The sequence below is a fragment of the Carettochelys insculpta genome, chromosome 31 (genome assembly GCF_033958435.1).
Source record: "Carettochelys insculpta isolate YL-2023 chromosome 31, ASM3395843v1, whole genome shotgun sequence".
Classification (NCBI taxonomy): Eukaryota; Metazoa; Chordata; order Testudines; family Carettochelyidae; genus Carettochelys; species Carettochelys insculpta.
This window is the reverse complement of record NC_134167.1, coordinates 8401503-8539504: the sequence shown is the minus strand read 5'-3', so window position 1 is coordinate 8539504 and position 138002 is coordinate 8401503. Positions and strand designations below refer to the sequence as shown.

General features: G+C 49.7%; 1 protein-coding gene across 3 annotated transcripts; it reads right to left on the bottom strand.

The window, feature by feature from the left end:
• Positions 1 to 19430: 19430 nt before the first annotated feature.
• TACC1 (transforming acidic coiled-coil containing protein 1) lies at positions 19431 to 85562 on the bottom strand. 3 transcript variants are annotated; one of them, XM_074981900.1, is made up of 13 exons: positions 85230 to 85562; positions 61792 to 61907; positions 51086 to 52235; positions 44249 to 44309; positions 43232 to 43352; positions 35237 to 35289; positions 30571 to 30699; positions 29498 to 29574; positions 28409 to 28452; positions 27679 to 27839; positions 26839 to 26945; positions 25400 to 25520; positions 19431 to 24422 (listed from the first exon to the last, which is right to left on the bottom strand). In XM_074981900.1, exons 1-13 carry the CDS (start codon positions 85301 to 85303, stop codon positions 24354 to 24356), a joined length of 2283 nt encoding a protein of 760 aa, XP_074838001.1. In that variant the 5' UTR covers positions 85304 to 85562; the 3' UTR covers positions 19431 to 24353. The 3 variants fall into 3 exon arrangements, with proteins under 3 accessions (XP_074838001.1, XP_074838000.1, XP_074838002.1); XM_074981899.1 differs by having other exon boundaries at positions 43145 to 43352; positions 85230 to 85561; XM_074981901.1 differs by lacking the exon at positions 85230 to 85562 and adding an exon at positions 62812 to 63174 and having other exon boundaries at positions 43145 to 43352.
• Between the last annotated feature and the right edge of the window lie 52440 nt (positions 85563 to 138002).

Here is a 138002-nt window from a genome sequence, read left to right as displayed (position 1 = left end):
GCACAACACAAGACTGCACAGATCACTCAGCACTGCAGTGTCCAATCCATTCACTGCTTGCTATGTGAGGTGAACGGGACCCTGGATTGTGGCGAGTGCATGAATCCCTAACTCCTAAGAAATAATAATTCTTCGGCTTCATCACTCGTGCTCAAGACAATTTGCACAGCCAGCGGGGGGCCCCTGCCGGCATTGATGCCGCCCGCTCTGAATGGAGCACTGCAGGGCATGGCAAGGATGAGGGTTTAGTATAGTTTGACCACATGTTCCCTAATGCCCTGTGCCTTGGCGCAGCACCTCCAGCTGCAGGGGAGCTCCTCCATGGGGCAGCTGAGCCACACCCCAGCACCCCATGGCAGCAGCTCCCACTGCCAGAAAGATCTGCCACGGGGCGGTTGACTCATTCCCTGGCATTCCACGCCTAGGGGAAAACTCCCTCTGCCAGGGAGCCCCTCCACGGGGCAGATACTTCGTTCCCCAGCATCCTGTACCTCAGAAGACAGCTCCTGCTACATAGAATCTCCTCTGCAGGGCAGCTGCCCCGTTCCCCAGCACAGCAGGCCCTGCTGCCAGGAACCCCTGCCTGCTGCAAGGAGGTTGTGGTACCACCATCCTCCACTCCCCCTCATCAGGAGACTGTAGCAGCCCCCATCGCCAAGGATCCCTGACATGGGACACAGCCCCCCCATCTCTGGAGGCCAGCGTCCCGTATTTGCCATAGAGCAACGTGGTCACCCTAATTTGGTATCACACCCTCTAACACGCGGAGGCAGCGCTGCTGCCTGCAGGTTATTCGCATGGAACAGCCTGGGCTGTGCCACTCCCAGCCGCGCCAGGGGGTGGTTGTTACAGCCTACGCTGGGTTCAAAGCCTTGCTGTAGTTAGCCTTTCTTTGCCGCCACGAGTCGTGTTGCTGTACTTGTGCTTGTGATTATGATGGCATCTCACAGTTTTGTGCAAATTCCGAGTCCAGGCGGTATGTATTTTTCTAACAGTATTAATAAAGTTTTATATAATACAACATGGCGAATATCGAAAGATGACAGCCACAAGTGTGGCGCATGTTGAATTCCTATTGGACACTGCTGCTTTTGCACAAGCAATCAGGGCATATTCGACACACGTTTGTCCACACAGCCGGTTAAAACCTGTGCCAACTGATGCAGGCTCCCAGGGCCTGGGCCCAGCGCTGTTTTGTTGCAGTGTTGATTTCTGGACTCAGGCAGGAACCCTGGCTCTGGGACCCTCCCACCTGCAGTGCAAACCCGCAAGTCTACACAGCCATGAAATAGCCCTGCAGCCCCCCCGGCAGCCAGCATAGACCTCCCCCACCCCAAGACACCAGGCTCACAATTTACGCTGCACTCGCCATTGCATCTTGTACTGAGCTGTGATGCTCTGAGCCCCTTTCCCAGGCCTGTAGGAGAGCGGTGCGTAAACATGAAAGCTGGTCTCTCACCAGCAGACGTTGATCCACCACTTTGTCTGGCCAATAGCCTGGGACTGATACAGTTGCAACAATACTTTTGTTCATACGAATGTGTGTAATGAGGCTTGGTAATTCTAAGGGGCCTGGGGCTCCTGCTCACTGCTACTCCTGCAGCTCTGGTGCCTGGAGCCCTGGGCCTTTTAAATCATCACTGGAGTACCGCATGGCACACTCCAATCAGGTCCAAGAGTGGGAGCGGCATGGCGTGCTCTGGGTGGCGCTGAGGGTTGGCTGCCTCCAGCCCTACCCCTTCTGCCCAAGGACCCACCTTTCCCAGGAACACAGAGCCAGCCACCCCCACCTCCCCACCCAGGGGGGCCAGCTCAGTGCCTATCACAAAATATATCCTGCCCATGGATGGAAAAATTTAGAGGGAACCCTGGCCATGGGCTAAGACCACACTGCGCTGGGGGCTGCACAAACACAGACTAAAAAGACACTCCCTGCTCCAAAGACCTTTTGGTCTAAGCAACAGCTGGATGCAGACACACAGGAAAGAAGAGCACCATCTGCCAGCTCTCCTGTGTGTAACAAAGGGAGTCAGACCTCCCAACCTGTGCTTTCTCCTTAGTCCATCCTCTAAGTGCATCTTGTCTCATTCTTCTCTGCTTTCCACTTGTGCCGCCTGCTGGCTGCCCCCCAAGCAAGTCTTGCTTGATAGCGGACAGTGAAGGTCTTTGGCGCAGCCGCGGTGCTCAGCCAGGCTCTGCTCAGTGTTCCCTGCTGGTTTCCTCATTCGGCCGTTCCACAAACAAGCCAGAGAATGGCCTTTTTAATTTGGTGTGCTCGCAGGCTGGCCCCGGCCAACTCTTCTTCCTTTGTTCTTCCCAGCTACCGACTGCAGCCATTCAAATGTTCCAGGGAGTATTTTTAGACCAGGGCATCTTTTGCAAACCTTGTGACTGTATGCAGGCCTGGGCCTGAGACAGCCCTGTTTGCTGCTAGCACAGTCACATGGGTGCAGATCACATGGGTGCCCCAGTATGTTCACAGATTCTGGAGCCCTTCTCGCCTGCCTTTTCGGGACCGAGCTGCCATTGCGGTTTGCACAGACACCCTCTGAGGAGTGGGGCTGTCTATACATAGTGGTGCTCACTTAGCTGCACCAAGCCCCAGAGCCTCCCGCCTCTCTTCTCCAGCCTGTGGGGCTGGGAGAAGCAGAACAGAAACTCCCTGGGGAGGGCGCTGCACCCGCCCATCCACTGACACAGCAGCAGGGATTTCCTCAGCAACAGCTAGGCTCAGCAGCTGGGCAGGGAGAGGCCTGACCAGAGCCCCCAGCCTTCCTCAGTGCTCTCATAGGCGGCTGCACAGCTGGAGACACCAGCTCCAAACTCCCGGCCTCTTCCTGCCCCAATTCTGCCCCTGCCCTGCTCTGCCCCACCCCCTTCTGCCTGGGTCCCACCCAAATCAGCCCCCTTTCTTGTCCCTTCCCCCAAAACCTGCCTCTCTCAACCATCCACCGCCTCCCTTTAGTGATGCCAGGAGCTGGCAGGATGGGGAGGGCTGCCTGCCTGCACCAGGTCCCTTGTTAGCCCCCCATGCCACCTGGAGCCCACATCCCCCTGAAATGGGAACCTCCAGCCCATACTGTGCACGGGACATCTCTGCCTGGACCCCTTCTGGGCACCACCAAACATTACACAAACCTGGAGACCACACCTGGGATACCATAATTGCCAGGATGGGCCAGACTCATGGTCCGCCTAGTTTGGTATCCTGTCAGTGAGCGCTTTGCCAGAGGAAGGTGAAAGAACCACACGCTCAGGAGATGTGCTATCTGTCCCCATCCAACGGCCTCACGGAGACTGGCTTCAGCCTTGCTGCAAGAGCTTTTGTAGCCCTTCCCATTCTCTTTTAGCATTAATGGCTAGAACACTGGCTATTCTCGTTAGCCAGATAAACGTTCAGTTCCTCTTTGAATATCACTCAGTTCTTGGCCTCAGTGGCATCATGTGGCAGGCAGTTCCACAGTGCACATACCTTGTGTTAAGAATAGTTTCTTTTCTCACTTTTCAGTTTCTTCGGCAGCAGGCCAACCCAGCAGACTTCACTCTGACCGGGGGTCTCTGGTAGTGGATTGCTTTGCTGCTCCCAAACTCCACCCCCAGCCTCCCTTCTCCTGTCCTCCATGCTCACTTCCACCCTTTGTATTCCTGATCATTTTAGGCCTACAAGTCCCAGTCATGGGCAGAGTTTCCTGTAAGCTGAGCACTTGGACAGCTGCCCAGGAGAGATTCAAGTGCTGTGCAGTTGATTAGCAGAGCACCCACAGCTGGCCACTTGTGTTTCTACTGGTGGTGCACATCTGCATACACCTTGGTGCACATCACAACATTTTCTTCTGCTCAGGGATGGAAAAAAAATTAGAAGAAACACTGGTCATGGGCCAGGACCACACTGTGCTAGGTGCTGCACAAACACAGAACAAAAAGACTCTCCTTGCCCCAAAGAACTTATGGTCTAAGACGAGGCAACAGCTGGATGCAGACACAGGAGAGTACAATACCTGTGCTTCACTCTTTGTCTTGGCTCACTTTCCCCTTTTCCTTAGCCTGGTCCTATCACGTAATAAGAATGACAATAATTTATAGAGGAAAAAAAGAAATAGAGCTACGAAAACATAGGGCCAGGCCAGTCGTGCCAACTGCAGAATGTTCCAAAATCATAATTCTGCTTTCCCTTCGAAATCATGAATCAGTGCCCTCTCACCCCCACCATGAGATTAAAGGCTTATGATATTTAAGCCAAACAATGACTGTGGGGCTCTGTTTGTTTGCCAGCTGGTGTCTTTAAGGGTCAAGTTTTCAAGCTCTCCCCACTCACAATCATGATGTCTAGAAACGTCCCCCTTTTTAAACAGCAGCTTTGATTCTCAAATAACATCACACCAGGAGCCATGGCTTTAAGACAGCCCCAAAATCACAAGTATTTGCCAATTTGCCCATCACTTTGTTTGCACGTTATGCTGCTAATTACCACCATGGGTCTGCTGTTTCCCTCTGCACTGTAACCTTTTCATGGAAGGCCCTGCACCTGCCTAGGAGTTTGGGCTGTGCCCGGCACAATGGGGCACCCACTCCCAAGAGGGCAGCCTGTGCTACCACACAATAATAGCCCCATGCTGTGTGCAGAACATGCCCTTCATAAGGGGTATAAGGCACAAGGTACGGGGGGAAATGGAAAAGCGAGATCTCTCAGGGGTGTTCATAATAAGCAGAAGATGGATTAGTCACTGTGAAAGTTTAATTGCCTTAGTCTCCACAGACACACACAATGAAGCTTGTTCAGTGCCTGGGCGCTCATGTGACCATGGGATATGCACTTCCAAGTGATGCTCCAAGCACCTTCAGAAGAACTGCCTCATCTCTATGGAGTCCTCTGTCTGGCCAGGAACACAGCAGGGGCACATCCCCTCAGGCAGCGACCGTGATGGGGGCGCCTGGAGTTCATGTGGGGCCATGATTAGTTCATGCCAAACGCAGGGTATATTCATAGCCTGGGCCAGGCACGCTCTATACAGGCAGGGAAAGAGAAAGCGCTCCTTCAAACCCTGCAGTAAACTGAAATCATGTCCATCCAGCTCTGCACTGGGTTGTCTAGATGGGGAGCCAGGAGCATCACCCTATGCGCCTCTCCTGCCGCGCAATGCTCAAGGCCTTTGCTGTGCATGGCTGACATTTGGCCTGTGCATTGATTTGTTCTAAAGGAAGGGTGCGCAGGGCACCAGCCTAGGGCTGGGGGACCTGGCTCCAGGTGCCTGCTCTGCTCCATGCTCCCTGCGTGACCTCAGGCAACTCTGCTAATATAAGCTGCAGCCACCTGAGAAATGCTTTGCTGGCACAGCACACAGTGTAGCACTCCTCCTACAGACCTGGAGGCAAAGGGAAGCAACCAGGGTTCCCACTAATTTTTTCCCATCGATGTGCAGAATAAATTTTGGTCTGTGCAGCAAGGCACGTGTGGATGTGCACCACCAATAGAAACAAATGCTGCTGGCTGTGGACACGCTGCTAATCCTCTGGGCAGCATTTGAATCTCTGCTGGGCGGCCACCCAAGTGCTCAGCTTCCAGGGAACACTGGAAGCAACTCGGTATTGTGGTCATGACTGGGTATAGCACTAGCTGTGAAATGAAAAGCAGCATCTGTGAAGGTGCTTTTCAGCTTCAGAGTTTATTTGACTGATGCCTGGCTTGGTCTCAGAAAACAATCAGAGAGCCTCTGACTCTAGTGCAAGAAGAAATTAGGACAAATGTATGAGCTGCTAACCTGTTCCTTTTAACATCGCTCCGCAGTACAGCTAGCAGGCGCGCGGGTTTAACGGCTATCCATGCTTCCCATTTCCTTTACCAGCGTAACACAGCTCAGCTTTCGTAATAAAAGCCGGGACCCTGCCTGACATCACGTCACAGTGAACTCAAAAGCAATTTCCCAACAAGAGCCACCGCAAGGAAGCTGGCATAGTGAAACCGTGTCGAATCCCCTGCATTCATTGTCCCAGCGCCAGAGCCTCTGTGGGGGCCGTTGCAGTCATCACTGAAACAGCATTCCAGGGTGACCCCACTCGCGCTCCTGTACCAAGCTTGGTCACAGAAGGACTTGTAGGAACACGATTTGATGACGCTATCTGAAAAGACACACACAGGCATACAGGCTGTTACATAGTATCATGGCAGCAGGCTATTGGCATGGAACAATCTGTCTTTTTCCCTGGGTTAAGCAGCTATGCTGAGTCCCCTCCCTGGGTGAGCTAGACATTGCCTTTCAGCAAAAGATCAGGAGTGAAAATGCCTTCCCTGCCCCAGAACGGATTCTCTAACAGGAGATACAGCAACTGAAACAATGGAAGAGGAATTCAGTGCTGCACAATTAGTCTGGGGAAGAGCAGGGTTCAAAGCCCTCTGGAATCCACTCTCACAATCCACTGTGGAGCCGGTGGCTAAGTATTGTTCACATTATTCCAACAGTGAAATGGTGGCAGAGCATGGATTAGAATTCCATCTGCCCCCACAACCCTTTGCTCTACCATATGCTGCTGTCCTTCAGCTCCTGGGCTGGGGGAACTTGGTCTTCCTGGTGGCAGACTTGTTTCTGCAGGACCATTTGAGCACCTCATGAAGAAGGATTTTCTCCATGGCAAAAAAAAAAAAAAAAAATGCTTGCTGTATATCCCAGACCAAATGTGATTATTTTACAGTAGGTCACCGCCCTGCATGCTCCCTGCTGAAAGCAGAGAATGCCACCAACACCCACAGCAGCATCTGCAGCTTAACCAGATGCCAGCAGCAGAGCATCAACAATTACAGAAACTGCTGGGGAAAGTCCTCATTGCATGAAAAGCAAAAACGTTCGGGAGTTTTGCCTTCATTTTATTTGCACGGCCTTTTGCTAACTAACACCATCAAGGCTGGCACATCTCTCCCTGGGATACATTGCTGAAGACGCCTGAAACGCGGAATTTCCCAGGGCCTGGGGTTTCCCCAGATGCCAATCCAATACAAAATGGTGAGATTTTAGTTTTGACCAAATTCTCATTCAAACCTCAGCACAAACATTCTCTGAGTCAGGGCAGTTCATTGCTCCCAGGTGCCCTCAGGGGACCTTTAGAAATTCATCTGGCTTTTAGGTGGCTTTCATACCTAAGGATTGAGAACCATCACCGATTGAATGACACTTGGTCCACATAAGCCAGCAAAAAAATAAAGAATACCTTCATTTCTTCTGCTCCAAGTGTTTATGTTTCCAAAACGGGAAAGGAATCGCCTTGAGTCAGGACTACCTTATGTATTTTATTTATTCATTGCTGGAGTCTCTGAGCCCCTGCGCATAGACTAATGGAGTTTTCTGCACATTTCTCAGGATGTTCTCCCTCCATTAGTATAGTTGGGGAACTCAGACCCAGTCGGGGGAAGGACCCAATTCTACCAGTTTGTAGGTGCTCTTGTGGTCCTGCAGAACGAAGTCTGCCAGTGGAATGGTGTCATATTGATAACAGCACCTGGCTGTTTGTTTGCTGTAGCATTTCAGCAGATTTCTCCAGCTTGAACATTGACAGCCTGTGAGATTTATGTCTCAGACAGCAGTGATGGACTTCTGGGCTGGCCCAGGACTTCTTTTTTACATCTGGCCTTCACTGTGATTTGGAAGCCTTTGCTGAGTCGTTCCTACATGGCTGCAGATCCTGACCCTGGAGCAGGATAAACACAGACAGGCTCTTCCAAGCCTCTGTTCTTTTACCTTGCAGTCTGCATGAACTGCTCCTGCTAAAACTGCCCCTGAGCAGCCATTTCTGTACACCTGCATTCCCTCCAGCAGCAGCCTCTTGACAGCTGCTAAGAATCCACTGGGGAACATCCTGCTCCCCTGCTCCTTTTCCTGGGACCAATGGAACCCGAAAATGGACATTTTAAAAAAGAATTCCTCGCTGGGGAAGGTTTCCCCACTTCCTCCTCTGAGCTCACGTGAGGTTCTGTCCGGGACCCTTTCCACATATCCATTATTCCAGCTTCTGCTCATTTGTTCTCCTCTCAGAGTCATGTCCTTTCTCAGTCATCTTTGCTGCCTACTAATGGCATCCTCCCATTTTTCTCACCTCCAGCTACTGTTACCTGTCCCCCCATTCTCAGCACCTTCTCTCCTCCCTTCTTACTCCAAATCCAATTCAGAGTTTGCTCTGATGGCCTTGGGAACACATGCTGCCTGACTCCACAGCTCCCAGTTTTGCAACTCACTTCTTCCAGCTAGGCTGCATCACTAAGTGCCCCCTCATCTCTCTGAAATTCACTCCCCTTCCTCCAAGATGCTGACCCTTTCCCTTCATACATCTCTTTTCAACTTATAGCTGACTTTTTTCAAGAAGTAATTGATAATGTTGCATGTGTACTGTAATGCTCTTGGTTAGATAAAAACATAAATACTCTTGCTATAATGTAACATGGTGATTCTTAGAATTCGGAAAAAACACAGAAGAAGCCCAGACCAGAGAGAAATAAAGCAGGCTGCTCTCTAAATCACAGAGGCACAATTCACGCCATCTAACCTTATTCTGACTGCCAGCACATTCCTGCTGGTAGGCCCAGATATCGTACTTTCCTACATCCTTAGCCCATCAGCATGCCCAGACTCCACCCTACAACCAGCAAGCTAAAGTGATAGGCTACAATTATAAACACGTTACATGACGGTCACATTATAGGACACATTTGTGATATGCAGTGCTTTTTGGGCCTGGCTGTGTTGCTTGCTCCCACAGACATGCATTCACTCTTGATTGCTTTGTACTTCTCAATAGGGACTTACCTGTTGCAACGATTGTGGAGCAGGCATCTGCATAGTGAGGACAGCTGTGGGATCCTTGCTGGTTGCAGTCATCCTCATTCGATGCAATACAGCTGTGGCACTTTAGAGCTTTACCTTGGAAAAGAGAAGAGAGAGCAGAGCTGTGTTGCATGTCCTTCAGGCCCAGCCCCCTTTATGTTGTTTTTCTGATCAAACACCAAAGGTATTTGGGAGGGTTGGAAAACCACACTGCATGGCGGCAGTAAGGCTTGCTTATGGGCCCCTCTACATGCCAGGAGTTCCCCTACAGATCCATCCAGTCTCATTGCCTGCCTCCATCCATGACCAATAGCTAATACAGGGGTGAGTAAACTTTTTTACATTGGGCCCCACTTTTCATCCCTGTAATTAGCAGGGGCCCCACAACCTGCCTAATATAATCAAAACTGGTCGAAATTTTGGTTATGTTTATATGGAAAAAAAAAAAAACCTCACAACACTTTCAGCATGTGTGAGAAAAGTGTGTGTGTAACATGTAAAAACTTTATCAATCAGTATATAAGCACGAATGCACAGACATAAAAACAGTAACAGATTTCAACATTTTTAATGGGATGAGATCCAGCAGCTGATCTGTGCTGTGCCCCCTCTACAAAATTTCACCCTCCCCGCCAGGGCCCTGAGCTAATGTTTCAGGAAAGAACCCTATTAGATTCCTGTGGTGATTGGTTTATGTGCAGATTATGCACTGTTGCTATCCATGCAAATTAGCAATGCGCTCAAGATTAGCCTGGCCTTTATCTGTAAGCATCTGGATGATAATAGGGCTACAGAGAACAGCAGCATGGATTTGTCATTACCAAATGATGCAAAATCAGCCCATTATCCTTCTTTGACAAGGTTACTGGCCTTGTGGGTGGGGGAAAGAAGCATAGATGTGATCCAGCTTGATTTTAGTAAAGCTATTGACACAGTCCCACATGACGTTTTCCTACGCAAACTTGAGAAATGTGGTCTAGATGAAATTACTGTCAGGCAGGTGCATAACTGGGTGAAAGCCTTACTCAAAGGGCGCATCTACACTACCTTCCCAAGAAGAGTGCAAATGAGGGAAATCAAAAATGCAAATGAAGCACTTGTTGATCTCATCTGATCGCCTTGTTCCAGAGTGATTCTTTCAGAAAAAAAGTAGTGTAGATGGGGTTCTTTCAAGAAACGCCCCCGTTTTCCACAGAACACTTATACCTCACTTTTTCAGGAATAACAGTTCTGTTGAAAAGGGGGGATTTTGTCAAAAGAACCCCACCTACGCTACTTTTATTTTTTTTTTAAAAAACCTCTTCCGACAAAGTGATTGGATGACATTATGCAAATGAAGCGCAAGATTTGTAAATCAGCACTTCATTTGCATTTTCGATTTCCTTCATTGCATTCTTCTTAGGAATGTAGCATAGACGCACCCAAAGTGTAGTTACCAATGGTTTGCTGGCAAGCTGGGAGTATGTCACTAATGAGGTGCGGCTGGGGTTCCTGCACTATTCAGTGTTCTCATAAATAGCTTGGCTCATGGAATAGATTAAATGAGTTTTATTGAGGGAATGTTTCAAATACAGCAAGGAGCATAACAAATTAACATACACAAGGATATATTATCTGAGAAACTAGAACAGGTTATGGAGAGTAATATACAGTAAACTGCATCTTAGTACTTACACAAGAAACCCAACTAGTCTCAGATAGACAAAAAAACACAGTTACAAACAAGAGATAATATAAAATATCGGCCTTTTAACCAATCCCTACCCTGAGAAGAAAAAGGGGAAAATACTTTAAAGTAACAGACAATATAAGATATTGGCCTTTGGATCAATCCCCATCCCTAGGGGAAAATCAAAAAGGGGAGTATTTTACAGATACTAGACAATAAACAATATCGGCTTATCGGCCAGTCCCTGAGAAAAAAGAAGTCTTTGAACATAAAACTCCCCGACCCATTAAGTACCAGGGAGAATAAAATAAAATAAAATTAAATAAAAAATTACAATAGGAGAAAAAAATAAAAATAGATAAAATAAGGAAAAAAAAAGAAAACACAAAGGAGCTTGGTAATCAGCTGTCAGAATATTGGCGATGGCCCGTGATATGCTCTGTGTAGATGTCCCTGGACCACCTAATGGCATCGGACACCATCAGCCTGTGCATCATTCAAGCATAATAGCGACTGACCTCGCAGGCTTCCAGGACCTCATCATTCAGGGGGTCCCAGGCACCCAATGCCCCCACGAGCAATGCATGGGCCTCCACCGAGTAGCCCCGGGACCGCAAGGTGTCCGCCAACGGGGCATACTTTTGCAGTTTCTTGGCCCGGGCATCGCGGAAGGCTGCCATGCGGTTCTCAAAGGGCACCGTAATGTCCACGATGAGGACCTTCTTAGACCGCTCGTCCGTCACGACGATGTCCGGCCGCAGAAGGCTGTCAGTGCCAGGGATGGAAGAGTCTACGGTAACGGATCCAAGGGTCGGAGGCAGCGCTTTCACCAGCCGGTCCTGGATGGCGTTATGGCGGCGCTGCCAAGCCGCCGAATGCACCATGCAGCCACAGAGGACGTGGGGAAGAGTCTCCAGCGGATATCCGCAACGCCTGCACCTTTTATCGCGGGTCCCATGGTGGACAGCACCGTTGAGCGGGACGCAATTAAAGCGCGCTCGGTGGATGAAGCGCCAGTCCGCAAAACGGGTAAAGTTGCCAGCCCGGAGGAAGTGGTTACTGGCATCCCAGCGGCTGGTTACGTCAAACACCTTCCCCGATCAGGTTTCTTCCGCAGGGCCTCGGCATATTGGTGGCGAATGGTGCTCTTTAGCAGGCATTCCAGCAGGGTCCGGGCGGACAGGGTGACGATGGTATGTCCCTCAGTGGCAATGCGGGGGATCAGGATGCCCAGTTCCCGTCGTTCCTCACGCCACACCTAACGGCAGCCGATCCTCTTGCCCAGGCGACGGGAGGCGTTACGGGCACGCGACCAGAGAGATGACAGGTCGCCTCCGTCCCTCCCGAACTCGCCTTCGAGGGAGCCGCTCAGGTAGGTGGCCAGATCTTAAGCAGTGGGAGCTCTGCCGATCCTTCTCCGTGTCGTGCCCCTCAGGGCATTCTCCGCAACGGTCCGCACTCTCGGGTCCGGACAGGTCAGGAGACGAAAGGCATGGGTAATCGATGCCACATCGCACAGGTCCCCCATCCGCGGGACGTTAGCGCCTCCTTGCCGGTTGGAGATGTAAATAATGTCCGTGGCAGTCCTCGAGGGGAGATACATCCACTTCCTGACCAGGTGACGGATGGTCTTGTCTGCTTTATTCAAGGGGACCTTGGCGACCGCAGAGCCACGGAGGGTAAAGCAGATGCGTGGGATGAGGAATGTATTGAGTGCATCGATCTTCTGCCATGGTGTGAGGAGGGAATGATCGAGGCGTTCGGCATCCTTCAAAATCCCACAGATGGTGTCCTCAGGCGTGCCCTGGATCCGGACCCCCGTCGGCGTGCCCAGGTGTTGGTAAAACTGGCCCTCCTCCAGGGGGATCACGGACTGGCCCTGTACAGAGAACACGGTGGGCCTAGCGAGTGTCTTCAGGCTGCCGTCGACATGGAGGGAGGCGCATTTTTTTGCATTGAAGCGCAAACCCATCCACTTGGCAGCCAGACCGGCGATGTGGAGCATTCGCTGGAGAGCCTCATCGCTGTCAGCAATCAGGACCAGGTTGTCCGCGTACGCCAGCACATCGACCCGGACGCCGAAGAGGTCCGTCCCGTCCCCACTGCTGGAGATGGCCCGCAAAAGCGGCTCCATAGTACACTTAAAATGTACCAAAGTCTCCAAGCTGGGAGGGGTTGCAAGAACTTTGAAGCAGGATTGCAAATGTCCTTGACAAACTGGAGAATGGTCTGAACGCCACATGATGAAATTCAATAAAGAGCACAAAGGGTGTCACTTAGGTGGGAAAATTCAAATGCATAACTACAAAGCGAAGAGTATTGCCATGTGTTTTCCTTTGTTTTACTGTGCTAACTTGTTTTGATCTGTTTTCTTAGAGCCCCTTACAGACCACCATTTTGGTTAATAAAAATGGTTTTGTTTATAATCAAGCCCAGTATAAATGGTTATTTCCTGGTGAGGGACTACCCTGTGCATAGCTCCCTTCTGTTGATGAGGGGGCTTCCCTAATGAGCCCTCCCCATGCAAATCTTTTGCACAGAGTGGGACAAATTTAGCCGGGGAGTTTGATCCTGTTGGGGCTTTGACCACATTTTCATATATGGGGTAATCCAGCCTATGTACATATATAGGCACATCACCTTCAACTCAGCCAATACGGAGGTCTGTCCATCACTCTAACACATCTCTGTGAGCTCCTGGGGCAATCTTCCCACCCATCACTGTCTGGATTCTACAAGACGCATTCCAAAGGGCGGAGAAAAAAGTCTTGCATTAGAGTAGTACGTGCCATGAGTGCGGGCACCCTGCTTTGGTGAATACAAGCAAAAGTCCCTCTGAGCTTCACCCAGCCGTCAGTGCTGCTCCAGTTGCAACTGGTTAGACATCACACTCCAGGGACGCTCTAAGGCTATGTTTACACTAGAAGCACCTGCGTACACAAGATACCGTTGGAAGAGGGATTAAAGAGGAGGTTAAAACATAAAGGAAGTGCAGGGTGCAACATTAAGAGGCAGAACAGTGATCTTTCTGTTCACAGTAAACTCTTTCATATCTTACAGCCTGGAGACTGGGACGTTGCTGATTGTTCAAATATTCTGGATAATAGAGAGGTATACCTAGGAATGCAAAACCCTAAAATAAAACAAGATTAGATATTAAGAAACAACAAGGTATGCAGAGTACTTTGTTTACCAACAACAGCAGTATTGTACATTGTAAACTTACACTGTATTTGCTGTATTGATTTGTATTCACTTCCACTATAGGATATTTACAGAAAACGTAACTAAATTTTACTTAGTCTTTACCTTCAACAATGCTGTATACTGTATTCATTTTAACTTTCACTATACATGTACTGTGCTTATTTGAACCTCTGTTTTGATGCCAGTAGATGAAGTTCAGAAATGTGATGTGTCTTAGGGTTAAGAGGCCAGTTACTGGAGAATTCTGGATGATAAAATGCTGATTAAAACAGAGTTTACTGTAGTTACGGAGAGGGCCTTGAGAGCGGAGAAGGGGACAGATATGGAAAACACTAATTACTGCCTGGCTGGGGGCTCCATTTATCTGGGCCAGTAGTCACTAGCTGGCCCACTCCTTTCCCTGCAAGAGAACTGGTGTGATTGCGGAGCATCACTCGCTCACCAGGACCCGCTGCGGAGGTGCTAATGTGTTTATGTCACTTGGGGGACAGCAATGGACTTTAAACCACATCACTGGTTTGTAACACCTGCAGAGCACAAACCTCAACAAAAATGCCAGGATCCCATTGGTGGCTGAGCCTTGGTATCATCGGGTGTTTGGTATTTAACCCTCACCACAGAGCGACCATTTATGTGGTCGGCTGTGCCCGATGTTGGGGCCCACTTTCTCAGCTGAACAGAGCCGCCTAGTGGCTGGGAAAGGAGCTCTGGACGCCACCAGGAAAGCAGGATTTCTTCTGCTGATGTGTTCCCCTCAAAGGACTGAATTTCCCAAGGGAACCTGGGCTGTCAGAAGGCCAAGCTGCAGGAAAGACCGGCCATTCTTTCACAGAAACGGCACTTCCAATTCATAAATCCCTTCCTTGCTCTCCCGGGTCCCAGGGCAGAGCAGGGGAGTCCTAAAAACCCAACTCGCCTGCAGGAAAGCGCGTGGAGGGTTTGTGGCGTCAGCCACCTGGGAAGTGGCAGTGTGCACGCCGCCCCCTCTGCCGTTGGGGAGAAAGTTGGGAGTCAGGGTTTACATGAGCAAAGCTCCCACCGACTCAATACTGAGCGTACACATGAGGCTTTGGCATGGGCAGCAGGTACCCAAGGCAGGGGAAGGCAATGTCGTCCCAAACTGACAGCCTCGCCTTGCCCACTCTCCGCCCCAGGCTCCTTCATTCTGCATACCCCAGGATTCAGCCCTGCTGAGACTGGAGCTGTGCTGCCAGTTCTCTGGGGGCTGGGAAGGCTGGGCTGGGGCACTGCCTGTCCCCTTTCTCACCAGTGCTCCATCCATGCTGCTCACTCCTCCCCCAGTGCTCTTGGGCCGCGTGTGTGTCGGGGGGTTAAGCTGGAGCTGTACCCCACCAGCTGGGGAGCGCTTGGCTCCCACACGGCCCTGGGCAGAAAGGGTGGGGCGGAAGGGCTAGTGGGGATTTGCCTCCCCCAGCCCTAGATTCACCCACTGCTCATGGGACTTGGTCTTTCAGGCACAGCTACGCCCCGGTACGTGGCACAGATGTAATCTGGCCTCCATATATGCACTGTCTGCCCTACCTGGCATGTGCACCTGGCCGTAGCCTGACTCCTCACCAGGGTACCCGCTAATTTTTTCCATCCACGGGAGGAATAAATTTTGTTATATGTGCCGAGGCATGCGCAGAGGTGCACCACCAGTGCACATACACGTTGTCAGGTGTGGGTGCTCTGTTGATCAGCTGGGGAGCACCTGAAGCTCTCTGGGGCAGCCTCCCAAGCTCACAGTCTACAGGGAACGTGGCTCCTCACCCACCCACTCCCACCTGCTGGTATAGAACAGGGGGATACTGCCCTCCGCCTTGGTATATGCATAATTCTGCGCTGGCCCCACATGCGCATGTCTGCACTGGACCACCATACAGCACAGAGAGCTAACCCTAAACCGTGAGAGAGAGGAGAACATTTTAAAACATCAGCCAATGTAAATCGCAACATTCCCACGGCTTAATTCACACTGAGAGTGACCCGTCCGGCACTAACAAGTCTCCAGCGGCAGTTTCAGACATCCCTTCGGACCTATGCGTTGCGAGTTGGGTGACATTTACAGCAGCTCTTGCCTCAGTGTTTTAAGATGTGACCCATCAGCAAACCAAACATCTCCTTGGGCTCTGAGCATGCAACTGTACCTCCCCAAGGTGTCCTTGCAGAGCTTCGCCTAGCCCACCCCGCTGACTGCCAGCCCCGTCTAGGGCAGGAGAACGAGGGTTCCAATACTCTGCCGGAGAAGTGAACAGATACTCCCAGCCATCATTACCTGAATGGAAAGGGAGCTGGCACAAAGCAAGAGCTCTCAGCAGGTGCCTTTCCTGCTGGGAGGAGGAACATCCTTGGAAAAAGCGCAGAACAGCAGCTCATGAATGAATAAGAAGCGCCAGCATCGGTTCTGCTCGGTTGTCTTACAGGAAGCCTTACTCTTCTAGCCCTGTTATCTTGGGATCTCCCAAGACGCAAGACATAAACCTGCTGCACTAGACTAAAGGAGCCTTAACACTATGTAACACCTCCCTCTACCTCATAGCATGGCCCGTTCAGCAGCAAAACCACTTCTCCACATCCTGCTTAAAACTGGTTTTTCAAAGGAATGATACCCAAGAACGGAGTTTTAAACTTGAAACTAACATCTTGGTGATGAAAATGTCTCCCTAATCAGGGAACAGCTTGGCTTATCTGGATCTCCCAAACACAAGGAACCAACCACCTCTCTCAGGAGCTGCTAGTTCTGGGGGTTCCATAGGATGCAAGGGGGATTTTATGCCTGAATTCTAAGCGTGCTGGAAAGGAAAATGTGAAGGGTTATGTCCCTTTGAGCCCTGTCGGAACAAGAAGGCAACGCTATCCTCTAAACCAGGGGGGAATGCCAAGGGAGAGGGGGGCTTCAGAGGGGCATGAAATTTCCTAAGGGTGGGGGGGGGTGCAACATGATCGGCTACTGGGTCTCAGGCTTATCTACCTCATTAAAGATGTTGAAATCTGTTACAGTTTTTAATGTCTGTGCATTCACATTTATATACTGATTAATAAAGTTTTTACATTCTACAGATTTATTTTCTCACCTGTGTCAAAAGGTTTCTTTGTTTTTTTTTCCAGACAAACATAACCAAAATTTCCATACATTTTGATGACATTAGACAGGTTGGGGGGCCCCTGCTAATTGCAAGGACAAAAAGTGGGGCCCAATGTAAAAAATTTGCTTAGCCCTGTTCTAAACAAAAGTGAATTCTCTGCAGGGGAAGAAATGAACTGTCTGCCAGGTGAGGTATTATACTCTGCAGAGCTGAAACAACATGACACAAGACAGTGGACAGACAAGTAAGCATGCTGGCCGCTAACAAGGATTGCAAAGTTATGCCAAGAGCTGTTTCTTCTCCCATCCATTTAAATTACACGGCACTTACTTTGTGCTGCTAGGGACATGAAGATGACCAGTGCAAGGAAGGTCTTCATAGCGGCCGTTTCCTGGGTCTCTGGAACGTGCAGTACAGTTTGTGGTTTGTCTTAAGGTCTTCCAAGTAATCTACCAGAGTGATTGGATCAGCTGTCTGAGGATAATATACTTAGTGTGCAATCAGTGCTTAATACCTTCTTAGCCACACAGTCCGAGGGCACTGCCAGACCTGCATACCAAGATGTGTTGATTATAGGCTGTACTCCGGGCCTCTCAAGGCATAACTTGATTTTCAAAGATTTTTTTTAGTTCTGTGAACAAATGAATCAGGAGGAGTCAGTGACCACAGGGGACTTTGGAGGGCCCTTGTGTCAGCAAAGCTTCTGACCATGATACTCCTCTATTTAGACATATGTTCCTTAGGGCAGAAACGTTATCTTTGTGCCTGTCAGTAGAATGTCTAATACTGGTAGCACAGAGCAAAAAAAGAAAATAAATAATAATATGTCTGGCTTGAATGAATACCCCTGTCCTTGCCACTTCCGATCTCGAGCAGGCACAATGTGGATATTTCTCCTTTGAATGAGTGAGCAGGTATTGGGTGAAAACAGGCTCATTTAGATGAGTGAGGTCCAGAGTTCCCTCTAGTTTTTTCCATGCATGGGAAAAATAAATTTTGTTATGTGCACCAAAGCCTGTGCAAATGTGCACCACCAATAGACACACAGGCTGCCTGCTGGGGGCACTCTGCTAATCAGCTGGGCAGCACCCGAATCTCTCCCGTGCAGCCGCCCAAGCGCTCAGCTTACAGGGAACACTGGGAAGGTCCAGCTCCTCATCACTTTTCATCAAATCACAATGAAAACCAATCCCGTCGGCAGGAACTGAACAGGATGTTCCTTGCCTTTATCCGCATTACCCTGGGAGCAAGCGTTGCAATATCTTGCTCAGCGAGATGCAGCCTTGTCTCATAGTTCATGCAGGCAATTCTGAGACAAGGTACTCAGAAGCTAATCCAGACCCTCTGTGACTGTTGCCAAATAATAACTCTGTACCCCATTTTCCTTCCTGTGCAATGAAAAGTGACACAATGCAGATGACATGATGGTAATCTTTCCAAAGCATTCTAAGACCCTCATGCAGACAGTTGAAATATCAGTGACCATATCCCTTTAACACACACCTCTCCACTGCTCAGACAGCACACACAAGATTTAATACCCAGCTCCAGCAAACCACACAGGCTTGCTTCTAACCTGGGAAAGCCTAGTGCAAAGAACGCAGGGATTTCTCTGAAAGCGGAGGCAGGAGAACAGAACTCAGCAGGGTAGGGCATTCAGCAATACAGCAATTGCATGCAGTACGGAAATGTCCTTCGTCTGTCCAGGCAAGGGTAACCAAGCTGCTGAAAATACAGTAATCTGACTATCCCACTAATTTTTGCGTATAGAATGCTTCTCAGCTTCTGGAGCGCTGATGTTGCATCAGGGTTTTAAAACACCGACAACGCTGATTGACAGTGCTAAAAAAGGAACCTGCCTCCTCCTGTTTGAGGGCTCTCAGCCTGGACACAGTTGTCCTGTTCCCAAATCCTCTGTGTACTTTGAAACTCTCCCAGCCTAAGGATTATCACTGATTACTATTAACACTGAGCATTTACACTGCGATGCTTCCTAGCCCTTCACAACCCCATGGTCAGGTTGGGAAATATCTGCTTTTTTACAGCTGGAGAAGCTAAAGAGAAGAGGTTAAGTGATTTACCCGAGGCCACCATGTAAATCAGTATCACAGCCGGGATTAAAACTGAATCCTTTCGCCTGAAAAATGACCACAACTCTCCTTTCACCCTTTTGCAGCCAGTCCACTCGAAGTCTACACCACCATGTAAACCCGCACAATCCAATGAATTGGAAACATCCCCTCAAAGTAACATGAAACCATAGAGCACATGAGCTGAGGCCACTGGACATTAATCATTTTTTTAAAATTGCTTTTGGGTGAGTTTTCAACTCCAGAAAAGCCAGCCTCAGAATTTGATTGTGATCACATTTGCACTGGTGCAAATCAGGAAGAACATCATTGAAATCAGGGTAGGGGGTGGAATCTCCATCTTTGGAGTTTTTTAAGTCCTGGCTTGACACAGTCATGGCTGGGATGATTTAGTTGGGGTTGATCCTGCTTTGGGCAGGGGGCTGGACTAGATGACCTCCTGAGGTCCCTTCCAGCTCTAGGATTCTGTGATTCTAAGTGACACCTACCCTGATGGAAATGAAATTAGAATCAGATCCTCAACACATACACAACAAACATGATTTCTAAAAACAGGAAAAGCATCAAAAACGGTAAATGCCATTTTTATTCAGGCAATGAAACATGGAAAAAATATATTAGTAATCATTATTATAATCTCATTTGTGTGGGTATAACTCTTACAAATATTTACCTGACATATAAAAGGGAAATTATTGTACATACAAAATATATGCAGATGGCAGTTACGTACGTACACTGTACAAAGCAATCCTGATAGTAGTCAATGCAAAAAGGTCTTTTCCTGCCTCTGGGAGGGAAGGGGACTGAAGAAGGGATGCAGCCGAAGCAGGTTTGCAGTCAGGATGATCGCTAATTGGCACTTTAGTGCAGACAAGAGATCTATTGGCAAATGTACATTTGCAGACAGCAACATTAACCATTTTACAGGCAGGCATCTTTGACAGTGAAAAGGGATGGTGCAAGTCGAGTGGGAAAAAGAGAGAGATCATGCGTTGAATTTGGTGCATGGACATTGGCACGTGTCCGGGGATTAGCAATACATCTTGGCTTGTTCATTAGGGAAAGAGTTTTGTGCTCACAAGACACTTGTAAAAATTCCCCAGCAAAGCTGGAGGGTTGCCATTATCTCCCTGCACAGAGAACAGCAGCAGCTTTCCCACCTTTCTCTAAATAGTACTGGATGGCAGACTGTTCCAGACCTGAACAGAAGGGTCTACAGGGAAAGAGCTAGTCCATACCAAAGCTTTGCTCCTGGTCCTGCATGCTATAATGCAGCGCACAAGAGAAACCTGTCTCAAAGATTCAAAGTTCAATACATCTTCCATTATATATAACTATAACCATTAAATATAATCTAACTATAACCATATTATAGTTAATAAATCATTCCTTAGGAATCTCGTTCACCCAGCTGCATGCTGAGAGGCACAAAAAGGGAACAGCACTCAAATGATACAGAAAGTGAACGTGCAATGACTGGACGGGGGAAACAGACATAACTGGAAAAATGCCCTCATATCAGATGGCGGCGCAGCGAGTGCGGAAGCTCTCTGCAGAACTGTCCTGCACTTCAGCTCTCCTACCGCGGGAGGAGACGGGGTTAACATTATTTTGTAAGTTACAAGCTACAGTTCTGCATAGATGCTGAGACACGTGGCTGTGTTTTACAGAGCTTTGCCCTCTGGAGTTTGTCAAAACACCTCTGCAGGGGAATATCATCTCAGGGCAACAGAGCAAACCTCAGAGAGAGAAAACTCCCTCAAAGCAGGCTAAGATCTGACTCCCTGCGGAATCATTCTTCCTGCGCCCTAAGGTGCCATATCCTGGACTTTAACCTTCAATGAGCAAACTTTTCCCAGTTTTATTTTAATCCCTTAGGGCCCCAGTGAGATAACAAACACAACTAAGTTTGCTGAGAAATCTAATTTCACTTCTCCAAACACAGATGAGAGTGAGCATGCATGGCCAGGACAGTGCATCTGAGGGCAGAAGTCACCTAAAGTAATTATTCGTAACAAAGAACGAGTGGGCCGAATGTAGAATTTCAATTTTTATGCAGATTTGAGGGGGGCAGGCTGGGGGTGGGGGAATGAGGAAAACCTACATTGTGGCTTAAACATCACAGGGAAATATGCTTTGTTAATAAAGCTCTTCTCACTTTTGTGGCAAACTCTTGTCTATTCACAAGGTTTTCTCAGCTGGTAGTACAAAAATGTTTTACAACAACGGAGATTTAGTTTTGGTGCTGCCTTACAGGTTTTCTGTGCTATTTTGGTTACCACCTAAACTCTGCTGCAGCATGGACACTGCAGAGATGTAGCTCAGCCTGGGATCCTGGTTAATCTTTTACAATCCTGTACATGAACATGACTCTACTTAAAACTCAACAATTTGAGCAGGTTGGGTGAAATCTGCAGACCCCAGAGGTTCAAAGCTGCATCATAACATATGGCTAGTTTCCTGAACAGAACCTCTGGGGCTCACCATGGATTAATCTATTTGCCCTCATTCACTTGCAGTAACATCTAGCTATCCCCTGCCAAGAAAGATGCATTATTATTCAAGAGTCAGCTCACTATATAGGTGCACCCTGGAAAGGGCTGAGCTGGAAATGAATGAGCTAAAGAGAATGGTCCTACCCCAGTCTGGCCAAACACAAGCTGTAGTATAACTTGGGTGTAAATCAATTATTTTTTGTCAAGGTCCAACTTGCTTGGTCCAGGAGTAGTCAATGTCCATATAACAGAAAATATAACTAGAAAAAAGAACAAAAGTGATAACAAGTAAATGCAAAGATCTCAGGATCTGTTCAAAAGCAGCTGGCTGTCTGGATTTGGCTTGCAGTCTGCCTACTGACTACCTCCATGCACACTCTCCTTTGTCTGTGCTTGACTCACAGACTGCCTGGTTGGAGGTGGCCGTCTCCCTCTGCAGAGCACTGCATATAAGCTTTCACCCCAACAGGATGTGTAACTGCTGCATGGGGGGAACAGGGTGTTCCCTTTCTTGCCACCACAGAGCTCAATATTCACAAAAAAGCCACGGGCCTGTATCCCACAAAGGGAACTAACTGCAGACTGATATCTGAAGCAGCTTCCCCGGTGCACAGTGGGATCACACAACACCTCAAGAAGGGACCTGCCAAACAAGTCCTCTGAGCTGTTCATATGCTGGGGGCAGGCCATCACCATCTTGAGCTTGTTATATGTATAATAAATTATCTCTAGACATAAAACACTGAATGAAACATACTTTAGATATACGGCTCCAATTGAAATAGATGTGTGCTGCGTGTTAGGAAGCAGAAAACCGAAGAGTCTTATCTCTTTTTGACTCTCTACCAGCCAAAAGGTTTGCTAAACTTTTACATCTGCCACTAGCTAGGGCTCAGCTTCAAAACAGCAAATCTTTCTCTGGTACGATTACTTCACCACTGCCCACTCAGGCCTTGAATATAGAACCCACCGGCACTTCCCTAACACAGCCTAGGTTACGTTCTGGAGTTACAGCTCTTTTTCTGAAGGGCACGACCGGTTTGCACAAACTTCAGAAAAACGGTTCCAAAGCACAGTTCCCCTATCAAGAGAAATGAGCATAGACAGAACAGTTCCTGCAGCTTGTGACCATCACTGCTGTCAGGCTAGGGCTACCGCACCCTGCTGAATGCCATATGGCTGAGACCAGCTGCAGCTCCACAGGGTGGGAAAGCATCAGCAATGTGCAAACAGGCAACACGCCTTGCTAATGCTGGACGACACAACAGCATTCCACGCCTGGCACAAAACCCACCCACGTCCCTTTAAATACACATCACCCTGCCAAACTCCTGAGTTTCTACTGCAGTCTGCAAGGCGCTTCAGCCATTCTGCTCGAATTTGGCTTGGTCCAAATAAAGGGGAAACACACACGACAGTTCCACAGAAGGTTTTGCTTGAATACCGAGGAAGATTCAGGTTCCTGCTCATTTGGATCTGTGAGTTTATTTAATGGCTCTTTGCTGCTGACTTTGCTTGGACTAGTTCCTGCTTCTTTTAGTATTTCTAAAAGAGCAAAGACATGTCTCAGAGCAAGACCAGAGCACTGGGTCACTTTAAATAGGATTCTGAACTGACAAGGACTCAGGACATGAGTCACACATATACCTTCTCCTGCAGTCCCCAAAGGGGCCGTGCTCACGCCTCGAATCTCACGGCAGCATTGCCAACCAATTGCGAAGAGCTTTGTGATGCATATTTTGAATATCTATTAAAATACTACTAATAAATATCAGGAGATGCTGCTGCTCAAGGGCAGAACTGGGGAAGCTGCCCATGCACAAGAAGAGACATAGAAAGTATGTTACCCAATAGGTCCATGCTTGTCTTGATGCAAAGCTCCTTCTGTGCAGTTGTGAGGAAGGACCCAACAAGGCTGAAGGGAGAGACACAAAAGCCCTCATACAAGGATAATAATATGCACTGGCCAAGGGCACTTCTGCAGGGCACTGTGAGGGCTGACACACCTGTGCTAAGACAGGAACGTCAATGGGGCAGCATGGGCTGTACGTACACACACCAGGGGACCTGGGAATCTCCTTGTCTTACTGAAGCCCCTGCTGCTGCATCACCATGGCTATTTTAACCCATGCTAGCACAGGTACGTCCACCTGAGCTGCAGTCACACCTCCCACTGCCGTGGAGACGTATCCAGAGAGACACTCCGGCTCCCCTGCCCAGCTGATAGCAGGGCCTGGGATCAGGACTGACTCTGCCCTGTTACGTGAACATACTATACACCCAGATCAGCATATCAGAAAAGAATCAAACCACTTTCAGGCAAACCATTTCAGTGGTAGCATAAACCAGGTGATCTAAAGCAGTGTTTTTCATGGGGAAGAAGGGTGGGGAGAGGAGGTGCCACAGATACCCCTTATTTTAACATCATCTCTGACACCACTAAACAGACCTCCCCAGTGACTTCCTTTCTCCAAGGACCAGCATTGCACTGTCAGGTGTCTGAACCTGGGCATGGGCTTACCATCACAGCTGGACCCCTCTCCACTATTTAAATAGAAGCTGCCAGCTGGGTAGATACGTAATAGGATCTAACCAATAAAAAGCCTAGCTCTGATACAGGCACAGCTCAACCCAGCTCCCTCGCTGCAAAGAAGGGACCCAGAAAGGGTCCACAGGACAGGCAGGGGTGTGTCTGCGGGGCTGGGAGTTTGCTGACAATGCCCAAAGAACTGCACGTGTCCTGTCTGATTAGGGAGAAACTGAGCTGAGCCCTAAAAACTAGGGGCTGCAAACCCTTTGAACCAATCAGACTAGACTCCTTTCAGCCACCAGCTCTGCCTTTGGGGTGACTGGCTCCTGCCTCCAGGTGGGGCAGGCAGCTGTGCGTGTGCTTTTCTCTGCTCAGGGAGATTCTTCCTGGAGAATAAGGCAAGGTGCTCAACATGACAAAAGAAGCAGCCCAGGGCAGCGTGTTGGACAAAGGGCAGCGAGATTCAGTCGGCCTTTCCCATCTTTGCAATCAGCTCGTCGCAGATCTTGGTCAACTCTTCGATTTCTTGGTTCTGAAAGACAAATGGCCACAGGGCGATGAGGAGCAGAAGTTCCTCGATGGTCCCACCTAACCAGGCAGTGATCAATTCCAGCCCCTTCCCCAACAGTAATACACACAAATCATCCTCTTCACACAAGGGAACGCATGGCCTTCGATGGGGGAGGGCAGCCCAGCCAGTCTGCCCCCGTTGCTGACATTCTGCAGGGACTGGGGTCCTACACGACAGCATGCTGGGGCCAGTAAGATTGTTCTATAGTTCAGAGCACTGACTTCTGCACAAGAGGATTATGGCTACTGATCCCTTTGTAATGCCATCTGCTGCATTTCTGAATCAGCTCCCCTCGGTGTATCCCGTTGCTCTTACACGTACCAGCCAAGTGAATATGGGAAAAGACACTCACTATCTGGGCTGATTCCCTCAGTGATCTGCTCCATAGAACAATGCTGGGGATCTGCATTCCAAAATAACTCTCTAACATCTGCTGTCTAGCCTGATCCAGGGGGATCAGTTTCATAGCAGAGTTCCGTGTAATATCCCATAAGCTCAGGTGACCCCAAGTCCCACTCTAGGAGTACAGTGGTGATACAGAAGGTGAACATCAGCTGGCACATGCATTCCATGATGTGGGGGAGTTTAACAGCTACATGGAGATGCCCCAGTATCATTAATAGCCTGCAATTCACAGCCCCAAGAGGACAGTGCAGCTGGAAATGCAGTTCCCAATATCCACAGCAGTATTTCAGGGTGATGGTAAGTGGATAACAGGCAGAGATTTAAAGAATAGGACTTCTATTTTTCCCCTCCTTACTCTGCTGGTTCTGGGCTAGCTTTCTGGAGACTCTCTCTCTCATGTACCCACTGTGATCTGAGTAATGAACCCAAGATCAGTAGGGGACACTTTAATGGCAACTAAGTCCATTGAAATCAATAACAAAATGAGCCCAACTTCAAGAGCCAGAGAGGGAGCCGGGCCAAAGGGCATTTACCTTCTGTTGGAGAGCTCTCTCCAGCGATTCCACCTTCATCTGCTCTTTGCGGAGCCCAGCGTGCAGAGCTGCACTCTCAGCTTTTGCTTTTGTGCGCACCTGAGCAATTTCTTCATTTGCCCTAGGTTGGGGTTGAGAGAGAAAGACAGAATATTTATTTCTTTGGCTGCAGCCCAACAGAGTAACCTTACACAGAGTCACAGCTATCTAAATGCCTCACAGAGCAAAGGATAATGTCACCTATTAAGCAGCCAGGAACAGTTGCTGTGTTGGCTCCAGTTCTCCATGTTCATGAGCAACAGATTCTGCAGCCCTGTCTACATGGGAAAGTTGCAGTGCTTTAACTTAAATTGGTTATTAAACTGATTTCAGATGGGGTAAACCCCTGTGTGGACAAACTGACATACTAAGGAGCTGGAGCACATGACTTAGGAGAGGATGCTGAGGGATTTGGGCTTATTCAGTCTACAGAAGAGACGAGGAAGGCGGGGATTTGATAGCAGCCTCCAACTACCTGAAGGGGGATTACAAAAAGGATGGAGAAAGGCTGTTTTCAGTACTGACCAATGACCCGGCAATGGTCTCAGGTTACAGTGGGAGAGGTCTAGGCTGGATATTAGGAGAAACTACTGCATCAGGTGAGTGGTGAAGCACTGGAAAGTGTTACCTAGAGATGTGGTGGAATCCATCCCTAGAGATTTTTAAATCCTGGCTTGACAACACCTTGGCTGGGATGATTTAGTAGGGATTGGTCCTGCTTTGAGCAGTGGGGTGAACTTCATGTCCTCCCGAGGTCTCTTCCAATCCTATAATTCTAGTCCAATTTCATAACAGCTTTTCTTAGTGTAGCTTAAGTCAACTGTGACAGGTCCAAGGTGAACCAAAATCAGACTGTCTACACAGGGGTTTGGCTCATTTAGCAACCTCAGTTTAAACTCATACTGTAAGTCAAATCAGTGGCATCTTTTCATGTAGCCATGAATGGAGTAAGGGATCTGGGTTCCCTGCCTTCCCACTTTAAGAACAACTGGCTCAGGAGTCCCTGATATTTTCTGCCTCCTGACTTTGGGACAACTGGTCAGCTGGTGCTACCCCTTGATTACATGTTAAGTAGCGATGGTATCAATATAGCTGCTAATAACAACATGAATAACCTGCAGCTTTATCACCATGCTTAAAAGCACACAGGATATAGAATGGTGATTTTTGCAGACTGTGTTGAGCAGATTGCTTTAGCCTGCGGGAGTTCAAATTCCTGTAAGCAACGAACATGAACCTTCTCAAGGTTACAGATTATTTCAAAGACTCTGGCATGAATCTAATTTTTTATTTATTATAAACCTGGCTGAGAGATTGAAATGAAAGCTCCTTCTTTTGTCTCCTGAAGTCCTGCCCAGCATCAGTCTGTACTCTGCAGAGCCTGCCTCTGGAATTCTTACTTGTCTAACTTCTCTTCCGCGTGGATTTTCAGGGCTTGATATCGCTGCTCTTCCTGCTTGACCCGGGCTAAGTAATCCTGAGCACATTTTTTCAAAGCTTCTTCATTCTGAAAAACAAAATGGCAAAGCACACAGTGACTCATCTGCAGTGGAGAGAACATGCCACCGTGTGTGGATGCTAGCTACCAAACGGAAACTGCTGTTCCCAACTCAAAGTGGCTGTGTTTACACTAGCAAGCTCTTTTGAAAGAATCGATGGGTGTCTACACACAAAAAGTGTTCTTTTGAAAGAACACGGTGCTCCTTTCGAAATTACTCTTCCTTTCCCATTGCAGGAAGAGTATCCCCTTTTGAAAGCTTCTTCTGGAAGAAATTATGTGTAGACGCTCCACAGGGGCCCTTCTTTCGAAAGAACAATTCATTTTTGATCCCCGGCCCGTTCTTTCGAATGAGCGGGGCCTGTGTGGACGCTCTCTTTCGAAAGAGCGGATCACTCTTTTGATGCACTTTTTTTGTGCGTGGATGCCCTCTTTTGAAAGAAGCTCTTTTGGAACAGATCTTCCGGAAGAGCTTCTTTCAAACGATCTCTGCAGCATAGACATAGCCAATATGTTTTATTCTTCCTACAGATTGCTCATGTATGCTAAGGCCTTCTTACACCACTCTGATAATGTGGTGTTGGGGAGATAAAGTGATCAGAACTGTACTGGAGAAGAAAGAGCAATATCCTGTGTGCTTGTATGGCCCATTAAACAGAGAACACAAACCAGGGCATCACAAAGGCAGCACAGCAGACACAACAAGGCAGAAGAAAGCAAATCTCCAGAGAGAATAAAGGACCTTCTTAAACCCTTCCAGAACGCCCTTCAGGTTCTCGTATCTCCTAAACAGATCCGACAGGGACCTTTCTACGGAGTTCAGGTCTGCCATGGCCTGTTCCTTTTCCATCGTGAGCTGCTGGACACTCTTCTGGGAGGCCATGTTTGTCCTCTGTTCATCTTCTGTGAATTAGGAGGAAATTGTATGTACATCAAAATTCTCTTTTTCTGGAATGAGCAATGGACCAGTGCTTATAGCTCCACACTGCCATGGGACAGGCTTGGCGTCCATGCAGGAGGGATGCTCAGGAGCAAACAGGGATGAAACCACAGTTGTCTTCCCTGGAGCAATCCCCACCCACTGAGTTCTTACTGAGGAGCCTCCGTTGGCCCACCTTGGCTGGATGACACACCCTCACAGGGCAAAGCCAGCTGGGGGAGGAGGTCTAAAGGAGAGGTGCATCAGGGCTGTGGAAACACATGGATTCTCCCATTTGGAAACCCCACAGTCATTTGTAAGGACAGACAGAAGCTGGTAATGGACTGGAAGCAAGTGCTTCTGCTGCAAGCTCCATACAGGGCCCAGTCCTGGTTGTAACAGCAGATGGGCAATGGATTTGGAGAAGCTGATGAAACTGGGCCCATTTCTTTTTTGATGCTGTTTTGTTATTGTGATCAGCATCCCACCAGCCATCCCCCAGGCCACATGTTTCCTACTGCTAGTGACAGCCGGCCGCCCAGAGGGACCTCACCTATCATCTGGGCGATGGTCTTTTCATATTCAGCCACGATCTTCCTGGAACGAAAGGAGACAGTGGACATTTACAGGCTGACTGGGTTTTTGTTTGTATCTGTGCGGAGCTCTGATGGTGACAAAGGTCTGGGAAACAAAATGACACAAGCCAGGTCCAGAGGCAGCCTGTGTGCACAGTATGAAACGATATGTAAAGCCACCGGTGTTCCCTGTAAGCTGAGTGCTTGGACAGACACCTAGGAGAGATTCAGGTGTCACCCAGCTGTTAGCAGAGCCCCAATGCCACCCACGGTGGGCAGCATGTGTTTCTATTAGTGATACACATCTGCATGTGACTGGGTGCACATAACAGAATTTATTCCATCCATGCATGGAAAAAAAATCAGAGGGAACACCGATAGCCACTGAAAAAAATAGTCTGTCGTTCTGATTCCTCTCAATCGCCTTATCCCCTCTCCAGTCACATCAGTTTCCACTGCCTGCCCTCACCTTCCCCAGGGCTCTTACATTACACTGGGGAAGGTCTAAGTTGGATATTAGGAAAAACTGCTTCATCAGAAGGGTGGTGAAGCACTGGAATGCGTTGCCTAGGGAGGTGGTAGACTCTCCATCCCTAGAGGTTATTAAGTCCCAGCTTGACAGAGTTCTGACTGAGATGATTTAGATGGGGTTGATCCTGCTTTGGGCAGGGGGCTGGACTCAGTGACCTTCTGAGGTCCCTTCCAACCCTAGGATTCTACAACAGGCACAGTTAATGGGATTTCACTTTTGTGGCAAAGAAAATGGCAGACTTGTTAGAGTCGGAGAGCAATGAGCTCACATCTGGTAACGTCCCACCCTGAGTCTTCCCACCCACGTTATTTTATTGCCACCAGAGTGAAATAAACCAGGCAAGTCACAAAGGAAGAGTGGCATTTCAGTACCAAGCAATTCAGCTTTCCAAAATCAACAGTGTTGCTTCACTGTACCCCAGGGACTGCCTGGCAAGTCCCCCGAGTGTCAGACAGGGGTTGGTCTGTGCAGAATTACTAGAGGAGAATGTGGAGGATGACCATGTAAGAGCCCAGACCCCACTGCAGATTTGTACCTCATTTCCAAAACTTCTTGTCGGCTCTCTTCATATTTCTTTTTCCACTCATTTGCTTCGATCTCCTTCGTGATTATCTACGTGGTAATGGAAACAAAATGCAAATGCTAACTGCCCATCTCCAAGCATACATGGGCTAGCTTCGAGGGTCTGGGCTGAGCTTGTGTTGTGTGAATTGGGAAGTGCAGTCAGCGGCATTAAGTCCAACAACTAGCAGTACAAAATGCTAATGGGTTGATATGAACAGAAGACAGCAAGGGGCAAAGATTTAACCTAGCTTCCAGGGCCCGCTCAAAATGCTCAGTGCAGCGAATTGCAGATGGCCATGAGGCCTCTACTAAAAATGACATGCTTATGTCACTTGAAGTATACATGTTACATAGCGAGCTTGAGGCTTGCCCCAGTGCCTGTGTCTGCACATCAGCACTGGGGTTTCCACAGTAAATGACCCGTGCAGATCTTAGATACATTCATTGCCACAAAACTCTACCTCCTTTGGAGTCTTGGCTTTAGTCACAAGACAATGGAATGATGCGTGTAGGGCAATCTGCTGCTATCTTCCTGGCAGACGCCTTCTGCACGCTAGGAGAATTGTTGGCCCGAGAGCAGAAGGGTACCAAAGAGGAACCAAAACATTACAAACTGCAAGGATTTACAAACTGCAAAGATTTACAAACCACCCAGAGGTGGGGCGCTTGGTGATGTAAAATCCTGACTGCGTGCATTTCAGGAAAGTGTGTGTCAGCCAGGCACAATAATCTGGGCGTAAGACAGTGGAATGGGGTGAGATTTTAATGGCCTGTTCTATGCTGGAGGTCAGATGAGACCTAGTGTTCCTTCTAGCCTTAAACTCTATGAATCATCCAGCCCCTGCTCCACTGTGTCCCCTGAGAAGGTCACACACACATCTCTGGAGGTTAATTCCCACGTGCTGGATATGCCGGTGGAGAAGCAGGGGCTTTTATTAGGATGTGGTAGTCCCTACAGGCCCCAGGGTTTCGTTTCACATCTATATGATGCTGCCTGGACGAATTCCTGTGCAGCATGTGCACAGTCTGCTGGGGCACCATTACCTCTTCTCGTATTAAAGTGAGTACGGCCGTTTTGTCGGATTCACTGAGGCAAATGCTTTCCAGAGGACTTTCACTGCCACTCCCTCCAGTCACTGTGGTCCTGTCCTTTGAGCTCAGTCCAGAACTGCCCTGCGGCGACAAGAATTACAGCTTCGTGATACAGTTAATGGGAAGCTTTTCTGCCCAGCTGCCTTCATGGCGGGGGGGGGGCAGTGTCTTCAAATTCTAAAGCCCGTCCTCCAGGCACCTACCCATCCTGTATTTGCACATGGAGAGCAAGGTCTATCTGATGGGAAGCAAATGGTGCAGCATCTGGCCTGGGTGCAAACCTCATCACTCCTGTCTTGCTCAGGGCCCTTCCGGTCTCTTTGTGTATTGAGTGAATTCCACCCTCAGCTGGGGCTGGAGGCGTGGTTGCCTCCAATGTCACTTGCAAGGGCAGCTGCGGACTTGCACACACTTCCACTGCACCCAACGGGGGTGGCCTCACTTGCACACATAGTGTAGGAGGAGCAGGAACTCACAGGATGTGTGCACAGTGAAAGGAAAACATGGCTCAAGGGGAGTCTCTTGCTGATACAACTCTGGGGAGAGGCTTGAAGTCCTGTCCAAGTCAGTCTTGCACCTGTCTTCAGACCAGTGCTCCCTGCAAGCGGAGCCCCTGGGCGACTGCCCAGGATAGATTCAGGTGCTGCCCGGCTGATCAGCAGAGTGCCCACAGTGGGCGGCATTGTTTCTTCTGGTGGTGCACATCTGCTCATGCCTCAGAGTAGATAACAAAATTTATTCCATCCACAAATTAGAGGAATCACTGCTCTAGGCTACCAGCCACTAGGAATCCAATACCTCTGAGTCCTGAAGAGGATGCTTGATTTAAACCAAATTAAGAAACAACAAAAAGCAGATTTCCCAGGGCCCAGAGCATCAGACAGCTTCTAACAAAGATGCTGCCAGAGCTCAGAACACCACCATGCTCCCTTTGCTACATGCCCCATGCTGCTACTGACTGGAAACTGCTCCAGGCACTGTGAGTTTTGCTAAGTGTTGTTAATTGCAGCAGCCTCGATCTGTATCAGTCACCTCCCATTTCGTGGGGGATTCACCCGCAGCAGGCATATAGATGTTTGCTCAGCCTGGGTTGTCTCGCTGGGTTTCACGTGGTTCCAGCCTCAGGCAGCCCTTATGCGCTGAGCGGTGTTCACTTACTCGTTCTGCAGATCGGCCATTCGGCTGATCCCTTTGCTTAGTCTCTGCTTAGACATACGTCACTTTCCCCTTCCCTCTGCATTAGCATGTGCTGCAGTGGCAGGCAACCTCCTCTTGGAGCAAGGGGCCAGTGGGGTATTTAACATCCTCCCTCATTGCCTAGAGCCATTACAGTCTGCCTTCTCTGGAACACTTACTGCATATTCTCTGACCAACTACTCAAAGCAGCTTCATATGGGACACACCCTATGAAAACCTGGAGGATGTCTCTTTTCAGGGAGAACCTCACAATCTAGCATCCTGGAATGGAATCAATGCACCATTTCCAGATTTCCCATTAACTAACCTATGCACCTGTTCCAGGACTTCCTCGGTTAACTAGTTAATGCACCTTTCCCAGATTTCCCCTGTTAATTAACTAGTCACTCCTCTGTTCCCAGATTTCCCCTGTTAATTAACTAGTCACTCCTCTGTTCCCAGATTTCCCCTGCTAGTCATAACACTAATGAGCAAAGTCACATGAGTGCTACCCTGTAACTTCTCCACTCAGAACCCAGCTCCTCTTACTTGAATCTTTAAGTAAATCAAAACCCAAATTCATTTAGAAAAGGCCTCATATGCTGCACCCCGATGGGTCTATTCTCTAGTGCCGCAGCCAGTCGAGCTCTAAATGTCTCCCATGTCCCATCTCTTGGGAGCTTCCCCTGCAGCCTGACAGATCTTGCCATTAGAAATTCTTGCCCAATACCTAGTCTCTCAAAATTTCCTTTTCTTAATTTTATCCCACTAATCCGGGCTCCGCCCCCTGTTCCTGTGATCTCCTGGACGGCTGGCCACCAGGCCATACACTGAGATGTGCTGTCCAGAGTTGCTAGGCAGAGTTTGTGCAGTAAGTTCTAGTGTTATACAGCCCCCAGCGCGATGCAGAGTTGTGTTTGTTTGGAGGTCGGGGGGGGCGGAGGGGGAGTTTTTCTGAAGCCGCACTGTGGCAGATGGGTGAGTACAGCCCAGCCAAGGGGGATCGACTGCTCAGCATAAGTGTTCTTGGACACCAGGCAAGTGCTGTGGAAAAGTCTCTCTTTATGCAGTCTCTACCCACGGCCACGCAGTGCATCCACAGAGGCGCTCCCGCTCTTGGCAGTAACAGCCTTGGATGTAGAATGGAGACTCCCTGGCAACATCCTACACTAGGGCACGTGCCCCATAGCACTCGGCAAGTAACAATCCCCCTGTTCCCTTCCCCAGTCAGCCTCTCCCACTTCCTTCCAAGCTCCCAGTTCCAAGGAGGAAACAAGCTGCACTGGATGCTGCCCACCACTTGTCTGGCTCAGCTGAAGGTCTCAGTACCCAATATGCCTGAGTCTTGCATGCCCATGTCCACCCCAGAGCTGCACGGCTCTGGAGTCCTGCACTGGGCCTCCCTGCAGAATGCAGGTACCTTCCCCTTGGTGTGCTTTACTAATGTCCTTGGGCAGCTTAGGTAGTTAAATCTATCCCAGGGAAGCTGAGCTGGCTGCTGTGGTTAATCTCATTGTCGTTGGCCGGCCACTTTCCTCTCCTAACCCCTCCAGCTGCGTAGGGCTGAGCTGGCATTGCATGTCCCCTTGCCCACAGCTCTGCTGCAGCAGGGAAGAGATTTTATTGCCACCCTGCTCACAGCTGCTCTGACCCGCTGCCTGGCTCCCAGCAGTGCCTCGGTGCACGAAGTGGAGCAAGCAGGACCCAGAGCAACTGATGGGAGTACCAGGTGTTCCTCTCCATCAACAGGACTGGTTTATCTCCTTCCTATTTTAGCATCCACCATCCTTGTGGTAGGGAGGGAGCGACTGAGTTAGCTTGCAGAAGTCTACTTTGGGGAGGAAGGCATGAGAACTCCTTTCCCCATCGCGATTCCAGAGAGAGAGAGAGAGCGAGATAGGATATTTATTCACTACATCAGGCAGTGTTTTCTGTGTCCTGCTTTTCCTGCTTTCTCCCATCCCCCATCTGCAGAGGTGGAAAAAGTACCCAAAAAGTTACCTGAGTAAAAGTACAGCTGCTTGGGGGTGAGGGTGTAATTAAGTACAAATCAATGGCATCCCTCTGGAAAACTACTTGAGTGAAAGTACACACGTCACATCTTGATTGTACTCAAGCATCCAGAAGTGAAAGCAGCTGCATTTTTACTCAAGTAATTTCCTGGGTATATTTTCAACCTCTTCCTGTCAGCCCCCGTAGCAGACACCACAGCAGCCAGTTTCAGGCCTGTCCAAGACTTCACTTGGACTTCAATTCTGTGCATTGGCCAGCAGAGGGAAGAGTGCGTGCAGCTCCTCGCAGCTGCGCATAACAACAGTGGGGGAGCAGACTGGCTCTGCACTGAAGGGCACCTCCAGCAGCCTTTAAAAGAGCCGCTTGCTATGTGAATCTAACTGAGAGGATTACCCTGCCTGTCTCACAGAGTCCACCACACCTCACGCCAATCTGCCCAAGCACGTGGCCGGGAGAAGGCAGCTGGTAAGGACACAGAGATGGTCTGCAGGCAAAGGCAGCAGCTGTCAGTGCCAGCAGCCCCTCTCAGACACCTTCTGTCCCTGAGGGGAGGTAGTGCAACTAGCGGGCTGCAGTGCCTGCTCTTTGCCTGCTGGATTCCATGGGAGAGCAAGCTGCTGTCTCGTGCCACAGGCCTCAGCTCCATTCTCTGATTCTCCTCCAGGCATTAAAGATGCACATTTGGGCACCTTAAAAATGCTCCCACAGCATCTATGTCTGTCTCCGCTGCCCAGCTGACTCTGGGGGCCACAAACATCCACTTGTCCGCTCCCTCCTGGCCACGTGCGGCTCAGATGCTCTCACCATTCCTGACCCTGGGATCTGTGGGTGTATGAAGTACTGTCTTCCTCCTGACGGTTCAAACACCCTTTCCTGTGCCCAGCCCCTGACTATCCCAGCATCAACCCCTCTGCCTGCCAGGAAAAGCATTGGGCTGCATGTGCAGATGGAAAGCTGCTCTCCAAAGAGTTCTTGTTTCACTTCGGGGGCTGCCGTGAAACGGGGATTGATTGACAAATCCCCAGTTCACAATGCTAAATGCATTTGCTCCTAAAGCAGCTTTCTTGACCATGAGTCTGACCCAGAAGCCACTCAGCCAGTTCTGCAGCCCCCTGCGGGATTCAGGCCTGTATCGGGGTTGCATTAGGTATGGCATTAGCAGCTGGTGGGGAGTAGGGTTTGGGGTGATCCCTTACTACATTCAGCACAGTCTCTTCCTCTCACCATCCATGCAAGTATCTCAATACGCTGGCTGAGGCTCAGCTCTTACAAAGAGCAGTTCTTACTCACACCAACAGCCCTGCTCTGGTCAAGGAATGTCAATAAGGGCTGAAGAACCAGGCTCATAGTGAACCACACTGTTTCACAGGGAGAACACGGGCACAGGGGAAGCTGCAGGAGGTTTGAGTAAAGGTGAAGCTGCACTTACCAGGGTGCTGCCGGGCCCTTCCTTCACCTGTTTGGACGCCTCTTTTTCAAACCCTAAAACACAGGGAACAAGTTGTTATAGCTGGCTGGAGAATGAGATTACCACCTCAGCATCTAGAGTCGCTATAGCGACACCAGCTCCTCCATGGCTTGGTGAGTATGGACATGCACTTGGCCTGGTTCACCCGTCCCCAACACATGTTCCTTTTGTGAGGTGAGGGAGACCCCTGGGACACACCCATGCTGAGTGCACCAAGTTACAGCCGCTCTTCAGGCTCCTTCCAAACCGCCTGTTGAGGTTCTGGCCGCACTTCTCCCCACACCTCCTGATCCTTGAACACCCCATTCATAGCCCCACAAAGTCGCAGGACTTCCTCGGCAACCTCCTCCTGGCTATGGCCCAGATGGCCCTTTACAGAACCAGGAAGAGGAGGCTGGGCTAAGGAGGGAAACTGTGACTGTGGGGCTTACTGCCATTCCTTGCTCCGTTCATGCATCCGGGCAGAGATCCTCCGGATGGTGCCTACCGTCTCAGTGCCTTTGGGGACCAGTCCGGGGTCCCTGTGTGGTGTCCCCTTTTAGCGCCATCGTTTTAATCTTATGATCTCCACCAGTATCTCTGTTTTCTTTTCAGTTGTCTCCCATAATTATTTGGGTTCCTAAGCCCACTGAATCCTGCCCCCCAATCTCCATAGGGGGATCTTATAGCTATGGGCGGGCTTGTGCCCACCCGCTTCTCGGTTCCCAATAGGACCAAGAGTTGCTGGAATAGAGGAGTTTACGGCCATCTCTCCCAGCTCCCTGAGGCTCCCTGCCCACAGCATTTCAGGCTCTGCTAGGTTCGTGTCCTTACGTGGAAGAAGTTGGGTCAACACACGGATTGTCTGCTTTCCTCAAACAGAGATGTGCCTGCCCAGGACAGACCCTGACAGCAGCAAAGGAGCAGCTACGAGCACCTGCTTTCCTAAGGAGCTGGCAAAGTCCCTGGAAGACTAAGCAGCAGCTCCATGTGGATATGGGTGCCAAACCGTACCAACACTGGTTGAGGCTGCTGGCTTGAGGCCAGGTCTATACTGGGGGAAAAACTGATTTAAGATACACAAGTGAATTGTGCAGCTGGAGTCGACATATCCTAGACCGATTTGTCCTGCCATCCCCACAGCAGGAGATTGATGGGATAAACACTCCCATCAACTTCACTTATTCCTCATGACTGCCAGGAGTACCAGCTTTGACAGTGGAGCCCTGATCATTCGATTTAGCACGGCACCACCAGGCATGCTAAATCAAACCCCGGAAGATTGAACTCCAGTGCATCGATCTTCCGGTAAGTGTAGATATACCCAGAGACTCAACACACCAAAATCCAACTCCTGCCTGTGTGACCTTGGGCAAATCAATCTGTCCTGCACCCAGCTCCTGCACCTGTACAATGGGGATGAATGACACCTCCCTCCCACTTTCATGCTGGGGGGATACAAGCCTTTAATACCACGAGGTGCTCAGATACTGCAGTGAGCAGGGCCCTGCAGCACCCCAGACAAACTGCACCAGGTACTGCACCAGTACACTTTAAAGTGAGATCCCCAGCTTCTCTTGTTTTGCAGCAGGCTTCGCTTGCAGATCCATGTGTTCTGCAAGCTCTGGGGTACGCTTTGGGACCCTTCGGATGGGAGGGACAGCTCAGTGGTTTGAGCATCGGCCTTGTAAACCCAATCCTGGAGGGGGCGATTTAGGGGTTTGGGGCAAATAGATTTAAAAAAAATTGTGAGGAGAGGTGCGAGGTCCTGCCGTGAGGGCAGGGGACTGGACTCGATGACCTCTCGAGGTCCCTCCCAGCTCTAGGAGATAGGTCGATCTCCATACAGCGTAACACGGAATCAGAGACAGGTAGGACTGGATGGGAACTTCATAGGTTATCTAGCCAGAGCTGCCCCGCCCACTGGATGAGGTGGGACAGCTGGCCCAGGCCCCGTACCACCCCAACTGTCCTATGGATGGGATGGGAGGGGGAGGATTCCCTGTGGCAGCACCAGCAGGAGGTCGCCTCCCCCCAGCCCACTTGCACTCCCAACATGGCACCAGCAGGCAGCCTGTTCTGCTTCGCTCTGCCACATGGTGCCTTCTTGGCCTGATGAGCCACACTTCTCCATGGCAGCAGGAAGTGGTCTCTGCCCCTCCCACCCCACCTCTGGAGAAGCGGGGCCCAGTGGGCCTGAAGGGTGCAGTGGAGATGAGCAGGTGGAGGGTCTGAGGGGAAGGAACTCCCTCCTGCTGTGCGCGCTGTCCCAGGTAGTTCCTGCCCTGTATCTCTTCATGCCACTCCAGCCCTGGGACACAAGACTGGTGCAGTGGATGGGTCCAAACGGGGTCAGAGTTAAGGGGAAGCCCATCAAGTGATGGAGCTGAGAGGGGATAACCTGCCTCACTCATTCGGTATCCTTTGGAGGCCAGTCTGCAGAAAGCTGTTCAGAAGGGCAGGAGGGGCACGCCTCACTCACTGGGTGTGAGACCCCCCATTCTCGCATGCATTGCAAAGCTTATTTCGCCCTTTTTAAGTAAATGAGTAAAGATTTTAAATATCTGTACTCGGGAGCTGCAAGAGACAGCTTGAAAAAGCATTCTCCCCAGCTTAGGTACTGCGGTAACCATGGCGATTACAGATCTACAGTCATCGTGGGCATAAGAGGGCGGAGGAACGGTTTTGTGTGAGAATTCTTGACAGTTACAACAATAGAAGTTCGCCCAGAAAATGAGAGATTGAAAGATAGTGGGTTGTGCAAAACACATTTCCAAATTTAAACCACACTGGTCAAATTCATTCCACTGGGATCTCCAACCATCCAGGTTTTTTGTTCTGACCAGCAAATAACTGCTTTGATGAAAATCCACCGCTTTGTCCTGCGTATAGAAGTCTCAGGGCTTGTCTACACTAGCTCCCTACTTCGAAGGGAGAATGGCAAGGAGGGTGTTGGGAGTTTACTAATGAAGTGCTGAGCTGCATATGTAGCACTTCATTTAGCAAATTTCTGCCCCTTCCCCCCACGGCAACTTTGAAGTACTTCAAAGTCCCTTTACTCCTCAAAATTTTGAGTAAAGGGACTTGGAAGTACCCCGGGCACTTCTAAGTACCGGCGGGTGAGCTGTGGCTAGACACGAGCAAGCACTGTAAAGTTTAACACTTCGAAGTTGCCGCAGGGGGGAATTTGCTTAATGAAGTGCTGCACATGCACCGCAGCACTTCATTAACAAACTCCAAACACCCTACTTTCCATGCTCCTTTCCAAGTAGGGAGCTAGTGCAGACAAGCCCTCATATGCCCTGAACTTCAGTATAAGTTAGGGCAATGAAGTGTTTCCCGTGCAATCACAGCAATATGCATACTAAAACAAACTCTTAAGTGCCGGTCGGATTAAAACCCCGGACTAACAGATGTTACCAAGGACCAATGATGGAAGTCCCTGTCCTGAGCAATGACAACTCTCATTCTTAAGGACAGCCAAGTCCTGGTACCTCTGTACAGGGCTGGTGTCCATCTGCTCCAAGGGGACAGTGGGATGATGATGGAATCCATGGAAGAGGGGTCTCTTCCTTTCCAAATACAAATCACTTGCCCTGGTAAGACTTTCTCAGTTTCAGGCTCCCCACAGAGGCACCCAAGAACATGACAGGCAGCAAAGCTCTGGGCTGGCTGAATTAGGGGCACCCACCCTGCAGGGCTTTCCTTCTGCTGCACTCAGAGCAAAGGGGAAGCAATGATCTCCCACTTGAGGCCATGCTGCACTACACCTTTGTCCTGGACAGGTGCCATTCACACAGTTCCCCTCTGCTCCTGGTTCACGACCCTTTGCTGTGACAAGTCATTCTCAGTGGACTTCCCAACTTTCGAATTTATCCCATCTGCAGCATATTGCATGTAAATTTTGAGCGAGGAGAGGAGATTTTAAAAAGAAATAAAGAGGGTGAGAGTCAGGACTGGTTTCCCCTCTAATTTTTTTCCATCCATGGAATAAATTTTCTAATGTGCACCACGGCACGTGCGGATGTGCATCACCTATAAGGACAGACTGCGGGCTGTGGGTGCTGTCTAATCAGCTGGGCAGCACCTGCATCTCTCCTTGACAGCCACCCAAGTGCTCATCTTACAGGGAACACTGACCAATACCTTCATGATCAAATTCTGACTCTAGTGTGCATGCATGGGTTTCCTCTGGCTACCTGTGCCCCAAGGCACATGTCCCCTCACTGTGCTTTGGTGTCAGAGCCAGGTCTGTCCAAATAAGCATTTAAGGACTGGGTTTTTCCCCAGCTTTGTGCTTGATGAGTCATTGTCCTTATGGTCCCTTTTCTCCATTGCCATGTAGAGTAGCAGTCCTGGCTGGTTTCCTGCCCATCAAACCTCTATCCCCAGGCCCTTCCCTGCTCTGGCTACGTGGGAGTCCTCATGACATGCCGAGGGCAATTCCAGTCCCCTGGGATGCTGCTTCTGAGAAGTTTTGCCCAGAGACCCAGCTCTTAGTACCAAACAGGTTCATATATTCTACAGCCAGAAGAGACCTCTATAATCAACCAGCCTGAGGTCCTTTAGAAAAGTGGCCCAAGGACAGCCCTGCATTCATTCCTAACTAGGGCAGATATTCTAGAAAAAAAATCATCCAGTTTTAATTTAGAAATGCCCATGAGGGGGAATCCACCACAACCTTGGATAAAATTATTCCATTGGGTGAATTTCTGGTGTTGTGTTCCACCCCAGACGTGTCTGCATTTCAGTGATTGTTGAAATGACTCTCATAAATATAGTCTCTATAAAGTGGAGGGTGGCATCTTTTGGGATGAAAGGCTGTCGATATTACAGGTGGTGACAAGTAACAGCTGTTCCTTCCTACTCTGAACTACACAAATATAAACCTCGCACCAACTGGGCTTGATCTGTCAACAGAACGGTTCATGTGTCCGCTTCTATTCTCACTAGCAACAGAGGAGAGTAGATGAAAGCTGTCTCCTCCAGTCAATGATGTCTGTGGATATCCTGCAACTCTGCATGGCTCTAGCATATAATTTACAAACCCTCTGTTCCTAAATTACACTGCAGTGTTCTAAGAATGTGACTGGCTGTTCACCCACTAACATGGGAAAAGCAAATGTATCATTGGAATACAGTTCTGATGGAAAGCAGAAAGCAAAATGCTCCGCTCTCCAGGGCTACAGATTTCTGTTCATTTTCTCCACTTGGTTTATTGAGCATTTTCTAGCTTTTCAGTAGACCTGATTTTCCATTGCCCTCCACCATGGCCAATCTCTTACCTCAGTGGAAACTGAATGCAGAATACAGTGCAATCAGAACAACAGAAAAGGAACAAGCGTTGCACTGCAGCATGGCTACCAAAGGAGCAGGGACACATGACAAAATAACAATGCTCAGTAATGGGCAACGGGTGGGGGATATGTCATTCTACTTTTGAAAAATTACTACGGACTTCAAAAATTTTAATACAGACACTTGTGTTCGTGTATGGACATATTGCTGACCCCTGCCAAGGGGTGGGGCACAGGGAAATCAGGCCCGGTGAGTCTTCCGACTACTTCTACATGAACAAATGTGTGAAATAGAAGTTTTTGTTCTTGTCCCATGAAATCTTTATTTCCCTGGAATATTCAACAACCTATGTCTCCATCAGTGTTCCTTGTAAGCTGGGTGATGGTGCAGGCACTCAGGAGAGATTTCAATGCTACCCAGCTGATTAGCAGAGCGTCTAGAACTAGGTTTTGGGTTTCTAGTAGTGGTGCACATTCACACATACCTCAGTGCACATAAAAATTTATTCCACACGTGGATGGAAAAAAATCTGCACATGGACAGAACAGATCAGAATGAACATTGGTCTTGGTTAATTACCCACAGTGATGCCGATGTCCCATGTAGAGAGAAGTAAGAGTTTTCTCCTCCAGGAAATATGTACACAGGGACTATTACAGGAGATACATTTCAGTAGAAATGATTAACGTGTAAGAAACAAAGCTGACCAGGAGATGGCTGCAAATTTTCAGTGTAGCACTTCTTGCCATGCTCATATGTAACTCTGGCATTGATTAAACATCACTGCTGCTGACTTGTAATGATTTCATAATGGATTAGCTGGAGCTGCAAGTTCAATACAAGCCAAAATCTGCTACGGTTGTTTCTACAGACCTTGCTTAGCAAACCCAAATGTCCTTACAGGCATTTATCCAGAACAGGTTTCATTTGTATTTCGTTTCCTTTCTTTAATATACAGAGAGATAGCATGAACTCTAGTCCCAGGGCTAGAATCTAGTCACATCCAAATTCTAGTCTAACCTGAATTAATGTGTAGTCTTAAGTAGATCATTTAACCAGTCCATGTCTCTTTTCTCATCCATAAAATAGAGATAACACCTTAAAAGATTATCTACCTCACTGGGCTGTGTGAGGACTAGTTAACATTTGAATAGCGCTTTGAATATGATGTGTTATGTAAATTGCTCACAATCCTTCTCATTACCATCACTAAATATCAGGCTTGGTCTACACTAGGAAAGAGAGGTAGCCGAGTTAGTCTGTATCTTCAAAAACAACAAGAAGTCCTGTGGCACTTTATAGACTAACAGATATTTTGGAGAATAAGCTTTTGAAGAGGATGCATCTGATGAAGCGGGTCTTTGACCACAAAAGCTTATTCTCCAAAATATCTGTTAGTCTATAAGGTGCCACAGGACTTCTTGTTGATTTTTACACTAGGAAAGTAAGTTGATTTCAGATATATAACTCTAGCTCCACAATTGCCTAGCTAGAATGGACTTATCTGCAATCCACTTACCTGACCGTCCTCGCTGAGAAAGGTCAACGGGAGAGTTTCTCCTGTCGATCTCCCTTATTCCTCACGAGACTGAGGAGTATGGGGTTGACTGCAGACCCCCTTGATAGGAATGCTCAAAATCAATCTCGGAAGATTGACCCTGAGTGGGTTGATCACCCAGGTAACGTAGACATTAGTCCACATGCTACCAACTCTCTTTCTCTTCACCCTGACGCTGGGCAGGCATCAAAAAATCAGCAGAGCACCCGTATGAACTGGTTTTTGATTCACATCTGATGGTTCTGAAAGAGCACAGGCTGGTTTGCAGCTTTATAAAAGGTGGGTCCCACTTCACCTCACTGGATTCACGTGACAAAACAGGCACACACACACAGTTGGATGGGGAATTTGCAGAACCAGCAAAGCAGCAGGAGAACCAGCATTGTGTGAAAGGGGACAGTTTGTGAGTCTGGATTTAGCCTCAACAAGCACGCCTGTGCAGTGTTCCCTTTATTTTTTGATGTCCAAAGGTGGAATATATTTTGTTCTGTGCACTGAGGCATGTTCAGATGTGCACCACCAGTAGAAACACAGGCTGCCAGCTGTGGATGCTCTGCTAATCAGCTGGGCAGCACTTGAGTCGCTTCTGAGTGGCCACCCAACCGCTCAGCTCACAGGAAACACTGGTCCTGTGGCACCTTACAGACTAACAAATGTATTAGGTCACGAGCTTTCATGGGTAAAATCCACTTCATCAGCTCGTTTATTCTGTACGTTCACTGTCTGGGCCAGTTTCAGTGAGTGGCGATGGTGTATTAACGCAATACAGTCAGTTTCCATACAGCCTTACACTAAAGATGGCCTATCTAAAAACAAGTGACAGATTTTTCATAATGGAAATAATACAGATGAGCTGCGTGAGGGTTTCACTTGAATACACTGTAGCTCCCTGCCCAACTAACGTAAATGAGATGTGGGATGCTGAGGCTCAAAAGGCTGCTTTTGCTATTAGAGGTTGCTTGGATTTCTGAGCATACATGCTGTACGGTTATAGAGTGAGAGGAAGAGAGAGAAATAGAGATATGCTTCCGTACCTGCTTCAGAGGATGAAAACGCATGATTTATGGTAGACACGGGCACATTGGAACATTCAAAGTACTCCAGGTCGTCTTCTGGCTCACCTTTCACCTCTGGCCCCAATGGTTTCTGACTGGAGGATGTAGACGCCAGCTTCTCTTCATCAGTAGCATGGCCATCACAATTTGCAACATCTGGGATTTTTGAGATCAATCCTCCTTCAGCCTGTGGGATCAAGGCTGGCAGGTCAGCAGAGCTAAACTAATCCAGAAGGATCAGGCTAATGAATGCATCAGTGGGAACTCGTCAAGTGGGCAAGCTGCTCCTATCGGCATCTAATGCAGCTTTCGGAAGAGAGAAACACACTGCAGAAAGGAACGAGGCCATCTACCTAATGGACAAAATCCATTCCACTGGCTGATCACAAAACCTGGCCCCGCACCACTGTCTCATAAATGGAGAGGGGACACTGTCCCTGGCTCCCTCCCAGAAACAACACAGAAAAGGTAGAAACCATGGTCTCATTTACTGGCCGAGAAACCTACCAGGGCAGGCGGGGCGGGGGAGGATTATCTGATAGTTACACATAAAACATCTCCATTGTGGATTCTTCCAGCTCCTCCTCATGTTATTCACTTCCACCCAGAAGCCAGGATTTGGCGATGGGAAGGGACATTTTCAGTAGAGAAGAGGGCTCGTCGTGCAAACCAGGGTTCCCTGTAAGCTGAGCGCTTGGGCAGCCACTCGGAAGAGATTCAGCTGATTAGCAGAGCACCCACAGCCACCCACACTGGGCAGCGTGTGTTTCTACTCATGGTGCACACACCTCAGTGCACATCACAAAATTTATTCTGCCCACAGATGGAAAATATTAGAGGGAACACTGGTGCAAACAAGTGTTTTCAAGGAAGTCTGCTGGCTGGGTTATTACAGGTAAATATCAGTTTAGAGCTAAACCCTCCCAGCTCCTCTCCTGATTATGTCCCCTCCCTACATCAGACTACAGGGAAGACAGCCCTGACTCAGAACTGAAAATCCTCCTTCTCAACATACTCTTGTCCCAAACACAAACCCTGCTGACTTCTAAAGAACACAGATCAGAGCCATTTGCTTCACTGTACCTGAGTGCCAACATCCAGGGCCAGGGACTGCATCTCATATTTCTTTGCCTTGCAGCCGCTCCTGCAACGAGAGAGAGACAGAGTCAGAGCCGGCTTTGACGTCCTTGCTGTGGGGGGTGAGGAGAGGTGGAAGGAGAAGGGTGTGCAGAGACAGGCTGAAGCAGATGAAGGGCAGCGCCCATGCTAGCATTCCACGCTGCTGATGGGACAGGCCCAAGCACTCATTAGGAAAATACTTCGGCCAAGCAAGCGCTTAAAACAATCCCAAAAACACAACCCAACTGTTGTTTTCTTCAGAATATTTATTCCTCTGCAAAGGTACAGCCCAGAGCAAGCACCTACAGGAAGCTCTCACCTGCTGATGGAGAGGATTACAACCAGCAATGGTAAGAAGGGTTTCTCTTCCAAGGTCAATGCCCTGAATCTCCAAAGCTTTATCTGGGGTTAAAGGGCACATCGCCCTCCTGTCAGGAGAAAGAGGTCTAACAAAGAGACCCCCAACAAGCCCCAGAGCACGTCTCTTGAGGCTGCATGTTTCTCTGGTCTGTCGCCCAGCTCCCATCGCCATCATGTCTGGGCCTTTCCTAGGCAAGTCAGATCTGCAGAGCCAAGTCTGAACAGACTCCATGGGGTCTTGTGCTCTTCTCCCTTCCCTGGTCGTGGGGCACTCAGCTCGGCTGGAAAGGCAGAATCCATTCACTCCTTTGTGTTTTAATGATCTACCCAGGGACTGTGCCAATGCTGTCTTGCAGCTTGTCCTAAGAAGGTTAAGGTTGGGCTTACTCTGAACTCTTCTCGTGGCTCATTCCAGACCTGGATCTCCCGCTCTCAGGCATTTTGTCCTGGGTTTTGCAAGCGGCACCATGCATGGTAAATCCTGGATGGAGATGTGGTTAGAGGCGTATTTGAATCCTACCACACTGATGACCAAGGCTGTGAATAAACTCTGGAATCAGACCAGGAGCCAGTAGAGAAACCGTAGCATGGGGGCGCATGGGAGTGTGTATTTCCAATTACCAGCCCATTCAGGAGCCAGGTAGCTGCATTCTGCTTAATCCACTGTCCTATCCATATTCAGCAAGTGCGGCTTCACTTTCCCATCATGTTGCAACCTTGCTTTAGGCCCTGCAATGAGCTCTGCCTGGATTAAGGGTCCATTGTCCCTTGGACTCCATGGTGATTCATTTCAACCGATGGGTTAAACAAATCTAGCAGACACCACTGAGCTCCAAGAGCCTGATCCAGCAGAAAATGCTACAGGAACAAGGTATTATGGAGAAGTGCACTGACCTCTCACACTGCGCAGCAAGTCACGTCTCACCATCCTGGAAGTTAGTAAAGTTTCCCCAGCACCTCACTGCCTCAGGTAGAAATCTACTGTACCAGCTGTTGGGCTGTGGTTCCCCAGAGGACAAACACGTACTGAGCTTAAGACAGAGCTGGTGAGGGTCCATTACAGACACCTCTAGGAAGGCTCAATGACTCCAGTTTTCTCAATGCTCCTTACCAACAACTTTGCAATAGCAAAGTCTGAAAAGTTTTGCAAGGTGGCCTGATTCCGTGACAACGCCCTTCCTCTCAGTTCACTCTCATATCGTCCCTCTCTGGTTCTGTGCCTCTGCCCAGTCTCCACCATACTATTCTCCCCATGCCTACTGCAAAGCCCCGCCCAGTTTCGCTTTCCTCCCCCCAGGTTCTTCCGCAAGCACCTGAATCTCAGGTCCAATGGGGCCCTCCTGAGGTGCAGGAGAGGGTCACCACAGGACTTGCCAGGAGAGAGGTCTCACACCATCTGGTAGCCAGGCTGCTCAGAGGACCATCTCCCCTGGTGTGCTACCCACAAGTGGTGAGGAGCAGAAGCACCAGGCTAGGCTGCTCTCAGCTGTCAGTTGCTGTTATACACCTCCCATGAGGCAGCAGAGTTTTGCTTCTCTGTGAGAGACGCACTTGTGCTCTTCTGCTGTTGTTGTAGTCCCGGGGCTGGACTATGACGTGACCTCCATGGTTTCCAATCAGCAAACCCTGAGGTATCAGAGTCCAGACCCACCAACAAAGGGCAAAGGGACGGCTGCCCCAGGCCTGGTATTTCAAAGGGTCCTGCAGCTCCTTTTCGAAAGGACCCCGGCTACTTCGAAGTCCCTTTATTCCTATGAGCAGATGGGAATAAGGGGATTTCGAAGTTCCCGGGTTCCTTTAGAAAAGGAGCCCCGTCTGGATGAGCCGCGCGGTGACGAGCCGCGTCAATTTCGAAGTGCCGCAGCCACCCGCATGCTAATGAGGCGCTGAATATGTATTTCAGCGCTTCATTAGTAAACTTCGAAATGGACATTTGCATGGCCATTTTGAAGTTTTGGGCTAGTGTAGACACAGCCACTGAGCCCACCTTTTCTGTGCTGGCAACCCAATGGGGCTATGTTTACACTGCAGAGCTATTTCAGGATACCGTTGAAATAGTTACTTCTCACCTTTGGAACGCACCCATTATTTTGAAAAAAGAAGGAAACCTGGGTCTTCTCCCCACGTTTGCCACCAACCCACAGTAGGACTTTCATTCACTTCTGTTTTCTGTTTTCTGTTTCCCCTCTTCCGCTTTATTTACAGTTATCTATTTACAGTCAACTCTTTCATATCCAACACTCTATCATCTGGAACTCCCAAATAAACAGCATTTTAACCATAAGTAAATTTTAGTTACTTTTTCTATCAGTGAAGGATCGCGAAGGGAAATACAAATAAACACAGCAAATTCAGTATAAGCTTACAGTGTGCAAATACTTCAGTTGTTTGTAAATAAAGTCCTCCACATTTTTTTTCTTAATGTCTGATCTTGTTTTTCCTTTGTGTTGTGCATTGCTAGATATACCTCTCTAGTATCCAGAATATTTGAGTATCCAGCAACCTCCTGGTGTTGAGGCTGCCAGATATAAAAGAGTTTACTGTAGATGGTACAATATCAGAGGCAGGCATTGTCTCTGGCAATGAGTCTGCACAGCACATAGCAGAACAGAGCCGTGATCTTGGCTGGGCTCTAGGTGGTACTGCAGTATGCATAATTAACATTCATCTTTGCACTGAGGCATTCAGCCTCCACCCTGCCTATAGAGAGGCTGTTAACCTTCTTTTTGCCAATCACTAGACAGGGCCAGTACTAGTTAATAAATAATGCTAATAGATCCCTTGTTGTAAGTTGCTGGTCCTTCCAATAAAGCCTCATTTATTTTACTGTGCAGAAGATCTGCACTGAACCAGGTAATCCCTTCCTGCCCGAGCCCTGAAGGCATTACCACTGAAAGCTATGGAAAAGAAAGTTAGGCTTTGAGTCCTTGGGCTCGTCAAAACCTTTGTGAAACTATTTCAGCACACTTTGAATCTGTAGGAAATCATCCCTTCGAGTCTCCAGCCCTCGGAGCCATCCCTTACTTATCATGCTACTTGACAAAGGCTTGTTACATGAGAAGACATCCCCGGGCAAAGAGTCACCCACAGGACAAACAACAAAATTTGTCTCTGCAATGCATGAATCCAGCAGCTAAGCCCCCTAACTCAGTGGTTCTCAACCACGCCGTGACGTTGGAATAGTTTTTATAGTAGGGGTGCCAAGAGCTGTTCAGCCAAACTGGAAACCCTGTATGTAATGGAAACCACTTCAAGCCAGGGGTGTGTGCACATGTCTGCGTGTGCACGCACCTAGTTCCAGCACCAATGCAACCAAGGATATACATATTCCTGGGGGCACATCTTTCCATCTAGACAGTTGCTTAGTTTTACAACACTCTACAAAAAAAGCATTAGGAAAGGTAGTAAAAATGTCAGTGTCGCAAAATGACTTCTTTGTATGTCTCTATATATGCAGCAAACTAAATACAATATTTATATTGCAACTGGTTTATTTAATAATTACAGGGGATAAATGGAAAAATAAGCAATATTGCAGGAATGGAGCACTGGGAGACCTTGGGGTTTTTCATGTCTGATTTTGTTTTTGAGTGATTTTGAGCATGTGAAGTCAACCCCCTGAAAGGGGCATAGTTATCTGGAAAGGTTGAGCACCACTGGCTAACCAACACTCTGATTTCATATACTTTTAGGTCACCTAAACTGGGGTGCACAAAGTGAGGGATGTGAAATTTCACAAGGGGGATGCAGCACAATCAGTTGGTGGGTGTTGGGCTTATCCATCTCATTAAAATGTTGAAATATGTTACTCTTTTTATGCCTGTTTAGTCACATTCTTATAATGATTAATGAAAGCTTTTACATTCTACAAACATTTTCTTACATGCGCCAAAAGGTGAGGGGTTTTTTTCATATGATCATCACCAAAATTCCCATTGGTCTGGATTACATTAGACAGGTTCTGGGGGAGGGGCCTGCCAATTGCAGAGACAAAAAGTTGAGCCTCATGTAAAAAGTTTGTTCACCCTGATCTCAACACACATGCTAGGAAGAGCAAGCACAGACATGCCTATAGTACAACTGCCAGGTCTCTTTCTCAGGCCTTTGCACACAGTCCATCACAAGACTCAGCTGTCTGTTGAAATAAGGTCTGAGAGAGGTGAAGAACACGAGTCAAACAAGGGAACTCCAAAGGCAGGAAGGAGCCAGCATGCCACGGAGAGAAAGGAGAATGCTAATAAACACTGGAAACAAGGAAAACAGAAGACAGTACTTACAACAGAAAACAGAGAAATTTCACTTGCTCAGTAGTCCTGATGCATCAAATAATAGACAGGAAAGAGAAACAGACAGATGAAAGTGGGGAAAAAGAACATGAAAAAGACCTGGATATTATCTCTCATTTGAATAAATGTAACAAGTTGCACAGTTCTCTTTCTTGAGGAGGAACATGCAGATAGGAGACAGTCAAAGTCAGCATTTATTAGTATTGGAGAAGAAGTGAACATTCAGGCAAAAATCCAGAACCCCAGGGACCTAGTCTATTCTGCTCCTAAATAAATAAGAGATGGAACCTGAAACTTTTAAGTGACGGTCCATTGTCTGCTAGCTCTTAACCACTGCAAATTCAAACCTCAAGGAGCTCTGGGGTTTATATGGATTCTTGGCAAGATATTTCTGAAAGATGTCTGAGAGCTCAGTTCATTCTGTTTGCCACATTTTCTCCATTGGCTCCCAGTTAGAAACCATCCGCTGGGGTGTCCCCCTCATTAAATTTCACCTGGACAGCCAGTGAGCAGAAAGGTGGCTTGTTCCATTTGTAATGTCAATTCAAGTGTGGCTTCCCACACTTCCCCATTTATTTCCTGCAGATTCAGCCTACCCCTCTGGCCATGTGAATGGCAGTCAATAATTACAAGAAAAAGGCCCAGGTATTTAGTGGGAAATGACTCTCTTGTAGAGTAATTCTTCCTGCCTGTTCACAAGCTCCGTATCAGAGTTATATCAAAAGATAGAACTGTATTTGGTATTTTGTATCTTGCAAACTTGGAGACTCAAGTCACCTGGAGACATCAATAAGACGCACACCCTGCTTGGAAGAAATCTGAGATACAATGGGTGAAAGGGTAAGAGTGAAATATGCACTCCCAGAGAGTGAATGCAATTCTGCCTGCATTCCCAGTTGGCACTGTGAAACTTCAATACTTACAGGACTACTTTAAACAGCATGCAGTAAGAACTCTATATGCATTCAGAGAATCCCCCACATACGTGTACTGAAATAGCCCTGCAAAGGAAGGCAAAGTGCAGGCTGCCTGGGCAGATGTGATACAACCAACTGAACAAATGGCCCAACTGCTTAACCCCACTTCTCTTCTCTAGTTAGGAAAGAGGAAGTTACAGAACAACCTGCAAAACCAGACATCCATTTGTCTATTACTGGAAAAGGCGCAGATAGCATGGTGCAGTAGCAGTCGGAAAGCCGCCTCCTGCCCAACTTCCATACTCAGTATTTGTTCTGAATAAACCCTTTGACTGTGGGGGATTTTAAACGTCAGACTCTGGAAGCTCAACCACCTCTTCTAACATGCCGTACTTGCAAACAGGACCCACTAGGAGCTGTTGCTTGGTCTGCAGCACTTGCTTCTACCCAAAACACCAGCTACTTGGGCCCTTCTGACTAAGACAAGCATTGATAGGATGTGCCTATACCACAAAGTTGTATCGGAATAATGGCTGCTGTTCCGAAATAATTTTGCAAGCATCTACACAGCAAAGCGGCTACTTTGAAATTATTGCAAAATAGTGGACGGCTTATTTCAAGTTCTGTAAATCTCATTCTACATGGAATAGTGCCTATTCCAAAGTAGATATTTCAGAACAGGGGCTGTATAGACAGGGAATAAGGGCTATTTCAAAAAAGGGGCCTCCAGTCCCACCCTGGGTGCCCTGCTGGCCACTCAGCGTGGAGGCTCTATTTTGAAATAGCTGAGCGCTATTTCAACACGCATTTTGTGTGTAGATGCACTATTTCAAAATAAACTATTCTGGAACAGCTTATTCCAAAATAACACTGCCGAGTAGACACAGCCCTAGCGTATGTGGCATTCTCATCCCAGCAGTTCATGAAGAACCACTGGGTGAGGGGGGAAAAGATACAGCCACCGCGAGGAGAATGTGCAAATTCAGCAGGGCCGGCACAAAATGTAGTGACACTGCAGAATCTCACTGCCTGCCCCAGGGGTTAATCTTTCAGCTCATTCACCAGCACAACTGGCTTGGAGAAGAACAACAGGGCAAAAAACAAGAGCATCACTGCAATTACTCCCAAGACATCTGGGAAACAAACAAGCAGGCTGTCATCCCACAAAGCAAACCTCCGGAGGACTGACCCCACAGAGCACGCACAGAGCAGGAAACGCAGTGCTTGGCACCACTCACGTTATCAAGCGCGACTTGGCCTTCTTCGGAGAGGCTTTGCCGATCGTCGGCTCCTCACCCTGCATCTCCAGAGTCTGAGACTCCAGGATTTCATTGAGATTGTTATCAGCCGTGGGGCAGGAGTCAGAGGTGGTGCTGGCTAAGCTGTTAGTGGGTTTAAAAGGATCTACCGAGTCATAGTTGTTGGGGTCAAAATGATAGGAAGCCTTTGGGAGGGGTGGAGAGTTCTGCAAGCTCAAGCTGCCACCAAAAGGGTTGAAGTTGGGATTGTCCCACTCACTGGGATCCACTGAGTATGAGGCTTTGGGGAGGGACACCTCTGCTGGAGCCTCTTCCAGGCTTTCAGCATTCGTTGGTTTATTGGCTGCTTCTCTTTGCCGTTTAGGGGTTAGTTTGCCGGCAGGTTTCCTGCCGGTTTTCTTTGGCAGGGCTTTCTTGACCTCTCCGTTCTCCGTCCCATCTGTGAAATCAAATTCCAGCTTCAGAGCATGGCCTCTGGTCTCCTCCACCAACTCCACCCCGGAATCATTGGTGTCACTATTAGAAGCCAGAAAGGTTTGTTGAGTTGCAGGGGGAGAGCTTGGTATTTTGGAACCTCCCATCACAAAGGGGTTCATGGTCTCATCATACTCAGCTGGATTGAAGTGGTAAGATGCTTTGGGGACAGGGATGTCCTCTCCAGTTGTTGCCATTTCGGAGTTCTCTCCAGCTGTTTTCTTCCTAAGAGAAGATGGTTTTGCTTTTTTGAACTTGCTCTTGCTTGGCACTGACTCCACAGCAAAAGTTTCAGCCTGTGAATGAGCATCAGCCAATTCTTCAAGAGTGACAACCATGTCTTCTTCTGACATCCCCCTCTCTTGGGTAGCTATGGGTCCATCGGAAGGCAAAGTCTGGTCTGGAGGCAACCCTTCTGAAGACGGAAGGTGGGTTTCTTTTGTGAGCGCTGAAGAGCTATCCAAAGGTGGTTCAATTTCTGGTGCAAACCGTGTCACAGATGAATCTTTATCAAGTTTGCAGTCAGTTTCTGCTTTAGAGTTCTTATCAGAATGGAGAACTGCAAGGGGTGACTGCACCTCATCCTCTGAGTGCTTCTGGCGCACACACTTCTCAGACACTTCAGCTACCAGCTGCTCATCATCTTCATGTAATTCTAAAATAAAAAAAAGCAGATATTAAAACCAGGCCTGCTCTGCAGCACGTGAGCATAGCACCTAGGCATCATGTGAGTGGGTTGCGGATTGGCTTCCCTATGACTTTCCACTTCTCAAAGCTGCTCCAAGATTCAGCGAACCAAAGATCAGTCTGTTTATTTAGACTTAAAATTTACCTCCAGTTGCAACTAGGTTCTGCAGAATTTAAAGTACGCAGTACGGAATCTGAAGGTCACCATATGAGAGAGAATGCCCACACACAGACCAGACCAGAGTCGTTCACCTACAGGTTTCTTAAGGACTCGCATGGTGAGCCCAGCAGCGCAGGAGCTGGTTTGACAGTGGCACTGCTTGCTTCTGACATGCCTGCCTTTGCTCTCCAGAAACAGCCTGATCAATCCTGACAAGCACAGCAACTACTCGGGGCTCATCGGCCACTAAAGAGCATTCCTGTTGCATAATATCTGGGCGGTGATTCTGTGCCCTTTCTAGAGAGCGGATCCAAACCAGGAAGCCAAGCCCAGCTGAATGGTCTTAACCTGTCATGTGCTGTCTTTTATTTTATGCTCCCATTTCCCGCGCAAGGATTGTCTGTTTTCCTGACCATATATTCCCGGAACTGGCTTCTCTGTCAGAACCACAGAGCAGTCCCCTCACAAGTCAGGTACTGGGGAAGGCCATTATGTGGAGACGGTTTTTGTTAACATTAAAATATTGGGTGTTTGAATCAGCAAAGGAGGCATGTGACCAGTCAGTAGGCTCTCCAGTTAGTATTTTAAACATCTGTTCTACTTATAAAAGCTCTGCGCCACTGGCTCTCGCTCTGTTTCACAAACCGCACAGCTCCTGTCATGAGATGTAAGCGGCCACAGTGCAGTGAAAGCAGGCATGTGTATATGCTTGCGGAGCAATAATTCAGAAAGCTGGGGCTGCTCAGAGAACAGAGGGGGTGTTCCACAATGACTCAGTTAGCTCACAAGCAACCCAGGAATATCTCGGAGTTCACCTGCAAGACTCTCTCCCCATCCTTGGAATGTTGCCTGATCTCATTCTCACGGCAGCTAGACCCCACTCTGCAGAAATCCTGCCTTTGTGTTTAGATCATGTTCAACACTGTGCTATCCCAGAATCTTAATCATAGATCCTGACCCAGGACTTACTTATTACTGCGGGCCACAACTACTGCAGTTCCCGCCCTCTGTTCGTCTTCCTAAATCCCTTACATTTTAATGGCTGCTTCTCCTTCAGAGGAGCCTCGTCTGCTCGGCCATCTTGAAAACGACAACTGTCAAACCACGAGATGCAGAAGGGACTATACAGCTGTGGCCTGGACTCTGCATTTTGGCAAGGGCATCTGGCCAGATTTTCCTGTTCTCAGTCAGCACCCATAAGTGAGAGAGAGCATTTTAAGTGCTCATCTCCTCTTGTAACCCCCTGGGCCCACGTCCTGGAAGCCTCTGAAAAATCTGTCCTTGTCTGCGTGTGCAGAGCTTGTCTGAACATCTGACCACTAGAAAATAGCACAGGCGACCTCAAGGACCAGCACTAGTCCTGTGGAACCCTGGTCTCCAGCCAGTACAATGACCTGTGATTCTGTCTCTGACCAGCCAGGGGACATGGTAGAGCCTCAAATCTGAAATAAAGCGAAAGTCCACGCCCCTTCTGCCAGAGGCCACGCCGCTTCTGGAGCACAGAGCCAGGCCCTCTGGTCTGGGGGCCCACGATAGCTGTCGGCCCCTCTGCTTGTGAGCTCTTCCACAGAGATCTGCAACTGGAGGAGGCTGGGAGGGGTAATACTGCTCCCCCAAACAGCGCTGCACAAGGAGAGGGAACATGGGAGCGGAGAGGGTTCCATGCTCCTGTTAGCGCCTAGTGGGCCCCTCACCACAGGCATCAAACAGCGACATTATCTCAAGCACGGGAGCATTCTGCTGCCACGAGCCATCGGATTGGGGAAGGCCCTTCTCTAGGGCGCATCCCTCTGCATGGGACACCTGCAGGTGGCTATTCTGCAGGGCCTTGGCTGCATAGCTTGAATTCCCCCACATAGCCAGAGCACAGAGACCACTCTTGTCCCCCAAGGACCCAGCCTCCCCAGAGAATCAGTCAGAGCAGGGCCATCCTGAGCAGGCTCGGAGCCTGCAGCAACTCCCCACAACAGTGCCCCAGGCACAGGGCAACCCCCCTCCCCCCATGCACACTCCACCCCCACCCCTCCCTCTTACCCCCCTCCACAAACAACTGGGCTGGGGATTACCCGTGGCAGTGGTGGCGGGTGGCAGCGGCAGCAGGAGATCCCCTCACCCCCTCCCCACGCAGGTGGCGCAAGCAGCAGCCTGCTGTGCCACCGCACCCTCCCAGCCCGCTAAGCCCCACGTCTCCACAGGCGGCGGGGAGTGGAGGCCGCTTCCCGTTGCCACAGAGATGCAGGGCTCAGGGGGCCAGAAGGACTTGGGGAAGTGGAGCAGACTGCTGCTCATAGCGCCCGTATAGTAAGTGCAGGAGGGGAGAGGAGGGGACTTGACCCCACTGGCACGCCCTGCCCCACGTAATCCTCCCTCCTCCAGTCTGTCGGATGGCTGGGGCGGCCATCTCAGGGCCCTCCAAAGTCCCCTGCACTCACAGCAGAACCAGGCCCCATTAGTCTAAAGAGCTCTGAAACGAGAAAATGCTCCGACTGCAACGCCCAGTAGGCCTGATTAGGGCCGTGCTCAGCGCAAGGCGGTGCTCTGCAAAGCCCCCAGCGCTAGCCTGTCTCCATCCTGCTTTGCCAGGGCGGCAGGTGGGGGAAAGGATAAACACCAGTCCTCCAGCAGCTCACACCTGGTTCTGCAAAGGGGGCTCAATGCGTCACTCCAGCACTACTCGCCACTATACAAAATTGCTGCAGCCTGAGCCTCCTACACAGCCGATAGCCCAGCCAAAGCCCTCCCCCTGAACCTGGCAGCTGCTGCTCCCCCTCCCTGCATTTCCTTTGACTCCGAGGTGCTCTCCCACCAGTGGCCCAAAGAACGGACATGCATTTCTTCAGGAACTATGACACAGGATGCAAAATGCCAAGGACCCCCACAGGGCCCTCCTTGCACGCAGGACAGGAGGCAATGAAGCAGCAGGCTCAGATGGCTGGGAGTCCACTTACCCCTCCAGCCAGCCTGGGAACTGGCTTGGAAAGAGCCATCCCCAGCGCCAGAGTAAATGGAAGCTATTCCTTGTGGGAAGCTTTCCAGCACTGCCCGACCGTGCCTGGGATGGGGCTGGCGTGTGCTGCTCCCTTCCCTGCGCTGCGGCGCCGGAGAGCGGGAGGCCAGCGTGTGCATTTACGTTCCAAAGAGCATCTCCCCTGCCACACAGCCACCCCCTCACGGCTGTTGCGTGAGTCATGTGTGGAGAATGTGCGTGCGGCTTGTGCACAGACCACCGAGCTCCCCTACCCTCACGGGCGCTTGTCAGAGGAGCCCAAGTGCAGCGCACTCAGGCGATGCGCCTCCAAGCTCGGCTGCTTGCCAGCCTGACTGCGTGAGTACTGGTTTGTATTTAAATTCTACCAACTGCTCCCAAGTGACCTGGAAGGAAACTATTTTCAGACTAGCAGGCTGCTCCCAACGTGAGCCAGGGAGCTGCGTGCACTGACCGGCTGAATGCAGCCAAACCACAACTGCTTCGTGGCAACTCTTCATAACGACTTCTTCTCCGGCTGCCTTGAATGCAAAATGAGCTCCCTAGCTTCTTTGTGCCGCCTGCCAGAGGCACTCCCCCACCCTGCAGCCTGGCTGTGGGAACAGGCCCCGCCGGCGGACAGCCATTCTCTGTGGCTCTAGAATCCATCCTAGACAGGACTCAGGCCTGGTCACTTTCACAGGGTAAGGCAAGAGGAATCCTTCAGCTCAGGCTTTCCACCCATTGCAGAGGGCAAAGCATCCTGCGGCACTCAGCCCCACCGCGAGGGAGAAAGGCTAGTCTTGGGATGGAGGCACACAGCTGAAAGCCTGGAGATGTTGGACTGGGCCCTGCACCTTGCAACCTGGTTGCAGGATGGGGCATTACGAGCTGGGAGCGTTGCACTCGTGCAAATGCCCAAACAAGGTGCTGTGGAGTGGTGATCTGGGCCCCTGGGGTTTATCTCCAGCTCTGCCTCCAAGACCTCTTGCAATTCACTTGCACTCAAGCTTCACCATCTGCAAAACATAGAGCCTGACACTTCCCTAGGTTATCGGAGCAGTGAGCAGAGTTCTCTATAAGCTGAGCGTCTACGCAGACGCCCAGGAGAGATTCATGTGCTGCCCAGTTGATTTTATCAGAGCATCCACAGCCACCAACATCCAGCAGCCTGTGTTTCTATTGGTGGTGCACATCCACACATGCTTTGGTGCACATAACACAATTTATTCTGCCCATGGATGGAAAAAATTTAGAGGGAACACTGTAGGTGAGGCTTTATGTGTTGGGATTTGGCAAAGCACTCTGAGTCCTGCAGGGGGAAGGTGCTGGGTAAAGCATCGGTTCTCAATCTTTTTGATACCTGGGCCAAGATTACTGCCTTCCTAAACTGTGTCACAGAGATGGAAGGGACCAGGTTTGGTCCATGGCCCAGGTCACTGAGAAACATGCCTAGAAAGGCCTCGATTCTGGTCCTGTCAGGGTAGTTGGTTTGATTGTTGCAAGAGGGGAACTGGTGAACATGCTCCCATTTAATACTCTCTTGAACAGAACATGTGTAGAGGGCATGGCAGTGATGAGCATAATACAACGTAAGAACATAAGAGTGGCCAGACTAGGTCAGACCAAAGGTCCGTCTAGCCCAGCGTCCTGTCTTCAGACAGTGGCCAAGGCCAGGGACTTCAGAGGGAATGAACAGCATGAGTAACCATCAAGTGATCCCTACCCTGTCGCCCATTCCTAGCTTCAAGCTAACAGAGCCTGGGGGAGCCTTATATACATGAATAATACCAACAGTACTCACTAGCCTACTGGCTAACCCGAGCATCCTATCCTCTACCATCCCCAAGTGAGTCAATGCAATCTGGCAGCCGCAACACACTGCAAAGAGCTTGCTCCCTTTTTATGAGACACATTCCAGCCAAATGAACCAGCAATGATTTCCCCACAGCCCTGCATTCCAAGTGCCTCGAACAGCCCCTTTACTATCTATAGCCTTTATATTTGACTCATTCTGTGTGTGCCACATATGTACCCCTCCTGAGCAAGGCCAGAGTGTTTGGATTATACACACAGCTCACGCTTTTAAAGCTACACTTTTCTCTGCTGGTTTTTCACTGTTGTTTAACAGAGGCTGGCATGATTAAAGTCTATGCGGCCATTAAGCGTTAGGATACTTGTGAGTCATGCTTTGCAAACCAACCAGCGATAAGTTGTTAACATGCAGCATAACATCACCAGGGTTCCCTGCAAGTTTTTTTTCCTACCCAGGGTGGAATAAATTTTGTTATGTGCACCATGGCATATGGGGATGTGCACCACCAGTAGAAACACAGGCTGCCTGCTGTGGGTGCTCACCTAATCAGTTGGGTGGCACCTGAATTTCTCCTGGGCTTCTGCCCAAGCACTTGGCTTACAGGGAACAGTGAACATGACCCTGATCCACGAGTAACAAGTAAATCTGAGGAAGTGCATTTTCGGCATGAAAGCTCATCACCTAATAAGTGTGCTAGTCTTTAAGGTGCTACGAGGCTGCTTGTTATTTGTGAAGTAAATCCTGGTGAGAGCCGCTACCATCCAGGATCAGCTTTTGTTCCTTATGCTGAATTCCTTGTGAAAAATAACACTTGTGAGAGGGAAGAAGGTGGAGTCTGTAGAGAGAGCGGGGCAGAATTATGGTATCTACAATCTGGGAAGATAAGAAGAAGTGTTAAGAAGATTTTGGGTGGGAAGAGAGAATGCGCACAGCAGCCTTGCCTGAAAAACAAGTGAGACATAAACAGGGTATTTCTGTCTCTGACGATGCAGCGTGCAACGTACTTTTCCTTCTTTCACCTGCCTCTACAAGAGGCCTCCCCCTTCAGTGCTTTTGTCCTTACTGATTTCATAACCTCATTGTGTTTCTACATACTGATGCTATCACAATTCTCTGAGGAGGGATGAGTTTCTCTTCCCATTAACCCAGCTGTGCCCTGGACAAGGCCGTGGCATATCTGTGCATGCAGCTTCTAAGGACAGCAGACATTCCTCAAACATGCTGGGGAACCCAGATCTTGCTGTCCCTGAGACCTCTGTTCCGTAAACACTGATATGTGATCACTAAACTGGTTTGACTTCTGATTCTTGTACCTATTGCAGCTACCATAATTTCCGTGCCGGGCAGCTCACATGCAGTCTGTGCATTGTTTTGAGGAGGGTTTAATGTGCACTTTAGCCAAGGTCCAGCAGCCTTATATCCCAGGAAGCCTTCTAAGCATGGCATTCACATCATGAATGGCCTCACTCCATTGTTTCAAAGAGCTGGGAACGTCCCCGAAGCCTTGCTGGTGGGCAATGGATGGAGCCTCCTAACACAGATTGTTTTTCACCTACAATATTCAGTGTGTTACTGGTGCCAATCTGGAGAGAGAGGGTGACAGCTTCTACCAGGCAACTCCCTGTTCCTGCCTCCCTCCATCAGCAGATCTGAAAGAGCCTGAGTCAGGCATGGCTGGCAGCAGCTGAACCCAGTGGGGATAACATTTGTCCTACATTTGGTTTCCTAGCAATCTGCCCTTGAGATGTGATCTACTGGTGTGAAACTGTCACGGATGCTGAAGATAAAGGAAGGGACGAGCTCGCTGTGAGCTGCCCTTGAAAGGTTACCTTCCAATAAAACCCTGGTGCATGTCCTGGCCATACCATGTGCCATGCAGCACCCAGGAGGAGCTGATTCAAGCACCCAGCAGCAAGACACCTCCTGTTTACCAGCAGTAGTGCTGGCGTGCAGCTCACCCCTGGCATTCAGCTGTCAGTGAACTAGAGCATCAGTACAGCACTTCCTAGATGTCCAACCAGTGAAACTCTCTTAGCAGCAGCTCCTGCCAGTGTTCCCTGTGAGCTGAGCACGTGGGCTGCCACCCAGGAGAGATTCAGGTGCTGCCCAGCTGATTGGCAGAGCTGTCCACAGCCAGCAGCATGTTTCTATTGGTGGTGCACATGGCTTGGTGCACAAAACAAAATTTATTCTGCACACGGATAGATTAAAATTAGAGGGACTATTGGCCCCAGCCTCATGACCTACAGGACAACTGAGGATGACTTCAAGGCTTTGTTTGGGATATCATGAGGAACCAATTCATCTGTGCCCTGAAATATAGCCACCCAGTAGTTTTTAGCAATAGCAATTCTCAGGAAAATTAGTTCCATAGGCAACAGATTTTCCAGGGAAGAATTATTCCTAAAAGCTCTAAGAGACATTTACAACATTTAAGTGTCTTCCCGGGGCCTTACGCAATGGGCTTTCTTGAGCCGGAGTGTTGGCAAAGGTGATAAGAAACACTGCAAAGCAAATCTCCTCAGAAACCCCACCCTCTGTGCCCCCAAACATCACCCTACAAACTGAGAAACTTTTGGCAGTTCTAAGAAGCAAAGGATTGCCCAGCAAGCCCTCAGTGGCCAGAGCAGCCTCCCCACACTCACTATGGCACACTGGCCCAGCAATAGGTCTCTGCCCCAGCAGTAACAGGAGAGCAGGGTCACAAATGTTGGATGGTCAGACTGCTGAAAAGGCCTGGGAGCGGGGTCTCAGTCCTGACAGTATCCGCTTAGTCCCACAATGGCCTGGAACACAGGGCCAGTCACAGTAAGTAGCGGCTCCATCTCTTGAGCGCTCCAGAGTCATTGGCGGCGTTCCCTGTCAGCTGAGTGCTTGGGCAGCCACAGAGCAGTCACAGCACCCACAGCCGGCAGCATATGTTTATATGGGTGGTGCACACTCCCATGTGCCTTGGTGCACATAACAAAATTTATTCTCCTTGTGGATAGAAAAAATTAGGGGGAACCTGGACGTTGGCTAGAGTGTTTTTTCCAGCCACTGTTCTGCAGGATCCTGGTGAAGAGCAGCTGCAGATGAAACACTCTGACAGGACAATGAAGCCCTCGGTTCCCAGCAGCGATCACTGGCTGATTCCTCAACAATGCCGATCAGAGATTTTACCTTACTAAAACGTTAACAGCAGCCAAACTATTAAAAGCAGCTTGTGTGTGACAGAAGTATGTGGATTCTAGCCCTTTTGAGGGCCGTCCGTTTAACAAAGATAAATTCCAATAGCCGTGGCCGTGGCCGTTACTCTTTTCCCTTATGTTCAGTCTTTGGTTTCCTGTCAGAGCAGTGGGTTTTGGCTTCCATTCTAGCACACAATTTATATGCATGAGATTCCCTGTACAGCTCTCCCAATGCCCCTCACTGGTGATCAGTAGGAGTCTGTTCTATTTCAGTGTGAATTCCCCAGGCCATACCTCAGGTCTGTTCATGCACCTCAGTCTTCACCTGTTAATCTAGGTCTGCTCTTAAAGTGCACAGATTGTCCAGCTGTCAGTGTTTCCCCTATTTTTTTCCACCCATGGGCAGAATAAATTTTGTTACGTGCACTGAGGCATATGCAGATGTGCACCACCAATAGAAACACAGGCTGCCCACTGTGAGTGGCTATAGATGCTCTGCTAGTCAGCTGGCTGGCACCTGAATCTCTCTTGGGTGGCCACCCAAGTGCTCAGCTATAGAGAACGCTGCCAGATGCGGTTCTGTTAACTGGACACATTTCCCAGAGCAACTAGAGTGAGACCCCCCAAGAGCCCTTTATTTGCGACTCCCAAATATCAATTCCTGTTCATCTCTGCTCTGTGCAACTGCGAGTATAAAACCCCCTTTGCCCAGACAACAAATTCTCATCTGGACATGTCATGAGGACAGGCTGAGGGACAAAACATCACATCACTATAGTGCAAGGGGGCAGAGTTGTGCCATTGCAAACAGCAAAAGGCCCATGTGCAGGACAGCACCCATCAGTCCTGGAGCCAAGAAGAGACACTTTCTGCCCAGGCAGGTTTTGAGGAGGGAGTTAGGGAGGGCCCTTTGAAACAGAAAAGAGCCTGAAAATATCCATTCTCCCTTCCGGCAGGCTGAGCAGCTTCTGGCTGCAGGCTGCACTCTCTGCCAGGCCATGGGAATCAGCCAGAGCCCCTCTCCGGAATGCAAAAAACCAGATCTCATGGAATCGCCACATTCCTGTTTGCTCTTTATCTCTGCTCTGGGGGGTAGCACTGGGTGTGACCAGTTATTGCAAAACAGCCTGACTGTAACTGTGCCCTGCAAGGGCACGAGCTGAGGAATCAAGCTGATGCGGTCACATCAGTCCCTCAAAACTGTTCAATAAACCGACATTGCGCTAAACTGAACACAGCCCTTTAGAGCAGGTGCATAACCCGACGCATCTGCATTTAAACTCTCCAACCCAGGAACTGCCAACACAAGGCCAGCATTATTCACGGAAACGGCTTCCCCTTCCAAGCTCCTCCCCATTTTCTGCATCCAAAGCAGATTAAAAGGAGACTGGAACATGCATGGCATCTCTTTACCTTGGGTGCTGCCCTCGGCCGCGTCCAATCCCAGCGACAGGTCACAGAACTGCTTGACAGGGGACCGTGATGGGGATTCTGCCTCAGGGGTCTCAAAATTGCCTTCAGAATCCGAGCTGCCAACGAGGGGAGAGAGTGAAGAATTACCACTTTCAAGGGTAGCTCTGAAATGCTTCACATACACTCCCTAAATATCCAGCCAGGCTGGATTCCAGCTCCCAGGCTGACCGGCAAATCAACCAGACTAAAGGTGACATCCTGTGGCTCAGACTGACTCCTTCCCAACACACCAGGCTAACAAATGAGAAAGGTAAAGGAGGTGAAACCATGTTACAGTAAATTCCCCTTGAAACTCCCCTGGTAGCCTCCCACCCCTGGGTGGCCATCTATCAGTGATTAATCACGGAGCACCATTACGCCTTGGTGACTTCCGCACAGACTGATTTAATGTGAAAACACCCCCTGGCTGTCTCAGCATGGGTCGCTGACCCCTGGGACCCAGCATCTCCGGGCAGCTCCTTCCTTCTCAAGCTCCCGCTGCTCTGGCTACCGGGAAGTTCAGAAACAAGCCTTCACCTGCGTGTTTCCTGTCCGCTGGCATTGCTACTCAGAGACCACCAGGTCAGAGCAGCTGTGTCGCCCGCCAGACTGCCCCACCACAACTCCCTCCCGCTCCGACTGCTGCAGCTTGAAATCTGCGAAGCTGAGCGTTTCCGAACAGGAGTGCAGATCCCCAGGGGGAGCTGGGAACTACCAATGCCACTGCTACCCGTTGGGTCTGGGGAGCCGCAGGCCGGGGCAGAATGAGCAAAGCCAGATGGACAGGCTGAACAGTCCATGCACGGAGCAGCCACCCAGCTTGCAGGAGAAGCTGACAAGCAAGGCAGGCGCGGCACATAGCGTTTTGTCCCCGGAAGGATGCATCGTGCTACGAATGCCATGACACGTGCAAGTCAGTGGGCACTGAAGATTCAAGTTCCAGTGCCGAGCCCTAGCAAAGCAGGGATGCTGCATACTTGCCTGAAACCCAGCGACTTGGTCTCTGCCTGCGAGTCATCCTCCTCTAGCTCTCTCTCCACCCCACCCTCCTCAGCACCCCCTCCTCGCACAGCAGACCACGTCCACTTGGCCCACTGGACTGGGGAGAGGATCTGCCAGGGGCTGAATGCCATGAGAGCAGCTTTCCTGGTTCCGGCTGCTTCAAAATGGAGGGAACCGGTGACAAATGCCTGTAAGTCTTTCTAGCTGAGGCACGGATGTGGTTAACTGTGAACCATCGGATCCCCGCTCTCGGCAGCTTCCTCTGGGTCAGGCTGCTGGCAGAACCACGGAGAGGCTTCCAGATGCTGCTGCCGAAACTTAAACGGCCGCCGTGCCTGGCACTTCCACACAATGGCAACAGGGAAAAAAAGCAGCAATGTGTCCCAGATTCCCCCGGCTCTGCCCCAACCCTCGTCAGCAGAACCTGCTCCACCACCTCAGGCGTCCTCGCTCCATCGGAGCCCCCCTGAATCCTAGAATCAGCTGGCTGCCAGATAACATACTGTACATTCTCCCAAGAGCCTCCCCCTCGGACTGTACTACTCTCGCTGGCAGGGAGGACGCCTGTCTCTGCGCCACCCAGCCTTGTCGCGCTGGGAGCTTAGTTCCCCTGCTGCTCGGAGGCTGGTTGTGGCCGATTTGCGGGGGGAAGCGAGCAAGCTTCAGGCTTGCTAAGTTGCAAACACCACGCGCAGAGAAGGGAAGAGGAGAATTCAGAGTAACTCCCCCCCGCCCCCCCATGCCATAGCAACAGTCTCTGCTCTGGGAGTGAGTAATCACTGCCGTTTAGTCGGTCATGGCATTTATCCTCCCTCCTGCTTTCTCTAGCACAAATTTCCCTAGGATACCAGGGAACAGCTGTGTACCGAGGCCCCAGCGCACCTCTGCTCTCTCTCTGCACCCCATGGGGTCAGGCACAGGTTTGGGAAAGATGTTGCACCCAATGGGGCTGCCTGGAATTTTTTTAAGTCGGTTGTTGAGCTGGACTTTCACCACGGCCTTCTCCCTCCCCAGCCACGAGGTCTCTGCCACAGGCCACTGAGCCCATGGTGAGATCCGAGGGGACAAGGGCAGTTTGCAGGCTGTGCCTGGCCCGGCCATCTAGCAGCATCACTGATATTTATCAGCTAGAGGTTGAAAGAGACGCAGTGCTGTTAGGGTGGGGGATGCTGGGGGTGCAAGGGCCCCTGCGCACATGCACGCACGCACACACACACACACACAGAGCCCAGTGTCAGCCTTGTGAGAATGCACTAGTGTGAAGTTTCCTGTGGGCTTCACTTCTGCTTTCACCAGGGCTTCGCTTGCCAGCTTGCTCACACAGGCTTTTCCGGAGCCAGAGGGCTGCCTGGCTGAGCCTCAGACCCTCTGAATCTGACAGGTGAGCAGCTGGGCTTCCAGCCACGTGTTTGCTGCTTAGGGGTGGCTGTTCAGACCAGTTCACCCAGGTGTGGCCCACTGGGGGGCACTGCTACAGTCCCGCAGAGGCAGTTAATGCTGACCAAGCTTCTGAAATGTCTTCCATGCACTGCTCCCAGCACCTGGCTGAATGTAGGGGCTCAATTCCCCCCAGCCTCACACCACGGCACAGTTGGGAAATGCAGCTGATCCGGTCTCATAGGATCATGCATTGCCCTGTGACAGGGAAGAATGACTGCTTGAAGGCAGACGAGGACTGGTCCCAAAGGCTGGGATCCTCCTCTGGCTCACACCAGCCTAATGCCACAAACGTGCATCTCATTTACACCAGCCAAGGTCAGAGGTGATTCAGCCCAGGCAGTATATATCCTACCACGATGCAGCCGGGACCGAAGGACTTGATGGCTATGCCACTAGTTGCCAACCCAGCAAACACAGTGAAAGGGAATTTCCTCCTCCACCCAGCCCATAGACACCATCTGCAAACTGCCCCCTGGCTTTAAGGAGGCCGCTCTTGCAGATGGGAGTCCCTAGACCCCATCTTTTGCAGGACATGAGGTTTCCTGCTCTACAGCCAGCATAGACCTCTGGGCCTGGCACTGCCACTGAGTCTGCATAGGTTCTCCTCCAGCACAGGACCTCGCTCTCTTTTCAGAGACTTGATGGGCATTTTAGCCACCTCTGGGCAGCCTACCAACTACAGCTCCCTGCATCTCTCCCACAAGCCAAAGAGAAGGCAGCTCGGCTGCAGATGAGTGTTAGGGTGGCCCACTTAAAAGAGAGATGAAGGTGTCTTTGCTATATTGGCCACAGGTAATTTCTAGGGCTGTGTGCCGTGCCCATGGGGAAAGAACAACCTGAAGGTTTTACTATCCAAATCACAAGCCTGCACAGTGCCACTCTTCACAAAGCAGACACTCTCCCTTGCCACCCCTAGGGGTCAACAGCATGTGGGTAGAACAGGGGGCTGGGCAGCAGTATCAACCCCTCCCACCCCCGTCCCGACCTCCAGGGGAATTCCGGCTCCATGCACTTTGGTTGATATTTCCAGCTTTTAAAACCACCCTGGAGGAGCCGCCCTGGGGCAAACCATTTATTTATTAAAGAAAGGTGTTTGTAAAGAGATTCCAGTCCCTTTTGATGTGACCAAGCTCTCTACAAAAACCAGCTCTGCCAGTTCACACCTACCAGGTGGGAACTCTCCACAAACAAATGCCTCTGAGGCTCTCTCATGGGAATTTTCCAGTAATGTGGGATTGGTCATCAGAGCTTAGACAGACTGTCCTGAGGTCATTACTTCCCCTGGACCAGAGTCCAGACACCTCTCAGATGTGCACAGTGGCATGCACAGGAATCCGGCAGCAGGTTTATTCAAAGGCCGGCATGATCAGCTTTGAGCTGAATTGCTGCTAGAACAATCTCAGCTTTCCAGAAGCAGAATGTTTGCAAAGGAAGAGCCCAGCTGCCGGCTGCAATCTTCGCATTACCTCACTGGAAAAAAGTTTGGGTTTCAGAGCTGACTCATCCTCCTTCTTCCCCCACCACTTCCAGAGACATTCTGGGCAAAGGGACACCAACGGAAAAGACTGTGAAACTCAGCTCAGGGCAATGCACAGAACGAACACTGTCCTTGAACAATTCTGTACACAGGCCACGATCCCAGATAGCATCCAACTATTCTGTACACTGGCAACTCATCGCAGTAGTTATGAATGCTTCGACATGAGCATAGGAATTGCAGTGCCAGATCAGAGCTGTGGGCTGGCTAGTTTAGCGATGGCCAGCATCAAATATTCAAAGGGAGATGCTAGAAACCCCACTGTGGAGAACTGCCAACTTCCCCAGTGCAACCCCATTCTGCTAGGCACTCTGCAACCAGAGTAAGAGACACAAGACAGGCAAAGGATGGAACGGGGGAGAAAGGCGAAGGAACTTGTCCAAGGTCACACAACAGGGCCAGAAATAGAACCAGCTCTCCTGACACCCAGTCGAGTGCTCTGTCCCCTGGGTCACACTGCTTCCCATGGGAGCTCCTGTGATGTCATGCAGCATACAGGTACTCCTCATGCTGCGACAGAGCACGGTGAAAGCTGAAATGGTGGGACACAGGCTGCTAAAAATTGCTGTCTGCAACATGTGGGAGGTGTTGCTTGCCTGGTGTGCAGAGCACCCGCTGCCACCAAGCAATGCCTCACCCTCAACACAGCTATTTATGTTCACATTAGCTGAGTGCTCTGGGCAAGGTTCCCTCTAATTTTTTCCATCCCCGTGTGGAATACATTTTGTTACATGTAGCAAAGCATATGCAGATGTGAACCACCCACAGAAACACATGCTGCACTCTGTCGGTGGCTGGGGAGGCTCTGCTAATCAGCTGGGTGGCCCCTGAGTCTCTCCTGGGCAGTTGTTGAAATGTTCAGCTTACAGGGAACACCGCTGCAGTGTCTGTACTTTGCATGCTGCCATGAATGTAGCTGTACAGTGAGGTGCTGCAGTGTTAAGTCACTTGTTCAAGGTCACATAGGAAATCAGTGGCAGAGTCAAGAAGCCACTCCAAACATCCTGATTCCCAGCACTAGGCTTTAACAACAAACCCATCCTCCCGGCTGGCTGGTTACAATCGGAATGGGACTCAGTGGTTTTCCCTGGCAGTGTATGCACTTTTGGGCTGCAGAGTACAAGTTGATGGGCGGAGGGGCGGGGAGATCTTTACACAAGCGGATTTGGAGAGCTGTGATATGACCCCTCTGTGCTCCACACAATAGTCTGAACACCGCCCCCCTTGTCACCAGCTTCCTGAATTGCTATTGATGCAAGGCCTGTACTCGTGTGATTGCACTGCTGCATTTCAAAACAGCCCCCGGCAACTCGGATTTCCTGCCAGTGGCTGCGCCAAGACAGACGACACTGTGAACGACGAAGCAGTGCAAGATGTCGTCAGGAGGAGCACCAGTCCATCTCGGCGGCAAAGAGGAAGTATCTGGCTCAGCAAATTTCTCTGAACCTCCACTTGTTGGACAGGGATCAGAGACATGTGAGCCAATCGGCAGGAGGAAATTAACAGCATCCTTCTATTGTGCAGGCTGTATGGGCAGTACTGCCAAGTAAGGAGCTTCCGGTCATCCACCGGAGAGGAAGGAGACAGGCAGGGAGGGGGTGGCAAAATCACATGGAATCCTTCTGAGGCTGGTGGATGAGGATGTGAAGAAACCAGGGGCGGTGTAAGACCACAATCAGAGTCCCTTTGACATTTGTTTCTGATAAACAATTAAGACGATACTTGACACAAGACAAACCGTCCCTGCCTGGCAAGGACTCTGGCGCACACAGAGCAACACCCAAGTGAAAGAGCACGGAGCTAGGAGAAGCCAGATTCTGATACGTGCCTTCAGAATCACTAATTGCCACATAGTTTTCATTGTCCTCAGCGGGTGAGATCTGCCAAACAGAAGAGAGAACCTGCCCCTTTAACAGGTACCTGCTACAAGCTACTGAGCCCAGGGAGAGCTCCGAGGGGACACAGGCAATTTGCAGGCTGTTCCTGGCTTGAAGGTCCAGCAGCATCCATGATTTTTATCAACTGGGCGATGGAAGAGGTGCAGAGCTGATGGGGGCACAGATGCTGGGGGAGCATGAGGGCCCCCGTGTGCATGCACACACACACGGCATCACCCTGGTTCTTATGTGAGAATGAGCTGGTGTGAAGTTTCCTGGGGGCTTTGGTGACATATGAGCTCCCCAGGCAAAGTTGGGCAGATGTTTCTGATCACAGCATCACAGGATCATAGGGGAGCCCCGGGGCTCTGCCTCCCCATCTGCAGGCAGGGGAGACTCTCATCCAGCAGGGAGAACAGAAGGTTTTGTTAACTAGAAGCACTCAATACAATCCATCCCTAGGAGAAGGGGAGCGAGTGGGGGCCAGAGCCAGGACACTACCCTTCCCCCTTCTCCGGCATCCCAAGCCAGCAGACACTGCCCCACTCCCAGCTACTGGTCCCAGCCACTCCCCCACAGCTTTTCACAGGCAAAAGGTGCCACCTGGTCACACCCGCCTCCTGGGCTCAGGTTACAAAGAGCATGAGGCATGGTGTACCTCTGGGAGGCTCTCAGAGCAAAACCCCCATAGTCATCTAGGTATGAACACAGTGGCCCAGGAAACTGACTCAGAGGGGTAGCCCTGTTAGGCTGTAGCTTCACAAAACAAACAAACAGAAAACCAAGCCATCCTGGAGCACCTTAAAGACTAACAATTTTATTTCATCGGTAATGCGCTTTCTTGGGGAAGTCCAGCATGTGAAGAAGTGGGTCTTACCAATGAAAACTCCTTACCTAATAAATAAAATTGTTAGTCTTTAAGGTGCTACAGGATGGCTTGTTATTTTCAGGGAAACTGAGGCAGACAAGATTATTATAGGACAATGGAACTCACATGCAACATAACAAGGCAAATAGAATCCCCACACCCAGTCACTGTGATCTGGCCATCCCTGGGCCCTGCTGGGTCCCCCAAACAGCTGATTCCCTGGCTAGCTTTCTTATTCTTTTTCAATTCAAGTCTGAAAACCAGAAGCTGTTTCCACCCAGTGGCAAAGCGACACTGAGATTGAACAGCCACCTGGTTAAAGCTCAGCTCCCCGGCTCCCTCTGCTCCCAGCCGCCTCGCCGGGAGCTTTGCTTCACTAGCCATTGGGAAAGCGATGCTCTCATGTGCTCTTTCCACATCAAGAAGACTGAGCTCCATGGCCCCCGACGGTGCCCGTGCCATCTGGTGACTGACAATGTAATTACACCGTTGCTGCAGCGACACTGGGGTCTGCCTGGCTAGCTCTGGGCATCAGCTTTAATGGAGGCAGAACGGTGTCAATATTTCACCAGACAACCTGGTCAGTTTTAAAGGCTGGTCAGAGCTCAGCATCAGAGCCACCCCATCTGCAGGACGAGGTGGGGCAGCCGCCCCAGGCCCTGTGCTTTTGGGGTCCCACAGCGGCTGCCTGAGCCGTTCTATGGATGAGAGGGGGAGGATTACCTGGGGCAGGGCGGAAGCAGCAGGGGCTTGCCTTCCCCCCGACCCTCCTCCTGCACTTACCACATGGGCAATGTGAGTGGCAACCTGCTCTGCTCCCTTCCGCCATGCTGTGGCCTCCCAGCCGGCTGAGCCCTGCTTCTCGGTGGCAGCAAGAAACAGCCCCCACTCCACATTCCCTGTGGAAAAGTGGGGCTCAGCAGGCTGGGATGGAGCAGAGCAGCCTACTGCTCGTCGGGGTGCGGGGACAAGGAGAGTCAACCCCCTGTCCTTTGCCATGCTCTGCTCCAGGTCATCCCTGGCCTGTTTGGTCAGGAAAGGGTAAGGGGGCAGGGTGGAGAGGGGCAGGTCCTGCACTGCACAGGGGCTTGCCCAGGGCCCTGCACCACATCACTTCTCTTAAAAACTTCAACTGAGGCTGGATAAAATAGGATCTTTTACACATGGCATCACCTAGTGGCTGAACAACGCAATGTAGTCAGCAAAGAAACGGTACCCTGCGTGGAGAATGAGGTCTTTCCTCTCCTCTGGAGAGGGCTGCTCCCCACACCCAGACTGTAAGATCAGGAAAGATCTTTCATGATCACTTAGTCCATCCTCATGCACTCTGCAGGCCACTGAACTTCACCCACTCACTCCTGCATCAGCCTCCGAATCTCTGGCTGAATCACTGAGTACCTCAAATCATTGCTTAAAGCCTTCAACCTACAAAGAATTCACCATTTACCCCAATTTAAACCTGCAAGTGGCTCATGCTCCCTGGTGCAGAGGAAGGTGAAAAACCCCAGGGTCACTGCCAGTCTGGCTTGGGAGGAAATTCCTTCCCCACCCCAGATCTGACCATCATTTGTAGGTGGGCTATGGGCCAGGCTCCAAGTAAAGGCTCCAGGACTGCTGGGCAGCAAATCCATCACTGAATTTTACAAACACAAAACAAAGCGTGTTACAAACAGAGGCCAGGGCCCCCACTACTGCCCAGCAGCACACTGCACAGGCAGGTCCTATTTGAAGACCAGGGAGTAGGCGGGCGCAACCCGCCCACGACTAAAAGGCCCCTCTTAATGGAAGAAGGAGCCCATTAAAAAAAACCATGGCCCCAACAGAGTGCGGGGGACAACTAAAGAGAAAACAGGGATGCGAGTGGGGGTCAGAGGTTTAAAACGAGGGAACCAGAAGGGGACACCGAGCAGAGAACCCCGGACAGCGCCCACTGCCCCTCGAAGGTGTCGAGAGAGGTAGTCTCAGGCTGAGACTCTGAGAGGTAGTCTCAGGCTGAGACAGGGTGGCAGTCCTTAAAAATGGCATAAAACTATAAGAATGGCCATGCTGGTCAGACCTTCAATCCACCTTGCTCAGTAGCCTGGCTCCCGACAGCAGCCAGTGCCAGCTGCCTTTGAGGGAGCCAACAGAGCAGAGCAATTTATCAAGTGACCCACCCCCTGTCACCCATTCCCAGTGGCTGGCAGTCAGAGGACACCCAGAGCCCAGGGCTATGGTTCGGACCTTCTTGGCTAATGGACATCAATGGGCCTGTCCTCTGGGAACTGATCTAATTCGATACTTTTCACCTTCACAACATCCCTGCTGGTGTGACTGTGCGTTAACTGAGGAAGCGCAGTACTTCCTTTGGATTGTTTTAAACCTGAAGCCTGGTTCTGTCTTTGGGCGAGCCCTGGTTCTTGTGCTAAGCGAAGTAGTAACTTTCAGTCTCCCAGCCAGCTAGGAGCATATGCACCGCTATCATACCTTCCCTTAGTCGTCCCTCTTCTAAGCTGAGAAGTCCCCAGTCTTGTCCATCTCTGCTCACGCAGAAGCTGTTCCATTCCCAATCAGATTTGTTGCTCTTCTCTATACTGTTTCAATTCTAATACATCCCCTGAGATGGGGCAACCAGAACTGCAGGGAGCATTCCAGGCACGTGCACTTAGGCTGATACAGTGTCAGGATGATATTTACTGGCATTGGAGTAAAGCCAGGACCAAACTCCCTTTGCTCTTTACAGGAATCAGGGTTAGCAATAGCCTAAGAGTCTCTTCAGTGGCTTGATACAGCCACAGGATCCACTGGGATGATCCTCACAGACACACGAATCCAGTGGCCAGTTCCCATCTGCAGCCTACGTGCACAGCACTACCCCAAGAATCAGGCCCCAGAGCTTTGATTCCTCAAATCCTCCTTCAACTGGCAGCCTAGGAACACTCTGTGCAAGACAGTAAAGTAACACTCGTTATACTGCTCTGTTCTGTTTAATATCTTCGTCAATGATTTAGATAGAGAGCATGCCTGCAAAGTTTGTGGATGATACCAAGCTGGGAGGGGTTGCAAGTGATTTGGAGGACAGAGTAATAATTCAAAACGAACCAGATAAACTGGAGACTTGGCCTGACGTAGATAAGAATTTCAATAAGGAAAAGGGCAAAGTACTCCACCTAGGAAGGCACAATCAACAGAATGGGAAATGACTGTCTGGGAAAGAATACTGCAAAAAGTATCTAGGGGTCAGAGCAGAGCACGAGCTAAATATGAGTTAACAGGGTGACCCTGTTGCAAACAGAGCAAACATCTTTCTGGGATGTATTAACTGGAATGTTGTAAGAAAGATATGAGAAGTAATTCTTCTGCTGTACTCTGCACTGATTAGGCCTCGATTGGAGTATTGTGTCCAGTCCTGGAAAATTGTGGAGAAGGTCCAGAGAAGATCAACAGACATGATTAAAGGTCTAGAAAACATGACTGATGATGGAAGATTGGAAGAACTGGGTTTGTTTTGTCTGGTAAAAAAAGAAGACTGAGAGGGGACATAACAGCTTTCAAGTACTTAACAGATGGTCACAAGGAAGAAGAAGAACCTTTGTTCTCCTTAACCTCTGATGATAGGACAAAAAGCAATGGGCTTAAACTGCAGCAAGGGAGGTTTAGGTTGGACGTTAGGAAAAACTTAGTCACTGTCAGGGTGGTCAAACGCTGGAATACATTGCCTGGGGAGGTTGTGGAATCTCCATCACTGGAGATGTTTAAGAGCAGGTTAGACAGACACCTGTCAGGGATGGTCTAGGTGGTGTTTGGTCTTGCTGTGAATGCAGGGGACTGGACTCAATGACCTCTGGAGGTCCCTTCTAGTTCTATGATTCTATGATTTTTTCAGTGGCCCCTGCTTCAGGTCCAGGAGCTAGAATCTCACTTTATGGTCTAAAATGCACATTGTGGACTTATCCCTGCAAGCCTGTACAACCAAGGGTACTCCTTATTGAAGCAGCAATTTTCCTGTGGACAGTGGGGCTTCAAGAATGAATAAGGCTATTCATCGGTCAGGCATTTTCCTGATCACTGCAGTATTCCTCCTCCAGCACCAGGCTGGAGGAAGAAGAGTATCAGGAATAGGTGTTTTGATCCCCACCAACCAGTTCTTGATAGGTTTTCTTTTTGTTTTGATTATTTGCAGAAGACACTGCAAACTGCAAACTGTCAGATTAGTTTCTGGTGCACACACAGCCAGTGATCCAAGGACATCATTTGTACTTTTCATCAACTTTTCCTTTCCCCGCTTCAGCTGTTCAGCTGACTGAGAAAGAGTTCATTTTATCAGTTCTGTCCCTCAGCTGCCTTTCTTTAATTGTACCGACTTTTCTCCAGGTGCAGTTAATGCCAAATCAGCAGTTGCAGAAACTCCACTTAATACACTGCGCTCTATTACCAATAAACAACTGTATAAACCTCCTGGTTTTCTGGAGGAAGGTTGAACAACCCCAGAGGTCATGGTTTCGGTCAGTGAATTTTAGGAACTTCTTCCACACTAGAAGTTATGTGGTCAAAATCTTAAGAGCCTGGTTCAGAAAATTATCAGATTAGACCCCTGAAAAGGCTTTCGAAAATATACCACCAGCTGAGTGGTGAAATCGGGATGCACAGTCCATGCTGGCGAGTCCCAGATCCTGGGCTCAACCTGTCCCTAAGCTTCAGTGTCATCCACAAAGGTATGTTTTAGTGCCTCAGTGAGAGCCCTAATACTGCTGCCCAACACTCAGTTGTCAGAGAATTTCTGCCCAGATTTGGACTTTGTTCCCTGGCCTTCACTTGGTTCTGATAATGGCTTTAGGAGCACTGACTTGCCAGTTTCAGATATAAAACCAAAAGAACAGAAAACCAACATCTGACCAAAAGTGTACCACTCAGGATGCAGCTGGTTATGGCACTGAGGGGATCAGAGATATTTCAGGTGAAAGATGTGTCTGCATTTACAGAGTCCTCTGCAGATACAAAATTTGAATCCACAACAAATATCCAGGAATATCCACATCCACATGTGCATGTTGACTTTGGCATATTACCTTAGATTTGCTTCCTGTTAAATCTTACCAGCCAATTCTATGAGTTTGTTAACATCTGCCTTCTTGGAGTCGCTTGTCTTCATTTAGCAATTTTTTCTCCATTAATTTGTACCATTCCTTAGAATCATGAACTCTTATTGTTTCATGATGATTTCACCAAGCTACCTTCCACCATCTAATTCTTAACCAATCCCCCAGCCATCAGGATTAAATCTAGAACAGCCGCCCCCATACAGACTGAACCTCTCTAATCTGACACTCTCAAGACCTGACCAGTGTCAGACGAGACAATTTGCCAGACCACAGGAGGTCAATATTGTCTTGCTGCATTACCAACACTTCCACTGCTTACTGGGCTCTTAGAAGACATTCGGGGTAAATTACAGCTAAAGAACAGCACAGAAAACTGAGAACGAGGGCTTGTGGCTGTAAACAAACTTTAATGGATCAAGGGAAACTTGGTCACACCCATAATAAGTGGTCATCCAGCTAACTATAATCATGCTGGATTACAGAGGTTGCCAGATAATAGTGCCAGATTAGAGAGGTTCAACCAGTAGTAGCTTTCTCCATTTTCTGTAATAAAAAAGTTATTTTCAATGCATTGCATGAACTTGTTGGCCAAGTGGTCTCCAGCAGTATTATTTTCCCAACACAGGTCTGGGTAGTTTGAAATCCCTCATCACCACTGATTCCTGTATTGTGGATGATTTTTACACTTGTGTTAAGCAAAAGACATCTGCTGTAATATCATCCTTGTCTTTTACCCTGTACTTTTACCCAGAAACTTTCAGCAAGTCTGCATTCCACTTCTATCTCAACCACAGTGCACACATATACATGAATATACAGAATCACAGAATCATAGGGCTGGAAGGGACCTCAAGAGGTCATCTAGTCCAGCCCCCTGCTTCAAGCAGGATCAACCCCTACTAAGTCATCCCAGCCAGGACCTTGTCCAGCCGGGACTTAAAAACCTCAAGGGATGGAGAATCCACCACCTCTCTAGGCAACGCATTCCAATGCTTCACCACCCGCCTGGTGAAGTAGTTTTTCCTAATATCTAACCTACACCTTTCCCTCTTCAACTTCTAACCATTACTCCTTCTTCTGCCATCTGACACCACTGAGAACAGTTTCTTACCCTCCTTTTTAGAGCTCCCCTTCAGGAAGTTGAAGGCTGCTATTAAATCACCTCTAAGTCTTTTCTGTAAACTAAACAAGCCCAAATCCCTCAGCCTATCCTCATAGGTCTTGTGCTCCAGACCCGTAATCATTTTTGTTGCCCTTTGCTGAACCTGCTCTAGCAAATCCACATCCTTTTTATACTGGGAGGCCCAAAACTGGACACAATATTCCAGATGTGGCCTCACCAGTGCCGAATAAAGAGGAATAACTACTTCTCTAGATCTGCTCGAAATGCTCCTCCTAATGCACCCCAGTATGCCATTAGCTTTCTTGGCTACAAGGGCACACTGTTTACTCATATCCAGCCTTTTACCCACCATAACCTCTAGGTCCCTTTCCATCGTACTGCTGCTGAGCCAGTCGGTTCCCAGCCTGTAACAATGTTTGGGATTCTTCCGTCCCAGGTGCAGGACCCTACACTTCTCCTTATTGAACCGCATCAGATTTCTTTTGGCCCAGTCCTCCAATTTATCCAGGTCCCTCTGGATTCTCTCTCTACCCTCCAATGAATCTACCTCTCCCCCTAGTTTTGTGTCATCCGCAAACTTGCTGAGGGTGCAACCCAGTCCCTCATCCAGGTCATTAATAAAGATGTTGAATAACACCGGCCCCAGAACCGAACCTTGCGGCACTCCGCTTGAAACAGACCACCATCCAGATATTGAGCCATTGACCACTACCCGTTGGGCCAGACCATCAAGCCAGCTTTCTATCCATCTTATAGTCCAAGGATCCAATCCATGTTTCCTTAACAATACAAGGCAGAACTCCTCCCCCACCCTTTGACCCTGCCTGTCTCTCCGGGACAAGCTGTACCCTTCCATACGAGTCATATGAATGAGCCCCCCAAGTTTCTGTGGTGCCAATTATGTCAAAATTGTGATGATTCACTAACATTTCTTCTTCTTCCTGTTTAATCCCAACTGTTAATTCCCTATTTATCTCTTGTGCACTTTAAAGGCAATAACCACTAGAGGGCACCAATGGATGGCTTTTTCAAACGATGACTTGTGTTTAAGTTAAATCTGGTGAAGTGAGTCTTTGCCCATGAAAGCTTATGCTCCAAAATATCTATTAGTCTATAAGGTGCCACAGGACTTCTTGTTGTTCTCAAAGATACAGACTAACACAGCTACCTCTCTGATACTTGCACTTAACACTGCAGCTCTCCCTTCTGGCCATACACTTAAATCTCTCTGTAGGCGTGTCTGCGATGCAGAGTACAGACAGAAACAAGTCACTCTGCTTAGGCTACATCTACGTGAGAAGCCTCTAGCGACAGAAGTCACTGTTGGAAGGGATTTCCCAGCAAAACTTCTGTTGACAGATTGCGTCTACACATACAAGCAGACTGAAAGAGCAATCCGCTCAGACTGCCCGGCCCTCTCTTGACAGAGCAGCTGACGGGAAGCTCTGCAAACAGGGGTGCCCAATGAACCGGAAGCCCTGTCTGTCAACAAAAGGGCCCCAGAGCATCTAGGTGGCAGTTTTGTTGACAGAACACTCTTGAGAGAGACGTTGTGCCTGAACGGGGAGAGGTGTAACACTGCTGGCGGATGTGCCGGGTTTTGTTGACAAACTATCAACAAAGCACATTTTCCATGCAGACACGCTGCAGTTTTCCCCTAACAAAAGCCCAGTTTTGCTGGGAAGAGCCTCTCATGTAGATGAAGCCAAGGAGCAAAGCCAGCACCTGCCAGTGGGTTTATGGGAAAAGGCTTCAACACTCATATATCATTTCCTGCTTTGAGCATGTTTATATTTGCTGGTAACTGGATAACTTTCCCCAGTCAGCAACGGCAAACGCTGCAGAACTCCCTTCTCAGAGTGAGTTGAATTTAAAGTGAAAAGCATTGGTTTGGCACCCCCAGTGAGCAAACCCCTCCATTTACCCAGCCAAGAGCACTGTCAGCTTCTCCACTGTGGCATGCCACTACCTGACCTTGGTGGATGGCAGAGAGATGGCAGCTCAGACTGCAAGGCCACTCTGTTGTGACTGCCAGCTGGGAGTGTTTGGCTGTGGATACCAGCCCAAAATGACTAAAGCCAGCAAACCTTCACACCTTGATTACCCAATTGTTCCCAGGTTGGAATGGCTTTCATTCACTTTCTCCCTGTGCTTGACTGGCACCCGGAACTGCAGGCAAATCCCATCGCGGAACTCCCAACCAACCTATGTTCTAGGCCAGTGACTCCCAACCTGCAGTCCGTGAGGGTATTTGCAGGGTGGGAAAAAAAAAAAAGATAAATCAAAATGCTCACAGAAGATAAGTTTTAAATAAATTTCAAAGTTACCATCATTATTTTTAATTTAAGTAGCTTCCAGTAATGTCATTAATGGCTGTCCAAAAAAAACTACTTTGTGATTTCCTTTTTCGTTTAATGAAGTGTAGACAGTGGCTAGAATTGGCTTTGCTAGGGCTCCATGAATGGTATGGGGGGCGCAACTGGGGGTCTGCACTAGTGAAAAGGTTGGGAACCACTGGCCTAGGCACAACAGCTTAAACATCTGCACTGCCCATTCCTGAATTTTACTTCCTTACCCAAAACGTTCTACCCTGGGCCTTGCAGCCTGTAATTAGTCCTATTACTCAGCACCGCCTCAAGAGCAGAGTTGTGCTGTAACCATAGTTACATAACATTTTGTTGTTGCTAGGAAATGTGCCAGGACAAGAGGCTCTGATGAAACCATGAGGAATGCTGCGTACGGGTGCAGGAGGGGAGTGCTGTGCCTGCTGTGCTGACAGCTGCCTTCAGGAACATTCGTATCTAACCTCCTCCCCGGCCCAACAGGGCAGCCATGCAGTTGGGATGCTGCTGTTGCCAACGTTTGATGATTGCCAGTTTTGGTCTCTCAAAGGGAATGAACGTTCTGCGCCTGACCTCGGTGTGGATGTCTTTGGTGATAACGTCTGCAGAGACAGCGGTAAAGAGAGCCCGCGGCTGTCTTCTAGGTGCGATGCTTTGGCGCACACTCCAGCTATTGCGAAGGGCAGCGTGGCAGGCATGGCTGTCCTCTCAGCTACCGACTGCCTCGTGGAGGGAATGCCCAAGGGCAGCAGAGGTTATTCTCCAGGGACTATGCAGCTCTTGAGATTGCCACCAGCAGGCATCAGATGGTAACGAGGACTCTTGATCACAGCTGATCTGGGCATATTAGTACAGGTAGAAGTTTCTGTTTCCAGTCCTTACTCCCTTACAGAGGGGACCAAGTGTGAGGATTCCAGGGAGGGCACTAGCCCCTCCCCTGCTCTTCCAATGCCCCACCCCTTCCTCGCCCATGCCCCTCCCCATTCCCACCTCTGCTCCGCCCTCTCCCCCCCATCCCTGCGAAAGCCCACCCACCTGTTCCTGCCGAAGCACCAAGCTGCTTCCAGTGAGTGCAGGGAAGTGCTAGGAAGCTCACATTGCTCCAGGGGAGGGGCAGGACCACCCCCACACTTATCAGAAGTGGTACAGTGCTGACGGTGAGTGCCAGGGGGAAGATAACACCGGGGGGTGCATGTGACCACTTATGCACCCCCCCCACACGTCACCTATGGCCCTTTGCCTATCTGCTTCTCTTACCCTTAGATTCAACCTTATTCAGTAAGTGCTGAATCCTGACCAGCTGACGAGGCATACCAACAAAGCCAGCTCATCGTTTGGCAGTCGGTCAGGCAGAGTCTGGCAGCAACACAGCATCAGGCGTCAAACCAAATTAAAAGTCTATAGTGTGGCTGTGCTTTCCAACGCATTGTAGGGTGTGAAACCTGGACTTGCAACAGCCTTCACGTTAAAACTTCCAGAGTCATTCCACTTACAACATCTGCGTGCCATACTCTGCATCCCACAGAGGAATTAAGTTACCCCTAATGAGCGTAGTCACTCTGCAAAGAATGAAGCCACACTTATCACTTACGCTGAGGAAGTGGGTCTTACCACGAAAGCTCAGAAGCTAATAAATGTGTTAGTCTCTAAGGACCTACAGGACTGCTTGTAATTTGTGAAGTTACAGACTAACATGGTGAACCCTCTGAGACAAATTCAGTGTTTGCCTTAGCCTCACAATCAGCTGTAGGGTACAATTCGATGTAAACTACCAAGGGAAGGGAGAACTTTTCAGGTTTTAAGACAGTGGTTCCCAACCTTTTCGCTGGTGCAGACCCCCAATCACCCCTCAAACCATCTGTGGACCCCCAATCGCCCCCATACTGTTTGCAGACTCTTATCAATGCTAATTCTAGCTGCTATGTGCACTTCATTAAATCAAAAAGGAAGAGATTTTTGGACAGCAGAGATTTTTGGACAGCAATTAATAACATTATTGGAAGATATTTATTTTAAAAATAATAATTGATTGTAATTTTGCAATTTATTTAAAACTTATTTGCTATGATCATTTGTATTTACCTTTTTTTTTTTCCACCCTGCAATATTCTTACAGACTTTCAGGGGTTAGTGGACCCCAGGCTGGGAACCACTGTTTTAAGAGAGACAGCTGAGAGTTCAGATTCAGTTAAAACTGACGTGTGCCAACTTTCTGGGCTGCTCCACAGAATATGGCTTAAATTAATGGAAGGCAAATTTACACCAGCCATCTTTTCTGCACAGAGAGGTGGCCGTGTTAGTCAGTATCTTCACAAAACAAAAAAGCAGGCCTGTAGCACTTAAAGACTAGCAAAATGATTTATGAGGTGATGAGCTTTCATGGGACAGACCCCCTTCTTCAGATATGGGCAAGTGGGTCTGTCCCATGAAAGCTCATCCCCTAATAAATCATTTTGGTAGTCTCTGAAGTGCTACAGGACTGCTTTGTTCTTTTATGCAGTGCATAGTCATCCTGTAGGATGCCCTGCCATGTACTACAGCAGAAATGCTAAACAGGGACTGGAGATAATGTTATGACTAATAACCACCCGTGTCATTTAATGGGTAAGAGACAGGTAATCAAATCCAGAAGAGAACCTGCCAGAAGGCAGGAAGGAATCCTGCACTTGACAGACAGCATGACACAATGGTTCCAGCGTATCATGGCAGTTTGCCACTTCCTGCTGAGTTGGCAAGATTAAGCCGTTGCCAAAGGAGGATGAAGAACCTGCATGACAGGTCTGCTCTGCTCTGGGAAAGTTTGTGTATTTCTGCACTGTGTGTGAAAGGGACATTGTAAACACAGGCCATTTGTCTCTGAGAAATCTACTAGGTAATGCCCTGGAATTGGGGGCAGGCAGAAAGCAATGTCCTCCCTTCTCAACCCATTATCACCACCTTCTCGCTGCCAGGAGATAGTGAGAATCTTAACTCCATGGGGCATAGAGGGTGCCCAGATGAACCCCAAAGGGACATGCACTGAGGAGGTATGAATAAAACGCTTCTGTCCGTGGTTACCCAGCTCTGAGAGGCGACATTTGCCATTGCTAAAGGTCCCACTGAGAGATCTTTGTGCATCAAGTTAAATAGGTTGTCCCTGCCAAGTGCTGAGAGCCTCCAATGCCATCAACCAAGAAGCAAACCAAGCGTACCAACTAAATCTCTTCTCCCACCATTCTTTTACTAAGAAATTTTAAAAATAATCACTACAGTTTACGTAGGACCTACACAACAAATGAATATTCCTCCTGCTTCTGTTGCTAGAGTTAACGCGCATTTTTGATTTTCACAGGAAGGAGACATCCTACGTACTTTGCTTCCTACTAATGACAGGTAAATTCCTACATGCGTCCCCCTACCACACCCCGCTTCCAGCTATATAAACCCCTGGATTCTGCTTTTCCTCTCCATTTTCATCAGAAGAGGTGGGTTTTACCCGTAAAAACTCATGACATAATCAATCTGTTAGTCTCTAAGGTGCCACAGGAGTGCTTATTATTTATGAAACTACAGACAACACAGCGACCCCCTGAGACTTTTAACACACATAACTCACCCAGGGCTGATCTTCCTGATGAAGAGCTTAGGTTAGGAGATGCAGTGTGACCCAATGGTGAATATTTAGCCCTATAATTCAGAAGAGTTGAGTTCAAATTTTGGTGCTACCACTGATCTGCTGCGTGAAGTTACTTGCTTTGTCTCCTGTGTTTTATCTGTGAAGAATTAAGCTCTTCATAGCGAGGACTGTATCTTGCTCTATACCTGTACAGCCCCTAGCACAATGTGATTGTTATCCATTTCGGATCTCTAGGTAATTACTGTAATACAAACTGTTGACTGACCTCATGCTATCAGCAAAGGGGAACAAAGTCAAATTAATGCAAGGCTCAGTTGGAAATCACTAACTCACAAATGGATAAAGGACAACAAACTACAGCAGACAGCATCGAGAACACAGCTACAAACATAGGCTACATTTGGAATTTTACAGACAAGGGGGGAAAACAACAGTTTGCCTTAGGTGACAGTGTATCTCTCAGATACCAAAAGCAGAAAGGTGCTGACTAGCATTCCCTGTTGGCTGAGAACTTGGGCAGCCACCCAGGAGAGATCTGGGGCTCCTCAGCTGATTAGCAGACCACCCACAGCCACTCACAGGAGGCAGCATCTGTTTCTACTGGCAGTGCACATCCACACATGCTTTGGTGCAAATAATAAAATGCATTCTGCCCACGGAGGGAAAAAAATAGCAGGAACCTGGTGCTGATAGATCTCTAACATAGAGTCACTCTTCTTGGGCCCTCCCAGTCTCTTGCTTGCTCTCATTTGAGGCTGGTTAATTGCTCTAAAACTAGTTTTGCTGGCTGGCTGGAAGCTTATCAGAGAATTAGAATAAGAAGGCAGGGTGGGCGTGGGAATCACAGCAGCAGAACTCCATTGCATGGGTGATGAACTGCTCAGGGTAGGGCCTTTTGTAAAGCAAAAGAGCTTGGATGAGCCATACATTTTCATTATTAATATAGAAAACTAATGAAGTGAGTCTTGCTGAGATGGCAAAGACTCATTATACATCAGGTAAAATACATCAGTATCAGGCACCTTCCCATAAAGAAAAAGCAGTCAAGTAGCACTTTAAAGACTAGCAAAATAGTTTATTAGGTGAGCTTTCGTGGGACAGACCCACTTCTTCAGACCATAGCCAGACCAGACCGGTCTGGCTATGGTCTGAAGAAGTGGGTCTGTCCCATGAAAGCTGACCTAATAAACTATTTTGCTAGTCTTTAAAGTGCTACTTGACTGCTTTTTGTTTTGATAGTATATAGACCAGCACAGCTTCCTCTCTGTTACTTCCCATAAAGGTCTGCCTCTTCCCTAACGCTCAGCTCCATCCTGATCAATATGCCAACTCAGCTCCTCTCCCACCAGTAACGGCCGCATGAATTTCGTCTCATGCTAGGCCATTGTTATTTCTTTCTTTTGGGCACCAGCCTCCGGTTCCCAGACCTTCCACCTTGGACACTAGCTGTTGTACAAATTGATTTGTTTTTTTATAATGAACTGGTCTGTCAGACTTTACTGGGTTTGGCTGGCTTTTGTCACGCCCCTGGCTGTTTATTAAGAATTTTTTGCATATATGTAAGCACTACAAAGCATGCAGCTGCCTTCCCATAGCTGTGGCATGTGCCTTCCTCTTGGGATTTTCTCACATATAAAGTGTTGGCTAATTTGCTTTCAAACACTGTAGCATTTATAGCAAACAATCAATGGTGTGAGCTTCTGTGTGGGATCACCTTCAAGTCACATCCAAGACAGCGCTGTTTATGAAATATTTAAAAAGCCAGGATTTTGCCTGTCTGCATCCAGTGTTTGCAATGCAAACAAGGACTGTCTTGTTAAGTATTTACAACAGGTGAAACTGACTTTGGGTGTACTTCCCTCCATCTCCAAAACCCAGCAGACACATTAACACACTACGGTACACGTATTGCTTAAAACCCGGTACTGGTTATCTAACTTCATAATCAAAGCTTTAACTTAATGCCACGTTTGTCCCACATCTTCTGACTTAGCCTGCAGGTATATTTCATTTTAAAGCTTTTTTAAAAAAGCAAGAGCATACTTTATAACGTTTATATAATCTGGGGTGGGAATATTCTTTTAACATTCAAGAGAAAGTTGGATTTTATAACTGGCAGTATCATTTCTTTCTTGCAGATCACTTTAATCATGTGGTGCTGCTTCTGTTTACAGATTTCAAACTGCTAGCTGAGAACACTGTTTTCTGTATTCTCTGTTTTCTGGACTTGCAATGTACGTAACCAAGTCATAGTCCAACTTGCATGCTATCTTTTCTAGCCACAAATGACAGATAGCAGTGCTATATGTAGGACCCTCCGTCTTAAAATATAAAAGCTTATTCTATTAAAAGGCTGGGTGGGATCTGTTTGTGGGACTGCCACTTTATCTAGCTGACAATTTTCAGGGTTATACTGACAGGTGCTGAGTTTACCAGGCTTCTGCTCTGTTCCCATCAGAGATACAAAATCCCAGCAATGAAGGGCTATTTCATACGCCAAATCAGATTATTTCTAAAGGGCAAAGGCATTTTGAGGACACGTGAAGAATGGACCAGACATATTAGCCGCTTTGAGGAAAAATTCTCCTTCTCTCTCCTAATTGTTCCTCTGCTCTGTTATCATCACTTAGAGCAATAACAATTTCCACTTGTTTTAACCCAGGGGTGCAGAAAGTGGGTGGTGGACCTCATTGGGGATGTAAAATTTTGTAAGGGGGCACAGCACCATTGGCTGATGGGTCTCTGGCTCATCCATCTCATGAAAAATGTTAAAATCTGTTACTGTTTTTATGTACACGTATTCACATTTCTATACTGATCAATAAAGTTTTACATTCTACAGCCTTATTTTCTTATTTGTGCCCAATGGGGGTTTTCTTTCATATGAACAAAGCCAAAATTGCCATTGGTTTGGATTATATTGGACAGGTTTCAGGGGTGGGGGGCTTCCTAACCGCAGAGGCAAAAAGTGAGACCCAACGTAAAAAGTTTGCTCACCTCTGTTATAACTACTGTATAATCACAGGGCCACTTCAATACCATGTAACTTGAGTTATAAAGTTCACTCCTGGCAGTTTTCACAATGACTAGGACATGTGAACAAAATGGCAACTGTTGATTTTGACTTTAAATTTCAGATGAAAGCGAACACTGCAAAATCACATAAGGGCCTGAAGCTGCAGGTTCATCATTAGCACCAGGCATTAGTAGGATGTGACAAACGCGACGCTGCTTAACGCTGGATCAGGAAAGGGGTGAATAGCTAATAACCAATCTAATAAATTCTGCCTCGCTAGTTCCTACACATTTTTACATACCATTGTTTCCCACTTGCATGAAACGTATTTCAGAGCATTGATTATTAGCCTGTAAGTTCTCTCCCACGTGACAAGAATGAGCAGTCCATAAAAAGATGTTTCTGCTGCCATACTAAATAACATGGAAACAAACAAAGCAAGCCTAGGAAACTACCCAGTCCTAACAAGCCCCAAGGGGGGAGGAGCAGAGTGTAACTCAGTGGTTCTCCACCAGGGGCACTCGTATCCTTTGGGGTACTCAGAGGTCTTCCAAGGGGTACATCAACTTATCTAGCTATTTGCCTAGTTTTACACAGGCTTGCATAAACAGCATTTCTGAACTTGGTACAAACAAATTTCACCCAATGACTTGTTTGTAGAGCTCAGTGTTTACACACCCAGATTTAACACAATATTTATATTCTAATTCATTTATATTGTAATTTTATGGTAAACAATTTGTCAATAATAGAATGTTGCAGCACTTTTGTATTGTAAGGTCTGAATTTGGAAGCAAATCATTTTTAAAAGTGAAGTGAAACTTTGGTCTTGCGTGCTCCCATCAGACTCCTGAAAGGCTACACTTACTTCTCTGGAAAGGCTGAGGACCACTGCTCTGTGCTATTCAGGTGATTATTCAGAAAATGTCTTCTGAAGTTCCAGAACACAACTAGTAACAGTAGGTAACCAAACTAGTAACCAGTAACAGATGAGAATTTTCCAGATCTGAAGAAGTGGGTCTGTCACATGAAAGCTCATCACCTAATAAATTACACTGTTAAAGTGCTACAGGACTGCTTGTTTGTTTTATGCCAGTAACACTACACTGCAGCACCACTTGCTCTGATACAGTAGAATAAATGTGTTGCAATGGTAGAAAAAAAATTGGGGGGGGGTTTGCCCTGGGGGTACTTACACACATATACAGATATGCATTTGTAAAAGGGGGTACTTAATTGAAAAAGGCTGAGAAACACTGGTGTGGCTAGCACAGACTTTGAGTCACTTTCCTCGGTCTGGGACAGCATCGCACTGCTCGGAAGGCAGAGCCGGTCCCCTCCGGGGCAGCGCTCCCCAGCAGCTGGAGGCTCGCCTGACTGCACAGGGCAGCCTAGCACGGCCTGAACCGGGAAGCTCCGGACGGCTGTGCTCCTGAAGCCCCGCACCTGCTGCCCGCTCCCCGGACCTGGGGGGGGCCGCGCTCGGCTGGGACTCACCTGGTCTCCTCGCGCCTGGGGGGGCTCTGCCCTGCCGCCGGCTCCCTCTGCTTATGGCTCTGCGCCCCTCCCATGGTGCCGGCTCCCCGGGGGCTGGGGCCCTGCCTGGCCGCAGCGCCGCTGCACTGGCCGCTCGGGACCCGGCTGCGGAGCCCCGGCCAACGCCTCCGCCTCTCCCCGCAGAGCCCGGCGGGCGGGGGGCAGCGCCGGGCCCGGCCAAGGGGACGCCCCGGAGAGCGGTGCCGTGACCCCGCTGTTCCCCTTGCAGGACGCGGCTCCCCCGGGAGCGCTCGGGCTCCTCCCCGCTGCAGCCAGCCCGGGCCAGCAGCTGCGGCAGCGAGGGAGTGTGCGTGGGGTGTGCCCTGCAGCGGGGGGCAGGGAGAATGGGGTGGGAGTGCCCTGCAGCGGGGGGCAGGGAGGGTGTAAGGGGCCCCGCAGCAGGGGGTAGACACTGCATGTAGGAGGGGGCCCACAGCAAGGGGCAGGGAGTTTGGGGAGAGTACCCTGCAGAAAGAAGCAGTGGGGGGCGCACTGCCGGAGTGGGCTGGGTTGCAGGGAGGGTGGGGCCCCTGCTGCAGGGAGCAGGGGTTGCCCTGGAGCAGTGAATTTGCATGGGCAGAGAGGGGGCCCCTCTCTGCCACCCCTTGAACTCTGTGTATTTCTGTGGGGTTGCACAATGTTTCACACTGGGTTCAGAGCCCCCCCACCCCCAGAGAACTGTGTGCCTGAGGAGGTGCAGAGTAGGAATGTGACATCCTGTGGGCTGAGCAAAAAGAGACGTCACTCAGTATCTTCCGACCAGGTTCAGCCAGGAAGGTGAGGGCCCACAGGCCCATGGGCTTACACCCTTTGTGGGTGAGCACCTTCTGCATGGTCTAAAAGAGCAGGCTGTGGTTACTGCATGTGCATAGACACTGATAGCTCCCTTTCTAACCGCAGCCCAGGCACCGAGGTCAGGCCCAGCCCCTGGGGTTTAAATCTCCCTTCCCTGCCCAAGTCAAATACAATCAGAACAACCCCCTCCCCTAGCCAATGGGGGACATGGTTTGGTTCCTTGCTCACTATCTTGGAATTATCACAATGCCAAACTCTCCAAATAAACTCCTCACCAGAGTCTGCTGGGGGGAGGGGGTCGTTTTCAGCCAGGTCTGAGGGCAGACTTTCCAGATTTCTGGGTGTGGTTGCACGCCTTCAGTTAAAGGGCACATGCAAGTCTGGATGCTTGCACCTCTCACTCCCTGCTTACGGGTGTAACTCCTCAGGCAGCTGGCGCTGCAGGTGCAAATTGCAAAGGGAGAGCAGGCCCTTGACCTGTCAGACCTGTCTAAAAGTGGCGGTATGGAAGTAAAGGTTCCACGTGCACCCTAACAACAGAACCACTATAGCAGTCCTGTACCAAAACTGGTTTCCAAAGGGGTTCCTAATATTGGGGTCCCGGCGGGAGAGATGCAAACATGGATAACAATGCCAAATGCACCCTGAGAACTAACAAACAGCCAAACAGAAAATAGGAAGTACACACACATATAATACCACCAAAGGGCTTTAAATGCTCCAACTGGAGCAAAAAAACTTCATTTTTTAACACCCTCCCCCCCCAACATGAGACTAACCCAAAGTCCGTACAGCATCTCTCACAACGATGGGAGAGTTTCCTCCATATAAGGTGGACCCATAAAGAATTCTTGTACAGTAGACCCCCAACTTATATGGGGGTTGTGTTCTTGTGCAACACCACGTAAGTCAAATTTGTCTTAACTTGGGGGAGCCAGGAAACTCACCAGCGTAGCAGCGCACTCTGACTCTAGGGGAAGCCTCTCCTGTAAGTGGCCACAGCCAAGTTGGCTACTGCCCCAATAGGAACCAGGAAACTGACCAGTGCAGCAGTGCTGGTCAGTTTCCCAGCTCCTCAAAGTGGCAGGGAGCTGGCGCCAGGTGCCAGCTCCCTGCCACTCAGAGCTGCATTAACCCAAGATACATGCAACTCAAGTGTGTGTTTCTCAGGATATACTGTACTGACACACTACTAAAAGAATGAGCTGTGCTGTGGCACCTTAGAGACAAATAAATTGATTAGGTCATGAGTTTTCATGGCTAAGACCCGCTCCTTCAGATGACACTAGCATGGTTACTGCTCAGAAACTACTGACCCAAATTGCAATAAATGCCTCACTGGGTACTTCCAACACCAGAAATTCTCCCAGAGAAGCTCGCAGGTGTTTTCATGCATAAAGGACATGGCCTTGGGCCCATGGTGATGGCCTTATAACAGGGAGAGATGGTAACTATTGTACTACGAAGTGTAAACCTACAGCTATATTTTAAATTTATGTCAGTGAATGCATCATTATTCAAAATGAACATGCTATCGAACAGAAATGCTGGCAAGATCCTATTTTATGGGTGATTTGTGCATGGTCCTTCAGAAGGCCCTGTTTATGTACCGAGTGCAAGTTTTGTTGCAGCTGGTATGCAATGGCTGCTGGGCAATCCTCAACCTTTCTCTTCAGCACTTGTGATTTTTATTTTTATTAATGACAACAAGTTGGGATCTGGATGTGCCTCTGCAGTTAAAATAATCGCCACGCACAGGTGTAAGAACACAGAGGTATATGCTGTTTTAGTGAACTATTGTGCAAAGATGTACTTAGAGACACAGTATTGTACCTTTTGCTTTGAAATCACAATTGTTTGCTTTTTTCTAGAGCTTTTCATCTGGATCTCATTCACCTTCAGTCATTAAGTTAGATCCTCTACTGGTATAAATCACTGTAGCTCTAACAAACTTAATGGAGTTACGCTAATTTACTCCAGCAGAGGATCCAGCCTATTGTTCCTAGTTCATCCTACTGTGAAGGGCCACCACTGTGTGATCTGATCACCTTCAATAATGAGCCCTCTCAGAGCCTCTGTTAGTGGTTGTTCACCTTGTTCCCCAGAAGAAACTGAGGCACAGACTTACCCAGGATCATGGTGTAAGACGACAGCAGCAGAACCACAGATATCATCTAGGAGTCATGATTCCCAGAGGTCAGAACTCCAAGCTCCTAACTAAACACGCTTCCCACTAAAACAAAGCAGCAGAAATGGAGCACTTTTAAGACTTAACAAAATGATTTATTCGGTGATGAGCTTCTGTGGGACAGACACCCTTCATCAGATCAATCTGAAGAAGATTGATTTGATGAAGTGGGTCTGCCCAGGAAAGCTCATCACAGAATAAATCATTTTGTTAGTCTTTAAAGTGCTCCATTTCTGCTGCTTTGGTTTGTTGGAGTACAGACTAACATGGCCACCTCTCTGTTACACTTCCCACTGTCATTGCTACAGCCGTGTGCTCCCATTGTGTTGTACTGGTGCAGAAGACACAATGGTCTCCGTGTATAACGATACTACGCCGGCCCATGGCATTATTAATGAGACCACAGCCAAAGTCTGATACCAAAGGGCCTGTATCCAGAGACATGAATCATGGTCTATAGTGTTCCTCATAAGCTGGGAGGCCGTCTATGAGTGATTCAGGTACCACCCAGCTGATTAGCAGAACGCCCACAGTTGGCAGAAAGTGTTTATATTGGTGGTGCACATCCACACATAACAAAATGTATTCCACTCATGGATGGAATGAATTAGAGGGAACCTCAATGGCTCATCCTGTTTATATTGGAATGGGCAGTTTTAAATGTTTTGGGGGTGAATTTGAGGACTGTGCCCTTTTTATCTCATATGTAACATACTAGAGTACACACTGGTAGAAGGGTAAAGGCCATCCAGTGAAACCCATCAACACAGCAGAACACATCCCAAGAGCTGGGTCCTAAATGTTGCAGTTTAGGAACAGATGTATTCATAATGGGTGACTTTTTATGTGTACCGATTGCCAACTCTGATTCACAGCTGCTGGCAAGTCATCTCTTCCTGAGTTTGGGTCAAGAACAATCAGAGGCACAGTGCCTTTTCTCTGCCGCAGTCAGGAACCTGAGCAAGGCATCTCTAATGCAGCAGATATTTCCATCAGTGCTGTGTTTCTCCTCAGGGAGAAAGAAGGTGACAGGACTGCAAAGGATCTGGGTTTATAGTGGATTGCAAATTGAATACAAGCCAGCAGCATAAAGCATTTGTGAAAAAGACTGTTATCATTCTGGGCTGTATTAACAGGAGTGCAGTATGTAAGACATGGGAGGTTGCTGGCCTGTTCTAATCTGCATGAATGGAGCCTCAGTTAGAGCATTGGGCCTCGGTACCAGGCCTGAGGAAAGATGTGGATAAACTGGAGACAGTCCAGAGGAGCGTGACAAAAATTACATGAGGTTCAAAAGCCCTAGCTATAAGGCAAGGTTAAAAAGTGGGCGTGTTTGGACTAGGAGTTGGGGAGACCAGAGGGCTGGTATGCAAAGGCTGATAAAAAATTGTTTGCCATGTCCACTGGACGTAGGGCAAGAAGTCTTGGGCTTGATCTGCAGCAAAGGAGACTAAGGTTACACACGAGGAAAAAACTCTCTAAGGGGAATTAAGTTCTAGAATAAACTATGATCTCAGGTCTTGGCAGAGGAAATGGTTTTTGATGCCATTGTTTTTTAGCTGCTACTGTTTGTTATGCCTGCACTTCTTGTATGTACATACTGCCACTTAGCTGGGACCCTAAAGAACCGTTTTGTAAAATCACTCTTTCTGGTGCCTGTAGTGCGCAGAGTAGCTAGAAGAACTTGTAAGCCCTCTGGTGGTGGTACTTGTGTTCTGTGTGCTAGCAGCAGTCTGTACCTAAACTGCACATTTGTATTTCCTTAGTAAGCACAGTTAGTCAGGGCCCAGTTGTGATACTGCAGAGGTTGGAAAAGTACCCAAAAAGTTACTTGAGTAAAAGTAAAGCTGCTTTCACTTCTGGATACTTGAGTCAAGATCTAACGTGTGTTTACTCAAGTAGTTACAGAAGTATATCCCCCACCCTCCCATCCCCAAAATCAGCTGCATTTTTATTCAAGTAACTTTTTGGGTACTTTTTCCACTTCTGAGTTTCTGCAGATACCTTTTGTTGCATACCAAGGAAAAGACAGGACAACTAACCTGGGCAGAGATCAGGGAAGATTCTCTCTCTGATACTGACAGTTCAAGGAGAGTGCTTTTCAGAGATGTCTTAGCTCAGGAGTTTGTGCTGCTGTTGTTGGCAGCTTAGTGCATTACAAGGCCAGTTTCCAGCTATCTCACCTGCTACTGAAGCCAACTTTTCAAAAGGGCTGAGCAGCCAACATGCACCCACCGTGCTCAGCTCTACTGGCAAACTGACACTAATGTGGGTGCTGAACCTTCCTAAGGAGTCCAGCTTTCTGATGGCAGGTGCCCAGATGCCACATATGTGGGAGCATCTCAATGCTAACAACATAATTACCCATTGATTTAATCCCTGTGTTTCTGGAGACTTCATAGAAGACAATGAGCATAGAGCCAGGCTTTCCTGGTGGACAGTGTGGCTCGAGATGGGGCTCATGAATGCCAGGCAATATGGGTATTCACAGCTCCCTGCGTTATTTTCTGTCTCTTTCACTCGGCCATTGTGAGGTCAGTACCGTCTCTGCCTCACCCACGGGGCTGACTCATATGGAACCAGCTGGAACCAGCTTGCACGGACGTGGAGCCAGCTTTGCTCACAGACATAACAGCTTTGCACAGATGTGATGGGAAGGAAAGTTACAAGGGCCATGTCCTGAGACCAGCAGAGTTCCTGTGGGTTGGGATAGGCCAAGAAGGCTCTTAATTCTAGTGCCTTTAGTTTTAAAATAACTGCCGGCAGCTATTTTCACATAAAGTCGCTTTTAACAAGTTGCTGTGCTTTGCCTTGGTAAAGCCCAATGTGCCTGCAGACACAAAATACTGCCCTCACTAACACATTTCAGCTCAACCCTGTCACCTTGCCTCCCCCGGCAGACTGAACACAGCTCACGGCAGGGCTGGAGTGTTCTCTCCAGGTTTCAGTGACGTATCTCACCAACATGCCTTCTCCAACCACCACGAGACAGGGAGTTCTGCCAAGCTGCAAGAATTCAGTATTTCCTAAGTCTGTCCTGTCAAAATAGCCATGATCTTCACAGGTGACTCCCACCATAACACATGCAGCCCACCAGCTGACTTGTTCCTTCGCCAGATGGGCTGCCATGCAGACGCCATCCAACTGAGCCAGCATTCACGCAGTGTGTGCGCATCGGCAAATGAACAACAGTAGTGTGGGAAGGGGCCAGGCTGTTCTGGACCAGACGGAATGAGCAGAGGGGCCACGCAGCAGATAAAATGCCTGGGGGCTCAGCGGCATTCCCTCTAATTTTCTTCCATCCTGGGGTAGAGTAAATGTTATTGTGTGCACCAAGTCGTGTGTGGATGTGCACCACTCTGGCCAGCTGCGGGCGCTCTGCTAATCAGCTGGGTGGCACCTGAATCTCTCCTGGGTGGCTGCCCAAGCACTCAGCTTACAGGGAACACTGGTGCTCAGTCTGCGTGCAGGCCGAAGTCTCTCTCTGGGTTCTGTTATGGGGCTGATGGCTATTTCAGCCACATTGGCCGACACAGCGCTCCACGGGCAAACGAGCCCCTCCCCACAACTGGCAAACAAGGGCACTGGCACTGTGCGATTGTCAGCTCTGGTCGAGAAAGCCTGCATGCTGGCACGTGTGCGTTCACGTCCATGCACTGGCACAGATCCGCTGGGCTGACAATTATTTAGCAGTTCAAGAGAGAGGAAAAAAATAGGTTCTCAACCCTGACAATCAAAACACGGCACCATCTCATCTCACCTCACCCATCTCTAGATCTCAAAGCACTTGACAACCATTAAAATAAGCCTCTCACTCCCCAGAGAGGTAGGTCAGTATTGCTGTCCCTGTTTTTCAGGGGTGGAAGGTGCAGATAAAGCAGGGTGAAAAGAGATCTCCAGTGGCAGCCAGCTCCGTAAGCGCTAGGTAACACTCCTCGCTTCCCCCGAGCATGGTAATGAGCACAGGTCTGTGTGTCAGGACAGGAGGGTTCATTCCAAACTGTGCAAAGTACCACAGGACTTTTAAGGACCACGCACAGCAAACAAGCCCTTAGCTATTCAAGCCCATCTGAAAGCATTTAAGACGCGCCTAGTGCTGCGTAGTGCATGCCAGTAAGCCAGTTTCCCAGAGGAAAACGACTGGCTATCTCTGGGCTCATCAAAAGTCAGAAACACAGCAGGCGTGTCCTGCAGGGAAAGTTGGACACCATCTGACCTTGCTTGCAAAGCAGCCAGAGGCGGTGGCCAAGCGCAGAGAGCACTGGAAATGTACTCACTCAATATGCTTCTCAGAAAGCCTCCGCGGAGATCCCTGCTCCTTCCCGTGAGCTGCAGCCTGCCTGCCTCCTCCTCCTGCTGCCGTCGGCCGCAGACCCACAGCCCTCAGGCCCCCTCAGGACTGCTGTGCGTGAGCTGGCCTGCAAAGCGGCTGCTGCCAAAAAAAAAAAAAAAAGAGCTGGTAATAATTATCCAGCAACAAATTCCATGAAAAGTTCTACACGCCTGGAAAAAGCGCACACCAAGCCCCTGCCGGCTGCCCTAGGGCTCGGGTTTTATGTTTGTTTCTGGGGAGTATGACTAAGGCTATGCCTGGCTGTCACATGGAGTCTGGCTTAAAGGCCTCCTTGGACCCGCCTGATTCCACATTGAATGCTGCACAGGCTCCAAACCTTCTCAAAGCACAGCGCTGGCGAGGGCTGGCTGGGGCACCAGAGAGGGCTCCTGTAGAGGCCACGGGCTTTACGGCTCCTAGGGGGCTCCACTCTTCCAGCCGTCTCCCACCCTACCTTGCCCTCATGGGAACAGGCAGCGTTCCCCTCAGAGCAGGGCTGCTGAACCGGCACCCAGTTCCTGCCGCAATTAGGAACTGAGCTCACTAGGAAGAAGCTAAAACCGTCACTAACTTTTTAAGAGGTTCGGTATATCCAGAGAAAAGTTATTGTGCCCCTTGCGTGTTGTCCTGCTTCTCAATTAGCTGACGCATCTGTGTGGGGTGCACACCTGTTTTCTCCCTTGCACCTCGATCTGCTGCTCCTCCACTGCAATACCAGCAGTCGCCTGAGTATGACCTCAGAGGGAGTTTCCACCAACCCCAAGCAGTGAGCCGTCTGCAAATCCAGGATCTGGCAGTGGCTAATGGACAGTCCCTCCCATCCTCTCCAGCCAGAAAGCCAGTGTGGGGAGGTTGTTGGCTGCCCTGGGTGGCTTGGGGTTGTGGGGCAGAGTGCTATGAGAGCAGACGGTGCTGTGCCAGAGAGGCAGACCTTTGGGAGCAATGTCACAGAATCACAGAACGCTCGAACTGGAAGGGACCTCGAGAAGTCATCAAGTCCAGCCCCCTGCCCTCACGGCAGGACCAAGCAGTGTCTAGATCATCCCTGACAGATGTCTATCTCACCTGCTCTTAAATATCTCCAGCGATGGAGATTCTACAACCTCCCCAGACAATTTATTCCAGTGTTTGACCACCCTGACAGTTAGGAAGCTTTTTCTAGTGTCCAACCTAAACCTTCCCAGCTGCAGTTTAAGCCCATTGTTTCTTGTCCAGTCTGCTCTGGCCTGTGCCTGACGATGACCCACAGGCTGGGGACATGGCTGGGCTGCTGCTTCAGGGCATGCCTTTCTGATGCAGAAGATCCTTCCTGACCATCCCCAGCACTGGCAAGGCCAGCACCCAGCAGCACAGCACAAACCTCCCAGTGCGTCAGGAGCACAAGGGGTGCTGGAGCAAACCCAGCCAGCTCTGCTCTGCCTTGGGAAGAAGGAGAGGGGTCAGGGGTCATTACTGGCTGCCCCACTCTCTGCCCGGCTCAGAACAGGAATTTGAGTCCTCTGACCCTTGAAAGCAGCCCTCGCTCACAGCCCTGCCAGCAGCTGCTTCTCCCCAGCCCTCTGCAGTGTCCCTGCCCCAAAGCCCCTTGCGGCAGCCCCCTACCAGCTACTTTGCCCCCATCACCCCACCCGCAGCCCACATTCAAGGCCCTTCAAAGGAGCCCCTAGGTGAGGGGGTCTGCACAGCCTGCAGTGCACTGGTACCTGCAGGGGGCATTTCCAGGAGGGTCTGAGCAGCCGGCGGGTCGGGGAGCCCGTTCCCCAGTCCGAGGAAGAAAATATCATTTCCAGCTGTCACAGGAGAATCCCCCAGCTGGGAGCAGCATGAGCTCATGGGTGAACACAGCGATCCTCTGTCACGGCAGCTACCTCACAGCCCTGTGCGGGGGGGGGGGGAGGGGGCCGCCACCACTTCCTCTCCCACTCTGCTCCAGGGCCCACTCTGCTCACGCCGGAGTCAAAGGGACAAATGCCAGTGGTTTCTGGGGGCGCAAAACGACATCTCAGCTCTTTCCTAGGAGTGATCGCAGGGAAACTAACTCTTCTCCCCTCCCGCAGCCTGACAAGCCCCCGGCCCTCAGCCCCCTCTTCCCTTTCCTACCGTTCCAGCTGCAGGCTTGTCCCAGGTTCCCTCGGTGCATGGGCTCTCCCCGTGCTCCCTGCCCTTTGCTCCTTTGAAAGCAGTGTGCTCACCCTGCCCTGGGAAGGAATGGTGGGGAAGGAAGGGATGGCCAGCACCAGGGCAGGACAGACAGCAGCAGGGTGGGGGTGGGGAGACGGAGAACTTTCCGAAAGCTTATGAGCTTTGTTAAAGGAAAAGGATGTTTTGTAATGTTTGGCCAGCACTTTGCAGGCAGAGAGGAAATCAGCCGTGCCCCAGGGAGCACAGAGGCAGGCCACTCTGGCAGAGGCTTACAGCTCCGCAGCTCCTTTGCAAGGGAGTCTGGCCATTTAAAATCCCTTTCAGACCCTGTCCCTTACTCTCACTCCTCCCCTCCCCTTTTAATTAATTTTTTAGCAGAGGCCAGACTGGCCCCGTGACATACAAACGGGCTCCTAGGGAACTTGGTAAGGCTGGCCTCTCCGCAGCAGAGTCCCCCTCTTTGGGAAAAGGGCATGTTACATGTTCCCCGGCTTGGGGCTCAGGAGGGAAAAAAGGGGCTTTGCTACAAGGTGTGTCCAGGGCATGGACAGCTCCCACAAAGCTGGGAGAGGAGAATGGAGCCCTGGTGAAAGGTGCATGGTCTGACTGGCAGGCAGAGGTGCCTTTAGCGAGTGTCGGTAGCAGCACTGCTGACCTGGCACCCCAGTGCGCCTCAGGGAGCCAGGAGGAGCAAGGTGCGCTCGGCCTTTTGCCTCTGTGACTGCCAGAAAAAGGGTCAGTGGGTCTGTATGGGAGATCGAGTGAGGGGCCTGGAGGAAATGAGAGTGGGCTGTTTGTGGTTTCTGACCCCATGCCAAGAGCGTGCAATGCCAGGCCCCCTGCACCACAAGGGTGAGGGGCTCCACGGAAGGGAGAACTGCCATTGTTTCTCTGTTCTCCTCCACCGGGCTCAGCCCCACGCTCCGCTCACTAAGTCCATGGGCTCCCCCCATCCAAGGTCAACCCCTCCAGCCAGCCTGCAGCCCAGCACTAGAGCAAGTTGTGGATGAGGCAGGGTAGGGCTTGAAGAGGACTGAAGCAGGTACACGCCAGCAGGGAGTCAGGATGCCAGTCACTGCTTCTGTGCCTTGGGCATCAGCTGGGAGGCCAGGAGACATCCTCTCCACTTGCCTGATGACTTATGGGTTGCTGTTATTACCACCTGGGGTAGCAGCCACTGTATGCCAGGTGCTCTCCAGCCACACCAGGCCAGTCTCTGCCCACAGACCCCCCATATAAGGCTGCAACTTCCTCGGAAGCATCACTTTGCACCTGGAGCAGTGTTACCATGCCACTGAACAGGACCTGCTGGCTCCTTTAGTTCTGTGCTCACAGCTAGGAGCAAAGGAATTTTTCCCACCATTGTTATGGCAGTGCCCAGGACTCTCCCCCCGGGCTCCCTCTAATTTTTTCCATCGACAGGTAGAATAAATTTTGTTATGTGCACCAAGGCATGTGTGGATGGGCACCACCAATGGAAATGCAGCCTGGCAGCTGTGGGCGTTAACTACATGTCCCACCAGGAGCCCAGAGCCTCCTGTTAGAAGCTTTACTTTGTTTGCTCTTCTGTGCTTTCCCCACAAGGTGGCAGCATTATTATTCCAAAGGCAAAACGTACCCCTGGCCAGATACTGACCCCCTCCCAGCTGGAAGTTTCGTAGCTACTGCTGAGAGTCCCATACCTGCCAAACAACAAGGTGCCACCCGCCTGAGCTTGATTCACAGCACCAGGACTGGCGCTCCACTGGGTGCAAAACCTCGAGTGCAGCCAGCATCTCCCTGTTCCTCCTGGCCAGCGTTTCACATTCGTGTTTGTCCGTGTCCTCCGCAGCATCTTCCCTGCTCTCACGGCCGCTTAGACTCTGCACATACTGCAGCACCATGCATGAGGTGCTCACAGTACTGGCCACAAGAGTTTGAAGCTGGACTGGTTCCATGCTAGCTTGGCGGTGGCATCTGCACAAAAAAAAGAGCATGAAAACGTTTTTTGCAGTTGCTTTCCCAGGGGAGCGTGAGGAGAGAGTGCTATGGGAGGCTGACGACACACACCTAGAACCACCTGCAGCACTGTTTAGTCTCATCAGACACTGGGAGCTTAGCCTGCAATGCAAGAGGGCAGCAGGAACTGCGAGATAGGCATCCACAGTGCAGTGCTGACAAAGTCGAAGCTGCCCCCCCAATGGGGACACACTCCATTGATTTCCTGTGCCAGTGGGGACATGCACCAGCACCTTTACAAAATCAGGGGCTACAAATGCAACAAATTTGACCTAATTTCCTAGGGTAGTCCTGTCCTGAGTTCTGAACAACCCCTTAAGCTCTCCAGCTGGACAGGGCTGCCCTGTAGTGCCAGCCCTGTGCTGCGATCTCCTGCTGGTGGCACTGGCATTTCAACCAATGCGAGTGGAGCCTGAACAGTAAAATCAAATCCCCAAGCAGCCAGGGCTGGACCCACTCTAACAAGGGTCACAAAGGACGGCCCTCTGCCTCTGCCTCTTTCTGCAAAGATGCTGCAGGACAGTTTGGCTCCTGCAATCATTATACGCTGTTGGCCTATTAGTGTTCTTGGTCTTGTGGTGACTCAAGCAAGGGCCAGGGCCCCCTTGTGCAGAGCACAGAACAACAGACAGCACCAGACACTGATACTGCCAGCTCCACACGTGAAAACCCTCATGGGGCATCCCCTGCTTCCCTCTTAACTCACACCAGCGCCTTCAAATCATGAATAATCACCACGCAGGGCTCGTTTCCCTTCGTTGAGCAGATCGCATGCACTGGCCACACTCTGTTAACTGCAATGGCTAGAAACACCATTAATTTCTGAATGAAAGCAGAGAGTCTCATGTAGCCATTAATTCCAGCAGCTCGTGCTCAAAGAAAGGCCCCAGGGAATTCAGGCTGCGGCCGCACTTGCTTGACAAAATGCTCGTCCTTCCACGGTGCCTAGTCCCCACCAAATGACAAGATTTTGCCGCAGCGAATGCACACATGAATCCCCTTGCTGGGGGGAGGAAGTATTTTCCGGATAAAAGCGTGGACAAAAACCATTCCCACGCACTGACTTTTCGCAGCCGGGCTGCATCGACACACAGCTTTGATGCTAAAAGCTGAGTAGCGCAGACCCACCCTGGCACTCAGTCTTTCTAGTCCAGTGTTTCTCACTCTATGTTCCGTGGAACACTGGCGTTCCATGAACAGCTCGCAGGTGTGCGGTGAGCACCTGACTTTTTTTTTTTTTAAATCATACACGGATGGTCCATATTTTCTGCCATTAAAATCAGAGACAAAGTTACTTCTTCATTATTCTGATACCCAAACAAATGACTTCATTTTGGTTTTGCTGTGCAGGTTGCTGTTCCAGGGTTTTTGTTGTTGCTGTTGTTGTGGTGGTGGCAATTTTTTTAAAGAAAATTTTCATAAGTATTCTGCATAAAAAATATTACTGTTTGGTCTTCCTTGGTCTCAAAAAGTTTAAGAAACACTGGTCTACATCCTACCTATCATCTCTTATTTACTACTGAGGTGTCATCTTCATCCCCCTCCGCTCCCAGTGCCAACCTCCATCCCCCAACTCTCTCCTTAACCTTTCAAATGAGCATCTTCCCACATTCTCCCACTCTGCCCTGATTGCTCAGGAGGAGCCTCCTGTATATCTGCAAAGGTACGTCATGATCCACCTCCAAACTCTCCCTGCCTTCAACCACACCCTGAGAGCGGCAGCCTGCTCTGCTCAGCAGCTCTCTCCTGGTCTGCTGAGCGCCGCTTTTCCCAGGGCAGCTGGGAGCATCAGCCATGTCCTGCTGCCGCAGAGAAATGAGGCTCAGCAGGTCACAGGGCTGGAACAGCAGGCTGCCGCTCGCACCTTGCCGTGAGTGTGGGGAGGGGAGCGGAGGTGCCCCTCGCTGCCGCTGCTGCTGAGTGGCCCCACCGCCTGTGCCCTGCCCCACATAATCATCCCCCTTCCCATCCATGGGATGGCTGGGGTAGCTGTCACGAGGCTCCCCAAATCCTACGGCTTGGGTGGAGGATCCACCTCTTCCTATGGAGAGGACAGCTGTGCCAAGCCCACTGCCTAACATGATGTCATTGTCTCAGGTCCTGTTCCAGATGGTGCCTCTTGTCCTATGCTTAGATTCATAAGCTCTTTGGGACAGGCTGCACCTTTCTGTTCGGTAGTTGTCATCACCGTGGGGACGTGGACTAGCTGATACACAGGCCACACAGAACCCAGGAGGCAGCAGGTAAACAAACTGACAACCGAGAGAAGTGGTGGAATCTCCATCCCTAGAAGTTTTTAAGTCGTGGCTTGACAAAGTCTTGACTGGGATGATTTGGTTGGGATTGGTCCTGCTTTGAGCCAGGGGTTGGACTTGATGTCCTCCTGAGGCCTCTTCCAGCAGGATTCTAAGAGAGGAGGATGTGGGGCTAAGTCAAGTTGACCAAAGCTTCAGTCCCACAAGTGGCTATGTCAGAGACTTGTGAGCAGGGGAAACAGTTTTGCCCCCTTGGCTCTCTTAGTCTCTTGTGAGCCAAAATTCCAGAGAGGCACTCGGCACAACGTGGCTGGAGAGTGAACAAGGCTCACTGGAGGGAAGGAGGGGACGGAAAGGCCGCGTCATAGTACAGTATTAATGCACACAGCCTTTCCCTTCGGACAGTCGTCCCTCTGCCTGAGCAGTGCATGTAACACAGAGGGAGATTGATGGGTCTGGATTTCCTGCTAGGCCACGCAGACGCCCAAATGGAGGCAAAGCGAGCCAAAGGCCTGCAGAGGGAGCCCGAGCAGAAGAAATGAGGGGAGACGAAGCCATTTCAGGAAGAGGGCTGTGGAGAAGAGGAAGGACTGAGAGGAGCGAGTCCAGGAGGGAACCTGCCTGGAACGGGCCACACACACTGGGGCACAGTTTTAAAACCAGGCTGCACAAATACAAGGTGACCTGACCGTCCCTGGAAGTTGCTCTTTCCAGAGTTCTCTCCAGTGCAGGCCCATGGGGCAGGAAGGCAGCCCTGGTGCTGGGCGTACAAACCTGCTCTTCTCACTACAGTGCTAGGAAAAGTGGGGGAGGCCTGGGAACTGAGTTTGGCTCCTATGGCATAGGTGTCTGTCATGCCCCAGGATACCAGTGCTACCTGTGACTGAGCGCTTGGACGGTTGCACAGGAGGGAGTCAGGTGCTGCCCAGCTGATTAGCAGAGCACCCGCGACTGGCAGAGCATGTTTCCATTGGTGGTGCACATCCACACGTGCCTTGGAGCACAAAACGTACAGTATTCCGCCCCGGGAACGGTGCAGGATATCAGCACCTGCCCTGCCATCCCATCACCTCTCACCTATTCCAGCACTGCCTCGGCCCTGTCCCAATACGAGTGCTGCAGAACAGCCTGCCCGCTGGAGATAGGGGCTCTCCCAGCAGGGTGCAGGGGTGCTGATGGAGTGGTGCTCATTCACCCCAGCTGATGCTCTGCCACACTGACTCGAACAAAACACGTCTCCGCCTCATTTGCAAGAGTCTCTCCATCACCCAGGCCCTGGGGGCCACGTGGCAGTAACAGCTCTGTCTCTCTCAGTGTTACGCCGCTGCCCGTCACTGCAGCACTGGGCCCCTGCCACGTAAGGAAAATAACCCAGGCGCCTTAGTGGTGCCCGTGGCTGTAACACATTATGCACGTACCACTGGCAGGACTGCCTGGGAAGGGGGGACAAAGGAGTAAGTTTGCCCCAGCCCCCACCATAAGAAGGCCACAAACCTGGCATTTTGGGCTGCAGTTTGGCGCAGTGGCCCATGCTTGCCAGGGAGCAGTAGCTGGGCCAAAGCTGAGCGGTGCCATGCTCAGCTACAGGGAGTATTTCTGCTGCGTATAGCAGCTGAAGAACGTCTGAGGGGGCCCTACCTTAGTACAGGGCCCGGATTCACCAGGGGACTTGGCAGGCTGGAGACAAGCCGGGAAGCACTCGCATTGCATTCTTCAGAACTACCCACCTGCTGAAAGTTATGGGTGCACTCAAGTAGCCTCCTGACTCGCACTCTCCATCACTCCCACTTCGCCCCGGTAACAGCTCGCTCTGCAAGCTGAAGGCGGATCCCTGGGCTGTACCCGCTAAGGACTGGGCCGCTGAGTCTGTGCCTTGTCAATGAGGGGAGCAGAGCTGGGGTAAGGACTGGGGCTTGCTCCAGCCAGAAACTGCACTGGGAAAAGTGAAAGGGGCTTGGGGGAAGAAGCGTGGAGGAGTGTGGAATGCCTGGACGGCCAGCAGTGACAAGCGTCACACAGGAGCTGACCCTGCCGGCTCCTCTATCCCAGGCCATTGGCTGCTCCACTTGCTGGAACCAGGAGAGGAAAGTGGCTTAGCCTACAGCATCTCTCCCCGAATGGTTCTTCTGGCAGAGGGCAGTGGTGTGTGCACACATTTGCTTAATTACTGGCGGGCCTCCAGTGCCCGGAACGTCACCCCCCATCTTTCACTTTCTTTTCATCTGAAACTTCCTGTTATTTACCATTTTCATTCTTTACCTCGTCAGCAGTGCAGAAAATTGGCACTTAATTTGCCCTGGGGAGCCAATGGGTGGCAGATGACCCTCGTTGCATCCCCCCATGCAATGTCTCGGTTAGCAAGCTCAGACTTGTGCCACATTCATTTCCTGTCCACTCATTGTCTTATCTGCCCATTCAAAGGGCCTTGTTTGAATTCAGCTCAGTGTCAAGAGTCCTGGAGGGGAAAAAAAGCCAAACCAGCAACCAGGGAAGATGGGCAAGGAGAGGTCTGAGTGACACAACTCTACAGGCTGCAGTGGAGCTGGCTGGAGCAGCCTGCTTTCCTGCAATTGCTGGTCATTCACTGCCTCCAAAGAGCAACAGTCTGTGCATCACCAGAGCACTTGGGAAGCCCTGGTTCCCTGCAGGTGAAATTCTCCCTCCCCGCAAGCCGCTCTCCAACCCGTCTGCGCAACTCTCTCATGTTGTTTTCAGGTCTGCTCCTCCCTGAATCTCACAGTAGACATTTCTAATAAGCACCACATTTCAGTGAACTGCCTTTGGAATAACAGATCCCAAAGTAATGCAATTACCAGGGCCGCCCACGTGTTCGGCAGGAATCGCTCCAAATACAAAGCATCCTGCCACAAGCCTGCCTTCACCCCAGTCATTTTCCAAGGGCTGGTCCCAGTTGTTTGTCTTTGTGTGTGCTGCAAGGACTGTAGAGCCTGTTGCTTCAGGCTGTGAGGGTGCAGAGAGAATAGAGCAGTGAGCACGAAACTGCAATACAAGCAAATTTATAGCGACCACCCAGGTTCCACCTAATATTTTTCCATCCATGGGTGGAATAAATTTTCTTATGTGCACTGAAGCATATGGGGAGGTGCACCACCGATAGAAACAAATGCTTGTGGCTGTAGGTGCTCTAAAAGGCACCTGAATCTCTCCTGGGTGGCCACCCATGCACTCAGCTTACAGGGAACACTGGCAATCACCCAAATACATGCTTGACTTGGCGTCATTTTCCTTTTTGCATCATTTGGGTCATATGTGAGGGTGGGGTCAGGTGGGGTAACCTTACAATGCTGTGCAGCGCTGCATTCAGAGCAGTGGCTAGCAGGAGCCTTGATGCCACACACCATGGCGAGGAAAGACAGGTTTTTCCTGGGATTGCTGGATGCTCATGCGGGAAAGGCCCATTAAATGACAAGCGCATCTCTCAACAAGCTCAGGAGACCTTTCATACTGTTGGGGAGGGTGATTGTATTAAATAGACACTGTAGCACACACAGGGTAGGCAGCTGAGCCACAGGAACATCGCAATGTGGCCTTCCATGCTGTACTGTATGTCCTGAATGTTGCATGAATGGAGAGTTTGTCGGACTGAGTATGTTACTACTCTCTGTGCAGAGGACTCTGGAGTCCTTCCAACAGTGGGAATACAATAAGTTTTTATTTGCTGCTTGAGAGTTTGTATCCATGCCTAAAGGCTGCCAGCTGGGAGCATGCTGGGACCAGATTCAAGCAAAGGGAACAATGGGAAAGACTTCCAGAAGTGACTGGGAAGCGAGGACACAGATGCAGCTCTGTCCCTGAGCTCTGAAACTGCTCACAGCTTCCTTGCGTCCCACCTCAAGCGATCACAACTTCCAGGCGCTCTTCTAACTCTTTCTCCTGTCCCTTGGATTTGCTTCACTGTGTTCCTTGGACCTGCGTTCTGCCTGCCAAAGGGAATCCTATGGCATGTGCCCCTCACTGGATGGGCTCCAGATGCAATGGAGCTAATGCGATTTTATAGCTGTGAGCAGGTGTCTCATGCGCCACAAGGCGCTTCTCTAAAGATCCGCCCTCTCAGCTGGGCAGGCGTGGAGGCATCTGCCAGGACTCCGTGTCTGACAGCTCCCAAAATCCCCTTTTGGTGCTCAGCACTGTCCTGTGCCATCATCTCTTGCACAGCCCAGACTGGGTGAGGGGGCTTTGCCAGGTGTTACTGCTGAGAGATTGAGAAATTGGACAATATATGGAATTAAACTCTAGAGTCAAGATAGATCCCAAGGGGCTGGGCTGCATTCACCCCATCAGAGAGGCAGGAGTCTCTGCTACTTACTATGCCGTAAGATTTTATGCTCTGGGTTACACTGCACATAAAAAATACAGTGCTAACTCCAACAGTGAGTGGTGCTGGGGAATTCATGCAGCAACCCTGTGGTCTGTGGGCTAACAGAACATCTACATCTAGGCAATACCCAGGTAGGCTTCCGGGCAATGGAAGACACGGTGCCGAGTCTGGGAAGGGTGTGTGCAGTGCTGCCTTTACTTTTTTTTCATCCATGGCCAGAATAAATTTTGTGTGTTCCAAGGCATGTGCAGATGTGCACCACCCATAGACACACAGGCTGCTGGCTGTGGGTGCTCTGCTCATCAGCTGGGTGGCACCTGAATCTCTCCCGGGCAGCCGTCCCAATGCTCAGCTTACAGGGAACCCTGGCTGTGTGCAATGAGATGCTGTTTTGTTCCTGGCATAGGTTTGTTGAGAGGTGGGGGTGTGTTAGCACCCTGGTGTGAGCCCAGCCCCTGCTGTTTGTTGAGAGGGTGACTAGTTTGGGTAGCTCGCTCTCTTTCCTTTCAGTCTCTCTGTCCCAGACTGGGGAGCTGTGACTGCAGCCACCAGCCATATTCCCTCGAGAAGAAAACAAGCGCTTCAGGGAACCCTTCCAGCGCACGGCTGGGCAGCCTGTAGCTCGCTCTCTTTCCTCCTGGCTGGAAAACACCAGGATGAGGTTTGGCTTGTAGAACATCTCCAGAGAACTACATGGGATTCAAAATGAGAGTGGGCAGCAAGCCCGTGGAGCAAAGCGCCCAAGAGGGGGTGGGGGAGCGGTCTGTGCTACCAGCGCCTAACACACAGCTCTGCAGGCCAAACAGGAATCACGGCAAATGTCAGTGACAAAAAATAACCAAGGAGTCCAGGGCAGCATTCTACAGGGTGACCTGGGGCCAGGCCTACCTATTGGCGGGGAGGAGGAAGGGCAATGGTGGCAGTGCCCCTAGGCCCCTCTAAAGTGCCACAGCAGCATCGCTGGGCTGCTCTGTGCAGCTGTGAAGAAAGGCGGGGGAGCAGCGCCACAGTCTGGGTGGCACTAACGGCTGACTGCCCTCGGCCCCACCACTTCCAGGGCTCAGCGCCAAGTCCCCGCTCCCCCCCTGCCCCTTACACTGCTTTCAAAATCTACCAGAAGCACCATGGGTGCTTCCTATTTACCGATCTTTGCTAGTTCTGCAATGCCAGCAGACCTCCCCATTGGCTGCGGGCTAATCAAACCTGGGACCTCTGAAGCTTAGTGCATGAGCCTAAAAGCCAGCTGCCTGTTCCCTAATGCTGGAGAGTCATTATTCTTGGTGTCACTACATGGGACAATACACCACACCCAGCAGTTGTGTGGGTTACGCAACCATCTGGCTTCATACTCCTGCTTCTTTTATGCACTGTGAGCACAAAACCTACTGAGCGGCAGTGTGATTTTGGGATGTGTGCCCATTATTTCCTATGTTCTTAGCCTCCCCACTATTTATTCCATTTTGTGACCCCTAGTTCTTGTGTTGCAGGAGCAAGTAAATAACTTTTCCAGCATAGGGGACTTTGTCACTGTGGATCCTGTGGGACACCTCTTCTTAAAGAGTGGGAGAACTGTGATTTCTAGGACAGGATGAACCGCTTTTGGCCAGCACTCCTGGGACCTGCTCAGTGCTGGATGAGAGAATTTGCCAGACTACAGCGGGTCAATATTGTCTAGCAGCATTACCTACATTTCCACTGCTTACTGACCTCTTAAGAGAGGTTTAGGGGCAAATAACAGCTAAATAACAGCACAGAACACTGAGAGCCAGGACTGGTGACTGGAAACAAACTTTATGGGACCCCGGGAAACTTAGACATGCCCATGATAAGTGGTCAACTGGCTAACCAAAATCATGCCAGATTATGGAGTTTGCTGGATGAGAGCATTCCAGATTAGAGAGGTTCAGTTGTAGCGGTTCTCTTGGTGGTCACTTGATAACGAGTAGGACGTCTTCATGTCACCCTCCTGCTGTGAGTCTGTTGATGGCTGACCAGCTTGCTTCTGTAGCCACAGGTCTTATCACAGAAGGGGCAGGTGCTGATAGCTGTTGGAGGGGTGTGGGGCAGTGTTTGATGCTCTTTTCTTTTCCTCCCATCTCCTTGTGAGCACTGCAGTGGGACATCTCAAATTGCACCACCCCCTCCCAGATTGCCGTTCTTCACTGGGGGTGGCCTTGAGCAAGGTTCTCCCAAGTGTCAACACTGATGCAGCACTTTTTCAAGTGTTCCTTCAGCACATCCTCATATTGCTTCCTCTGGGCCCCCAGTGCTCCTCCGTCCTTCCTCCAACTCAGAGAACAGAATCTGTTTTGAGAGGCACTGGTCAGACATCCAAACCACGTGACCAGTCCAGCGAAGTTGTGGATGAAAGATGACCAGCATTGAAGCCATTATGTTCGACTCTTCCAGCACACTAGTGTTCGTGCGCCTATCCTCCCATGAGATATGCTGGATTCTCCGAGGCAGCATTGATGATAGTGTTCAAACACCTCCAAATTACACTTGTATGTTGCCCAGGTTTCACACATGTACAGTAGCGCTGGAACAACCACTGCATGGTATACAACGGCTTTGTCTTGGGATAGACGTCCTGGTTCTGGAAGACCCTTTGCCTCAGGAGGGCGAAAGCAGAGCTTACCTGGCTCAGGCAATGCTGAATTTCTGCATCAATGTCAGTTTTAGCGGAAAGATGACTTCCAGGTATGGGAAGTGTTCCCCACTTTCCAGCAGTTCTCCACTGACTTCAACAGACGGTACGTGAGACTCATAGAACACTAGAAGTGGAACGGACCTTGAGAAGTCATCAAGTCCAGTCCCCTGCCCTCACAGCAGGACCAAGTACCATCTAGACCAGCAGTTCCCAACCTTTTCTAGTTGGGTCCCATTTTGACAATTCAGGAAGACGTTGTGACCCCAGGCAATTCAAAACTGGGGGAGGAGGGATGTACCTTTTACATATTTGTTGCCTCAAGCCACCCATCTCTCCTGTGACTAGGTCTTCACTTAGTTATTAGGACACGCAGCAGGGCAAGCTCATAAGCACTAAATAAAATAAAGAAATACCAACCTCCCTCTAGAGGCACTTTGGGGAAGGAGAATCAACTCTCTCCTGATGCCAAGAGCAAGTGCCAGGCTTTCTGGAAGAGCTATCACCACAAGCTCTTCCTGTTGTGCTGACTGCAGTGGTTTAGACTTGGAGAGAACTATTTGATGGGGAGGAGGCTCAACAGAGCAGGGGCAGCGTTTAGCCAAAGAGTAACTGTGCAATAACACATGGTTGCATGGAACTCAAGCTTGCCGTGACCACCCTGAAATTTTCACTTGCACAAATCACTGCTGAAAATACTCGTCTCCAAAAGGAGTGGCTGGCCAGATCCTGCACTTGTGTTGCAGTGAAAACATTCCTTTTACTCAGACCGTGCCTGGGATTTAACAGAAGTTTATGATCAGTCTCTGCTTAGTGTGCCATGGGGTATATTCAAATTACAGCTTTTTCTGGCATGCAATGTAATTTTCAAATGCCTCTTTTAAGACCCAAGTGTTGGGCTGCCAAAGAAGTGCTGTTTCAGCTGCATTTTTTCCAAGGCACTGATTTTATCCAGTGGATGCTTAATTTCACCACAAGTGTGTGTCTGTCCCCCAGGCCCGCTCACACCATCTGTTACTGAAGGCTGAACCTTTCCCCTTGGTGGCACAAACTGAGATGCATAAATAAGGTCTGTGTGCACACTAGGGTCAGTGTATACCTGACCTGACTTGCTTTTATAAACGCTCTAGAGAAAAAAAAAAAAAAAAGCATTGCCCCCTTAGGGATTCTACCATCTGAATGTTTCTCCATCAGGGTGTTCTAGACCCAAGATACTGATCAGCTTCCTGTATGAAGGCGTTTTCCCCAGCATTGGCTTTTGAGGACTGCGGTGTACTGTTCTGTGCTTAGCTATGACATCATGGTAAAGGATGCCATGGGAACAGCTAAGATTAGATCTCCTTCTCTTCTCTCTTACAGCGGTGTAAAATCAGGAGTAAGGTCAGTTATCTCAATGAAGTGTCTCCAGCATAAGGAAGGCAAGCCTGACTCCCTTCATGCTGCCCCTGGAGAGTGCTGTTTTGCCATCCTTTAGCAGTAGCTGTTTTTCCTCTAAGTTTACACATCACTCTCAGGATTCAGTTGGCCCTGTCCCTGTGCCAGGGCTGCCTTCAACCTCATACTCTTGAGAGGATCATTTGAATTTAGGAAAGGAAACTGAAGAATTTCCTTTTCTGGCTTCAGGGCAGAGCAAATAATGGGGCCTTTATTCCCCGGTAATTAACTTGCTTTTTACATGGCTTTAACCTCGCTGTATGTGAAAAGAAGCCTGTTACAGGACGCCTGGCAGGGAATGACTTCCACCCGGAATTCTAGAGTGTGAGCACTGCAGAGACAGAGCAATACATTTCCTTTGCAAGGGGAATGGCTCCATCAATCCTATTCCAAACAGGCAGCAGTGTCCCCCACTGCAGGGCTGGAGAAAGGCACGAGGGTATTACCAAATGCATGCCAAGTCGGGCCACAAGTGTTACGCTGGCAGGTAAACAGGCAGATAAACAGTCGGCAGTGGAGGCAAGTCTTCATTCTGGACTACCACATGAACTGTACGCTGAATACCTCTGCTGGCTGCAGCATCCCAACCCCTTTGATTGCCGTGCAACCTGGCAGTGGGGCTGCCTAGCTGTAATGGGATCTTTCTGAACCCAAAGGCATTAAGGTCTGGCAGCTGCTTAGCCAGATGGGGAAACAGGTTGGGAGGCTCTGCTTGGAGTCTACAGGTAAATACCAAAACGGCCAATTTTCAACCATAATTGCCATTGTCAGCCAAGATGACACACTGTACCTCATCCTCTGTCAGCTTTCTAGCCCTCTTAGTCAGGTCTACATCTGCTTTCCTCAGCACCATGTGGGTGTAGGGCTGGCCCACGCCCTTGATAGTGATGAGGGCGAATGCAATTTTCCATCGCTCATCAATTTTGTGTTGAGCATTCACAGGATGTGCTGGAATTTCTCAGGGACCACAAGAGACATGGCAGCTACTTCATGCTCAAGTCTCACCCTGTCTGTTGTTTTAGTCAAAGAAGTGTCCCTCAAAACCCAGCCAACCTTCAGCACAGAGCTTCAGGGGAGAGATAAGCATTTGTCACATGAAGGCAGGAAATGACATATCCCTTTTAAAAGCTCTGCTCAGCTGTGTTGCCATCAGCTGCAGAGACGACATCCCTTCCCACTCCTGCCATATGAACAATAACCCTCCCCCGCATCTTCCATGAAGAGCTGGGCCCTCAGAACAGTACATGAGGAGCTTAAACCAGTCCAAGGGGAGCCATCTGTTATATGAGAGGTTTGCGCTGTGTCAGAGCTGCAGAAACTTTCCACAGATAGAAGGAGCCCATGTGCCTCACCCCCTGCAACCTGCCTGAGCAACTTGTCCCGAATTAGCAGGAGTTAGCAAACATGCCTGGTTAGTGGAACTGGCCCCCTCCAGAGGACAGCACCCTCTGCTCTGCTAACCTGACTTTGAGCTCTCTAGCAGGGTCAAGAAGGGGTATGGAGCCAAGTCTTCAGCTTGTCTGAATGAACGTGGCAGCTTCAGCATGAGCAGTTTGGAGTCTCTTTGAAAACAACTGTGTGTTTTCAACCTGCTCCCAGGACACTGTGAAAGAGACTTTTGCCCTTCCAACTGGAAAGACAAAACTTAAAAAGTGATTAAAAACAAAAATCCTCCTCCCCTGCTGAGAAGAATTTTTGGTTTCTGAGTTTTTGATGGAACCGCACCACACTTTCCAGCCAAACTGGAATATTTTGGTTTGGTCAAAAAGCTATTTTTCACTGGAAGAGTGTTTTGGATGGCAAAATAACCGTCATGCCTCAGATTTGCAAAGGGAATCTTCACATTCTCCATGAAAAAGAGTCAACAGGAGTTGGCCACCTACCTCCTGTCACCTCTTTGGCGCCTCCCAGCCTATTTTTACTCACAAGTAAATGCAACTACAAGAGCAACTTGGCTAACTGCAGTCTGGTGGCTGAACAGCTCCAGAGCAGGCTACTGACAAGGCCCCTAAACACACGGATTCTGCGCATTTTAGCATCAAGGCCCCTAAGAAAGTAGCTGTAATGGGCTCAGTGTAGTTAGAGTGACTTTCTCTTAAGTGAAAATGGCAAATATGATTACCATAAAAACTGCCATTCCGGGTCAGCCCAATGCTTCATCTTGCCCAGTATCATGTCTCCAAACAGAGACCAGTAACAGAGTTTCAAGGGATGAGTACAGAACACAGACCTGTATGCAGGGTGTGTGCGCACGTGAAGGGTGTGAATGGTCCCTCTTCCCCATGTTCAGTTTCTCTCCCTTCCTCCCTGCTCTGCTGTGCAGGGGGAACCTGCAGGGCATGATGGGGAAACACAAGTCACCCTGGAAGCCGTAGCTCCTGGGCCAGCTCCCTGCCTGGAGGAGGAAAGGGACTACATTTCCCAGCATGCTCTTGTCTGCTAGCAACAGGAAAGGTAGGAGGATGAATATTTTGGAATACGGTTTTTCACTTATGACATCATAGCAAGATCCCAGAAAGTAATTTCTATAAAATCTTGATTACTATCTAAATATTAGTTTTGGAACAAAATCATTGTACCAATCACTGTTTGCACTCAAATTTTTCATTTACTTCTCTTATGCACACTTATCATGTGACTATTTTGAACTCCTTTACATTTAAAAAAATTGCAGTCCACATTTACAAAAAAAAGCACTTCCCACAGAAATTCCTGTTTATGGGTGTGGAACAGCGCAATTGACTTTCCCTCTGGGCAGTCAGAGGTTTAGAAGGTCACTGGGAGCAAGGTGTTAGACCCCCAACCACCTTCCCCATAGCCACTGATGGACTTGTTCTCCATGGACCCTTATTTGATCCTAGTTATGTTTGTGGCCATCACAATATCCCATGGCAACAAGTTCCACATTCGTTGTACAGTGTGCGGAAAAAGTACTTCCATTCATTTGTAATTTCACCAGCAGCCTGATAGTGTCATTGGGTCACCCCCAGCTTTTTGCGCTGCACGAAAGGAAAAATAACATTTCTCCATTCACTTTCTCATCAACTGTCATGGTTTTATAGACCTCTGTCAAACCCTTTTCCCCCTTAGTCGCCTCTTTCCGAAGCTGAGCCTCCCTCATCGCTTTAGTCTTTCATTGTATGGATTCTCTTCATCATCTTTGCTACCCTTCTCTGAACCTTTTCCAGTTCCACTACGTTCTTTTTGGGACAGACCAACAAGCACTGCACACAGTACTCAAGGTGTGGGCCTACTGTGGAGCGAGCTGGTGACATTATGATTTGTCTTCCTAATATTTCTTACCATTCAGCTCAGTGTGCAGCAATGGCCAAAAAAGCAGAAATTCTCAGGGAACAATTCACAATGTCTGCCAGGAAACGTGAACTTGGGTGTTCCAGAGATTAAAGTAGAGGATGCCAGAAGTTAACCCCAGACCTATTTTGTCCTGACACAATGGTTCCCAGCTCAGGGTCTGGAGGGTATTGCAGGGGGTTCATGAAAAAAATGAAAGATAAATAAAAATGGTCGTAGAAAATAAGTTTTAAATAAATTGCAAAGTTACAATCAAGAGTTTGTCCTATTGAGAGGTGCAATTGGATTGTTGTGATATTGGAAATGAGCATGCAGCGTTCTAAATGTTAATTACTTACATTTCCTTTTTCATGTACAGAGCAGCTAGAATTGGCTCTAACGGAGGTCCGCGAATGTTTGGAGGGTTGCTTGGGAGTCCGCACCAGTGAAAAGTTTGGAAACTAGTGCCCTAACCTAAAGATGAAGCAACGGGCTCTCCAATAAACCTAAAGCAGAGCTGTCTCCTCCTCCAACGCCTGCCATTACAAATAGGCTACTCTGAAAACTATGTGGGTTGGTGCTTTGCCAAAGAAGGGTTGATTACACTGTGAAATTCAGGGTTTCACAGCTGACCAAAGTACTCAAAAAGCTCAACTGTCATTTCACCCCATTCAGGGAGAAAGTCACCACCTCCTGGTCTCAAAGCCATGGCGAATGCGGAGCAATTCCAAGTATTCATCCCGCCATTTACTGCTGTGAATGCAGAGAGCAGTGGAGACTGGCAGATCTACAGTAAGGACTTATTTTTGAGGGAAAGGAGACAGAAGAGCCTGTGGACTCTGGGGTCTGCAGAGCCTTCTTGTACAAAAGCGCTCCACTTGGGAACGCTTTCTGTGAGCTGCAAAGACAGCTCAGAAGTTCCCATAGCACAGACTGTAGGTTTCGAAGCGCCCATCAAGCATGTGGTTATTGTGATCTGTAAGTGGCTTCCTTTGAGCACTTCTATGTGTCTTCCAACCAAAGGTCCCGGGTAAGATTACCATATCTGAACTTCCAAAAAAAAAAAAAAAAAAGAGAGCACCCCTCAGAGGGGGTGTATCTGTATCAGTATCTCACGTTGTATTGCAGTATTACATACATACTATCCCAGGGGTCAGTAACCCCTGGAACGTGTGCCAGGAGTGGCATGCAAGTTGATTTTCATCAGCAAATGAGGCAACAGCTCAGCCCTGCCCCTCCTCCCCCATGTACCTGGGAGCTTACTCAAAGCCACGTCACCCGTGGATTAACAAAACACCAACTAATGCTACCAACCACCACCTAACTGGTAAAGCGCTGCATCTTTATTTATGAATGAAACTGTTGTTAAGTAGGACTATTAGTGACCTTAAAAAGTATCACCAGCACTCGGCCTGTACATAGATGTCCAAAGGTCAGATTTTGGCACGCCACCTCAGAAAGGGTGCTGACCCCTGCCTTGGAACGTCAGACACAATGCAACACCAAGGAGGTGGACTTTGCACCAGATAGCCCGCTGATTTCAACAGTAGCATTGTACACTAATAGGATGTGCAATTTAAATGGATAAGGAACTGGATCACTGACAGACTGCAACATGTCAATTAATTAGCTTCTTCATGGACCAGAACTAGGCCCACAGATATTCACATTTTTACTGGTGATCACTGTTCCTTGTGTAACACCAACAGATCCAGGTTGCTGGCACCAGGAATTGAACCTCTGATCATAAGGGCTAAAGCCCTATGCTCTACTGCATGAGCTAAAGTCCAGCTGACTTTCAGTCAAGGCTGTAGAGCAAAGACTTCACTCACTTGAGTATGAGGTCTCAGTGCCTCTGGGTACTATGCTTGTAAACTGAGTGCTTGGGTGGCCACCCAGGAGAGATTCAGGTGCTGCCCAGCTGATTAGCAGATTTCCCACAGCCTGTGTTTCTATTGGTGGTTCACATCACACATATCTTAGTGGACATATTAAATTTATTCCACCCATGAATGGAAAAATCAGAGGGAACCCTGCTGGTTGTCTGGAAGTAAAAATAAATCCACTGGTGTTCCCAATTCCTGAGCACAAAACTTTCCCAGGGGCCAGCAAGGAAAGACATTGCCACCTGCTGGCAGCTCTTGGCCTGGGTAAAATGAGTCCAATTCCCAGAGCTTCTTCCATGAAATGGACACTATCACCTTTGGTACTATGCTGTTCCTTGAACTGGAAGTCACAATGGAAAGGCCAAAGACTCGACAGGCCAAAGGAGGGGGAGCTCCCTGGTCTTCCCCAAGAGTAAGGTTACGGGACATTGGCAAAGGTTGATTGGAGATATAGGGTTTGAGCATTTCTGCTCATTGAGGCCAGGTCTACATTAGATACGCAATTTCAGCTATGGCAATTGTGTAGATGGACTTGACTGAACTACAATCGACTTACCTGGTTGTTCCCACTGAGGGAGGTTGACAGGAGAAACTCTTTACTTCTCATGAGATTGAAGAGTACAGGGGTCGACTGTCAAGCCCTGGTAGTTCAATTTCACACATTCCCATTAGGCGCACGAAATCGAACGCCAGAAGATTGACCCTAAGCGAGTCGATCTTCTGGCTAGTGAAGACATAACCCTGCCTTTCATCCTATTGTGTCAGTATCACGAGAGCAGGAGCCTGCAGTCCCAAGAGAGGCAAAAAGACACTTTTCATGGCAAAGGACATTCACCAAAACAATCCTAGCATGTGCTGGTTCTCATTAATAATGATTTGCACGACAGTAGTACAGAGACCCCAACCGATCAGGGTCCCATCGTGCTAAATGCTCTCCAGACACATCGGAGGGTCCTTCCTTGGAAGACGCAACAGTCTACATCAAGAGCTCTCACAAAGGGTAGGAGAAGGGCAAGATTATCCCAGTTTTATAGGTGGGGAGCTGAGGCAGAGTGATGTGCAGGCAGATTTCCCAGTGCTCAGCACCCTATTAGACACCTAATTACTGGCTCGTCCAAGCTGACTCAGGGCCAGCCATAGCAGAGGTGGGACCTGAGCCCAGATTTCCCAAGCCCCAGCCACACAACTAGCTTTCCTCTTCCTTTATATGATTGGGCAACAAGCAGACGTGGGATCAGTCTGAGTTCTCTAATATCGACCTTAAGCTGCCCATGTTCTCCCTTGATATCGGAATAAGGACTGGGTTAGGGGGACCCAGGGGAGGGAAGCACAGAGTTATTGGCAACCTGCAAAGGTGGGCAGGAAAGTGGAAATGTGTGAGGCCAGAGACATGTGGGTTATTTCTGTAGCATGGTCACCAGAGGAAGAGGACAGGAGCCAACCCCTGCTGAAGAGGGAAACGTATGGAGCAGATATTTCTGCTCAGAGCACAGCTCTAGAGAACAACCAGCAACTGCCCAGCCTGTGTGCAGTAAGATTCCAGCCTGTTCCAAAGGAACGGGTCTTCCACTGGCATTTCTCTGCTGCTGCCGTTGGGGGCACAAAGCATAAGCATTACAATCAGCATTACAAAGAGGGAGATGGTCCCAAGTTAGATGGGGTACAGAGCACTGAGCTGCCTTTAGTTTCCTGTTTGCAGAGAATATGTCCCTGAAAGGTCCTTGCTCTGTGGAGGTATTTGGCTGATGAAATTCCCTTAAAATAACTTCACTGCAGAGTGAAATGATTCAGTGTGCATGTGCCTTTCATTAAGCAAAAGCCCTGGCAGCAGAGCTCAGCTGATAGGACAATGACTTAACACAGCCTCTAACCCTCCCCCAGCGTTGCCTAAAATTGTAACTTCTATTGGCTGCAGTTTGCATCCATCTGCAAAAACACATTACGGAGAGAGAGGTTGGCAGCTGACTGCAAAGTTATTCCCTGGAGTGTTACTTACCTGACTTTGACCAGATGCTATTTATCAGCCTGAGCATATGCTGCATGCCCAGTGCGACAAAGACAGGAGAAGTACAAGAAATACTTGTTATGCTCTGGGCTTGTTCCCCACCCCCAATAACATCCTAGGACCGGATATACAAGTTCCAGGAGAGGAATGTGCGTCTCTGGAGTCCCAAGTCAAATCTGGAATTCGTGTATCCTGTAGATGTACTTTATTACACACAGGCGTCAAGAAAGGTTTTGGAATCATTGTTCTGGAGAGATGGATTGCGAAGTTAACGCTGGAACGTACGGGATAATTTTAGACATGCAATGCAACCTGTCAGCTCCATGGAAGAGAAGGGGTGGCACATTTTGGCTTCAGGTTTTTTTTCCCTTTTATACACCCAGGAAGTTGAGTTTTGCTCCAAAGCCCATTTTGGACAAAGAGAGGGTTCCACTTGTGTCCGGATGAATCCTATGAGGCTCCCATTAAAATCAATGGCAAAACTCTGCTTTCAATAGGAGTAGGTCAGACTTCTGGACCGCAGCAAGCTTGGGTCTTGAGGAAGTAACTAGAGAGGCCATGAGCATGCCTGTGAACTTCCTCCATGGGAGACAAAATCTAACATGAGCGTGTGTGCCAGAACAAAACTGGGGAGGTGACATTAGCTTCCTGAAATCACTCAGACCAGCAACCCCACTAGTTCAGACATTGCCAAGGGGAGGTCATGGAAGGCTGTGGAGCTGTAGTGAAAGTCCACACTGGAGCTCTCGTGTGTAGCGCAGCAATAGCTAAGGAGCTAAGAGCCTGTATAAATTGACAGGAGATGCCATTCCTGGGTTTGTCTGAGTGTGACCCTGTGCATCTCCTTCATAATTCCTGCACTTGTCTTACTGCCTTTGTCACTAGCTGCTTTGCCATGCCAGTCTGGACTCTCACATGAGAATTCATTCACAGACTTGGCTTAGCAAGCAAACATCATCCATGCCTGGGAAGCAGAGACCAATCAGGTAATATTCAGTTGCACTGAAGGTTAGACAGCAGTAAGAGAGGACAGGCAGAATTCATCCTTTCATACCAAGCAGGAGGGCAGAGCAAAGAGACGCTGAAGTGAAGACAGTTTTGCATTAGACAAACAGGGAAAAGCCGCTCATGATCAGACAGACACCAAAGAGGCGAGGGCAGACAGAGTCCATAGGTTGGTATGAACTTGTGTGTGTATATGTAGGAGAAGGAGAGGGAACGGTAGATAGGCATGACAAATAAAAGCGAGAAGACCAGAGTCTATTCTCCTTGCGGGCCCTCTGTGGCCCATGCCTCATCCCTCTGTCCCATCCTACAGAATCACAGAACACTAGAACTGGACAGGACCTCATGAGGTCATCAAGTCCAGTCCCCTGCCCTCACAGCAGGACCAAGTACCGTCTAGACCATCCCTGGTAGATATTTATCCAACCTGTCCCTAAATATCTCCAATTATGGAGATTCTACAACCACCCTCAGCAATTTATTCCAGTGCTTAACCACCCTGAAGGTTAGCAAAAATGTCCTAATGGCCAGCTAGTCCTCTCTTGCAGCAATTTAAGCCCATTGCTACTTGTCCTATGGAGACTAGGAATAACTTTTCTCTCTCCTCCTTGTAACACCTTTTTAGGAACTTGAGAGCTGCTCTCATGTCCCCTCTCAGCCTTCTCTTTTCCAAACTAAACAAAACCAGTTTTTTAATCTTCTCTCATGGGTGTTATTTTCTAGACCTTTAATCATGGACCCTCTCCACCTGAAAAGTGGTGCCCAGAACTGGACACAGTCGTCCAGCTGAGGCCTAGCCAGCGCGGAGTAGAGCAGAAGAATTACTTCTTGTGTCTTGCTCACAACACTCCTTTTAATACTTCCCAGAATCATGTTTGCTTTTTTTGCAACAGTGTCACACAGTTGACTCATATTTAGTTTGTGGTCCACTCTGACCCCTAGATCCCTTTCTGCAGTACTCCTTCCTAGAAAGTCACTTCCCATTCTGTACATGTTAAAGTGACTGTTTCTCCCTCAGTGGAGAACTTGGCATTTTCCTTTACCAAACTTCGTCCTATTTGCCTCAGACCACTTCTCCAGTTTGCCCAGATCATTTTGAATTCTGACTCTGTCCTCCAAAGCACTTGCAACTGCTCCCAGCTGGGTATCATCTGCAACTGATAAGCGTATTATCTGCGTCAATATCTAAATCATTGATGAAGATATTGAACAGAACTGGCCCAAAAACTGACCCCTGTGGAACCCCACTTGTTATTCCCTTCCAGCATGACTGTGAGCCATTAATAACTACTCTCTTTGAATGATTATCCAATGAGTTAGGCACCCACTTGATGGCAGCCCCATCTAGGCTGCATTTCCCTAGTTTACTAGAAAGAAGTTCATGCGAGACTGTATCAGAAGCAGCTCTGCCCTACACACGTTGTTCTGTAATTCTCAGTTCCCTGGGGACATGTGGTAAGCTACCGCAGAACGCTGGACAGATGAACCCTCTGGCTCTGCATCCTGGTTGGCGCACTAAGCTTTTTGGATTCCTGTCTCCGTTATGTCAGGCATAAAGAACTGTTTGTAACAAGCCCTTGGGAGGCCACCAGAGGAAAGTGAGAGGATGGTTCTCACGTTTTCCCATCTCTGTGAAAGCACTAGGTGGAAGCTAGGTCTCTGGCATGAGTTGCAGCCTGTAACTCCACCATGCAGAGCTCTGCAGGGAACCAGGCTCTCAAGCAGAGCACTCAGCCCGGAAGTTCACCCTTTTACCAACCAGCTTATTAGAGGTCTGGAGACCCAGCAATTTATTCTCTTCCATAAAGTGTTCTGAGAAGTCCAGGCCAGAGAATCACTGTAAATAACAACACTTCCAACACTCTCTCTCTCCCTCTCTCTCTTTTTCATCCCTGGATCTCATCAAGGTTTTGCACCAGTGTTCCCTGCAAGCTGAGTGCTGGTGTGGCCCCCCCAGGAGAGATTCAGGGGCTGCCCAGCTGATTAGCAGAGCACCCACAGCCAGCAGCCTGCGCTTCTATTTGTGGGGCACTTCCACACCCACCTTGACACACACAAAATTTATTCTGCCAATGGATGGAAAAAATTAGAGGGAGCACTGCCTTGCACAGGCAGGTGAGCATTATTAGCACCACTGACAGAGCAGGGACCAGAACTCAGAAATTCTCCATTTCTCATGCAGCCGCCCACTGCTGCCTGCAGCCACTCTTGCAAGTGTGAAAGAACTACCAAAAGAAGACATCAAATCTTTTGATGGAGCAGCTTCCTCCGGGTTATTGTATCAGGAGTTATGGGTGGCATTTCTTGCCCAAGCTTGAAATGGAGTTTAATTTTGCATTTCCCATTCACACAAACCACTCTGGCAGCACCCGGAGGCCTTAAAATGGGCGTTAAATTTACATTCACTTTTACACTTCTGCTAGGGACATAAAGCAGCTGTAGCACAACCTTAGCTACTTTCTAAGTCCAGTGAAGCTCAGCACACTGGCCCCTAGGGATCTGGTGGCCGACAGCAAAGCTGCGGAGGATTTGAAGAACAAGGAAGGAAATTTTGACCTGCACCACTAACTGGCCAAGGACAAGGGGAGGAAGGAGGAAGCAGAACAGGGACTTTGGAACAGTTTTTATAGTGGGGGTGCTGAAAGCAAAGCCCATATATTTGGCTGTTACTCCTTCAGGCCCGGGGATGCTGCATCTGTAGTTCTAGCACGTTGCTCGGCTTTGCACATGAGAGAGGGCAGGAAGCAGCGTTCTGAACATGGGCTGATTTTCGGAGATACCAAGAACCCAGCTGAAGTCGGAGGACTTGGGTGAAAGCTAGGGCCTGTACTAGTGTCAGAGAGCTGGGAGGTGCGGAGGTGGAGAGGAAGGAATTACAGAAGATGGAGCAAGAGGCCTTCCCAGCATGGGGATGAGCCAGCCTGAAGCTCTGTTGCCTCTGCCAGAGGAAGTGGTGCCCATCCGAGCAAGGAACTAAGGCAGAGTTACCTTGCTGGGATATCCTAGCAGACAAAGCAACACAGCTGGTTTGTGCTGCAGTAAAGCCGTGCGAGGTCGGCTGTGGGCCACTCCATGCAGTACTGCTCTTACCTCGTGGCAGAGCCGCAGAGTACCACCATTTTAAGCCCAGAAGTCATAGCCCAAGCATGGAGGCACGAGGGAGGGACAAGATACGTTTAAATGAAATCTGACGTCCCTCAAGGAAGTCTCAGGCAAACCAGATCACCGGGCACTGGATTCACAGGCACACCCTCTGCACACTAAGCTGTGACCTGGGTTTAAGCCCAGCCTCCCCTACCAACAGTCCTCCGATGCCTCCTCGCAACCAGCATTCCCTCCAATTTTTTCCATCTGGGACAGAATAAATTGTATGTGCACTGAGGCATGTGCAGATGTGCACCACCCATAGAAACACGGGCTGCTGGCAGTGGGTGCTCTGCTAATTGGCTAGGCAGCACCTGACACCCTCCTGGGCAGCCGCCCAAGTGCTCTGCTTACAGGAAACCCTGCTCACAACCCCCTGCAAAGGGCAGGCAAGTTGTCCTGCCATGGACTAGGGAAGAACTCGCGGGCACGCAGAGCGGGGAGCCCTGGGACAGACGTGCCCCTGGCCACAGACAGTTGTGAGGGTGGAGCTTTGCAGTGGGGATGGCCACACCTAAGCTAGGCCAAACCCAGGCGCCACACATCCAGAGTAACTGCAGAGGAGAGGTACGGCAGCCTCTTTGAGCCAGCCCATATTGGCTCTGGTTGTGCTCTGCCCCCGCCCTGGTTCAGGAGGCACTGGTTAACCTCTGTGCTGCTTGCAGCTGGCAACACAGGCTCCTTCTACCAAACACAGTGCTGAAGCAAGCGGTCGTCTCCCGGGCTGCTGCTCAGTGTTCACATTCAGCCCTCTGCAAAGGCGCCCACCGCTCCAGCTGCCCTGGTCGCTCCAGCAGTGCTGCAGCGGACCTCGCTTCCAGGAACCTGCAGCACCCCCCGGGGCGGAAAGCACTGTCCACATGTTTACAAGGGCGCGACCCAGGAGATGGGCTAAAACCGCTGGAAAGAATTTCCACTCCCTCGCTTCAGACACCGCAGCGCCACCGTTTCCTCTCCCCGCCGGGAGCCAGGCATTTGTCACGCCCACTCGCTCCGTTCTGCGCCCAGTTTCTGGCTGGGGCTGTCACGGCAGAAATCAAAGGCAGCAGCTGCATTCTGGTGCCTGGACGCTGGGCAGAGCCACCCCCCGGGGGGTTTGCTGGGCTGTTTGTCTGGGCAGCAGGGACCAGGCACATCAGCTGCTCCTCTGGTCAGGGGCTGCTCCTCTCCTGCTGCGTAGTTTTGGGGTACGTCACCCCAGAGAGGGCAAGGAGGGCCAGGACACCCCCCCACAGAACCTAAGCTGGGTAATGGGGGGTGGGTTTGTACGTTGGGGAGGGTGACCATCCATCCCCTTTTACTCAGGACAGCCCCTTATTTAAGATGCTTTACAGGTCTCCAGACTTTAAGAAAATGGGCAAATCATCCCACATTTTGCTGGGCTCCTGTTCCCTGGCACCCCGTGTTGGGGTGACAGGCCCTGGTGCCAGGGAGCTCCTCTGCAGGGGCGGCTGCCCTGTTCCCCAGCGCCCTGCGCCTCCGGGCAGCAGCTCCCACTGCAGGAGAGCTCCTCAGTGAGGCAACTGCCCCATTCCCTGGCACTCCATGGTGGCAGCTCCCACTGCTGGCAAGCCACGTAGCCTAGCACCCCGCACCTCGGGGAGGCAGCTCCTGCTGCAGTGAAGCTCATCTGTGAGGCAGCTGCCCCATTCCCTGGCACACCCGTCCCCACTGCCAGGGACCCCTGCCACGGGGCGGCTGCCATATTCCCTCCCCTCCCCCCTGCTGGGAGCCTGTAAAGCCCCTATTCTCAGGTCCCTCTCGTCAGGGGGCTACAAGCCCCCATTCCTGGTGCCTCACCAGGGGGTAGGAGCCCCCATCGCTGAGGAGTCCTGACACAGGACACCAGCCCCCCATCCCCGCAGGCTGGTGTCCCATATTTGCCATGGGGCAATGTGGTTGCCCTAGCTTGGGGGGACACAGCACCATCCCTTTGGTTTGTGGGCACAGACCCTGTCCCTTCTGGAGCTGCTGACAAAGAGCACCTCGGGTCCCATGTGCTGAAGCTACACACGCTGCCAGGAAGGGGCCACAGGCACAGAATGTCTAGGAAATGTTCTGCAGAGACAAACCAGCCCCTCAGCGCTAGGGATGTCAATGCGGACAAAGCCAGCTTGGTTTCCCAAGAGGCCCAGCTGCTCCTGCCACACCTTGGGAGGACATCTGATTCCTGTCGGTGAGCTCCCACTGTGTGTTTCAGGCACGTGGAGAGGGTGGGGGAGCCTCAAATCCACATGAAAGACCAGCCCTGGGCCTTCCCACTGTGCATACAGATGCCAATGCACAGGGTAAATGCGTGGCAGCACTTACTCCGCTGTCACGCTTGCTAGTTACAGCTGTAATAATTTCCAAAGACTGAACATTATGTGAAGGCCTGAGGGCACGCCCGAGTGTCAGACACAGCTGGACACAAAGGCTCTGTCTACACTGCAAAAAAACCCTAACACCCAAAACCCTGTGATGGGGAAGGGAGGGTCCAGAATCTGGGCTGCACCTCAAAACCCAGATATCTCCATGGCAACTTTACAGCCTACAGCTGGAGCGAGCTGTGGGTGTTTCATTGCAGCGTGGACACCCCCAAAGAACACCCAGCGTGCATGGGCGCTGAGCTACAGTCGCAGGGGGGCTGCAGCACCCCATCACAGACAGAGTTTATAGTGTGGTTCCACAGCTCTCAGCCCCCCACTATACAAATTTTTCTCACCCCCGCCCCCCTGCCTGTACGAGACCTGCTACTCAGTAATTCAGCAGTGGAACCTCTGAGACCACCAACATGCCCACAGCCCAGCCGCAGCATCCACCCACCCTGAGAGCGACAGGTGCGCGTGTATAATTCTTCTGTGTTCCTTTGGGAAATGTCATTTATTTTTCATGTGCACGACTGGCCGGTACTCCCCAGAGCTGACAGATTTAACTGGAGCGCTGGGTTATTTCATTGCCCTGCTGCTGCCGCCTGGATAAAACTCAGTTGCTTTTGAGAAAAATGTGATTAATTTCTCCAAATACAGTTAAGCAGAGACCACTGGAAAAAATTACACTTTCTCTGCATGCATGTGCCACGGGGGCTGCTTTAATCACTATGGCTTGGTGCCAAGGAACACAGGAGAGCAAGGAAAGCTGTGAGCAGTGACCTTCTGCCTGGTGAAGCAAGCCCTGTGCATGGAGCTGCACCAGCAGAGGCTTCACCTTACTTTTCTGATGGGAAGGATGGGTGAGGAGCTTGCTGAGGGACTTCTGGCCTCCAAGCACTTTAACACCACCTGCCTTCCAGGCACATCCTTCACTGGGTGGTGAGAAATCACCCTCAGGTGCCTTTTTGGGGCACTCACACCAGTTTTCCCCTCCAGTGCCCCCATCCTGGCATCTGACTTGCTGTTTCTATACTGGGCCCATTTCCAAATTCACCAGAAGCTGGGAATGCACGACAGGGAAGGGATCACCTGATGATTACCTGTTCAGTTCCCCTCCTCGGGGGCACCTGGCATTGGCCGCTACCAGGAGACACAACACTGGGCTACATGGGCCTTTGGCTGTTCTTATGTGCTCACCGGTTCCTCTTTACGGCCGCAATGCCTCTGCCCCCGCAGAATCGCCCGACCTGAGGGATGACCGTTCACTGCAGTGACCCTCCTGCATGGCCGTTCCAGGTCAGTGCTCTTCCTTTCCCAGTCTCCCTCCTTCCATAGCCCCTGCTCCCGGCGGTCAAGAGAGGGACAGCCTTATAAATGGCAGCTCAGAACCCAAACAACAGAGCACCCTGCACTGCAAAGAAAATACCTTGAGCTGTGGACTCTCCTGCCCAGCAGCCCAGCCCAGAAAACTCATGTTTTGCTAGTGAGACAGAAGCATTCGATGCTGTGGGATTAGCTCAACATAACTACCAGGGATTGTTCACACACACTCCCCACACCTCCAGCACTGGAGCTATGTGAAGGCAAATCTCAAGCGTAGAGCAGGCCTAAGGGACTGCAAAGGGGGTCTCAGCACGTGCCCCATGCATGACTGAATCACTGGTGTGAGCCAGTTTCCTGAACAAGGGCAGGCTATGGGACTGGACCAGGGTTCCCGCTCATTTTTTCCATCCACATGTGGAATAAATTTTGTTGCGCCCTGAGGCATGTGCGGATGTGCACCACTGATAGAAACACAGGCAAGTAGTGGTGGATGCTCTGCTAATCAGTTGGGCGGCACCCAAATCTCTCTGGGGCAGCCAGCCAAGCACCCAGTTTTTCATCACACAGTAGGGTTTTATTCATAAGTGGCATTTGAAGGCTAATGAACGATCAGTAGGGTTTACAAGCATATTACAGAGGTGAGTTGTGCATGCTGTAGATGGCTGAAAGTAATGGTTATCACAACAGGTGTGATTTAGACCATGATAAATCAGTGGGCATTGGGCCCAATGTCTCTGATCTCCAGCCAGGCACCATTTGCTGGTAAAGACCGACCAAAAGGCAGTGAATTTTGTTACTGGGATGGAAAGACAAGCAGGCAGACCCAGTCTTTTTCAGGCCCCACTCAGGCACAGTCAGTGCATGACACAAACCAGATGCAAAGGGTGGAACAAGGAACCAGGGCTTTGCCTACTAAAATGCTCTGTGCACGTTCCTGGCCCACTGTCATTTCTCACTGGGCTTCGTAGCTTCCCTGAGACTGGGGACAAAGCAGTGCAGCGGCCCACTACTGACTCATTCTGTAACCTTCCTCTGCCTCTCGGAAGCCAGTAGCAGCCTGTAACGCACTAAACCACGCCCGCAAATCAATGCGCTGATGAGGACAGGATGCTCGGTGCAGAGCATCCAAGGAAATTCAATTTTGTTCCAGGTATTAGACAGCCTGGCCTCCCTCTCAGTGCCCTGAGGGCTGCCTGGGTTAAGCAGCATTTAGTTCAGACTGTCCCACCGCTGCTCTGCTCTCCAGAGAGGAAGATTCCACTCCTTCGCATTTCTCCAGTTTGGAGAGCTGCGGACTCAGTGTCTGTCCTCAGTGCCCATAGTCTCCTTGTCCCACCATCCCCTCCACAGCTCCCACCATCCCCCCAAAGCCCCTCTGCTTGAGCTCTCCAACTCATTCCCAATACCATCAGACAACAGACTAAGTATTGCTCTTGCGAAGTCCAGCACACATTAGCAGGCGCCCCTTTGCACATCTGTACTTGCACATGTGGGTTCATGGGGGGTGCATGCCCGAGTGAGTGGCTTCCCAGCAGGTTTCCGGCCGCTGCGCTCACCCATGTCCTTGTGCCACAATGGAGGGACTTCCCAGGAAACAGCTGCTCCTTTCCAAAGTTATCCAGTGGAGGCAGTGCTGGGTCACATCCACCTGGCTCTGCAGGCACCTCTCACTGCCAGTGTCTTTGCTCTGCACAGTTGGAGGCTGGCGGAGGGGCCAGCTCAGCAGTGGAGACACCACTCTCAGGCTTTTCCAGCAGCAGTCTGGCAGCCGTCCTTCCCAGCTTTTCCTTGCACTCTCTGCTGCTCAGACCCAGCTCTAACGCTACTCCTGGGAGATGGGTTTACTCTTCAGGGAGCCATTTTCTTCCTCATTTTGGACTCTTCATTCAGAGTTCAACTTCTGCAGAGCCAGCATGGCTGTGTGCCTCTCACCCACATGCCTCCCCAGCCAGAGCACAGCAAGGCAGGTGCCCCATACAGTCAGGGGTCAGAGCTGTGCTTCTTTACACCCTTAGGTCCAATAACTTCCCTATAGGAAATCCAGATAACATGCAATAAGGCCTTAGCTCCCTAATTCTGCAGTGCTTTCAGGGTGCTAGGCTGGTACTGAGTGAAAGATCTCCTCAGTGGAGCATTTTACCTGGAGTTACTTGATTGCCAGTTAACTCAAGGTAGGGAAGACCTTGTCAAAGGTTAGCCTAGAGTGGGCAAACCCTGAGCCTTGTGGCAGGCTACAGCACTGACCTCTAGCAAAAAGCTACCAGAAACGCGTAGTGTGTGCTCCAGAGCAAACCTTTGGGGAATGTCCTGATTCCAGGGTAACTATCCTGAGTTAACGGACAATCGCTAACTACAAGTAAGACGTGCCGGTGTAGCCACACCTGAGTGGTGCAGTATCACCCCTTCCTTACAACAGAGGTGGTGTGGTCCAGTGATGAGCGCTGTTGGCTAGCACCTAGAATGACGAGGTTCTGATCGTCCCTGGTGTGCACCACTTACTAAACAATCTCACCTGTATTGTCCCTCCTGCTGTCAATAGGGATGGCTCTTGCTAGGTGCTTGTGCGGTGCTCAGAATAGGATCTACTCTGAGCACTAATGCTGAAGAGTATCCTAGGCCAGTGGTTCACAGACCCACCCTGTTCAGTGCAAACCCTTCCGCCAACCACCCACAATGACAAAATGCATTTGCTCATCTCTAAATACCTTAAATTATTCATATTAGGCTACTGGCGCATACAAACGCCAATGTGCAGCTGTAGCGGTGTGGGAGGTGTGCAGGAGTGCACAGCCAGGGTAGGCTCCCTGCTGCAGGGGTTGGGGGAGCCTTAGCCTTAGCCTCTATGTTGGCCACAGACCACACGTTGAGAGCTGCTGGGTGACTGACACCTTGCTGGACTCCCCTCATCACCTGTGCTTTCTGGCTCACATTTCTCTGTGCTGATCAGTCTGTAGGCTGCTTTGTTGTTTAGAACCACTGCACGTTTGACTCACTGCCTTGCCAGGGGAATTGTGAGTCAATTGCACCATTGGGGTTCGGGAGACCTGTCAAACGGCACATGCAATGGAATCTTGTGCCTTGCCAGGGCTGTGCCTCATGAGATGCCCTCCCGCACTGAGTTTGCTGGGTCTCAGCTAACAGGTGGACCAAAATCATTGGGGCGGGGGGGTTAGCGATGAAGCTTGTGGGAAATGCTTTGTTCTATCTCACTGCCTCCCAGCTCCGACGGACTGCTCTGTAAATTACATCGGTGTTAAAGTCTGCTGGCACCACATCAAGCTGGCTCTGCGTACTGGCCAGCACGTGGGTATTAATTAGAGGGAAAATATTAAAGATAAAATTGAACACACAATGTATGGTGTGTGCAGCCAATAGGCAATGCTCCTGCTAGGAACTGGGCCAAGCACGCCCATCTTTACTCCTTCATACATACACAGCTAGGAAAATGCATTCTCTTCTGAATGCTTTGAGTGCATTTAGATTTCACAGAACAATACCAAACTCCTCCTGCATTTTAATGATCCCTCCCCATCACTGACAGGCCCTGTGAGCGTTAAGTAACTGCCCTGAAGGGAAAGAGGCAGACATGCTCATCATAACCCTGGGAAAACATTAAACCAAATACAGCCTGGATCTGATGGGATCTCTGAGCAAGAGGAGAGGCCTCTAGCCATGCAAAGGGCAGCACCTCCTCTGACAGAAAGAAGCCAACAAGCTTTTCATGTACAGAGCACCGGGTTTCTTCATGCCCAGGGTTCTCCAAAGAGAATAGTGGGGAAGGGGAATCATGACACCGGGAAACGATACTTCAGGAGCGTGATGGAGTCATTTAGTTTGCTGGAGGGATGAGCATCTCTGATCGAAATCTGATAAAGCGTCCCTCAGCACCCTCCCATTGTGGTGCCTTGCTTGGAAGCCCTCTTCTAGATGACCTGGGCAGGTCACTCCATTGCTCTGTGCCTCAGTTCCAATACCCCTAAAATGGGGATAAAGACACCGAGCTTTACTAAGAGCTAGGTGATGTGTTGGTGAAACATGCTGAGTAAGAGCTAGGGATTAATATGATTAGATATTTGGCCTGCTTCTGGACCTTCATTTCTTCTGAAGAAACCTACTGGCTTTTGGCAGTAGGCCAACAGCCACCACAGGCTGGGGGACAAGGTGTGGGGGAACCTGGCTTCACACTGCTGCAAAGGGTGGAGCCTCATGCAGAAGTGGCAGGGCCAACGGCAGTCAGGCTGTACTGCCACCCGGAGCACGGTGCTGGGCCGTGCCCCAGCCCTCAGAAGCCATGCAGAGTGGCAGAGTCACAATCCCTTGGCATTGCAAGGGAGCCCAGAGCTCACGGCTGCCTCTGCTGCTACTGTGATGGCTGGGAGCTCTGGGCTCCTTTGAAACACCAGGCAGCTATGCACCCAATTTTTGGTGACTTTCACAGACACGCAGGGACTGGGTTGCTAGTGAAGGACATACACATCTTGCCATTCTTATTTACTATCTGTGTCCTAGTACTGCTAAGAGGCGCCTCGGAGAGATCAGACCCCAGTGTGCCAGACATTCCTGTAGTAAGAGACAGTCCCTGCCCCACGGAGCTTACAATCTACATAGAGAACGTCAATCTCCTTTCACTCAGGGACTTGAGGCACAGAAAGATTCTGGGCTAGATCGGGGTGTGCAAAGGGGGAGGCGGGCTGCTGGGAGTGTGTAAAATTTTGTAAGGGGGGCGCATTATGATTGGCTGCTAGCTCTCAGGCTCATCCGTCACATTAAAAATGTTGAAATCTGTTACTGCTTTTAGGTAGGTGTATTCAAATTTACACACTGATCAATAAAGTTTTTACATTCTACAGACTTGTTTTCTTACTCGTGCCGAAAGGGTTTTGGGTTTTTTTTCGTATGAACATAACCAAAATTTCCATCCATTTGGATGGCATTAGACAGGTTGGAGGATCCCTGCTAATCACCAGAACAAAAAGTGGGGCCCAATGTAAAAAGTTTTCTCACCCCTGGGCTAGATGTTCAAGACAGTTCAGCATGCTGGGACCCCATATCCTTTGACAATCTGACTCCAAGTGTGAGAACAGGAGCCAAACAGACTTTTGCCTAGACTAACCCTATGTGACCTGCTCATGGGAGAGAATGTCAGGGATTTAACCTGCATCTCTTGAATACTAGGAGCATGGTGTAATCACAGGGCTAGCTCTCTTGTCTGTGCCATCCTCCTTCCACACCAAGACAGGTACAACTCCAGGGATGTCATTTACATCCCAACGTGCAAAGTGCTTTGGCGTAAGAGGCTCTGTGTAAACAATGAGCTTTTTCTGAGAAAGGCACACCCACAGCAGGCCACAGACAGCCGTGACAATGTCCACAATCCAGGAACTCTGTGTCTTTCCCACACATGACTGAGGCTGGTGTAGCATTCTGTGGCATGTAGTGTTTGAGTGGAGGCTGCCCTGCGCTGCGGTAATGCAAATACAGACAGGTAAGTACTTGTTTGGGCTGGGATCCAGAGAGCAGACTTGATGAAGTAAATATGCCCTTTAGGTGGAGATTCTCATCCCATAAAGCTGCACATCTCTAAGAGCATTTCTTCTCCTCTAACTTGTGGGTGTCATTGAGCCTTTCATTAATTTACTCCAAGTGCCTCCACTCCCGTTCCAACCCAGCAAACCCCGTCGGAAGGACTTCTTGGCTTCAAAGTGTCTTACCGAGATGACATCACACACTGGCCTCTTGCAAACAGACAAGTACAGGTTGAACCTTTCTAGTCTGGCACCCATGGGACCTGCCCAGTGTTAGACAAGAGAACTTGCCGGACCACAGGAGTTCAATGCTGTCTAGCACATTACCAACACTGCAACAGCTCACTGGGCTCTTAGAAGACATTGAGGGGTAAATTACAGCTCAATAACAGCACAGAACACTGAGTGCCAGGACTGGTGGCTGGAAATAAACTTTATGTGACCATGGGAAATTTAGTCACACATAAGTGGTTGTCCGGCAAACTCAAATCATGCTGGATTACAGATGTAACTGGATGAAAGAGTTCTGGATTAGAGAGGTTCAGCCTGTACAAGGCTGTGGCACGGCTGAATAAGGCACAGGTTGATTTGGAAACAAATTGCTGTAGCTTTATTCACCTCCAAGTTCAGCAATGCTGCATCAGCAGTGACCGGGGAAGTTCAGGATGACGCGGTGGGGTTTGCGTATTATATTCCATCACTGGAGGGCAGGGGAGGGCTGAGCTTCTTGGCTCACAAATCTCACCCACGCCAGCCTTAACTTTGAATATTCTGTGCTTGTCTCACTTTAAAGAGTATGTAATGCGGGGTGTGCAAAGTTGGGGGCATGAAATTTCATAATGGGGGTACAGCAAGATCAACGGCTGGGTCTCAGGCTCATCCATCTCATTATCAAGGTTGACATATGTTACTGTTTTTATGTCTGTGCATTCACTTTATATTCTGATTAATAAAAGCTTTTATATTCTACACACAGCAAACTCTTTCATAGCTGGCATTTTTATCATCCAGAACTCTCAGTTAACCAGCATTTTAACCAGAAGTAAATTTTAATTACGTTTTCCATAAGTACAATATAGCAAAAGGCAATACAAATAAATACAGTATAAGGTTGCAGAACACAGTGCTGCTGTTGTGGGTAACTAAAGCACTCTGTATGCATTTTTGTTTGTTTCTTAATATCTAATCTTGTTTTTCTTTAGTGTTATGCATGGGTAGGTGAACCTCTCTATTCTCCAGAATATTTGAATACCCAGCAACCCGGGCTGTCGGATATGAAAGAGTTTACTGTACTTATTTTCTTATAAATGCCGAAAGCGTTTTGATTTTTTTTTTCATATGAACATAACTGAAATTTCTGTCGGTTTGGAAGACATCAGACAGGGTGGGGGGAGGGGAGGACTATGCTAATTGCAGGGATGAAAACCGGGCCCTGATGTAAAAAGTTTACTCACCTCTGCTCTAACCAATCATTCCTTCTTCCTGCCTAAAGTCAGGCCCATAGGTAGCTGAGACTGAGTCAGCAACACAATTAGCCAGTGAAGTCAGGTACTGTGTCCTTAACAGTGTTCCCAGGGCTTGCAACGCAGCACCACACCTCAGGTGCACCCTGCCACGTTCGGGTTAGCGAATCCTGTGGGTCGCTCTATCTGCCAGGCCCAGCAGGCTCACAGCATTGGCTGTAGAATAGGACAGTAGTTCAGGCTTTGCCATTTTCCCTTGCCACATTCAAATGTGGCCACTTTCAGGACAGAAGAACTCACCACCCTTTGTTCTGGTTATTGCTGCAAGACTTGGAGCCAGATGTGACACTGACATGGCACATCTGGCTTGGGTTTTGGTTTCCATTGTGGAGTTTACCACATCCACCCCAGCCTGCTGGAACCAAAGCAGCTCACATCTGGAAGTAATTGCAGTTGTCACGCTTCAAGGAGATACTGTACCACAGAGAAGAAAATTCAATACCAGTGGAGCAGGCTCCTCTAGCTTGTCCTCCCTCTCCAGATTTCAGACATATGCAGGCAGGGACAATGTCCCTGGCAGGGCTCAGAAATCTCAGGGGTGAGCCCCATCTGAGTGGGGCAGCTTGCTCTCAATCAGTGCTTCCAGTGAGTTGAGCATTTGGGCGTGCATGAACATGTCTTGGCACACATAACAAAATTTGTTCTGCCTATGGCGGGAAACACTTAGGCTATGTCCACACTAGCCAAAAACTTGGAAATGGCCATGCAAATGGCCATTTCGAAATTTACTCATGAAGCGCTGAAATACATATTCAGCGCCTCATTAGCATGAGGGCGGCCGCGGCACTTCGAAATCGACACGGCTCGCCTGACAGGGCTCCTTTTCGAAAGGACCCCGCCTACTTCGAAGTCCCCTTGTTCCCAAGAGCAGTTGGGAATAAGGGGACTTCAAAGTAGCTGGCATCCTTTTGAAAAGGAGCCCCGTCTGGATGAGCCACGCGGCGGCAAGCCACGTCGATTTCGAAGTGCCGCAGCCGCCCACATGCTAATGAGGTGCTGAATACATATTTCAGCGCTTCATGAGTAAACTTTGAAATGGCCATTTGAATGGCCATTTCAAAGTTTTTGGCTAGTGTAAACACGGCCTTACAGGGACTCCAGCTCTCGATATCACTCTCTTCAACAGGAATTGAAGAGACTCAGGCAAATTTTTCTACCAAAGATTTTTTCTTTTTTTTGAGTGGATGATGGGAGGAGGGTGAAATATGGAGATCTGGTGACACCAAGACATTCTGTGAATCTGTGTTAATTTCACTGAATTGTTTCACCTATAAAAAAATCTGGTCAAATTGAAACATATTGCTTCACCATTTCCACTTTGATAGGACTCCCACCGAGAAATTGACTTAAGTGTCATCTTTAGAAAATAAAAAAGGTAAAAAAGTGCTAGAAATCTAAACACACCTCATTAAGTTTGGCTTTCTGACCTGGCAACATTTTTGAAAAACTTTCTTTTCAGTTTTTTCCCCTTCAGTCTTTTGTAATTGCCAGCACACATTAAAATCTGTTATCCGCTTAGTTCTACAATTGAGTTGAACACTGTTTTGGAGAGGGCTGGGATCAGGCCTTGTCTACACTGGGAATTTAGCCAGGGGTGGAATAAAATATGAAAACACCTGGAACTGTTGGAGTTTACACCTGTGCAGGGCAAAGAACAGTTTCAAAACAACATGGAAACAGAGCCACACTGGTATAGCTACTGGTAGCTGAAATTCTCCTGGCTTGGAGCGAAAAGTGCTGAGAACATAGACAGTACACAGCAGCTTTGCTGGCCAGCATCCATTCCCGATCAGTGAATCATTTTGCTTCTAACCCAGCTATAATTAGGCCTGGGCCAGCTGGTTCCGGCCAAAGGAGAACAGACTCATCTGGCCACGTGGTGGTAGCTGAGACTCATTCTACTCGATGGCTGGTGGGTGGCTTTTGGTCTCAGTCCATTTCCTGGTGGGCAGGTGCTGGGTCTGTTCCCTCTAAGCCCCTGCCTTCCTAGCCAGCACAGGCAGAGAGCAGCTGACACTCATTCCCCTTTGACAGCCATTGCACAATCGAAGTGAGAGACAAAGTGCTATTCTATGTGCTGTTAGCGTAATTGCCAACAGGCGGACTCAAACCTGGGACCTCAGTGCAGGAGCTTCTATGGCAGTTTCCCTAACTTCAAACTTTCACGTACCCCTTTCAGGACTTTGGCCTTATTGGCCTACCCCCTCTCCCAGTGCCATCCCAGGGCTCATCTCCTGACTGTTAGTCATTTATTTTCTGCCACGTACCCCTTGAAGTCCATTCACGCACTACTGGCAGTATGCACACCACACTTCAGGAAACACTGCTCTCTGATCTGAGCTAAAAGCCAGCCAGCTCTCAGTTAAGGCTGGAGAGGAGACTCATTCTTTCCCTCTGTGAGGCTATGTCTAAACTGCAGGCTGCTGACAGAAGTCTGCTGCTAGGGGAGCATTCTGCCGACATCTCAGTCATCCTCGCTTCATGAGGAAGAAGGGATGTTTTGGCAGAGGGGGGGGTTTCCTGACCTTTGGCTCCATGTAGACTGGCCAAATGTTGGGAAAGCCTCTCCCAACAGAACTGTCAGCAGGAGATACGCAAATGAGTTGTGCAATTTGCATCTCTTTTGCTGACGGAACTCAGCAATCTAGACATAGCTAAGTGATCTAAGTGCCGTGAGATGGGACAGCGAGCCACACCCCTAGTTGTGTGGGTTACACTAGCTCTGGACAAACGTCCACCCCTATGCTTGACCCCAGTCTTTCTTTGCCGCTGGCAGCCAGACACCCCTATGGGTTCCTACCTTTGCACTGTGTTCCATAGGTCAAAGGAATTGTCAGACTAGATCAGATCAAAGCTTTGTCTACCCAATGGCCTGACTGTTTATGACTAGTGCCAGCTGCTCCAGAGGAAGCTGGAAGAACTCTGCTATGGGACAGTAGTGGGTTAATCTGCCCTGGGGGAAGTTTCCTCCTGAACCCCAGTGGGTAGATGGTGCTGCCTGCCTGCAGCAGGAGGCTTTGTAACTTCCAAAACCTCACCTATTTTTTCATTACTGACCATAGCAACTCAGGATGCTCCTGCTGTCCTCATAAATGTCTGATCCTTTCTGAAATCCTGCTAAGAACTTGGCTTCCATAACCTGTGGCAGTTAGTTCCACAGGACAGCTATGTGCTGCTCAAAGAAGCATTTCCTTTTCTCCATATTGAATTTGCCACCTTTTCATTTCTGTGTTTGGTTCCTGCTCTAACCAGGATCCTGCAGGCACAACTCCACCACAGCACTGCTGACGGGGAAGCTGCCCTCAGTCCTTCACAATACGGAGTAGTTTTAAGCATTAGTTATTTCTAATTCATTCACATTTACGAGCAACCTGACAATTTGGCAACTGCAGCGGGCCTGAGACTGTATCAGACTCTAATAAAAACCTCATAAAGATCTATTAACCTCTGCCATCCATCTGCTACTAGAGGAGATTACATAGCTGACACATTAGCAGCAGACTCTTCACCCGGCCATGTGGCTGCTGATGCTGGCAGGAACGTCTCGGTGACTTTAACACACATCTGTCTCTGTATCTAATCTGCCTGTCTTAGGTGCCATCGCCAGGGCTCACACTGCAGGAAGTGACTGAGTCCTCCCAGCTGATGTCCAGATGGCAGAAGCTCCGGAGTTACACCACCCTGCCGCACTCTGCCATCAGCTCCAGCTTGTATCACTTCCTATTTCCATCCCCAAGGGCTTTGACTCTTGCACCTTATATTTGGGAGAGGCTGAGACTCCCTGTCAATATCTTTAAAGACCCTATACTGCTTCTTCTATTCCTTTGTAAAGCTCATGTCCACCATGAGGCCTACACGCTGCTCAGCAACAGCGTGACTGTGACGCATTGCACGGATAATAACCACCTCACCGTCTCTGGGACTCAGCTGTCTCTTTGTTGTAAGCACTGGTTGTTGCTCATCACGTGGTTAGGTGGAGTGCACTTTGGGGTGGGGGTTTGCGGGCACACGCCCTGAATTTGGTGCAGGTTTTTAGGTGCCACCCCAATATTCATGCCCAAATAACAACAAAGAAAATAGCACCAATAGACAGACGTTAAAGGAATGGGGAGAACTGGCTGGGAAACTTTTTATAAAGCAATTGGATCACAAACTAGGGCCATCATCTCCAAAGGAGAGCTGTAGGAGAACACGGAGAAGTGGGGTGGATGTTCTGGTTCCGACAGAAGAGGATAGAGACACGTAGAATGACTTATGGGAGGGCGAGCTCAAGAGGTGAATGCAGATGAGCTCAAGAGAGCTTTATCCCATGACTGAATGTGGTTTCACCACCCACTTCCCACAGCCAGGGCTCTCTCTTGTCTACCACACTCAAAATGCTGGGGTTCGATCAGCAGTGTCCACTACGCTGCCTCTTTGCGGGGCAGTGCAGTGTGGCGAAGGGCAGCTCAGGGGAGCCACAGATGTGGGGCGTGCCTCCGTCCGCTTCGCACACCCGCCCCACTACATGGTGGGGCAAGCACATGGAGGTAGCAGCAGAGGCTGCTCCTCTGGCTCCGGTGGGCTGCAGCCACATTCTGGTGTGGCTCACACCACACAGCTTCAGCCCGGGGCAGCTTCCAGGAGTAATCTGGAGCGGGTGCCTGGTGGGGGGAGGAGTGCTTGGCTCCCTTACGTTACTTTTGGACACCACTGGATTAGAATATTGCCTGCCAGGGGCATAGGAAGTTCTGGGGGAAGCACAAGAAGGAGGGAGAAGAGAGGGGTTTTCTCACTTCTTCCCCACCAGGTTTTGCAATTTTTCTGGGAGGTGACAAAGCAGTCGATTGTAATGGGAGAAACGAAACAGCATCAGGAGGGACATAAATATTGCCATGGTTAGCAGCTCGCTAGTCTACTCTCCTGGTGCAGAAATCACTGGCTAGAAGCCCCAGGGCTTTGCAGCTTTTGCAGGGGAGGAGCAGGGAGGGACAGTGTGCCACGTGGGGCTAGAAAGAAGTACAGGTGTCTGTTCTGATCTCAGACCTGCTGTATTTGTTGTGAATCCAGCTGCTCCTCTCCTGCTTGACAGGGAATTAATTTGCTCCCTGATCCCAGCTGATGGGATTTCCCACTAGGTTGGCTCCAGCTTTGACACAGTGTTTAGAAGTTAGGGAGGCATTTCGTGCTAAGAACCATGCTTGTATTATGAAGCCAAGGAAGGAGAAAATAATTTCCTGGCTAATAGCAGAAGTGGGCCATGGGGTGAGATCCTGATATGGGTGGTGGGTCTGTACCCATCAGGAAGAATGACCAGACCTCATGGAATGCGGTCCAGGGCCTTACTGCAAGTCCAGGGGAAATTCCCTCATCTGCTGAGTGATGTCTTTTTTCCCTGTGATCATCTGGAGCAATTTTTTAGCTGCTCTGACAACACTTGTGAGACTGGTGCAAGGTGTAAAGGCACGAGGTTCCTCACTGGGTCCTGGTGCACAGTGCAAGAGTCTTAAGGCAGCTTGTTCCTTTAGAACTGAGATGCACATCAACCTACACCCTGATCAACAACTGTGGCTCACGCCTTACCAGTCAAACTGGTATAGAGCGTAGGTTAAAGACCCCAAGACCTGGGATCCTGCTCTCACCTGAGCTCATCAAACTCTGTTCCAGATGCAAGAGAGAACTAGAGAAAATTTCTGTGTTCATAAGAACAGCCACACTAGGTTAGACCAAAAGCCCATCTAGCCCAGTGTCCTATCTTCTGACCGTGGCCAATGCCAGATGCCCCAGAGGGAACGAACAGAACAGGGAGTCATCAAGTGATCCCTCCCCTACCACCCAGTCCCAGCTAATAGCCACTCATGGACCTATCCTTCTTGAATTTATCCAGCTCTTTTTTGAGCCCTGCTAATGTCCTGATCATCACAACATCCTCTGGCAAAATCATCATCTTCTTGTAGAAATAGAAATAATCTCTGCAAATAATGAAACCTGATGATTCTGGGATCTGGTTGCATTATGAGGAGGAAGGTCTCAGGGCTTTATAGCCCTGGGATATTCCTCTTTGACTATGTCACAATTGGCATTTCCACCAAAAGTCATTTTGTTATCCTTGAGGACCGTCTCCTCCGGGCTCCTTCTCAACAAGGCCCTCTGTGCACTACAGTCACAGAATCACCTCTTGCCTGGCAATCCAGAACCAATCCTTTCATTTTAAAAAAATGTTTCCAGCCATTGCAATTGAAAACATGAACCCAGTGTAACTGATACAGTGAACTCTGAGTCTGCAGCTGGCCTGAAATGCTGGTCCTGAGAGATGTGAGACAAAAAAGGTGTTCACTCTGAAACCTACAGATGACAATATAAGCATTGTTGATACAAAAATGAGGCATATCAAAAACCAAAAGTGGGAGATCTGCATAAAATACACAGAATGTTTCAAAATACTGTATTGTGCTGAGTGTTATTAATTCACATACTAATTGACAGACACAATCCCTGGCTCCCCAGCTCCTGCTGCCGACACAGTCCCCCACCCCAGCTCTGCCTCCTGGCCCATCGCTCCCTGTTCCACCTGTTCCCCCACCAGCCTCCCGGCCCCGTTCCTGCCCCCCTATCTCCACCCTGCAGAGTCGCTGCCTGATGCCCGAGCTGTGGAGGACACCAGAAGTCATACAGGCGGCCCTGTTGGGAACTCTCCACCATCCATTAGTCCTACAGAATGGCAGCCTGAGTGGATTTCTTCCTTCCTAGCCCACTGCCGGAGGGAGCCCCACAAAGCAGTCAAGAGGGGGGTGGGTGTGGGGGAGTCAGAAATGCACTGCAAGCCAGTCGGAGCAGCTCAGGGAGTGCGCGTGATGTGGGAGCCGGTCCTTTGCCATTTGCACACTGGATCCAGTGACAGGGCAGCTCAAGAAGGAGAACCCACGTTCGTGTTCCGCCGCTGAAATAACTGCCACACGAGTGCCGCGGGCTGCACGGCCGGTGAATTCACTCACACCCTGCTGGAGACGAATGGCGACCAGACATGAAACAGGCTGAGCACTGTGCCAGAGAACGGCACCACCCACGCCCTGCCTGCTGCCCGGCCAGGAGAGGTTACGAGGAGGAAAAGGGCCCCCGTTCATACATTTGAAAGCACTCCAGCTTCCACACTCTCCACCCACTGGAAAATCAGGGAACTGAAAAAATGAGGAGGGACAGGACTAGACCATCTGGCCACTGTCCCTGGCCAATACAATTCTGGTGTCTCCCTCCCGCTGCCTCATACACAGTGTCTGGGACAGTTTTAATGACAGGGCTTCCAGCCTTCAGAGACCACTCACTACATCCCACTAGTAGGTTGTTTTCTCAGCCTAGATTCTTCGCTACATTTCATCCAGTTATTCCTAGTTGCCCCACTCCTGCATGGACAGGGACAGCAGCCTCTGTGCTCTGACACACACTGCCCCTGTTCCCGCACAGGCTGTCTGGTGGCAGCCCTCTGGAGTTACACTCAGGAGCAGAGGGGCTACTGGTGCTGAGCTCAGAGATGTCCCTTCCAAGCAAATCCACATGAGGCTGGAGCTGACCACCTTCCTACCACTTCCTCTGACGTTTCCCCAATTTCAGTACCAGGAAGAGAGCTGAGACAGCCTCTCTCCAGCTTTTTATTGCTTCCCTTCCTCCTCCGCACGGAGGCTTTGTGAGCGAAAAATGCTCCTTGTCACACGGAGATCTGCAGCTGGAATCCGGCTGCGTGAGGGGCCAGGAACTAAGGCCGCCAGGTCTCCTTGGAAAGGATGTTTGTTTTTGTTTTTCTTCACAGCCGATCTGTCCAGGAGGGAGCAGCATGTGCTCTACAGACAGCTGTGTACGATTTCTCAGTGGTGCCCGTGCCAGGCCTAGCTCTGCTCTCAGTCACTGTGTGGGTTTCCAGCCAGTTGCATTGGAACGGGTTATGTTTTCATAACCATTCTTACGCAATCTTTGTATTTATTTTTTCCCCCTTCAGATATTATCCCATATCATTCCTCCTCTTGAGTTCTTCCAAGCCTGTGTCTCCGGGAGCCCACGCAAAACCTTTCAATGGCCGTTCTCAGCTGCCCCTTTTTACACGAGAGACCAAGTCCATCTGCCACAGCCAGGAAGCTGGGCATTTGCTCACTTTAACTGGCATAAATCACCTCTGTCATGAACCTGAAATCGGGGAGATGAAAACAGACAGAAGGGAGACTGCTTGTGCGAAGGAAACTGATGTCACCTCTGTGCGCAATGCCCACATGCTCTACAGCTCCCTCTGATTTCAGGGGTGCCTGAGACTTGGTTCTTTGCATATGAAGGACTGCAGTGGTATCAAGGTCTGGCTGGGATTTAAGCCTGGTCTGCATTAGGGGATTAGGTCAAACTCTGCTGATTTAGATTGCTTTTCTAAGCAATCAGTCCACCCTAGAAGGTCTGTCCCACAGACTTGAAGGGCTCTGAAGGTTGATTTAGGTATTCCTGCTTTTTCAAGGGGTAACACCAAATTCAACCTTGTATGGTCAACTTTAGGGTAGTGTAGACCGAGTGCTGTGAAATATAACATTCTTGGTC

Coding starts and splice junctions, on each gene's coding strand:
- TACC1 (XM_074981901.1), bottom strand. CDS start 62,963: ATGGCATTCAGCCCCTGGCAGATCCTCTCCCCAGTCCAGTGGGCCAAG. Junction 35,290..43,144: donor GTTTTCATCCTCTGAAGCAG/GTACGGAAGCAT, acceptor CCTGTGTTTTAG/GGTTTGAAAAAGAGGCGTCC. Junction 26,946..27,678: donor TTCTGGAAGGGTTTAAGAAG/GTCCTTTATTCT, acceptor TTTGTTTTTCAG/AATGAAGAAGCTTTGAAAAA.